The following is a 144,179-nucleotide window of genomic DNA, read 5'->3' as shown; positions in this document are numbered from 1 at the left end:
TGCTTTATGGAAAAGCATTCTTCGGCACAAGAACAATAACTTTCTTGAAGGATTCCCATTTAGTTTCCAATGGTGCATCATATTGAATCTTTTTCATCCATAACTTTTGCTCAACCATTTCAATGTACATAGGTGCCTGTTCAAAATCCATACATATTGATAACTTCTCTTTCCTTTGGCTATGATTGTCATGCTTAGTTGCTTCGGCACATGCAAGGTCAATGCATAAGGTTTGATGTTCGGATTTTGGGGTCCATTGGCCAAGCGTAAAACTCTTTATTCGATACATGATGCTTTGGAGAGTAGTATATAGTCAATCATAATATCCCCATTATGTTTTCGACATGTAAATCCATTGAATGAGACATAAAACTTGAAATATATCTCTATTCTCTCCTCTAGGTTGCTCTCTCTCTCTCTCTCTCTCAGTGGGCACTCTTGCACACTAGAGAGAGAGAGAGAGAGAGAGAGAGAGAGAGAGAGAGAGAGAGAGAAGACTTACCTTGGATAATGCAATATCCAATTGACAATCCAATATGAAATCCAATGGGATTCTTATGTAATGCAACTTCAAAAAGCGAGTCACATTTTGCTTTATTTATAGCTTTTGATATTACTAAAAAGTCATGCTTTTAAAATATTATACTTCCATCCTTCTCTCCCTCTCTATCTTTGAGGTTCTCTCTTTCTCTCTCTCTCTCTCTCTCTCTCTCTCACACACACACACACACACACACACACACACACACACTTTGGGGCTATCTCTCCCACCCTTCTCCCTCTCTCTACTCTCTTTCTCTCTCACACTACAAGTGGGTTCTAGTGCCCACTTGTAGTGTGTGTGTGTGTGTGTGTGTGTGTGTGTGTGTGTGAGAGAGAGAGAGAGAGAGAGAGAGAGATAGATAGATAGATTTTATTATCGTCCTCGGAGGTCAAATATGACCTATGGGACCAAAGTTACATGTGATGTAGTATGTGTGTGTGTGTGTGTGTGTGTGTGTGTGTGAGAGAGAGAGAGAGAGAGAGAGAGAGAGAGAGAGAGAGAGAAGATTAACTCACATCAAAAAACATTTATAATATTTTATCTCCCTGCCTCCCACTCTCTCACACCATCTCTTTCCCCCTCTCTCCCCCAATCCATTACTCTTCCCATCTCTCTCTCTCTCTCTCTCTCTCTCTCTCTCTCTCTCTCTCTCTCTCTCTCTCAAACTCTCTCTCTATCTCTCTCTCGCGCGTGAGAGAGAGAGAGAGAGAGAGAGAGAGAGAGAGAGAGAGAGAGAGAGAGAGAGAGAGAGAGATAGATAGTTCTATTATCGTCCTGGGAGGTCAAATATGACCTATGGGACCAAATGAACATGTCACGTGGTGCGAGTGGAGTTCATAAGTGACTCTCGATGCTCAAAAATGGCTGAAATGAGCGTCGCAATAGAGAGTCCACATCGTGGTTGGGAGAGGAAGGTATGTAGGGAGAGCTCATGGCTGAATATATGGGGAAAAGAGGACCTAATGTGGTCAAAATCTGAGCACTCAAGTAGTGTGTGGTACTCACTCTCTCGCACTTGACGAGGGCATAAGGTGCAAAGTCGATGACACTCCTCGCCAGTGCCCCAACGTCCTGTCTCGCAGCGTAGAGAATGGGAGCTAAGACGAATGGAGGCAATGGTGCGGATCGCACTCAACGGGATGGGCTCAAGGATGTAGGAATGGGTTCGGTTACCTCGTTCCAAGAAGAAGAGAGATTTGTAGTTTGGGGCAACGTGTGTGGTGTAATGGCTGAAGCGAGAACCTCCAGATTTCTCCCAAGCCATGATACATTGGCGTTGTAAGAAGGCCTCATTAACTTGGGAGTCGATCGACGCATCCTTGACCAAGTGACATGCATCCCATCTTCCAAACCATTTCTTGATATCAAGCATCCACCCCGAACTTAGTATTTTGCTCTTGCATGTCTTTTGAACCTTTTGACTTGCTTCATATGCGATTCTAGGAAGTCGATGCAAAGGGCTACGTTGTGTCTTACGCATGTACTCCACAACCCTTTCCATGCCCAAGACCTCAATGGGAAGCGATCCGGACTCAAGAAGTAAGAGCATGTAGGGTGTTTGTGTCTTGACTTGGAGAAAGTTGGTGAGAAAACGCTTTTGGACATTCTCAAACTCTTTCTAAGTAGACTTCCCGATGCTTCCACCCCACACCTCCACTCCATAAAGAAGCACCGGTGTCACCAATGTGTCAAAGAGGTACTTTTTGAGAGCCCAACACTTGATCTCTCCTGCATTGCACATGTTCTCAAATGCATAATAAGCCCTCTTTCCGGCTTCCAAGCGACGCATTGCACAATCCTTCCATTTATGATTGGATGGAACCTCAAGGCCAAGGTACTTGAAGTGATCTACCACTTCAAGTTTCTCATTGTTGTATACAATGCATGGATTTTCGTCATTGAGGGTCTTTACAAGCATAACCTTGGTTTTGGATCCATTCACGATCAGCCCGCTATGTAGGCAAAAGCGTTCCAAGACACTCATAAGCTTTTGTGCATCTTCTAAGGTATGTGCCAAGAGCACTACATCATCGGCATAAAGCAAAAGCATGATCACCGCATTTCCAATCTTAACCTCTTCTATGCCTTCTTGCTGCATAAAATCAAGAACCATGTATTCGAATTCATCAATGAGTAGCCCAAAGAGGGTTGGGGAAAGTGGGCATCCTTGTTTGACACCAATAGTGCTTGCAAAAAATTCTGAAATTCCATCTCCCATACGTAATCGACATATCACTTTTTGGTAGATGCGAAAGACTGCATGCATAAATTCTCTCGGCACTTGAAGGCTTTGCATACGTCTCCAAAGATTTCCTCGCGGTACCATGTCAAAAGCTTTCTTGAAATCCACAAAGCAACAATACAACTTTTTTCCTTTCAATCGAGACGCTTCCATAAGAACTCGAAGAGTGACAAGGTGATCAATAGTGCGATGATGCTTTCGAAAACCTGCTTGGCCAAGCGCACGTTTGCCATTCTTTTCAGCCCATTCACTTATCTTCATCTCCATGATACATCCAAATAACTTTGCCATCAAAGAACCAACCATTATAGTGCGATAGTTGTTCACATTGTTTACATCTCCTCCTTTGTGCAAAGGTTTGATCCAATTTGCACTCCAATCATGAGGCATGCCATACTGAAGTGCAAGGTTAAACATATCGCATATCCAATATCGTGTTTTCTTGCTTGTCCATTTAATCATTTCAGCCTTGACACCTTGAAGGTCACCTGCCTTGCGAGTAGCAAGTTTCTCAAGCGCGCGGCATATATCTTCAATGGTAAAGAAGGGAGACATAAATGGAAGGGAGCTACAACCCTCCATCTTATCAACATTGGGTTGCTCATATAGGTTCTTACAATGCATATACATATCCTCAAGAGTCAAGTCACCAAAGCTCTCAACGCGCTTGCCTTTTAGATTTTGCCAAAACTTGCCACATGCATGTGCTTTCTCTTGTGCTAAAAGAAGTTGTTTTTCGACTTCCCACCTTCTCCTCTTCTTTTGAACAAGTGCTTTGTATGTGTGTGAACATTCCAAGTAAACTTCCTTGTCTTTGATTGCATCCAATTTTAGCAAGTGTTTTCGGGCTTGACTACATTCCATGTCAAACCATTTCTTCTTGGTGCTACCCTTCTTAGACCTTTTGCAAGACATGTGTTTTGCCGAAAAGCATTCCTTCGCACAAGAGAAAATTACTTCTTTGAAAACTTTCCACTTGCATTCTAATGTTGGGCTCCCTTGATGCTCTATCATGTTTAACATTTGGTCCACCATATCAGCATATATAAGTGCTCGTTTGAAGTCTAGACGTAGGTACAAATGATTCACATCATGATTGGAGGCTACATGCTCGGGCCGTTTACCACACTTGAGGTCAATACATAACATCCTATGATCCGATTCCGGATTCCATTCACCAAGTGTAAAGTTTTGTATGCATTCTAGAGTGGCTTCTGAGAACAACATATAGTCAATCACGCTAGCACCATTGTGCTTTCTACATGTAAAGTCATTGGTGCCTTGCCATAGAGATACACCATTTGCAATGAGCATTCCGGTACTATTGCACATATGTAGAAGTGACTTTCCATAGTGATCCACTTCTTTTGCATCATTAGAACTTCGATTATACATGTATGAGTCATCCACTCTTCTTGATACATGCGGCATGTCGACTTGTTGTGTGTCGTGTTGTAACATATTTGTGCGAGCATTCATGTCTCCAAAAACAATGACTTCACCTTGATCCTTGTAATAAGCAATGTCTTCCTCTAATTCAACAAAGGGCTGATCTCTATCCATATTCAAGCGAGCATAAAAGTTGGAGTCATAGTGAGGAATGTAGCAGCCGGCCACAAACATGACTTGACCATTTGGTGGGCTGATTTTCAGCCATAAGTAGCGTTTATACTTATCTTCTTTGACAATGGAAATATCTTTCAAACCCTTTTTGGTCATACATGCTATGCCTCCTTGGCCTCTTCGTTGCTTTGCATTTTTGGCCCACATCAAAGAATGTACATCGTATTTGTCAAATCCAAGAATTCGTTGCGCATCATGCTCCCATGTTTCGACAAGAAGTATCACATCGGAGTCATTGGTAAGCTCATCAATGCCAATTTCCGCATTCCATGGATACCCGTTACAATTCCAAAAGCTTATTCGCAAGCGTGAGTTGGTCTCATAGATCATGTGTCCCTATTTGTTGGGTGGACTTGCATCCTCCTCAAGTGCCTTTTCTTCTTGAGATGATACCTTAACCTTCTTGCTTCTTTCCTCGTATGCTTTGCGACGTACATTTTGTTGCATAAGAGTGCGATCCTCATATACATTACAACCCGTTCCTTTGAGGTAGATCCAACCATTGTCAAGGATGATCTTTCTCTTTACCTCATCAGCCATGGTACATACAATAGGTCTTTCTCCCGAGCGAGGGACTCCTTGTTTTCCAACTCGATGTGCACCATAAGCCATGATTCCTGACATGCCAAAGTGTGTAGCAAAAAACTCTTCAATAGCAACCGCAAGAGATTGGGGTGTTTCCATGCTTTCCTCCTTGATTCCACGAATGACGATGTTCTTTGAGCGTTTTTGTCGTTCTTGCAATTCTTGAGTGTCCACATTCTCTACATTCTTTGCTTGGACAACGGCTTGCGTGATAGGAGATGTAGAAACCACATTATCCTTACATATATCAGCCCATGATTTGGATGCATTTCTCATCTCACATACATCATGTCGTATTGTATCTATCGTTTCCTCTTTCAATACATGATCACTGTCAACTTTGCTCAAGCGCTCTTTCACTACATTCATGTCCACAAGAGAGCGTTTACATTCTTGAACTTCAATCTCAAGATGCATCAAGCGCGTTGTTTGCATTTCAAGAACCTTCTTGAGGTGCTCATTCTCCACAACGAGAACTCTTAAAGTACCATTCTCCATTGCAAGTGCGCGCAACTCTTCACCTTGCTTGTTGACGGTTTCTTGTAACGAGATCAAGTAAGCCATGATCATTGCTTCCGTTGTTGTAGACGATGTGGTTGGATTAGCATCCAAATTCCTTGGAGATTTTGCATCATTCTCCATGGCGAGTGTGGCTTTTCCACCCTTGCGAGTTTTGTCTGACATTGCCTTCAAGTCGGCAACAAAAACGCAAAGTTTTGACAGTTTTTTCAGTTCTGAGATGCTGTTACAGCAAAGCCTTCCATTACACAGAAAAATTCTGTCTTTACATCAATGCGTAGAGGGCTTCATGCTCTTCGATTGAGGCTATAGATCACCTAAATCGGAGTTCGGATGAGCAAGTTATGGTCAAAAGAGTGAACTGCTGTCTACTAGGTCAAAAAACGGCTGTGTGTGTGAGAGAGAGAGAGAGAGAGAGAGAGAGAGAGAGAGAGAGAGAGAGAGAGAGAGAGAGAAGGGGGGGGGGGAGAGAGAGAGAGAGAGAGAGAGAGAGAGAGAGAGAGAGAGATAGATGGATTGAGGGAGAGAGAGGGGGAGAGATAAAGGGGGAGTGCCAGGGAGAGAGCTAGAGAGGGTGAGAGAGAGTTTGAGAGAGAGAGAGAGAGAGAAGAGGAAAGAGTTAGAGAGAGATAGAGAAGGAGAAACAATGGGGAGAGAGAGACAGATAGTGGAATTAAAATAAAGGAAGAGTGATAGAATATATGGAGATAGGGAGAAATAAGGGGAGGGGTAGAGAGAGGATATATATATATATATATATATATATATATATATATATATATATATATATATATATAGAGAGAGAGAGAGAGAGAGAGAGAGAGAGAGAGAGAGAGAGAGATTTTTAGATAGATAGATTTTATTATCGTCCTCGGAGATCAAATATGACCTATGGGACCAAAGTTACATGTGATGTAGTATGTGTATGGCTGATGAGTGACTCTCGATGCTCCAAAATTGTAGTGATGAGAGTCGCAATGGAGAGCCCACACTTTGGCTGGGAGAGGAAAGTGTGTAGGTCTAAGTTATGGCTGAAAATGTGAGAGAAGCAAGTTCGGATGTGATCAAAAGCTGAGCACTCTAGTAGTGTGTGGTACTCAGACTCTCGAACTTGCAGTGAGCATAATGTGCACAATCGATTTGACTCTTCTCCATTGCCCCAACGCCCTATCTCGCATCGAAGGAAATGGGAGCTAAGCCGAATTGCTCCGATAGTGCGTATCGCGGACAAGGGAATAGGCTCAAGCATGTAAGTGTGAGTACGGTTTCCTCTCTCAGCGAAGAACATGGTTTTGTAGTTGGGGGCAATATAGGTGGTGTAATGTATGAAGCGTGACCCACCGGATTTCTCCCAAGCCGTAATACATTGGCGTTGTAGAAAAGCTTCATTCACTTGAGAGTCAATTGAAGCATCATGTAGCAAGTGTAATGCATCCCATCTCCCAAACCACTTCTTTATGTCTTGCATCCATCCCGTGCTCAAGATCTTGCTTTTATGCGTCTTTTGAACTTTTTTGCTTGCTTTCCATGCAATTGTAGGAAGTCGATGTGAGGGGTTTTGACGCATCTTTATCATGTACTCCACAACCCTTTCCATGCCCATAACCTCAATTGGAAGAGATCCCGACTCAAGAAGTAGGAGCATATATGGTGTTTTTGTCTTAACTTGGAGAAAGTTTGTAAGAAAACGCTTTTGGACATTCTCAAACTCTTTCCAAGTAGGCTTTGAGATGCTCCCGCCCCACACTTCAACTCCATAAAGAAGAACCGGTGTCACCAATGCATCAAAAAGATACTTCTTGAGAACCCAACACTTGATGTTTCCCGCATTACACATGTTCTCAAATGCATAATATGCTCTCTTTCCCGCTTCCAAACGACGCATAGCACATTCATGCCCCTTGTGATTGGATGGAACCTCAAGGCCAAGGTACTTAAACAAGCATAACCTTTGTTTTGGATTCATTTACAATCAGCCCACTATGCAAGCAAAAGTTCTCAAGGACAACCATAAGCTTTTGAGCATCTTCTAAAGTGTGTGCTAGAAGCACTACATCATCCGCATACAACAAAAGCATGATTACCGCATTGCAAATAGTTACCTCTTCAATGCCTTCTTCTTGCATAAAATCAAGTACCATTTGTTCCAATTGATCGATGCATAGACCAAAGAGAGTTGGTGACAATGGACATCCTTGTTTAACCCCAATAGTGCTTACAAAAATTTCTGAAATTTCTCTTCCCATGCGCAATTGACAAATCACCTTCTCATAGATTCGAGAAACCGCAAGCATAAACTCACTTGGCACTTGGAGTTCTTCCATCCTTCTCCACAAATTGTTACGTGGAATCATATCAAAGGCTTTCTTAAAGTCCACAAAACAACAATACAATCGCTTGCCTTTCAACCGACTTTCCTCCATGAGAACACGAAGAGTGACAAGATGATCAATGGTGCTATGGCCTCGACGAAAACCCGCTTGTCCCTTTGCACGCTTGTCATTCTCTTCAGCCCAATCACTCAATTTCATCTCCATTATGCACCCAAACAACTTTGCCATAAGAGACCCAATCATTATAGTCCGGTAGTTGCTTACATTCTTTACATCCCCTCCTTTATGCAAAGGCTTAACCCAATTAGTACTCCAATCATAAGGCATACCATGTTGAAGTGCAAGGTTGAACATATCACACATCCACTCATGGGTAAAATCTCCCGTCCATTTGATCATCTCCGGCTTGATACCTTGAAGATCTCCTGCTTTGTGAGTGGCCAACTTTTCAAGCCCACGGCATACATCCTCAATAGTAAAAAAAGACGGCATACATGGGAGTGAACCATAAAATGGCATTTTTTCAGTATTTTCTTGCTCATATAATTGCCTACAATGTGTGTACATATCCACTAGACTCAAGTTACCAAAATTCTCAACCCGCTTGCCTCTCAAGTTTCTCCAAAATCTTCCACATGCATGTGCCTTTTCTTGGACTTGAAATTCTTGTTGCTTTACTTTCCATCTTCTTCTCTTCTTTTGAATCAATGCCTTGTATGTATGCAAATGACTTTGATAGTTGTCTTTGTCCATAGTTGCATCAAGCTTTATCAAGGTCTTTCGAGCATCTTGACATTCTTTATCAAACCACCTTTTGCGTGATCTATCTTTGTTGATACCATGGAGATGCTTTATGGCAAAGCATTCTTCCGCACAAGAACAAATAGCTTTCTTGAAAGCTTCCCATTTAGTTTCCAATGGTGCATCACATTGAAGCTTTGTCATCCATAATTTTTGCTCAACCATTTCAATGTACATTGGTGCCCGTTTGAAATCCATACATAGTGATAACTTCTCTTTCCTTTGGCTGAGATTATCATGCTTAGTTGCTTCTCCATATGAAAGGTCAATACATAAGGTGCGATGGTCGGACTCCGGGGTCCATTGACCAAATATAAAACTCTTTATGCGATACATGATGGCTTCAGAGAGTAGCATATAGTCAATCACACTATCCCCATTATGTCTTCTACATGTAAATCCATTGGTTCCACTCCACAAAGATACACCATTGGCAATGAGCATACCCGTGCTATTACACATGTGTAAAAGTAACTTTCCATAGTGATCCGGCTCTTTCTCATCCATTGAAGTACGATCATACAAGTGAACTTCTTCCAACTCCCTTGAAATGTATGGCATATCAAATTGTTGAGTATCATGTTGCAATGTTTTTGTACGAGCATTCATATCCCCAAATACAATAACATCACCTTCACCTTTGAAATAAGCAATGTCCTCTTCCAAATTAGAAAATGGTTGATCTCTATCCATGCAAGCATAAAAGGGAGAATCATGATGAGGAATGTAGCAACCGGCTACAAAAATGGGTGCTCTTTTTGGTGTCATAATTTTCAGCCATACATAACGTTTGTACTTGTCATCTTTCACAATTGATACAAAATCTTCCAATCCTTTCTTAACCATACATGCTAACCCTCCTTGTCCTCTTCGTTGCTTGAGATTCTTTGACCACATCAATGAATGTACATTGTAATCCTCCAAGCCGTTAATCCTTTGTGTATCATGCTCCCAAGTTTCAACAAGAAGTACAACATCGGCTTTGCTTGTTAGTTCATCAATGCCAACCCCCGCATTCCATGGGTATCCATTACAATTCCAAAAGCATATTTTCAATTGTAACTCGGTCTCATAGGTCACGCATCCCTATTTGCTTGAGAGACTTGTCTCCTCCTTGGGCACATTTTCTTCATGAGAGATCTCCTTGTTTTTATTATTCTTTTCCTCATATGCCTTGCGACGCATATTTTGTTGCTTAATAGTGCGATCTTTACATACAAAACATTTTGTATCCCTCAAATAGATCCAACTATTATCAAGGATAATCTTTCGCTTGGTCTCATCCGGCATGGTGCATACAATTGGCCGTTCTCCCGAGCGAGGAGCTCCTTGCTTCCCCACTCTATGTGCTCCATAGACCATAACTCCGGACATGCCAAAGTGGGTTTTGAAGAAATCTTCAATAACAATGGCAAGAGAAGGAGGCGTCTCTAACTTCTCTTCGGGAATTCCACGAATAACAATGTTCTTGGAACGTCGCTCCCGTTCCTTCAACTCCTCCACATCCACATTCTCAACATTCTTTGTTTGAACCATAGCTTGCATGAGTGAGGAATTAGAAACCACATTGCTACCACATACATCAGCCCAAGACTTGTTTGTGCATACATTTTTCATGTCGCATACATCTCGGCTCATAGTGTCAAATTTCTCCTCTTTCAATACATGGTCATGCTCTACTTTGCTCATCCGCTCCTTCAAAGCATTCAAGTCCACAAGAGAGCGTTTACATTCCTTGACTTCCTCTTCAAGTTGCATCAAACGTGTTGTTTGCATCTCAAGTGTCCTCTTGAGATTCTCATTCTCAACCACAAGTACCCTTAGTGTGCCATTCTCCATTGCAAGTGCTCGTAAGTCTTCGCCTTGTTTGTTTACGGTCTCTTGCAATGATACCAAGTACGCCATGATCATGGTTTCCGATGTCGTTGGTTGGGTGGTTGTGTTGCTATCTCCACACTTAGGAGATTTTGGATCATTTTCCACAATGGTTGTGGACCTTGTTGAAGAAGAAGAACCCTTGCGAGTGCCGGAAGACATTGTATGTAAAATAGGAGATAAGAATCAATTTTGTTGAACCTGTTCACTTCGGAAATGCTGCTAGAGAAACGCCTTCCATAACTCTGAAAATTTCTATCTTTACATCAATGCGTAGAGGACTTCGTGCTCTTCGATTGAGGCTATAGATCACCCAAATCGGAGTTCGGATGAAGAAGTTATGATCAAAAGAGTGGACTGCTGTCTACTAGGTCAAAAAACGGCTGCACTGAGAGAGAGAGAGAGAGAGAGAGAGAGAGAGAGAGAGAGAGAGAGAGAGAGAGAGAGAGAGAGAGAATGTGAATTAAAAATAGAGAGAGTGAGAAAAATGGATGGATGGAGAGAGAGGGAGATATAAGTGAAGAGAGAGAAAGAAAAAGAGAGAGGGAGTGGGGAGAGGTGGAGAGAGAGAGAGAGAGAGAGAGAGAGAGAGAGAGAGAGAGAGAGAGAGAGAGAGAGAGAGAGGGAGGGAGGGAGTGGGAAGGGGAATAGAGTTAGAGGTAGAAATACAGTTAGCCTTGGGAGAGAGAAGGATGGTGGCAGAGGGAGGGAGAGAGATATAGAGGGGGAGTGGGAGGGATACGGAAAGAGAGAGTGTTAGAAGAAAGAGGAGAGAGGGAGAGAGAGAGAGAGGGGGGGGGGGGGGGGGGAGAGTTAAAGAGAGAAAGAGAAACAAGGAGGAAGAGAGAAAGATAGTGGAATTAAAATAAAGAAAGACTGGTACAATGGATGGAGACAGGGAGAGATGAGACTCAACCTCTTTATCTTTGCTCAAGGTTACAAGGTTTTGAGCCTTATTGTGCTCATTTGTAATAGATAACATTGACATTTGGAATATAAAGTGGGGAAAAACTCTTGAAAGAGATAAAGGAAAGGCCAATAGCTTTATTTCCAAAAAGGATTTCCACCATCAACACCATATGTGTATCTGCGTTGTTATGAGCCCATAAGATTATGGAGGCCTTTTTGTGGGTGCTTTCAATCATTGGTACACTCATAACGAGTGCTAAGTGTTGAGCTTCATACCCAAAATCAGATTCTCATGCATACAGTCTGCACTAGATATTGAAAATGCCATACCATTAAACCTTAATGGTTATGCATTATTGAAAATTTTGATGCGCCAATGACCGATTGAAAAAAATTGTTGCCAATGTTTCCAAGTGCAAAGATTGTTGACCATGGAAATAACCAAAGTTCATGACTCAAGTATTCAATTCAAAATTGCCATGAGTAGTATTGCTGTACTAATCAAGCAAAAAAAACCATGCTTTGATACCATGTTGGATTAATGCTGAAGGTGTATACCTAGCAACATGCTTTCAAGATGCAAATAGGTGAAGGTGTATACCTAGCAACATGCTTTCAAGATGCAAATAGGTGACTGCATCTTCTCAAGCAAAAGTATCACTTTGACTCCTTTGAAAAAAATTTAGATCCTTGTTATGTAACCAAAGGATTTTGAAGACATCGTTTCTTTCTCCCTTTCCACGTTTCAAAAACTACACAAAAATTTATGCAAGGTAACATCCTTTATCTCTCATTTAGAGAAACTACACAAGCAACAAATGGCCCCAAATAGTCTAAACATGAAGCCACCCATCTTACAAAGTGAGGATAAACAAGCTTAAGCCCTTGTCAATGCAAAATTCACCTGTCTCACTATCCTTGAGTTGTACTTAAGCCCTCATTATAGCCAATAAACTCCTCCTCCAGAACCCCAATGTCAAATTGAGAAACTACCACACTTGTATAGCCGATCACCTTTCTAGCCTCACAAAAAAACTCTCACACATATCTCTTTACCCCTAGTTTTATCTCTGATTGGCAACACCATTTAATAGAATGGAAGGACTCTGCTCTACAACACTTTCTCTCTCTCCCATGCAAGCACATATAGTGAATGCCCACCTAACTTCCATCAAAGAAGAAGAAGCAAAGAAAGGTAGGAAGCAAACCATCACTTCTACCTTTCAAGAAATAATCCATCTCCCAAGGAAGGAATCAATCAAAGAGATTTTGGAACATGAAGTAGTGCTAGGATGAGGGGTAGAGAATGGAGGTTTATCGTTGAGTGGATATGTAAAGAGGGAAGGGATTTCATTTGCTTGCTAGTTATCCTTGCTCAACTGTAAAGGGAAAGCCTAGAGGTACTAGGGAAGACACACCCTACATCATGGGTGCATCTACTTTTCAACACTTCCCCACTCCTCCCAAAATTATGGACTCTCAATACCTCCCCTTTACCTCCCTCAACTGCAACTTTGCCAAACCTAGTGGACCACCCTCACAACCTTGCATTTACATGCAAAAGTGAAAGAAGGAAAAAGTTTTGGGTCACACTTACCAACCCGCATGCCTACAAGCTTGCAATTTTTGGTAAGCAACAGCCTACTCCTTTGATAACGCCATTTCTTTTAATTTTTTTCACAACCTCAGCTCACATCCTCTCACATTTAATGAAAACAAATGCTTAGGCTTGGGTCTTAAGTGTTGAAGATGATGAAACAGGAAACAGAAGGAAGACAGCAACTCAGAGTAGGAAGAAGATGGAGAAGGAGAAGACACAGAGCTTGTGTACGAGATCTCTGTAGTCTCTCTCTCTGTATTGGAATAATAATGTATACAAACTCAGAGCTACAAAGCTTATATGAAACCCTAAGAGATAAGGTGTCCTTTCACACCAAGTGTCCAGGGGGAAAAACCCAGTGGGAGAAAAGTGCCCCTGGTGAAGCGCGTATACACACTAACACTACTACATGTCTACAAATCCCCCCTGTAGTGATAGTGTGAATCCGTACAAGGTAGCAGATCATCATGTGTATGAGAGTAAGCCCAAAGCTTTTCGGAAAGCTTCAAACTTTTCTCGTGATAACGCCTTCGTAAATAGATCTGCAATGTTATCCTGTGTAGGACAGTAAGTTAGTGTGATCTCCCCTGCATGTAGCCTTTCCCTGACATAGTGGTAGTGAACCTCTATGTGCTTTGTTCTTGCATGAAATACTGGATTCCTTGCAACTGCCATAGCACTCTGACTGTCAGTGAAAATGGTAGTGGGTGCCTGTTGACACTCACAAAGATCTGCCAATAACCTGCGTATCCATACACAATCAACTGTTGCCGTGAAAGCTGCCCTGTACTCAGCTTCACAAGTTGATGTAGCCACTGTGGGTTGCTTCTTGCTTAGCCAAGATATACATGCATTTCCCAAGAAAAAACAATTGCCACTTGTGGAATGTCGTGTGTCAAAATCACCAGCCCAATCTGAATCGCTGTAACCAAGAAGCTGCATAGAACTGTGCTTTCCATACATATCCCCCCTTGGAAAGAACATGGCAAGATTAGGGGTACCTGAAAGGTAACGAAGTATGCGCTTCACAGCTTGCCAATGATGCATACCTGGGCTGTGCATAAATCTGCTTGCTTGTGAAACCCCAAATTGAATGTCTGGACGAGTGTTGCCTGCCAAATATATCAAGCAACCAACCGCTGCTGCATAAGTATGTACATCAAAAGTTTCTCCAGCATCATGCATGCTCAACTTTGATCCAGTTTCTACGGGTGTAGAGATTGGCTTACAATTTTGCATACCAAACTTGTCCAAAATTTTATGCAAATATTTTGCCTGCAACATGTATATGCCATCCTCTGATTGCACAAACTGAATACCCAAGTAATAATGTAGCAAACCAAGATCAGACATCTCAAAGGTTTTTCTCAAAGCATCTTTAAACGCTTCAATTTCATCTGCAGTATTTCCTGTAAGAAGCATATCATCCACATAAAGTGTTAGCATAATGAGAACTCCATCTCTCTTTTTGACATACAAAGTACTTTCTGTTGGACTATTCTGAAATCCCTGGCCAATCAAATAAGTATGTATCTTCTCATACCATGCTCTTGGAGCCTGTTTGAGACCATACAAAGCTTTACGCAATCTACATACCTTTTGCTCTTGACCTTTTACAACAAAACCACTTGGTTGACTTACATAAACTTCTTCCTGCAAATCACCATTCAAAAAAGCAGTTTTGATATCCAACTGATGCACTTTCCAACCATGATGAGCAGCAATTGCAACTAGTGATCTAACTGTGGACGCACGAGAAGTAGGAGCAAAGGTTTCATCATAATCTATGCCTTTCTGTTGCGCATAGCCTTTTGCCACAAGCCTTGCTTTGTACCTGTCAACAGTACCATCTTGTTTCCTTTTTACCTTAAAAACCCACTTTGTACCAATAGGCTTTTTACCTGTAGGCAAGTCCACTAGATCCCATGTATGATTCTTATGAATAGAATCAATTTCTTGCTGCATAGCATCTTTCCACTGAACACACTCTAAAGCTTGTTCAAATGAATCAGGCTCATCTGCATCACAAAGAGTGCTAAAGCAAGCCAAATCTACTTGCTCTCTGCCAAAAGTAGTACCAGCACGTGTTTTCCGTGGCAACGGTGCATCCAACTTGCTATCCTGCAAAGTTTTCTGAACCCATTTAGGCAAGGTTCTTTCTTCCCTGAGAACTTCTTGCTCTTCACGCACAATTTCCTCTACATCATGAGGTGTCACATGCTGATCAAAGGATTGATCAAGATTATCAACCTGTTGTGATTCTTGATTCTCCACAAAAGAAGGAAGCAAACCTTCAAATACATCATGTGTCTGCATATGCGGTACATCAAAAGCAACCATAGGTTGAGCAGTAGTTTCTGCAAAAATTACATCACGACTTTCAAAAATCTTGTTTGTAGCAGGATTGTAAAGTCTATAACCTTTACTTCCACTACTGTACCCCACAAATATACATTTGATTGCCTTATCATCAAGCTTCCCACGTAACTGCTGAGGGATGTGAGCATAAGCAAGACAACCAAAAACACGAAGATAACTGACTGAAGGTTTTTTGTCATACCAAGCTTCATATGCAGTAATGGTCTTCAAGGCACGAGTAGGACACCTGTTCAAAACATGTGCTGCACAAGCAACTGCCTCCATCCATAGTTTATGAGGCAAACTCTTAGCCTTGAGCATACATCTAGCCGTCTCCATTAAAGACCTGTTCTTCCTTTCTGCAACACCATTCTGTTGTGGTGTGTATGGCATAGTGCATTGGTGTTTAATGCCTTTCTTTCCCAAAAAATCCTTAAATGCACCTGACATGTATTCACCTCCTCGATCGGTACGAAGAGTCTGTACTTTGCAACCTGTTTCATTTTCAACCATGGCGACATAATGTTGAAAAACTGCAAACACATCTGACTTTGCTTTGAGTGGATACACCCAACAAAACCTGGAAAAGTCATCAATGAAGGTCACAAAATAAAGGCTGTTTCTTATAGATGGCGTCCTCATAGGACCACATACATCACTGTGTACAAGCTGCAACTTTCGTGTCGCTCTAACTGAACCATCCTGCGAAAATGCAAATCTGTGCATCTTTCCAAGAACGCAACCTTCACATACATGTCTTGGTGGCATCTCCAATAAAGACAAATCATGCACCATATTATGACGTTGTAAAGTCATCAAACTGCCATAACCAACATGCCCAAATCTAGCATGCCACAACTCAGCATCCTGCATGGCCTGAGTCTTTGTTTCTGCAATACATACCTGAATCTGCTTTTCATAACGATCTAGCACAAATAGTCCATTTTCCAGCGTACCTGTAGTGATAAGAGAATAACCATTCTCTCGATCTCGTACAACACATCTGTCATCCTCAAAAATGACCCGAAGACCATTTTTTGCAAGAGAGGATACAGACAACAAATTCTTCTTGATCCCTGGAACATATAAGACATCTGGCAAGCATAAATCTGAACCATCTGAAATGGTAATCAAAATCTTACCAACACCTTTGATTGGATAAGAAGCATTATTTGCACATGTCACCTTCTTTCCTGCTGGAGCTGCATCCAATGAACAAAACAAATCCTTCCTTGAAGTAATATGCCTGGATGCACCACTATCAAAGTACCAAATCATTTGTGTCTTGTCAACACTGTAAGCAGAAAAATTTGAACATACTACAAAAGCATAAGAATCCTGCACAAAGTTTGCAGACTCTTCTTTAGCTGTAGAAGAATCACCAGAAGCTGAAACAACCAAACTTGACTCTTTCTTCTTTTCTTTAGCAATTCGCTTTTTACACTCACTAATGTAGTGACCAGGTTTCTTGCAGTAGTGACATTTACCTTTCTTCTTGGACTTGTCGGAATCACCTTTAGACTTCTCTGAAGATTGTCCTGCACTAGACTTGGAGTGATGAGCACTCTCTTTACCCCTGTTTTTGTTCTGTACAACAAGAGCATGATCCATACCATCCACCTGTAAAGACTTGTTCTTACGTGATTGATCCTCCTGCAATAGCAAAGCCACTAACTCTTCAAAATGAAGAGGGTCAGGATTAGCTCGCAAAGACAGAGTCAAAGAAGTCTGAAAAGTCAAATAAGATGGTGGTAGTGAATTGAGTGTTTTGGAAACCAAGTCCTTCTCTGGAATCACTTCATCAATGCTAAGCAATTGCTCTTTAAGATCCCTGATTTTTGTAAGATGCTCGACAATATCGTCACCTTCGTCCATCTGTATTTTGTCAAGTTGTTTCTTCAAAAACTCTATTCTGGCAGCGTTTCTTCCTCCAAACATAGCTTGCAGAGTGTTCCAAGCATCCTCAGAAGTTCTGCAAGATCTGATATGTGGTGTGATTGTCCTCTTTATGGTTAAGGCAATCACAGCCATAGCCTGTGCATCTTTAGTATCCCATCTCTTTTGCTCTGGAGTGACTTGTGAGGGTCCTGCACCAACAGCTGCACCACGACCAGGCGTGGCAGGTGCAATGCTACCTGGACGAACTTCATCTCCAGATACATAATCCCACAATCCTTTACCAACCAAAACATTTTTGGCCATAAAAGACCAAAGAGAATAGTTGGTACCATCCAATTTGTCTTCGGATGTAAACGCACCAAAAATCTCTTTCTCCGTAGATTGAGCCATACTGTAGATGCAAACAAGAGAGCAAAAGAACCTCCAAGAGATTCACAAATCTCCTCTCCAATCCAAGCAAAACTCTACACAAAATCTCAGCACAAAGCTAAGACAAGTTGCTTCCCAAAAGAACTGTTTACCTGAAGAAAATCTGTCAGAAAGCACACCCTCTTGATCTAAACGCCTCGGAAAAGTAACTTCTGCTACGCTGCTCAGAACGAAATTTTGAGGGCTCGAACGGCTTCGAAAGGGGGGTAAAACCCCAGGTCGCCTGCTCAGAATACTCCCGGAACGTCGAGGATGCTCCCACGAACAAATTTTCCGAAAACTGCCTGAAAACTGCGATTGCGCGCGCGGACGCGAAAACGCAAGTAGAGGCTCTGGAAATCACCTCGCTCTGATACCAATTGTTGAAGATGATGAAACAGGAAACAGAAGGAAGACAGCAACTCAGAGTAGGAAGAAGATGGAGAAGGAGAAGACACAGAGCTTGTGTACGAGATCTCTGTAGTCTCTCTCTCTGTATTGGAATAATAATTTATACAAACTCAGAGCTACAAAGCTTATATGAAACCCTAAGAGATAAGGTTTCCTTTCACACCAAGTGTCCAGGGGGAAAAACCCAGTGGGAGAAAAGTGCCCCTGGTGAAGCGCGTATACACACTAACACTACTACATGTCTACATTAAGAACATCTCACCCCCTTCCAATACCACACCAAAGACCATCTTAGAAGCACATGAAACAATGAAAGGAAGGATTCAACTTTTAAAAAAATTTAAAATCAAAGAACACTCCTCACCATCTCCCTACAAACTACCGAATCCCAATTGGAAACCACCCTAGGTCAATCCTTCTCTAGAAACTATCACTAGAAAAAGCCAATTTCACCTTGAATTTCACTTGGAGATATAAAGCACCCCTTGCTCCAAACCCCCTAAATTTGTTCATCTAGCCCTTTAATCCTTCTCACAAGATGACTCCATTGTTATTAAACCCACTCACAAAAATATTGGGCTTACTAGTCTCTCAAAAGAGTGGTATGAGAATGAAGCCCTTGGACAACTTAATGATCTCACCACCTACCAACTAACCTCCATATCCCTTCAAACTTGCCCAATCTACTTTCTTCGTAATTACACAAACCCTCCCTATTTCCACGTCCTACTTGTTTTTATAATGGCTACCTCTTTGAAAATACTTTTAAATGGCTCCACATGGAGCTATACCCTCTTCTTACATACCAAAAACAAAAGCAAAGTATTAATTCTTTAGAAAGTTTGAGAGAGAGATCGGGACTCGTAGGTTTTGCTCTTTAAGCAAGCAGTAGACCAAGGCTACAGGGTGATGATATTTGTAAAACCCAAGTTGATTGTAGGAGCTTTGGGGAGAACTAATATTCCCTACTGGATCAAATAGTAGTACACACACAATTCTAAAATCCCTAAAATCAAGACTATGGTGTCAAAAAAACATAGCACTACCTGCTGCAATTTTCAAAATCAATACAATACATTATGTCCATCCTAAATAATGTGCCAAGCACCAACATCGTATTTACACCCTGTGCTTGTGATTACTAACTATATACCATCAATTCTGCAATTGTTTTTGTGCTTGAATACTTCCATTGATGAGCCTCCAACAAATCAAGGACAATCTGTTGCTTAATACAATATTGGTTCAAGAAAGAAGCTATAGGTAATTTCCATTGATGAGCTTCCAAAAAATCAAGGACAACCTGCTACTTAATGCAATACTGTTTCTGGAAAGAAGTTATAGGAAATTTCCTAGCTGATTGAAACTAATTAAAGCTGGCATGGCCTGTTACAAGTGCTTCCTTATGGAGCTTTGTTAAAGCCAGCATGTATAAGTATAGGCAGGCCAAAGTTGTACATAGGCAATATTATATATGTACTAGCCGAAGTAATTGTGGGCTAACTGATTTGTCCATTCATTCACGACCAAAATGTACAGAATGATATTCTAGTTGTGCTTTGCTTATGCTCAAGCTAGAGATTTGTTATCCCATAAACATACCTAGGCGCACAACAATAGATTGTGCAATTATATAAGCTGGCAGTACATAGCTAAGCACGTACCATGGCTGAAGTAATGGACTGACTGGCCGAAGTAACTCATAGCAAAAGCCATGCAAAGCAAGGAGCAAAAAGATCAGAAAGCTTCTTTATGTCAATAGAGTTAAGTGCAACACCTTGACGGCAACAACTTCTATAATAGACAACCAAAGCATGATAGAACTGACTAAATGGACTCCTCGTGCTAAGGCTATGGTCTCATTGAAGTTGCATGTTGATTATCTAAACTCAATAGCACAGGCAATTAAAAACTGGATCCCATGTAGATGCTATATGAGTTCGCTGAGCGCTAGTTGCTGAGAGGGTAATGATCTTTTCCTCAATTGAAAGAAAACAGGAAGTTCCAAGGATTAGCGTGTTGACAATATACTTATGCTCAACACTATGGCTCAAAATGATGGCTTCTATGAGATTATTTAGAGGTGGCTTTATTGGTACATTGATGATGCCCATGTGTACTACTCACACAAGATTAGCAAAATCATATCCGGGATCAGATTTGATCCTTCTCATTCATCGAATGGACACCTATAATTTTTTCCCTAACCACTAGATTGACATGCTATACTATCAAATTGGGCTCATGGTTAATTGATGAGAAGGCACTACGACCTATTAATTGGACAAAAGAGAGAAATATGTGTGGCTTGCAAGATGCTTTCCCCATCACCCCTCCTTTCAAGATAGCGGCATGCACCTTCAGAACTGTTGCGCTTATACCACAATAAAAGCTCTACGATAGACAATGTTGCATATAATGGTGCCTTTTGGCCCCTTTGATTAACAAATTCTCCCCCCGGATTCTTTGTATTAACATATTATAATCAATGGGGCTCTCCTACTACCTCTACATCTCTCTAAAGGAAAGTAACACGTGAATTTCTTTTTACTGAATTCTATTAATAGACCAACTTTTGAGGAAACTTATGGCTAACAATGCTTTTTCTATGGAAACTTATGGTCAATACAGCTTTTTATACTACAATTTCACCTCAAGTGCCATATATGACAGGAAATGTATGATGGGTTACTTATATGGGTAGGGCTCCAATAGGCTTGGATATTCTCAAGAGATGACAGAGGATACCTTGTCTACATCATGAGAGGTGTGCAACACCATACATGGTGGACCAAAAGAACACCCTTATAGTATAAATAAAGTTGATCAGTAGATTCCCACAACTTTTAATGACTAGCTTTTTTTATTTTTTTCTCAACTCGTTTAGGTGCAGAAGGATACCCATGGGAGACTACACTTATTAAGGAAATAAAAATTAGGCGGGAAATTTCTCTTGGCCCACTTTGTAGATCCACTACTAGATATCCCTAATATAAGAAGGTTCTTTAGTAACTTCTTCTTTGGTTTGAGCATTATAACAACCCCACTTTGGGATGAGTGCATGATAAGCTGGTCATTTATTCCACCACTAAAAGTGGAACTCTGCAATGCTAAAGAGGTGTTTACCTTGCAAGAAGAACCCCAATGCTATTGTGAAGAATATGCATAGCAAATAAACTCCGATTGGGCACATGTATTAACCACCCAACTAGAAACAATCATAACACAACCATTACTGGGTCTCTATCAACAAGGGTTGGGGCATAACCCAACAAAACCACCTACATTCAAAGAAGCCTATGAACAATTACACCAGATTCTCCACAATCTCATAACTCAAGAATTTGTACAAATCCCCTCTTCCCTATCCCCAAGTATAGTTGAACACATTATTTCAAGCCTATTGCAAAAAGAATCTACCCATCAAGAGGCAACATCGAGAACATCCAACAAATAATATTCAAATAATGAATCTCAAGAAAACACAACAACACCTTACTGGGAGGATTTTCAAGAATGGGAGGCATCTGTGGAGAAAACCTTAGTCTCTTTGCTTACCTACCTACAGCAAACAATACCCCCAAACACCAACACTACCTATTTGATGGCTATTTAGAAGAGCCAAAAAACCGCGTTTAGGTGGATCATTTGTGGAGCCTCCTGTTGTTACGTAGAGATCTCACTTCTTATGGCATGTCTTCTAAAAACTTGCATACCAGTATTAAAAACAAGAGCATGGAAGCTAAATAAAAAATCTCTCCTCTGCCATAAGATCCACAATCGGTGTATGAATGCATCATCAATATCTCTTTATTTTTTTCTGGGGATATCAAAAAATGCTACGAGTGCATCCCTCACTATGGCAATCATGGCCTCATCAATCACATATCTCAACTAATTAAATACGCCTACCAAAATGCACAAGGGAAGTACATTTCGTTTAGAAATTTTCCCACAGAATGCATCCCCGGTACATGGTCCTCTATCAAATACAAATCAAGACTATCTTTCTCCTATGAGGAGGTACTTGACCTAAACACATGGCTCATTAGCAATATGTTCATCCAACACCATCCAAAACTTGTAGACAAAAAAATGGGATCCCCATGGGACTAGCATGTTTCCCCTTATGGTGCAACTTATACCTACATGCTTTGGAATTCAATTTCTACGAGAAACTGCTGCAAAGCACTTCTCTCCCACAACTCCTTGACTGTGTGGGATTGCCTTTCAGATATTTTGACGACATACTAGTCATTGACCCAAAAAATCATGCTCCAGTATTAGCACAAATATACCCACCATGTCTCAAGCTAAAGCAGGAACAAGGACCAAAAGCCAAGTTTCTAAACATGAAAATTTCTATCTCTGATAGCGGGATTATCATACACTTGGCAACAAAAGAGGAAAGACTTCCACACCCTCCTATTCAATATATCAAACGAACTAGCAATCGACCATCTGAATGAGCTCACAAAATCATTATATCTCAAATTAAACCTGTTCTTTTTTGTAACGCTTACCCTCTAGAGGCCTCCAAAGATAACAAAAACCTGGTTCAAGCTTTTTGCAACAATGGGTTTGAATGAGCCAAACTATGGAGCCTTGTGAGGAATTGTCTACAAGATTGAATAGCCTCTTCACATACTTGTGATCCTGCTGCAATACTTGATTTACTTAAAATAGGAGGGCACTAGGACCCCAATGGGGGCCTAGTGCCCCCTATTTTTGAGGGATCAATATCTCACCTAGTGCGAGTGGAGGAAGGGCCTCTCTCTCTCTCTCTCTCTCTCTCTCTCTCTCTCTCTCTCTCTCTCTCTCTCTCTCTCTCTCTCTCTCTCTCTCTCTCTCTCTCAAGGATAAGTATGCAATCATTTACACCTAAAAGGGCTACGGGACAACTTCCTAAGTCCCATTGAAATCTCAAAAAATCAAAAGAATCTTAGGAACAAACACCCCCACTCCCCCTCAACTTTTTGAGCCGGTGGATTTCTTCTTTTATAACTCCAAAAGGCCCCCACCCAAATAATATTATTTGGAAACTAACTTGTAACCTCCTTTTGAGAAAAAGAAGAGTGGGACCCTATAAAAAGGCCCAACTTTTTCCTCTAGCACATGATCAACGAGAAAGAGGTACCAAGCAACAACTAAGCATCTGTCAACGAGAGCTAGATCAATTGGTAGAGCAAGAGCCCCTTGTCTCAAAGGTCTTGGGTTCAAACCCCCTTGACAGCTCGTATGACATGTAGCCCTTAGGGGCTGTACCCTTAGTCCAAATGATGGATTGGCCACCCTAACCCGGCTAGGATGACTCACCTTAAGAGTCGGGTTGCCTCCACCTATGGGGGTTGGGTGTGTGTGTTGTAATTTCAAAGTTCTACTCTCTACAAAAAAAAAAAAACTAAGCATCTTGCAGTACCAAACACACATCCAACTATGGACAATTCCTCTCAGGTGGTATTAATTAGAGCTTTTGTATTATTGTGACATCTATAACACGAGTAGACTTCCCATGACACCTGTCTTCCACCAACATCTAATCACATTCTAATGTTTTTATTGTTGGTGATGGTGACAGGTAAGCAGGAACTCTTCCTCTCTAATGCAAGCCCTACTTCTTACTAGCTCCGACATTATGGTGAAATCCACCCATTTTCACTAATTGCTATTGTAAAAGCTATCTTATGTTTTAATTAAAACAAGAGGCCTTTTTGGGGGAGGTAATATATTCTTCTTGAGTTTTAAGTTTTTAGAAATGTGATTTAAGTGCATTTAGTCACCTACCCTCTCCTAATCAATGACCTCCATTTTCCATCTAATTCCTTCCTTTTCACCTTTGATGTAAACCCTAATATCCCCATGGACCAAGGACTCCATGCTCTTAAGCTAACCATTTGCAACCAATGCTCTTTTTGCTAATCCTTCTCCTCTTGCCTTGCCCGTTGATGCCAAAAATAAACCCCTTTTCTCTATTTTTAGAGTGGAACTCCCTCCTCGGCTTGTCACGATGGCGTGACAAGCCACTTGATGATGTGGTAGGGTCACAACGGAGGTGCACAAAATCTTGCGGTACCAATGCGTACCATAGCAAGCTGAGTAACTTCGTCTTCTTGGTCGTCGCCATTTGATCAATGTGGTGCCCACTGTGTGCGCAAACAACGGCACCTCCTTCCCTGCCTATTGCTACCACGCCATGGTTCCTCTATTATTTCCCCATCCACACACCTAATCCCTATTGGGCAGCCTTGCTATGGGCAGCCATTGGCTCCACTCCCTTGGGCGGACCCAATTCTTGAGGTCATGGGCGGGCGACCACTATAGCCCCAATGGGCGGCCATATTACTTAGGTACACCACATTTGGTATGCATTATCGACCAAAGCATAGTTAAGAACAACATGTTTCCACTATCCTCTACTAACAATATCATCCATGAGTTTTGTTGCACGTATCTATGTCTTAAATAGTGCCACATCCCTCAAGATTCAAGTATAGGTGATTGCATTTGACGAAAGGCCTTCCCTTCGCATTCGGTTGAAACAACCTGTAACTTCCTTGTTCTACAGTTTGCTCCCTATTGCTCAGATTCCCAATCTGACAAGCCCCACAAAAAGCTCAGCTGATCAGCTTTGACTCATAAGAACTCCACCTCACTTGGACTCTGTTGGATGCAGAATCCAAGGCCGCCAAAACTGGAAATAATTCACGTGGTACCACATTGTCGACAACTACCATCGACTTAAACTTTAATATCTTGTTGTTCCAAGCTCCAATTGACAAGCCATCAATCTTCACACATTATATACTTTGCTTAAAAGCCTTGTTGAGGTTGTAAGACCTTCAAATGACACATTAACCGAGGCAACCAATCTAGTACAGAACTCGCCCCCGATGAAACTTAAACGGGCAGTGTCTTAGCAACCAGAGCTTTGATTGCCAATCTGAAAAGATTGATGTGCTCCACAAGACAAGCACTTCAAGCCCATGCGTTCACTTCATCCCTGATCCCTAATCTACAACTACCCAATCTGGTACATATTTGCAAATTGCTCAAACTTCAAACTGTCATAACTTCCTCTTCATAGCTCTAATCGACAAGCTGTAAAGACATGCCTGTAGAGCACTTTGAGTACTACATCACTAGTCCATAATCTTCCAATCCTGCTCACTTCAAACATACTCTTTTTTAGCATCATCAAGGCATCTATTGGTCCTTCAAAGCCACATCTAACATACATTTAGCATTAATCCTACTTTTTATCAAGCCTTTATTACTGTTGAATAATCATATAGGCTTAACCTGCATCCTTTTGTGATTTTTTCCATCATGGAAGTGAAGTTGCACAACAATGTGGAGTTGAAAGGGATCGACGGCTCATCAATCACAGTCACAAGCTGCTAGATGCGGCTTGTCAAATCTTGGTGCAGTGGACAGTGGTGCGGTGCCATATATTTTTTCCCGTTTTGGTCGACTTTTTTGGAAGGCCCGACAAAGTTAAAGTGAGGCAAAGACGGGGGGAGTTTGAGGCCAGGAATGGGGGGTTCAATTGGTTTTTACGGCTCTATGATTGGATCCTTGGACAGAGTATGGGAGCACTGAGAAAGTAGGGGAGAAAAGAGTTTTTTTTCAAGTTCTTATGAGGCCTTGGGACCTTTGGGAGGTCAAATGCATGAGGCAGCAGCACATGTCATTGCATTAGCCCACATGCAAAGAGCAGCACCAACAACAAGGGCTTTATGTTCTGGAGCGCACACTTTGTTGGGGTATCAAGTGAGAGTGGTGCTCACGTGGCTATGGCGGCTCGTATGGGGTGCTGTCCTGGTGGTGCGCATGGCAGCATTGTGCCGAAGGTTGTCATCTTTGGGCGGCAGCCGAGCGTGAAATAGATGATGACGTGGTGCCCATGGGGCAAACCATTTTTTAGGGCAAAGTTGGGAGCAACAATAGCGTTGCCGAGCTGCATCCCATGAGTAAAATGAAAGTGATGTGGAGAGAGAGAGAGAGAGAGAGAGAGAGAGAGAGAGAGAGAGAGAGAGAGAGAGAGAGAGAGAGAGAGAGAGAGAGAGAGAGAGAGAGAGAGAGAGAGACCGCTTATCAAATAATTTCCAAGTATGGGTGCCAAAGTGCTAGATTCCAAAAAATTAAAAGGGGTTCTCTATAAGAGACAAAAAAAAGAACGTTTTGGGGGACCTTTTTGGAAGTGTTTTCTTTTTGAGCTTTGTGGGAGAGGAGAAGCAAGGCCAAGAGGGGCTTTTTGCCAATCCTGAGCTCAATGGAGCCGAGAGAAGAGAAAGGAGCCCAGGATATCGGTCGCACAAGCTTTGTAGTCAATTTCTAGGCAATTAAAGTCATCATTGTCGCATTTCGTGTCATTTCCCCTTCCCCCCTTCTTTTTTTGACCGCTCTTGTGAAATCCGCTGTGTTGTATGTGTGTGTGTGGATATATGTCGATCCAATGGTGTTTAGTGTTGCAAAGGGGGTGAGAGAGAAGTGTCATGTGTGTAAAGGGTTGTGAAATGAGCGTTGCAAAATGAATGAGCTTGCAGTGCTACATAGGGTGTGTGAGTATAAAACATGAGCAAAGTTGATAAAATGTCCAAAGTAGTAATAATGATAACATGTGGTTGCTTGTACTAAACCCATTGATAAACCACCTTACAAAATGAGTAATTTGAGGCTATTGAAGTGGAACGTTGTCGTCGTGACGTGTCGTGTCGTGTCCACTAGGAGAATCTTAGTCAAGACACGATTTTTGGGTACTGTTATTCCTCAAGCGGAATCATTGTGATTGCAAAGTTATGCTTGACATGGTAGTAGAAGAAATGTATATCACAGGTGGTATATTTTGAGAAGCCAAGTTTCAAAATACTTTGGGTCATAAAGTATGCCAAGAGAGAGCCATGGGATGAGTTTTTTTTTCACGAACAAAGTGTTTGGAGAGCGTATTGCGATTGTTGTGGCAAGGAAGACCAAATGCGGAGCCTGAAGACATTGCTACATTATGATTATCTATGCTTTCACTTTGATGATTGTGCTTGGCGAAGCTTTGGTCGATATTTGTACCGAATGACGTGTGCTTAAAGAGTTAAGCTAGATCAAGGCTATGGAGGTGATATTAATACTTTTTTGTTTGGACTAGTGGTGCTTATCGATGCTTTGGTTTTTTTTTTTTATAAAGCTCAGCATGGCAGGACCAAGGAAACTTTGAGTTGGTTGATGAAGGCAGTTGGAGAATATGTTGTGCATTTTACTCGATCTTTCTATAAGCACATACTGGGAATGAAAGTGACTTATCATGATATTGAGGCTGTAGATTTAGACTTATATTCCTACTTCAATTTTGTAGGCCGTGTGGTTGCTAAGGCTCTGTTTGACGGGCATGAGAAAAAGCCGTCGAGCAAGGAGAACGAGAACGAGGCTAGCGAGGAGCTGGCAAGGTAGTCTGCAAGGGACGTGAAGTCGGCCGAGTTGCAGGGCAGTTTACAAAAGTAAAGCAACAAGCAATGTATTGTTTTAGGAGACGGAGCCACGATCAAAAGAGAGAGCAATTGGTTTGAGTGAAAGGTGATGGGTAGCTTCAGAGAGTTGAAAAGAGCAGTACCATGAGGAGGAGATGACGCTTATTGAGTTGACGGCGTGCAGTGTTGCAAAGTTGATGAAGAGTTAAAGTAGACCATGTTGGTGTACTGTTTGGAGGCCACCAACAAGCAAACAGTGCAAGGAGCATCATAAGGTCTTCTATGAGATTCTATGAGATTCAGCAGTGTTCAAATTTCTATGAGATATCTTTCAAAACGAAAAGAAGAAGGGAATACCTTGGTGAAGTTATGACATTGGAGACGCAGTTTTTTAGGATTTTCCAGAGGTTTGCTTGAGTTCAAAGAAGACCAAAGCAAGTGACGGTGAATCTAGTGCTCTTGAAGGTGGTCAGGAAGAGCAAGGGAAGGGAACTAAAGCAAATAAGGCTTTGGTATCCGTGCTTTTGCTCAGGATCTTGGCAGATTTATGAGCACATGATTGCCTTTTGCAACAGTCAAGTCTTTTGTATTCAGATTTTGAAGTTCAATAACTATTTCAGTTTAAGGTTTTTATAAGTGTTTCTTGCACCATATTCTCTTGTGTTGTGCATCTCTCTCTATTTGTTTCCCACAGCGAGCAGTTCGGTGCTGTCCCGGCTCAACTTGGGAACATAAAATCCCCCGACAACGTAATTTTGCTGACTACCTCAATAGAGGGTTTCAACCAAGTCCACTGTGAAAAATCCAAAATTAGCCAAATTGTTTGTTGAAAATTTTTACAAGTAATACGGATTGCCCAACAACATTGTCAGTGATCCCAAATTTAATAATCGCTTTTGGAGGGATGTCTTTAAAACTTCTAAGAACATAGCTCAATATCAGTACTGTAGGTCATCCACAGACCGATGTGCAGACTAAATGCATTAACCAAGTGCTAGACGATATGCTACAAGCGTACGTTAGAAAGAAGCAATCCGATTGGGAAGATTATCTCCCTCTTTGGAGTTTTCTTATAACACCGCCAAACATGGTACAACACGCTTTAGTCCTTTCATGCTTATGTATGGTTTTCAACCTAGATCACCAGTTATGGTGGATTGTCTACTGAGAAAATTCAGCAAGTCAAAAACTTTATCCAAGATCATATGGATCTGCTAAAAATTTCTCATCAAAATGTTCAACAAGCACAAGATAGATATAAAAAGTACGCTAATGAGAAACGTCGACAAGTAACCTTCATGGAAGGCAAAGAGGTATTTTTGTGTGTGCCTGAACATTCAGAAAGTTTCAAAACTAGGCCAACACCTAAATCATCTCCTAGATATTGTGGGCCATTTTAAATACTCAAGCACGTTACTGATATGACCTACAAACTTTCTCTACCTACGAATATGTGTGCATGGTGCTTGAAGATTCCATCTTCATTGCACCAGCAAGTTAGTGAAGGAACACAAAGTATTGTATTGTAAAATGTCTCCTTTGATGGGGGAAACCTATAATACAAAGCCTTTTGGAGGGGGGACCGGCTACATGTAAATTTGGTCCTCAATTGTTGTTAATAGCTTAATTTCTCTCTCTTTTGAAGTATTGTTCATGCCGATCTAACTAGGTGTTATGCTTTTTGTTGCTGTCTCCATCCAAGCACTCTTGATAGGCTCATTAGGAATCTATTCTAATGAAATGCTCACTATGTTTATGCTATTTTCCACTACACACAAGTTATTAGGCCATTACATGTTACAGAGACAATAATAAAAAGCCCCCTCACAATGTTGGCAATAGTAATGTATGGAAGTAGTCAACTGGACCTTGACATGGAAACATGGATGCACCTTCAAACACAATAGCAACCATGGGGAAACCATATCCCTCATAAAAGTCAATGGCCTTCAACGACTGAGTCGAGCCTGTCCCCCTCTCAATCTAAAAATTTCATCTCAACATGCAAACATGGATGCACCTTCCAATATAACAACAGCCATGGGGAGACCATATTCCTCATAAAGTTCAATGGCCTTGGTAGTTGAGTTGATGCTCTTTCCCTCTCAATCCAAAAATTCCATTTCTCATGCTCTATCCTCCACTTCAAAGGAGGGCCATTTACAAGATAGAGAATCAACAAATCATGTTGCTACAATTCGCTCTCTCTCTCTCTCTCTCTCTCTCTCTCTCTCTCTCTCTCTCTCTCTCTCTCTCTCTCTCTCTCTCTCTCTCTCTCTCTCTCTCTCTCTCTCTCTCTCTCTCTCTCTCTACTTTTCCTTATGAAATGCATCAAGTTCATTTCAGAGAGCTGTAATGGCACAATTTGCACCACCCTTATAATTGACATCCCACATAGGATCGTCATAGTTTAGGGCATATTGCGTATAGTGAAAAAAGGATGCATTTTGTAAGACATCCACATTCAGCCAATGGTCAAGACTTCCCTCACAAATTGACACATCAACTAGCCAGGGCAACACGCATACTAAATAAAGATTAGTTATGCTTGAGATACTACCCACACAAGTTCTAGGGGCATATGTCACTTGCACATAATCAGATTTTTAGAAGCTTAAATTCCAACCATAACATCTGCAACATGTTAGGTATCTGTCATTGGTGTGTTTTTCCAATAGCCTCAATATTCTACACATGGTTGAGTTCTCTTAGTTTATTTTTAATATATTCATGCCTTGGATGATAAACATCTGAATAACAATAATATGCTAGGGTAAAATTGTCCCTTTCAAGATGCATCAGGCCTAAATATTCTAGCAATGATGACCATATGAGGACTCTGACAAGATACACACCCTATATTACCTCGATTATTAGAATGTAGATACAACTATGCAAGCAATTATCAACTATAAATGAGAAAATTTCTCTGTCATCACTATTTACATGAGCCAGTAGCTTTGTAATGTACAATTATACCCATTAGCAGTGATGTAATGTAATTAAAATTTCACTTTAATTGCTTTGCAAATTATCCTAAATGTTGTTGCATCGTATGGTAGTGAAATTGTTGTTGCATATTATTGCTCCATTTATTTTCTTTTGTATCACATCCCTCCCAATATTTCTAATACTCTTGGAAGAGAGCTACAATTACTAACGGGCACTTACTTCTAAGCCGAAAATTGATATCAACACCTCTCCATTAGGAGACCTACTTGTAGCTTGGTACCACTTTCTCACAAGACCAATGTCCTTTGGTTATCCCAGCTTTGCGAACCACTGTGTAAATTTATATAGCACCTTCATTATATGTTTGTCTGTACTCAAAATTACACTCTTTCATTCTCTTTTACTGGCAAACAATTCTAACTTTGCATCAATTTTATATTGATGGGTTTTAAAATGTTAATGTATTTAGTGTACGATTAAATTATGGTTGTATTTAACAAGGAATCACTTTAGTGCTTTGTCTTTGAGAAACAATTTTGTAGATAAAGCTAAGTACAATGCTATCATATCAGAGAACCTGCATGTATTCAATTTCTCAATGCATTTGGATAGTATACATCTAGCAAGAATATTTCAATTATCTCTCATGCGAGTAAGCTCTCTCTATGTATCTTTAGACCCAGATGCCATATATATAATACACCATCCTACTGCTTACTCTACTTTCTTATATTAAGATCTTCACATCCCCCCCCCCCCCCCCCCCCCCCCTTACAACAACTTCTTATATGAAAATTCCCCAATTTAATATTGGTTTGATAAATTATTTCTCATTGTATTTATGTTCTTTTGAATGAATCTCTTTGCAGATATTTCATGAGGCTATACTCAATCAATTTTCCAGCAAGCAAGAACACCGCCAGATACTTCTAGAAAACAAGTCTCTTTTACTCGTCTAAATTGTGTTATAAGTTGCAAAATCAATTATTTCTAACGTCATAGCTTGTAATTACATTGATTGAAATTTATACTGAGATGATTTGTTATACAACCACTTGCATGAGCTTAGATGATTTTTTATACAACCACTTACATGATCTTAGGTGATTTGGATGATTTTCAATGTTCTCACATTCTCTAGTATCCCAACCTATTCCAATTTGGTACAAAACAGGTAGTAAATGTTTTGTCTTTTTATGCCTTGTCTGATTCGCCAATTTATGCAGTGTGTAAATGTTCATCGTGGTGTAGATTTGTTGATTTAGGTAACAACAATTATCAGTTCTGATCCATTGATTTAGGTAGTACGCGTGGAGATTCAATGATTTAGAAAACACAAAACTAAATGCAGATTCGTTGATTAGGCAGCACCCCAACAAACTACATATTCACTATTTTAGACACTACTAAGTGCAGATCCATCGATTTAGGTAGCACAAGTGCAAATTCCCCAATTTTGTCAACACGTCTCATTGGTGTAGATTCATCAATCTAGGCAACACCAATCACAAAATCATGGTGTAGTGTTTGGCCATCGCTTCCTTAGTATGATTTTGTTAACCTGGATATAAGATGGAAGATATTTGGATTTGGAATTGGATTTAGTCTATAATGACTTCCTATTCGTGATAGTGTTTATGAAAATGGACTTGAGATTTATGAGAATTGATTTATTGAACGATGAGTGTGACCAATGATATCGTGATACATTAGAATATGACAAATACTACTTATTCTAGTGGCATGGGACACTAGAATATGCATTATGTAAATGACGATAGACATAAGCAAATTCATTTGTTTAAATTTAAGAGTTTTATTTTTTACACATGATTTTAACCATTATTTTTGACAAGTATGGTTTGCAGGTAACTTAGCAACTAGGGACAATTGTTTTCTAATGGAGGGGTATGTAATGAAAATTGATAATTATCTATTTATTGTAGCTAGCATGTGATAAAAGCATCGACAATTAATGAAATATGTGAAAGAATATTATATTTATGTACATTTTTTGATTCAAGTGCTCTTTATGAGCTATGATCATTATTATGTTCGACCTCTGTATCCACTTTGAGCATTTAAGAAATATATAAATAGATATGTGCAAGAGGAAAATGCTCACTCTTGCATTGGGCAAGATTGCACCTAGTGTCTATGTTATTCTTCTCTCTTCTTCTCTTGCATGAGGGGAGATGGCACCCACCAGTGTCTGTGTTATTCTTCTCTTCTCTCTCGTCGTGTCGGTGTAGCACTCCAATCTAGGAGGTGCACTTGCACGTGCTTGCTCTCGCTCTCTGTCTCTCTTTGTTCACATACATCTTTGATTGTGCGTTTGTGCAACTCGTTAGGTATGTGGATCTGTCATTTTATGGCATGTGTTATGTTAATCTCAATATTTTGCAAGGCATTCTATGCTTCTTACTATAGAAAAATTTGCCAAATAAGCACACTCAATCTACCACTTTTGCATCCATGTATCTCTTCTTTCAAATTTTTACTTTTGCTCCTCAAATCAACCAATGTAAAGTAGCATGCCTCTGCTTCCTCCATTGCAAGTAGTCTTGCTTGGTGAGCATTGCTATAGAACATTTATAGAACATAACAAGACATATGCATATTGACATCAAGAATCTAGCACTGAAGTAAACAAGTACATAGTTCATTGGTGATTTCTTCAAAAAAGAATTGCATGTGTATTTATTAAAACATATATGGTGATTGATTGTGTCTATAGTTGTCTTAAAATGGTCCAATTCGCGGCTTTCTCGTAAATTGTTTTAGCAATGAGACCAAGTCATTTCTCTTTTCCATATGTGTTCTAACATATTTTGGAGCATGATTGGTTAATTGGTTAGTTGGTTGTGATTGTTGTCACCTCGGCCTTTGCTATGGAACTCAAGCAAATGAGTAGAACCAATTGATAGGCAACAACAATAACTTAGATTTGGAACTTGATGACCATTGGAAAGAAGCAAGTTGTGCCCCATGGGGCTCACTATACAACAGAGGGATAGTAAAGGGGGTGATTGAATCGAGCAAAAGGTTGTAGCATAATCATTATGCTTAGAACATACTCCTTAGTATACTTTGGTAGTTTATTTGGAGATTTTTATTTAGCCTAGTAATATCCGCCACTTAGTCTCTAGATTGGGGACCCATCTTTGAGCAGCCCATTGTTGGAATTAGGGTTGCAAGAAAACACACAGAGCTTGGAGAAGACAAAGGAAGCTCAAGACACACAACTGAGAGTGCTTTACTTAGTGTTCAATGGAAAGTTGGATAGCCCTAGAGTGATGGGCGTATATACAATGCATGGGGGAAAAAACCTCCTAAAGAGGGAAAAAATCCAAGGGAAGTGCCATGCCCTGAGGACATGATCAGTCCACAAAGGGGAGTAAGCCCAAAGCTTTGCGAAAAGCTTCGAGCTTCTCACGAGACGATGCCTTTGTGAAACGATCTGCAAGGTTGTCTTGTGTTGGCACATAAGACAAGTTGATCTCTCCTGCTGAGGGCCTCTCCCTGACATAGTTGTAATGCACCTCAATGTGCTTTGTGCAAGCAAGAAAAGATGGGTTCCTCGCAACTGCCAATACGCTCTGACTATCAATGTAGATAGTGTTGGCAGTGTCTTGTCCAACACCCAAATTAACCATAAGGCGTCTGAGCCATACACACTCAACCATAGCTGTGAAGACTGCCCTGTACTCGGCCTCACAACTCAAAGTGGCCATAGTAGGTTGCTTCTTGCTCAACCATGATATACATGAACTACCAAGCATGAAACGAAAACCACTTTTGGACACATGCGTGTCAAAACAACCAGCCCAATATGAGTCCAAAAAAGCATGTAAGTCTGGCGGCAATGATCCCCCCTTGGGATAAAACAAGCCAAGATGTAAAGTGCCACTAAGGCAGCGGAAAATCCTCTTGACAACTTACCAATGCTTAGACCCTGGGCTATGCATAAATCTGCTAACATGTGAGACTGCAAACTGAATATCCGGCCTCGTGTTGCATACATAAATGAGGCATCCAATAGCAGTTTGGAAAAGAGTGACATCATCGGGATCACCAACATCATGAAGAATCAATTTCAAACCTTTTTCCATGGGAGTGGCAATAGGTTTGCAATCCTCAAGTCCAAACTTACATAGCAATGTCTCTATGTAACTTTTTTGACACAAAGCAATACCACCATTACACTGCTTAAACTGTATACCCAAGTAATGATGCAACATTCCCAAATCTTTCATCTTGAAAGTAGCATTCAAATCAGCCTTAAATTCAGCAATATGTCTCTCATTTGGTCCAGTGATCAGCAAATCATCTACATAAAGAACCACAATGAGAAGTACATCACCCTCATGCTTTACATACATTGTGCTTTTTGTTGGACTGTTACGAAAGCCTCGTTTGACCAAATGAGTGTCAAATTTCTCATACCAAGCACGAGAATATTGCTTCAACCCATACAAAGCCTTCTTACATCTGCACACTTTGTCCTCTTGTCCTTTCATGACAAAACCGCGAGGCTGCGTTACATAAACTTCCTCAAATATGTCACCATTCAAGAAAGCAGTAACAATGTATGATTGATGTACATCCCAACCAAAATGAGATGCCAATGCACATGGAAAACAAACAGTAGTCATACGACAAGTGTGAGCAAAATTTTCTTCATAATCTATGCCTTTTTGTTGTGCATAACCCTTTACAACAAGTCGAGCCTTATGGCGATCAACCTCACCATCCGGCTTGCATTTCAACTTGTAAACCCACTTTGTACCAATGGCCTTTTTTCCAGGAGGAAAATCACATAAAGTCCATGTGTCATTTTCTATAAGTGTGTCATATTCTGATTGCATGGCAGCCATCCAATTTTTTGAATTATGTGCTTCATCAAAAGATAGAGGTTCCTCAACATCATGTAAGCTAGACACAGCCAAATCATAACAATCTGATGCATAAGATGCATGGCCAGAGCCTGAAGGAGTATGACTAGACAAAGGTGCATCCAATTTACTGTCACGCAATGTATGAACCAGCCATTTGGCATGTACATCATGTACATCTGCATCAGTAATAGGCTGATCTGTAACATTTTTGGAAACCCCTATAGGCCGTACATTTGCCTCATTGGAATTTACATTCAAACTTCCACAACTGAAAAGAGGCAACAAAGTGTCATAAATGTCCTATGAGCTTACATTATTGTCTCTAGTACATGACAGCAAGGGTTGAACAAAAACTTCCACAGACACTACATCCCATGAAACCGAAATACGCTTTGTTTGCGGATGATACAACCTATAACCTTTGCTTTCAGCACTATAACCAACAAAACTACATTTGACAACCTTATCATCCAATTTTTTGTGTTGTGTTTGTGGCACCAAAGCATATGCCAAACAACCAAAAACATGCATGTGCTCAATAGAAGGCTCTCTATCATGCCATGCTTCATATGAAGTAATAGACTGCAAATCTTTCGTAGGACTCCTATTAAGTACATAAGTGGCACACATGATGGCCTCAAGCCACAAGGAATGCGGCAAAGCTTGACTTTTGACCATACATCGTGCCATTTCCGTAAGTGACTATTTTACCTCTCAGCAACACCATTTTGCTGAGGTGTATAAGGCATTGTACATTGGTGTTTTATCCCATGACTAGCCAAAAATGCATTGAATTCATGCGACGTATACTCCCTCTCTCGATCAGAATGGAGGGTGCCCATAGTACATTTCGAGACATTTTCAGCCATAGCCAAAAATTGTTTGAAGCACATAAAAACTTTGGACTTTGCTTTAAGCGGAAATACCCATGCATGCCTGGAGTAATCATCAATGAAAGTCACGAAGTACAAGTAATTTCCCAAGGACGGAGTTTGCATGGGCCCACAAACATCACTATGCACAAACAACAACCTACATGTGGCCCTAACTGAATCATCCTTTGGAAACTTAGAACGCTGTATTTTACCCAAAATACAATCTTCACAAACATGTTTGGCAGGTGCTTCAAGAGGCGGCAAAGAAGCAACCATATCAGATTTCTGCAAACGCAGCAAACTGGCAAAATTCAGATGCCCAAAACGTGTATGCCACAGTTTTGCATCTGAAACAACCCTTGAATCTGCAACTACATTTGTAAAATTTTGTCCACACTTGTCATACAAAGAGAGCTTATACAGCCCACGATACAAAAGGCCAGATGCAACAATTTCATCACCAAAGCTGAGAGCATGAATTGTACATCTGTCATCCACAAATTTGACTACAAGTCCAAGTCTAGCAAGTGCGGATACAGACAAAAGATTCTTCTTGATCCCAGGTACATCAAGTGCATCAACAAGTGTGAAGGAACTGCCATTTGCAGCAGTAAACCCTAAACCAGATAAGAGGCATTGTTGGCACAAGTGACTGAATTCCCATGAGGGACAGACTCAAGAGAGGTGAACAATTCACGATGTGAGGTAATGTGCTTTGTAGCACCACTGTCGAAATACCACACATGTGAATTTGCAGCAACTGACATGGATACATCATGGACAACAGGATTGTAAGTGCACTCTGCACTAGAAGCCCATTCTGCATCGGCATCAACATCACAGTCTCCTTTCATAGAAGACTCAACAATGGCTGCATTTGTAGTGGAACCAGCATTTGCAGTGGAACCACCCTCTTTCTTCTTAGCCTCTTTGGCCTTCAACTTAGGACACTGCTTGATCAAGTGATCATTAGCTTTACAATAATGGAAACGCATCTTCTTTTTGCCCTTGTCACCAAAATTTCCAGATGAATTGCTACCAGCAAAAACATTAGAAACAGAATTTTTGTCGCTCGCAACAGAACCATAAGAAGTGGCTGTGTTGTTGTTACCACCCTTTCTTTGAGAAGCAATAAAAGCATGTTCAACTGCACATTGCCTAGTCTTGTTTTTTCTGGAAAGTGACTCTTGCAATAGCAATGTGCATATTGAATCAAACTTGACAACTTCAGGATTTCCTTGGGTCGTCAGTCTCCAAGTAGTAGCAAAAGTCTGTTATGAATTTGGTAAGGTATCTAGAACAATCTGCACAAGGGAACTGTCTGAAATGACTTCACCTACAGAAATAAGTTGCTCATTGATATCCTTGTCACCAGCAAGGAAAGTGTCCATGTCATCTTCCTCATGCATAATCTTTGATTCTAGCTCTTTACGCAGCAAAGCAATTTTAGCCTCATTGTGGCTTGCATAAAGACCTGCTAGAATATCCCAAGCTTGTTTTGCAAATTTGTTGAACGACTGTGAGGAGTAATGTGTGCTTCACAGACAATGCAATCAATGCATGAGCCTATTGCATCCTTTACATCCCACAACAAGCTTGTTCTATCGTAGGCAAAACAACTCTAATAGTAGCAATCCTTGCAGCAAGACTTGCCACATCCTCAACATCGCCTACATCCTCAGAACTAGGACGTACATCAATGCCATGCACAATATTCTAGACACCCTTTGAACACAAGAACATGTTGCATCATGTAAGCCCACATAGGGTAATTATCCCCATCCAATCTGTCCTCAACAACAAACATCTTGAACACATCTGTGTTGTTGTCAGCCATGGAAAATGCTTGCACCTGATATGAAAACTGCCCAAAATGAGGAGAAAGTGAGTGAGAGCAGCATGTGCTATAACAACCCGCAGCAGACCGTATGGGACTTGTTATGCAGTATTTGGCACTGACAGAAATTTTGCACAAAATGACAAAATTGCCTGTGCATGCCCGGTTGTAGTGGAAACACAGGCCGAAATGAGCCCGAATAAGAAATCTAAGCAGATTGAGCTCTACGAGCACACCAAAAAAAAAAAAAGACCTACGGACGCTCACCAAAGCTCATAAAAATTGGAGAAAGTGAGCAGGCGTGTGCTGGAGCTGTTGGCGACTAAGCCTGGGAGGACGCAACCTGCTCTGATACCAGCTGTTGGAATTAGGGTTGCATGAAAACACACACAACTTGGAGAAGATGAAGGAAGCTCAAGGCACACAACTGAGAGTGGTTTACTTAGTGTGCAATGGAAAGATGGATAGCCCTAGAGTGATGGGCGTATATACAATGTACGGGGGGAAAAACCTCCTAAAGAGGGAAAATATGCCCCGGCGGTCCTATTCTGTTCAAACACATCACTTCCACATGTATTTGGTAACGCCCATATTACTCTAAATAAGGCATTATCCATTTTCTGTTATTTCTCATAGAACCTGAGAGAGAGAGAGAGAGAGAGAGAGAGAGAGAGAGAGAGAGAGAGAGAGAGAGAGAGAGAGAGAGAGAGAGAGAGAGAGAGAGAGAGAGAGAGAGAGTTACGTGTTGTCATAGTTGAAGGAGCAAGGAGTTTTGGCTATTGATCACAAAACCTGGTACAAATCATATTTGAGGAGGAAAACGTTGGGATAAAGGGTTGTCTTCGTGCTTCAAAATGCTTATGTAGAAGAACATATTGGGCTACAATATATAAGATGAATTTCCAAACAAGGACATATGTAGATTGACATCAACCACCTAGAAATAAAGTCAACATGTACGCAATGCATTGAGTATTACAATACATAAGCTGAATTTCCCAATTGTGAGAAAAGAAGTGTGTGTCTATTTGATAAATAGATACAATGATTGAAGTTGAGTACGTACTACTAGTGAGGAAAACATGTAGCTAAACTAAACTTAAGGAAGCATTGGCAAGCTCAAAAAATACAGAAAGCATCAACAAACTATAAAAATTTAACTGCATTTACATCGAAAAGCATTGACTTGATAATCGTGTATGGGTCGTCCAATTGTGCAAGCTAGAAGACAATGTTTGAGTCAAGCTACATAAAATCAATGTGAATAGTTAAACATTTTGTCTTGCAATAAAGCGTCATAGAGTGAAAATGCTAAATTTACAATGCATGTCATGCAGAAGTGCCAGACAAATGCATGGTGGATAGCTGGCACTATAGTCTCTTCAAAAATTATAAGAAGCAGAAGTCGTGCCCTTTTCTATAGGCTTCATGTGTTGACCAAGCAAATGCATAGGCATGGGAAATTGGATGTAGATAACGGACCTTGCAGTATTGTTGAGCTGGAGTCATGGTTGTGTAGTTGAAACGGCTGTTGTTGTAAAGAGAAGTAGAGGTAATTTATGCTCTACTTCATAAACGGTGTAGGGTTTATTGTAGTGATGAGTTCTTGGTTCATAAGCTCCAATGTAATCACAATAGTAGAATGGCTCTTCTTTAAGGGAAAAAATGCATCCTTTGACCACTCTCATGTCTCTCTTGCACACCCACCATTCTTCTACGCATGGCGTGCTTCTATTTGTCAACATAGTATTCACCTCCATGATCTCATGGCAAATAAAAACACCCCTTTGAATCCCATTCTCTTCACTTCCCCACGTTGTCGGGGGATATATGTTCGAAACGTGAGCCAGATAAGCGCCGGGCCTCTAGCGGTGAGAGGTGTGAGAGAGATCAAGAAAAACAGATGCATATGGCTTTGGCAATCACCGTAGTCTTCAATTAATCAATTCAAGCTTTTAGTACAATGTAATCGATAAAGGCGGGCTGTTAGCAACACTGTCACTCGGATCATCTAAAAATTAGGACTTTAAGCTCCCTTTTTACACTATTAACCGGACCGTTAACGACACTGGGGCTTAAGATGATGATTAACCAACCTTTAGACTGATGTCAATGAAGAAATTTTTTGGCTGTCGCTTTACCGTAGCTCCGACTGCTCTTGGATTCTGCAAATTTTAATTTAAGTTCACTGTGTCAATCATCATGCTTCAATTATTGCCAACAGTTCTGCAACTTCCTACTTTGTGCGCTTTTCACTACCTTAATTGCCAAAATAATCTTCAACCTTCTTATCTAATAATTTTGCTTTGATTGCAGTCCTGCTTTATAAGTCCTTGGTGCTTTCTCTCTCCCAGTTCGAGAGAGAGAAGGATCGAGAGAGAGAGAGAGAGAGTCCTTGAGCTTGGAGAGTTGTGAGCTTCCCTTTCTCCCCTCTCGAATATCCTATTCTTCTTCTTCATGCCTCCGAGCTCTTCCCGTCTTTCTTCCTTTCATTAATGCCCTCTTTCCCTCTCGTAGAGTATATCCTCCTATCCTTTGCTCATGCACCAAGAGAGAGGGAGAGCCTCCCTATGCCCTTCCTTCTCCGAGTCGCCTCCAATAGCCTTCTCTTCCTTTGCTAACCGAGGACGAGAGAAAGAGTGCCTCAAACTTCTTCTTCTCCCCCCTCACTTCATGAAGCTTCTTCTCTTTGCCTTATTGCTTCAAGGTCCCGAGAGAGAGAGTGAGAGAATCTCCGTGCTTGCTTACCTTGCTTACTCGAACACGAGAGAGAGAGAGAGAGAGAGAGAGAGAGAGAGAGCCCTTTGCTTTGCTTCTCAAGCATGAGAGAGAGAGAGTCGGAGAGAAGCCGTTCTTTGCCTTGCTTACCCCTTCTCCAACACATTGATGCCCCAATTTTTGCCCCACCACACAGTCACGGCGCCGTGACTGACGTGGCGTGGGAGTGGGGTTGATGATGTGGCAGTCGACGGGGGTCGAGCATCACGAATCTGGCGCGAGTGGTATGGAATTGCTCCACGAGCAGACCTTCATTGCTTTTCCCTTCAGCCCCGTGCTCGTCTGAGCACCGTATCAGCTGGCGCAAGCCTTTTTCCTTCCCCTACGCTGCTCGCTTACCCGCCATCTCACTTATTTCCCTTTCTTTTCTCACTCAAAAACCCTCCTTTTAATTTCTTGGGTAGCCCTAAGGGCCCTTGCATTGGGTGGCCATTGGCCCTTTTGATTGGGTGGCCTTTACTCCTTAAAGGCACCACCTTTGGCTGCTCCTTAAAGGCACCATATTTGGCATGCGGCATCGACCAAAGCATTGCCAAGTGCAACATCTCTCTCCAGCAGCCCTGTCAAGCTAGGCTTATCCCACAATCAATACGTCGCACTGAGATGACGTTTCAGACAAAGATCTCATCAAGAGCTTTTTGTGCTTCCGTAACGACACCACATTAGGCATGCACATCTACCAAAGCATGGCTAAGCACGACATTCGGAACACAATTTAGCTTGTTAAGAACTTAATGTGACTTCATAAAGGCACCACATTAACATGCATATCTGTGCACGTCTGTCACACGTGTCAATGCAAGGAACTTGTCGATACATTGTGTGCGAGCCACAAATGGCTCCAAGTACGCAACTACCCTAAACTATTAAGCTCAAAGATGGCGATGGTGTGTCACTCACTGCTCTACGCTTGCTCTCGTGGAGGATTCCTTGCCGCGAAGAAGAGGGAGACGCCGCTACGCCGCGCTCAACTGCTTTCGCCGTCGTCGTGCCACCGTCGCAATGCTCGATCACTCTCTCGCTCTCTCTCTCTCATGCATACACACACACACAAGGAGATGAAGAAGAAGAAGATGGAGATGGAGCAAGGGCACTCTTCATATGCACAAATGAGAGAATCTGTGAATTTTTAGTTTAATTGACTTTTATATGAGCTCGCCCCATTCACACTTGGGTGCCCATGCTTAGCCAACTAACCCTTGAATGTTCCAGTTAGAGTGCGCCTCTCATCGGCGATCACTCTTACCCTTTTCCTATTGGACCGCCCAATACCTGACTCTACCAAATAAATAATACAGCGTCCATCGTAGGTGATAGGAATGTGCGTGAGGGTTAACATGCCCCCCTTCTTGATGTAGATTCCGTCCTTGGAAGCTATTGAGTTGAAGCTCGTTCGTTGAGGTGGAAGAGCATTTGAGATGAATGTCCTTAGCCTTCTTCAGTCACTGCAAAATCAAACAACATTGGCACAGTAATTGCATTCTCTTGTACAATTAAAAAGCATATGCAGTTTTAGGAAGGGGGGAATATTAGCAGCAGCTAACACATGCTACACCAATTATACACCAAGATGTGGATGTGCTGTAGTGCACAATATTTCATGTTCATTGTATAGGGCCTTGGGCTCATTTAGGAGTTCCAAAGTTGTATGAGTCTAGGCTAGAGAGCTCAACTTTATCCCATAGTTAAAGGGTTTGAGGCCCAAATCTATAAAAGAGCCCTATGCTTAATGAGTAGTCATTCTTGGGTGAGTTCTCCTCTTTGTAAAGTGGATGGTCATGAGGATCATGGGATTTCCATACCCATGTAGCTCTTGATTTCTAATAATCAATTACAATTTCTTTCTTATTAGTCTTCTTTGTTTCATTATGTAGAGTGAGATTGTATTAGTGTGCTGGTAGATCTACTAATCCCTTTTTTGAGTTAATCTATTCTATCCACACCATTGGCCATGGTGTGTGAGGCCTGTGTCTTCCTTCTCTTCATCTCTCTCTACAAGGTGTGCGGTTAGTTTGTGTGCATACGTAGTCGCATTGAGGGGTTGTGCCGGGATGGACACACTATTGCGGAGTAGGTATGTTAATTGCATGCTTGTGTAGTTATGTGATTAAGAGTTGTGAATAAGAGTGATTGATGTGAGAGGTTAATTTCAACCACATGATTGTGTGCAAGTGATTAGTAAGTAGGAATGTGTTGTTGATTAGAGGAAGCCCTTTCCATGGCTTCTCTCTATGATGAGTAGAAGGATCCCTTGAATCCTTTATGTCTATACATCCAAGGTTCATGCTTCCATGCCCTAGCCGGGTTGCCGATCCACGATTTGATAATTTGTGGGTTGCGATTAGGTCGTGCTACAATGCCTCCCTACATTTGGCACCGTTTCATAAACTTAACTACAAGGTACCAATTGTTCCAAGTTGTTATGGGTGAAGGCTTTAACCTATAGTTTTTGATCGCCCTCTGCATTTCATCTAGTTGCAAGGGTGGTAAGGTACTCTCCCATGATTTTATTTGCAACATTGTTGTAGGTGGTGAACTTACAACGGGAGGTGCAAACTCTTTCTTGCTTGTATGGATATGTACAATGGTAGGTGGAGGTTGTATCGAAGCTTCTCCTTCCGTATAGGAACTACACGAAGAGCAAGAAGCTTCATTTGATTTCCCTGTTTCTGAGCTAGGTGAAACAAATCGCTCTTTCTTCGATACCCAAACTAGCTCTGGAGCAGGTGTGTAGCATTCCGTGATTTTTTCCTTTCCGCGATCTTCAATTTGTTTTGAAGCCACAGGACTGAGCTCACATGGGCCCGGTGACAAGTAAGAGCACAATTTACGTTTTGGCAACCTACAAGCATCGGCGAACTAGGTATAGCCTCTAGTCAGCCCTCGGACATGAAATACTTGGCTCTCGCGATTAAACAACTTAATTGACCAGATAAAATTGAGAAGCTTGCCCATGGTATTAATAGTCGATCTTTAGTGCCTTTCGATCGTTAAATTAGCGACCCCAAACTTGTTTAATTTTTTACCTTTACAATTGTTTATGCGTTTGATTATATTGCAATTTAATGTTCATTGTTGACAAATGGTTTAAAATTCTGTTACCAATCAAATTGTCTACCTACAACTGTATATGCTTTTTAATTGTATATGAGAATGCAATTACTGTGCCAATGTTGTTTGATTTTGCAGTGACTGAAGAAGGCTAAGGACATTCATCTCAAATGCTCTTCCACCTCGACGAACGAGCTTCAACTCATGAGCTTTTCGAGGATGGAATCTACATCAGGAAGGGGGGCATGTTAACCCTCACGCACATTCTTATCACCTAAGACGGACGTCGTATTATTTATTTGGTAGAGTCGGGTATTGGGCTTGTCGGTCCAATAGAAAAAGGGTAAGAGTGATCGCTCATGAGAGGCGCACTCTAACTGTAACATTCAAGGGATTAGTTGGCTAAGCATGGGTGCCCAAGTGTGAATGGGGCGAGCTCATATAAAAGTCAATTAAACCTAAAATTCACTCATTCTCTCATTTGTGCAATTGAAAAGTGCTCTTGCTCCATCTCCATCTTCTTCTTCTTCATCTCCTTGTGTTTGTGTGTATGCATGAGAGAGAGAGAGAGAGAGAGAGAGAGAGAGAGTGCGATCGAGCATTGCGACAACGGCACGATGATGGTGAGGCGGTTGAGCACGGCATAGCGGCGTCTCCCTCTTCTTCGCAACAAGGAATCCTCCACGACAGCAAGCGTAGAGCAGTGAGTGACGCACCATCGTCATCTTTGAGCTTACTACTTTAGGCTAGTTGCGTGCTTGGAGCCATTTGTGGCTCGCACACAATGTATCGGCAAGTAAATGTGTGCGTCTGTCGCACGTGTCAATGCAAGGAACTTGCTGATACCCTGTGTGCGAGCCACAAATGGCTCCAAGCACGCAACTAGCCTAAACTAGTAAGCTCAAAGATGGCGATGGTGTGTCACTCACCGCTCTACGCTTGCTGTCGTGGAGGATTCCTCTTCGCGAAGAAGAGGGAGACGCCGCTACGCGGCACTCAACTACTTCGCCACCATCGTGCCGCCGTCGCAATGCTCTCTCTCTCTCTCTCTCTCTCTCTCTCTCTCTCTCTCTCTCTCTCTCTCTCTCTCTCTCTCTCTCTCTCTCTCTCTCTCTCTCTCTCTCTCACGCATACACACACACGCAGGGAGATGAAGAAGAAGAAGATGGAGATGGAGCAAGAGCAGTCTTCAATTGCACAAATGAGAGAATCTGTGAATTTTAGGTTTAGTTGACTTTTATATGAGCTCACCCTATTCACACTTGGGCGCCCATGCTTAGCCAACTAATCCCTTGAATGTTCCAGTTAGAGTGCGCCTCTCATCAACGATCACTCTTACCCTTTTGCTATTGGACCGACAAGCCAGGTACCTGATTCTACCAAATAAATAATACAACGCTCGTCATAGGTTATAGGAATGTGCGTGAGGGTTAACATGCCCCCCTTCCTGATGTAGATTCCATCCTCGGAAGCTATTGAATTGAAGCTCATTTGTTGAGGTGGAAGAGAATTTGAGATGAATGTCCTTAGCCTTATTCAGTCACTGCAAAATCAAACAACATTGGCACAGTAATTGCATTCTCATATACAATTAAAAAGCATATGCAGTTTTAGGCAGACAAATTGATTGGTAGCAGAATTTTTAAACCATTTGTCAGTAATAAACATTAAATTGTAATATAATCAAATGTACAAACAATTGTAAAGGTAAAAAATTAAACAAGTTCGGGGTCGCTAATTTAACGATCGAAAGGCACTAAAGATCGACTATTAATACCATGGGCAAGCTTCTCAATTTTCTCTGGTCAATTAAGTTGTTTAATCGTGAGAGCCAAGTATTTCATGTCCAAGGGCTGACAAGAGGCTATACCTACTTCGCCTCGTAGTTAAGCTACGATAAAAGGACTTCTCATGAAATCATCTCTTGACTTATTTACTTTTCTTTGACCCCCCAAAGTCTTTTCACTGTGATTCAATTTTGATGTGTGTGCTTATTTTGTATGCCTTGGGTTTTTTGCTTTTCAAGGAAAAGCGCCCACACTGGGAACCTCTAGGGCTCTAGTACCATAGGTGATACATGTGAGTGGAGTACCAAATCAAGCCGAGGTTTCTCTTCCAGCTTAAGATGCACTTTGATTTTTTTGTTTGATCGTTTTCAGCATTTTAATTTTGTAACTTTGGGGGGTCATATAGCACTGTTACCCTCCCTAGACTCATCACACTAGTAAACTCTCTTTATAATACTTAAGCTAAAGGTCAATAGGGACTAAGCCCACTAGAAAGCCCTAGTACATTGCACACAATGTTTCCTAAATCGGATTAAGAACCTAAGTAACCATAGATTATTAGGAAGGCATTCCCCATGGTATTAAGAGAAGATCTCTAACACCTAGCTTGGTCGTAGCTTAGTTGGACTGCTTGATTTTTAAACTTAGACAAGTGATTATGACAAAATATTACATTGAATTTAATGTTTGATACTAAGCAAATGCATTGAATATTATGCTACCAATCACAATTAAAGTAGACAAACATAGATGCAAAAAAGATAAGGGGCCATGCTAATGGACAAGAAACACCTTTTTGTGTTGATGATCGCGCTTGATTTGAAAAGTGGACGAGAGAAATATTCCATGAAGGTCCAAATCCTAACCACAACAACACGTTCTTGTACACACGAGGAAACACAAAGAATACCTCTAGGAGGCATATCAATGGGAAGAAAGAACTTTGCTAATCACTAAACTCTAAAACAAAAACACTCCTATCATACTAATCCTACCTACCCTCCATCACTCGAGTGATGAGGATCAAAGGTGTTTGATGACATAGGTTTCTGTTTCAGTGTACCGGATGAGAATGTGTAGGTCTGGTCAATGTTTTGACTTTTATTGTGCAGACTCATTTGCTAATTGCTCTTGCTCTTTACTTTTTTTCTTTTTTGTGAGTATAAGGCTTTATATATACATTCCCTAAGATTGGTGATTGAGAGGTCAGGGAAAGAAGGGTAAGAGGGAAATAAGTGAATGATGGATGTCAGCAAACACTCCCTCCTTCCTTGGGTAGATCATACCTTTTGGAATGATGTCGTCACCTTTTGAAACCAATTGTTCCAAGTTGTTATGGGTGAAGGCTTTAACCAATAGTTTTCGACCGCCCTATGCGTTTCATCTTGTTGCAAGGGTGGTAAGGTACTCTTCCATGATTTTATTTGCAACATTGTTGTAGGTGGTGAACTTACAACGGGAGGTGCAAACTCTTTCTTGCTTGTATGGATATGTACAATGGTAGGTGGAGGTTGTGTCGAAGCTTCTATTTCCGTATAGGAACCACACGAAGAGCCAAGAAGCTTCATTTGATTTCCCTGTTCTTGAGCTAGGTGGAACAAATCATTCTTTCTTCGGTACCCAAACTAGCTCTGGAGCAGGTGTGTAGCATTCCGTGATTTTTTTCTTTCCGCGATCGTCAATTTGTTTTGGAGCTACAGGATTGGGCGCACATGGGTCAGGTGATAGGTAAGAACACAATCTACGTTTTGGCATCCAGATTTGACCATTTCCTTGATAGTAGCCTTGGGCTTCCAATAATTGTTTAGGAATCCAACACAACGTTTCTTTACATTTTTTGGGGCGAGTGAGACGTTTCTTACAAGGCTTATGTTTTTTAGCACTAGCTATGGTCGCTAAAGAAGCTTTAGGGACCCACTTGTATGTTTTCTTCGTTATATTAGGATGAGTCTTGTCAAAACCTATATGCATTGCTTCTAGCATATTTAAGGGTAAGAGTGGTGGCATTTCATCCCCCTCAGGTGTTACCCATGTCGTCCCCACTATTTTCCCAAGTGTTTATGGTTGCTGCTAGGTGGACCCAATCCACATTGTCCGACTCAGTCATCCAGAATCTTCCCCAACATCAGTGTCCACTTTACATGTGTAACAATACTTCAATGGGGCCGAGTGAGCTGTGGTGTCAGATTTATGATCAAATATAAATCTATTTCCTAGAGGATGTGCTTGACCAGTTACAAGATCCACTGTAACGACAGAATCTTGGAAGTGCAAGTAGACATGGTTTTTAGACCATTCATGCACCATTTTTGCTTCCCTCATGAAAGGACGTCCTAAGATCATCTCCGATGCCATAGTGTGCTTGGAGAAATCCATAACAATGAAGGTAATTTTATTTTATGTCCAAAGACCTTGATCTTGAGATCTTCTAGCATCCCAATAGGTTTAACAATAGACCCATTGGCCACCTTCACTACTATGGTTGTGGTCACAAGGTGAGGTCTTCCCATAGTTTCCCAGCAATTTTTAGTCACAATGCTAACCCCTACGCCACCATCAAGGATTCCCTTCACAATTAATCCCTTAGTAGTGATTGATATGGTCGCATTGGATTCATCACCCTCAAAGTATTGTCCCAACTTGTTAACATGTATTTCTACCACAAGGTTCTCATCTAGGTTGGGTTGTGGATCTAAGTGTTCCTCCTCTATTGGCATCTCCCCAGCTCCATCCATCTGTGCAAATTGTGGTAGCCCAAACTTTAGTTCTCCATTTAGGAAGGCTCGAAGAGCTGAGACTAGCTCAGGGTCTTTATATAGTTTGGACATGATGGTGGTTCTAGCTTCTGAAGACATGAAATCCATCAATTTGGCAATGTTCAATGGCACCTTTTGGGCTTCAGCCCCTTAACATCGGGAAGATGGGATCTCCATTTCTTCAATAGGGTCAGGTAGTCCCTCTGTAAACATTCTTTTCATCAAGAAGTGAGTACGCCCACTTTCCCATGACTTTAAGTCACTTTCTTCTTGGATGACACTAGGTATGGCTAAGGGTCTATGGACTTGGTGAGGTTGTTGTTGCGTAGGGAACACGGTGTCTGTAATCTGGATCTGCCTAGGTGTTGGTTGTAGATCCCTTTGGGTATCTTCTACCATACTTCTTAATTTCTTGACTCACTCGATCTCCTCTGTAGGGTTTGGATAAGTTCCTATCTTCTTCTTGGATCCTGGCCATTGTGGCTCATGAAGATCTTCCTTGTTGGTTTCTATGTTAATGGTCATTTTGGTCTCCATGGTTTCACCCGAATCAGAATCCTCTTCAGCGTCGTTCATATATACGAGGTCGTCACCAGTCCCTATGTTGGTCTTTGAACTGGGGTCTGACTTCGCTGCTTTTTGCGATCTCTTCCTTCGTGTTTTCTTCTTTTTCTGAGATTGGGCAATTGATGATGTGTCTCTTTCCTCAAGAATATAATTTTGTTTTTGGAGCATCGATCGTGTGAGTACGTTTACTGGTACCACAGGTGTACTTTGTGATGGCTCCTCGGTAACCTCAATCAAGTTTAATGGCGTGATCTTTGGTGCGTTTGGATTATTTGGACATTGGGCAATCAAATAATCTATGCCACATCGATTACACATGAGTATCAGCATTGTAGACGTGCTCGCTTGATTGGTTTGCATTAGTGTGGCGTTCTTTTGTAGCCTAATAGGACACTCGGCCACACGATGTGGACCTCCACACTCATAGCATTGAAGAGGTGGTCTCTTAGCAGTGTAATTGATATTTTGGCCTCTTGTAGCAAGAGCAGCTACTTGATAGACAGGTTTGACTTGTCCCCAATAATCCTCCATGTAGTATTGTGGACTTTCTTCAAGCACATCCTTCCCATAGGCAATATTAGGATCTATATCTTCCTCATAGCCTTCCAAACAAGCAATAGATGACTCACAACCCACTTGATTCACAAAAGTGATTCTTGGATGTGGTGGTTGTAATCCTAGCACTGGAGGTGGTAAGGGTGTTGTTTGAACAACATTTTGGGCCCTAGGGACCCTGTGTTGTGTTGTTTGTTCAAGAGGTGGGGCCGTCATCAATGCAAGAACTCGAGGTGTGTTTGTCCATGCTAAGGTTGGTATATTGGCCATCGCACGCTTAAATACTATACAATCCTTAGCTTGATGACCATACCTCCCACATACATTGCAGTTCCCATTGAATTTTACTCTAAAAGTAGGGCATTCACTGGTACTTTTGCGGTCCATAGCATACTGAGCACCATTTTTGCTCCCTTCTTGGATACATATGATTGTTTTGCGGAGCACAATTGTCTCTAAGACTCTCTTGAATGGCCTTGGTGCGATCTGCTAAAGTCATCTCATATATCTTTGGCTCCTTAGCAATAGGCTTTAGGGTCATTGGCTGATGCCCCGATGCTTGCGAGCTCATAGATTTTGGCTCAACAGACACTCTTTCTTCTTGAATCATTAAATTATCCTCCAATTGGATCGCATTGGTGATGACTGCTTCCCAAGTGGTGATACCTCTAATGACTAGGCCATTGTAGATATCCTCATGTCGTAATCCCCTAATGAATCTATCAAGCAATTGGTTATTGTTGAAGCGTTCATTTGGATTACAACGAGAATTCAAATGCTTTAAGCGACTAATAAAGTCTCTCACCGACTCTCCTTCCTCTCGTTGGGCTTTGTGGAGCCGAGAGGCTACACCCCAAAGTACTCCCTCTTGTATGTATTCTTTCAAGAACAGACTCCTAAGAGTAGGGTAAATCGTTTTTTCTTCCACCTTAGGGTTCTATACCAATCCCCTGCCTTCCCACTTAAGGTTAGGCCTAAAGCATTACTCTTATGCAGGTCATTGTGTTCTCGTAGAGAATCACATATTTGTTCGAACACTTTGATATGCTTTCTCACATCCCCGTCTCCACTAAATTTTTGTGTGATCTTGGCTATTTGTACTGCTTTACTTCTAGGTTCTCTATTAGGCCGGCGTGTTACGCATATTCTCAGCAATAGATCGAGCGATAGCTTGAGCAAATGTTGCCAAGTCACCAAAGTGAGCAGGCACCATGGGTGAAGGTGCTTGAGAGACTACATGTGGAATAGGTATTGGCATTGGACTTGGCGCATAGGAAGCCCTTGGGTTCCACGTTTGGTACGGTGTTGTGCCATGTGGCAGCCCAAAGTTCATATGGATGGCCCTGGGCATAGCAAACGTCAGATGTGACATGCTAATGCTAGCCGGTATAGTCCCATGGAATAAGAACTTGGGTGTTGTGTTTGTGGAGCATAGGTAGTTGACACAATGGGAGGGGTAGGAACTACATGAGTACGAGGATCCATGGGTGTATACGATTGGTACACACTTGTAGGTACTGTTGTTGCAAGCATTGAGCTACCATGTACTGGTGCTTTACTAACAAATGAGATCCATGTCGTGTTTCTCAGCATGCCCATCATTGGGGTAGGCATGGTAGCCGTGGTGTCATCAAGGGAAAGATGAGCTAGACTTGGAAAAGTAAGTTATCACTTATAGGCTCAGATTGCACTGAGACCCCTAGCGAAACAACATATGGAGGATCCATCGGACTTATCGAGGGAGTCTTTATTTGCGATAAGGTTGGTTGTTTAGCCTTCCGTATATCCAAGAATCTCATGAGACCCATTGAAGGCATGTGGATCCCCTTGTTCTGTCTCTCTAGCTCAAGAACCCTATGGATGACCTCACAAACTCTTTGTTGTTGATCCTCCACACTAGTAGCACCCGTTGTGGATTGTAGGACATCTAACCAACCCACATGATAGGTGTGACCTGTGTATAGGTCAGTTGGAGTTTTCGTTTGTAGTTCGTACTCCTAGTTCTCATTTAGGAACGCTCCATCTAGGATTGAGGTGCTAGGGGTGTCCTTTGAGCTAGATGCAATGTTGCTTTCTAGGGGTTGGCCCTTAGCGGTCGCTAATTCAAGAGCACTCGATTGCTCTCCTAGGAAGGATATTGACATAGGGGCTTTCGCTTTTAACTCTATTCATTGCTCCGCCTTGTGTAAGCTCTTGATTTCCTTTTCCCTAGCCGCAATGATATATCGCTCAACCTCTTGCACTTCGGCAAGGCTTCTACCATCAGGTAATATAACCTCGGAGAGAAATAGCTTTGAAGAGTCAGGGGGTAAAGTGAATGGAGTATTCACGTGCACACTCTAAGGGCATAGGGTCTACGTTGGTCATGAATGGAAAATTTACTTCCCCACCTCCCTCATTTACATCATTAGCTCCATGTTCGGAGTGAGTGGCTCTACTAAAGGTTTCCTTCAAGCGGCTAAGCACACTCGGCCCGGACCGTGGACCCATGGCATGCATGTCTTGGCTTGAGCTACCAGAATTAGGTATTGGAAAACCCTCCATGACGTCATAGTTAGAGGAAGAGTCACTAGCCGCTATGTTTGGGTCTTGGTTTGTACTACCTTGGGTCCCCGCCGAGGGCCCGGAACCTAAGGTAGGTGGATATTGAGAACTCGCGTAAGTCAAAATGCTCTTTAGTTGCTCGGCCTCTAGCACACGACCAAAGCGCAGATGCATGTGCCTTTGGCACCCCACAAGCGTCGACGAATAACCTCAAAGGTTAACCGCTTACTTTTTTACGCGTCCGTTTTCGCTCATTTTTTATGTTTTTGAATGTTTGGTTTTTTTATTAAAGTGTGTGATAGCTCAAAACGAGCGTATCACTCATAGGGTCATGGTGTGCTTTATAGCACAACGTTCGGTTACCCGAAGCTTCGTTGGTCCTCGAAAAGGTCGATTTTTAGCTACGTGTGAGGCTAAAATACGTAATTTTAAAGGGCGACTGAGGCCTGAGCTTGAGCGTGAGCGTGAGCTTGGGCTTGGGTCTGGGGGGATATTCTCGATCTCGGTCCTACCTTTATTTATTTTTTTTAAATTTTTTTTTTTGGATAAGGTCGCCGCGGCCGCGATGTGCGCACGAGCACACACACACCTAACCTACCTACTTACCACTAATACAGCTACTGTTACACACTACTACAGCAACTCACTAGCTAACAGAACTACTTACTGTACTTTACACAGAACTAACATTATGGATCTACAACCTTAATACTAACACCTTATCACAAAGAAAACACAGTACCTTTCAAAACCTTATTAACAAAGAAAACACAGTACCTTTCAATTCCTTATTAACAAAATAATACACAGCAGCAACACAAACTCCTTCTTCTCAACACACACACCTTCCTTCTCTACCTTTCCTACAATTGAAATTGCACCACAAAGAAGCACAGAGTGCCATTCAAGCTTAGTGTATGGCATTCTCCGGCAGCGGCGCCAAAAATGTGAGCGTCTGTCGCACGTGTCAATGCAAGGAACTTGCTGATACACTGTGTGCAAGCCACAAATGGCTCCAAGCATGCAACTAGCTTAAACTAGTAAGCTCAAAGATGGCGATGGTGTGTCACTCACCGCTCTACGCTTGCTATCGTGGAGGATTCCTCGCCGCGAAGAAGAGGGAGACGCCGCTACGCCGCGCTCAACCGCTTCATCGCCGTCGTGTCGTCGTCGCAATGCTCGATCACACATACACACTCTCTCTCACGCATACACACACACACACACACACAAGGAAATGAAGAAGAAGAAGATGGAGATGGAGCAAGAGCACTCTTCAATTGCACAAATGAGAGAATCTGTGAATTTTAGGTTTAGTTGAATTTTATATGAGCTCGCTCCATTCACACTTGGGCGCCCATGCTTAGCCAACTAACCCTTGAAATGTTCCAGTTAGAGTGCGCCTCTCATTAGCGATCACTCTTACCCTTTTCCTATTGGTGACAAGCCCGGTACTTGACTCTACCAAATAAATAATACAGCGTTTATCGTAGGTGATAGGAATGTGCATGAGGGTTAACAATATCAACCAAGGCATTGCCTCGTACAGCTTTCAACTTCAGCAGTCCTTGACTAATATTATCATCGTTAATTTTCCACAACCTTATCAACATCCGGCACTCCATAAATGACAATATCGTCTCGAATTTCATCGCTCATATCAGTGTCTTGAATAATGCCAAAAATTCATCCAGCTTAGCAGTGTCGGAGCTAACACCGGCCTCAAGCCGTATTATCTCATTAACCCGGACTCTCTCTGATAAGCCGTAAATTCTTGTATACTTCTCAAGTTGCATAGAATGCATACAAACCCTGCTAGGCTGTAAAATTCCCAGATGGCACTCCGATTGAGCCGACCAAGACTGGTACGAAACTGGGCCCCGGTGAAACTTAATCTGGCAATATCGTGGTAACCAAATCTTCGATTGCTGATCTGAAAAGGCCAATGTGCTCCACAAAGTGAGCACTTTAGGCCCATGTGCACTTCATTTCTGTCCCCTCAGTTGCAGTTTCCCAATCCGATACGGATTTGCAATCGACTTAAACTTCAAACTTCGCCTTGCGGGATATGGAACGCTTCACGTGTTGTTCATTGTAAGAACACCTTTGTTGATTCTTCACAAAAACTCGTCGTTTTTGTGAAGGATTTTCTTCACTTTGAAGCTACCTCCTTGAGGAAAAAAGAATATTTGGAGGAAAACTTGCCTTCCTCCAAGAACTGAAAAGGAAGGGTGAAGCTATTTCCTTGAAGTTTGAAGCTTTCCCTTTCCTTCTAGTTTTCCGTTCAACACAAGTATGCTATATTTCCTTGTTATACACAACAAGGATCAATAGCTTGATGGTAAAGTGTTGGCCTCTTACCCTCATGGGGTGGGTTCAACCCTCTTTTATGCATGGGTTAAGTGGGCCTTCCTACGTGCGTAGCCAACGGAAGCCTTCGGAGCCTCAGTGCCGTCGAGTTGCCGATCGAGTTTGCCTTGGTCGCTCGTCACAATCGTGCGTCGTGGAGGGTGTAGGTCTGTAGGTGTCCGCAGTCGTGCGATTTCTGTCTGCATGCACAAGAAACCGTGCATGTCTTTTTTTTGTTGCATAGCAGAGACGTCCCTATCTGTGGAACATGGGAGAGAAGCAGCACGTCGCATGCACATGCAACCCGCTTTTCCTCTTCTCCAAAAATAGCTCTAATACCGATGAAAGGGTGATGGTAATGCGTGTGTTAGTCTCCACCCAACCGTGCTATCTTATAGCCTCCCCCTAGCGTACACACTGTCCGGCCGTGTCGATGGCCTTGCCCATAGGACCCATGTCCTTACATGGGTATATAGTTTAAGCAGTGTGATGGTGGTATTAACTTGTGTCACAAAAGTTACATAGAGACATTGCTATAAAGTTTGGACTTGAGAATGGCAAACCTATTGCCACTCCCATGGAAACAGGTTTGAAATTGAGTCTTCATGATGATGGTGATCATGTAGTTACCAAACTGCTATTGGATGCCTCATTTATGTATGCAGCATGAGGCCGGATATTCAGTTTGCAGTCTCACAAGTCAGCAGATTCATGCATAGCCCACGGTCTAAGCATTGGCAGGCTATCAAGTGGAACTTTTTCTACTTAAGTGGCACTTTACATCTTGGCTTGTTTTATCCCAAGGGGGGATCATTGCCACTAGATTTGCATGCTTTTTGGGACTCAGGTTGGGCTAGTTTTTTTGACACACAAGTGGTCTTTGTTTCATGCTTGGCAGCTCATGCATATCATGGTTGAGCAAGAAGCAACCTACTGTGGCCACTTCCAGTTGTGAGGCTGAGTACAGGGCAGTCTTCACAGCTACGGTTGAGTGTGTATGGCTCAGATGTCTTATGGCTGATTTGGGTGTTGGAGAGGACACTACCAATACTATCTACACTAACAATTAGAGCACATTGGCAATTGCAAGGACCCCAATTTTTTATAATTGCACAAAGCCTATTGAGGCGCATTACCACTTTGTCAGGGAGAGGCTCTCAACAAGAGAGAACAGCTTGAATTATGTCCCAACATAGGATAACCTTCCAGATCTTTTCACAAAGGCATTGTCTCGTGAGAAATCCAAAGCTTTCCGTAGATCTTTGGGCTTACTCTAGGGCATGGCGCTTCCCTTTACTCTATGTGCTAGCTCTTCTTCACCGCATCACTCTAGGGGAGATTTGTTACCATATACATGTGGTAGTGATGTGTGTGAACACACTTAGGATTGTCATGGCATTTTTTCCCTCACTAGGAGGCTTTTCCCCTCGTGCATTGTATATACGCCCATCACTCTAGGGCTAACTTATCTTTCCATTGCACACTAAGCAATACACTCTCTATTGTGTGCCTTAAGCTTCCTTTGTCTTCTCCAAGCTGTGTGTGTTTTCCCGCAAGCCTAATTTAAACACTTCTCCCTTGTAAAAAAATCGAGAGTTAGTGAATGAAGTGATGTTAGTGGGAGGGAGTGAGAATAGAGAGGACCAACTTCTATGTATGCCTTAGGGAGGATAGTAAAGAATAATAAATTTGCAAGATTGGTAGGGCTTATATACTTAAGTGCAAGGGGATCTTCGATGCTATCAAAGCAACCACCACAAAGAATTGGATTAGAAATTTCCAACAAAACTTTCATATCATTTTCCTTCAGTAAGATATTGTCTTTGGTCAAAGGAGGCTTTGTCAAAAGAGTTTATTAAGAGGTTGCGAGGTCAGCAAGGAAGGTTAAGGAAGAAGCAAGCGAATGATGGATGTCACCAACATCCCCCCCACTTCCTTGGGTAGATCATACATTTTGGAAAGATGTCGTCACCCTTTGAAACCACTTGTTCCAAGTTGTAATGGGTGAAGACTTTGACCAATAGCTTTTTGCCACCCTATGCGCTTCATCAAGTTGCAAAGGGTGGTAAGGTACTTCTGATTATCTTACTTGTAACGTTGCTTTAGGTGGTGAACTTACAGTGGGAGGTGTTACTTCTTTCTATTTTTTTGGATATTTACAGTGGTAGATGGAGGTTGTATAGAAGCTTGTATTTATGTGGATGAACTACATGAAGCTTCATTTGAATTTTATATTCCTGAGCTAAGTGATACAAATTATTCTTGCTTCGGTACCCAAACTAGCTCTGGAACAGGCGTGTCCTATTCGTGATCTTTTCCTTTTCACGGTCTTCAATCAGCTCTATAGTTGCAAGATTCGACTCACATGGGCCTTTAGGTAACAAGGCAGGACACAATTTATGTTTAGGCACCCAGATTTTAGCATTCCCGTCATAGTAGCCTTGGGCTTCTAATAGTCGCTCAAAAATCCAACATAATGTTTCCTTACATTTCTTGGGGCAAGTGGGACATCTCTTACTAGGCTTCTGTTTTGAACCACATTGAGCATCAAAAGTGGTTGGTTAACGAAGCTTTATGGACCCATTTGTATGTTTCCCTTGCAAAATCACGTTGAGCCTTGGGTAACTCATCCTCTGTTTCAGTCCCAAAAGTTGAAGCTCTAGAGGTTTGTGCTATAGGGACAGATGTTTCAACCTCTTGGATATGCAATGTTCTATTATGTGTTCCCTCAGAAGGTGATAACTCAGGGACTGTCACTTGAGTGGTAGGACTGAGGGTTTCTTTCTATGTCATGATACTCCCATTTTCCCAATTGATAGTACACTTGGTTGCAGATATCCAGTTACATCCTAGGTTTATGTTGCCCTCCATAGCACCCGCAGGCGTGACTAAAAAGCTTTCAGTCATGGCCTTGTTGTTATAACTGATAGGAATGTACAAGATTCCAAGGACAATAGTTTTCTTCTTATTTATACCCTTGACTTATATGGTACTCTTCGATAAAGACGGCTTTCCTAATTGACACCACAGTCCATAGGATAACAAATTATATTTAGCTCATGTATCCAATAAAGCGTTATATAGCACTTTCCCATAGGTGCCATTTTACTCGATGGTCTATCGTAGAGGTGGGTCAGAATCTGTCAAATCCTCCTCTAATTCAACTTGGAATGCATGTGTAACTCCCAGTTTGGCCTCTCGTTGGCGCCTAGTATGTTGCTGTCGCTCATGAGCCTCGATTTGAGCTTGTATCCTTTTCAATTCTTCTTGTACCTTGGTTGTTTTCTTCTTATGAATGGCACGTAGCTCTTCTTGGCCTCAAGGATCCTAGTATCTTTTAGATTTACTCCCATTAAGAAATCTAATGGTTTCCACTCCATCAAGAGTCTCCACATGAATGGTACCTTGTGGGTGATTTTGCATACTCTATATGGTCCTTTTCCCACATATTTTAACTTTTTCTTCTTGTTCCACACTCCATATATAAGAACTTTATCCCAACCTTGATATCCTTATTCTTTAAATGATGGTCAAACGATTTCTTTCACCTATCCTTCTCCACAAGTGCATTTTGTTACCATATACATGTGTGTGAATACACTAGGACCGCCGGGGCATTTTTTCCCTCTTTAGGAGGTTTTTTCTCCCCGTGCATTGTATATACACCCATCAATCTAGGGCTATCTATCTTTACATTGCACACTAAGTAGCACACTCTCTATTGTGTGCCTTGAGCTTCCTTCGTCTTTTCCAAGCTGTGTGCATTTCTCTGCAACCCTAATTCCAACAATTGGTATCAGAGCAGGTTACGTCCTCCCGGGCTTAGTTGCCAGCTGCTCCAGCACACGCCTGCTCACTTTCTCCGATTACAGTGAGGTTTGGAAAGCGTTCACAGGTCAACAAAAATTTTGGTCTTCACTTCCACTACTGGCAGGTCTGCACAGGCTATTTTGTCATTTTGTGCAGAATTTCTGTCATTGCCATTTTCTGCATAACAGGTGCCTTACAATCTTCTACGGTTTGTGCTATATAGCATGTGTTGTTCCCGCTTAGTTTCTCCTCTTTTCAGGAAGTTTTCACATCAGGTGCAGCATTTACCATGGCTGACAACAACACAGATGTGTTCAAGATGTTTGCTACTGAGGATAGGTTGGATGGGGACAATTACCCTATGTGGGCTTACAAGAGGCAACATGTTCTTGTGTCAAAGGACGTCTGGAATATTGTGAAGTGCATTGATGTACGTCCTGGTTCTGAGGATGCAGGCGATGTTGAGGATGTTGTAGGTCTTGCTCCAAGGATTGCTGCTATTAGAGTTCTTTTGCCTACAGCATAACAATCTCGTTGGGATGTAAAGGATGCGCAGGCTCATGCATTGATTGTGTTGTCTGTGAAGCAAACCATTGTTCCTCATGTTCGTTCAGCAAAATCTACAAAACAGGCTTGGGATATATTGGCTGGTCTTTATGCAAGTCGCAATGAGGCTAAAATTGCTTTACTGCGTAAAGAGCTGGAGTCGAAGATTATGCATGAGGAAGATGATATGGAAAATTTCCTTGCTAATGTCAAGGATATCAATGAGCAACTTATTTTTGTAAGTGAAGTCATTTTTGTAAGTGAAGTCATTTTAGACAGTTCACTTTTGCCAGTACTTGGAGACTAATGACCCAAGGAAATCCTGAAGTCGTCAAGTTTGATGCATTATGCACATTGCTGTTGCAAGAGTCACTTTCCAAAAAAAACAAGACTAGGCAGCGTGTAGTTAACTGAACATGCTTTTATTGCTTCTCAAAGAAAGGGTGGTAACGACAATGCAGCCACTTCTTATGGTTCTGCTGCGAGTGGCAAAACTTCTGTTCCTAATGCTTATGCTGGCAGCAATTCGTCTAGAAATTATGGTGATAAGGGCAAAAAGAAGATGCGTTGCCATTATTGTAAAGCTAATGATCACTTGATCAAGCAGTGTCCTAAGTTGAAGGCCAAAGCGGCTAAGAAGAAAGAGGGTGGTTCCACTACAAATGCTGGTTCCACTACAAATGCAACCATTGTTGAGTCTTTTGTAAAAGGAGACTGTAATGCTGATGTTGATGCAGAATGGGCTTTTAGCGCAGAGTGCACATACAATCCTGTTGTCCATGATGCATGCTTGTCAGTTGTTGCAGATTCACATGTGTGGTATTTCGATAGTGGTGCTACAAAGCACATTACCTCACATCGTGAATTGTTCACCTCTCTCGAGTCTGCCCCTCATGAGAATTCAGTCACTTGTGCCAACAATGCCTCTTATCTGGTTCAGGGAGTTGGAAAGATTCTGCTTACTGCTACAAATGGCAGTTCTTTCACACTTGTTGATGCACTTTATGTACATGGGATCAAGAAGAATCTTTTGTCTGTATCTGCACTTGCTAGACTTGGACTTGTAGTCAAATTTGTGGATGACAGATGTACAATTCATGATCTCAGTTTTGGTGATGAAATTGTTGCATCTGGGTTTCTGTGTCGTGGGCTGTATAAGCTCACTTTGTATGACAAGTGTGGACAAAATTTTGCCAATATAGTTGCAGATTCAAGGGCTATTTCAGATGCAAAACTTTGGCATGCACGTTTTGGTCATCTAAAGCTCTCATTCACCGCATCACTCCAAGAGGGATTTGTTACCATATACATGTGTTAGTGATGTGTGTGAACACACTAGGACCGTCGGTGCATTTTTTCCCTCTTTAGGAGGTTTTTTCCCCGTGCATTGTATATACATCCATCACTCTTGGGCTATCTATCTTTCCATTTCACACTAAGTAACACACTCTCTATTGTGTGCCTTGAGCTTCCTTCATCTTCTCCAAGCTGTGTGCGTTTCTCTGCAACCCTAATTTCAACACATTTTGCACGGCCAATTGCCTCTCTTCATCTAACTGCTCAAGGATATATAAATGCTCAACCAAAGGATTACCATCCCAACCTTCTTGTGAAGCTACTTGAAGACTAAGAATGACAAACTCCCATGGAATAACTACTTCTTGGCCATTATATACCAACTTGAATGGTGTACATTTAATAGCCACTTTGTACGTAGTACGATAAGCCCATAGAGCTAATGTTAGCTTTTCAAATCCCAATCTGTGCGATGAGCCGCTACCGTCTTGGTCAGATAGAACTTAAAGTCTTGTTAGTAGTCTCAGCTTGGCCATTTTCTTGTGGATAATAAGGTGTCAACTTATGGTGGAATATCATGAAGCTTGTCGTGAGTTCCCCTTCATTTATAAAATGAGTGTCATTATCACTCACAATTTCAAAGGGACAACCAAATTGCGTAATAATGTTCTCAAAGAGAAACTTAACGCTTGACCTTGCATCAACCTTGTGTGTTGCCTTAGCTTCTACCCACTTTGTTACATAGGCAGTCGCAACAATAATATATCAAGATTGGGTGTTACGAGCTGTCGGACGTGGTAGGCCTACAAAGTCTAAATCCCATTTTTCAAATGGTTGGATCACTTTAATAGGATGTAAGGGTATTCAATCCTTCAGTTGTGTTGTAACTTTTTCATTCATCACATCCTTTTGCAAAAAGTGATGCATCCTTGAATAAGGTGGACCACCAATAGCCTGATTACAACACCTTCGTAGCAATTAGTTCTCTCAAAAAATATCCTTCGGCTATGCCCCTGTGTGCTTCTTGCAGTATGTACAAATACTCATCCTCACGAGCACAACGTCTAAGAATATCGTCCTTCCCTAGCTTGTAGAGAGTACCTACAATTAGAGAATAAGGTTCACATTCCTTTAGTACCTTTTGAGCTATACCCTTACAAAGCTCCTTGGGTGGAAAACCATTAACTAAAAAGTTTACAATCTTCTCACTCCATTCTGGTATGGTCTCAACTAGGAATAGGAAAGTATCGGGCAATTCATCATCGATTCCAGTGGGGGCTTCACCATTGGGTATGCAAAACAAATAATCAACCATGACATGCCTTTTATCGGGTCTCACCATGATGGTAAAATCAAACTCAAGAAGAACTAATAACCATCATGTAATTCTTCCCATGGAACATGGTTTGTTTACTAGATACAACAATGTTTGATGATTCTCACACAACCAAATTATCCTAGTAAGCTCAAAGGGACAATGGTGTGAAGGATTCCGTGCCGCAAAGAAGAGGGAGCGGCCGCCGCCATGCCACCGCAATTCTCAATGACTCTCTGTAGAGGTAGATCAAGAGTACTTATTTAGCATGCACCTCAAGAATGAGGATTTTAGGTCAAAATGGATCTTTTGATTCCATTCACACATGGGCATCCACGGTAGCCGGTCATAGCAAAAATAATGTAAAAATGAGAAGTGGTGCGCCTCTCATCGGTGATCACTTACGCACCTATAGGACCGACAAGCCCGGTCTATGACTCAAATAAAGTGATAAGACGTCCACCAAAGGTGATAGGGTGTCCATAAGTGGTTGACATGCATGCCTTCCTGATGTAGATTCCATCCTCAAAAGCTAGTGAGGTGAAATCCGTTCGTCGAGGTGGAAGAGCATCTGAGATTGAATGTCTTTAGCTTTCTTCAAACATTGTAAAATCAACCAAAAATGGCATAGTAATTGTATTCTCATAGAACATATATAATTAAAAAGCATATGCAGTGAATAGGCATACAAATTGATCAATGATTGGTAACAGAATATATAAAAAAAATTAGCAATAAACATTAAGTTGTAATATAATCAAACGCATAAGCACTTGTAAAGGTAAAAAAATAAACAAGTTTGGGGTCGCTAATTTAACGGTTGAGAGGCACTAGAGGTCAACTATTAATACCATGGGCAAGCTTCTCAATTCTCTTTGATTAATTAAGCTATTTAATCGCGAGAGCAAAGTATTTCATGTTCGAGGGCTGACAAGAGGCTATACCTAAAAGACATTCTAGTTAAGCTACGATAAAAGGAATTGCATATGAAATCATCGCTTGAATTATTCCCTTTGTTTGACCCCCCAAAGTGTTTTCCACATTGATTTAACACTAGTTTTGTAATCGGACACTCAAATGTCTTGTTTTTCTAGCAACTTATCATAATTATTTGGTGAATCTAGAAAAATAATTCATAGGTCACATTCATATCTTAGGTCAACTATGAGGTGAAGAGCATAGCCAAATTTTACTTTTTTTCAAAATTAATACTAAATTAAGATTATGATGATAAGTTTTAAGATGAAAAAATCATAGAACTTTAGTGCAATTTTAACAAACTTTTCATAAATTGAATATAACTTCTCATCAAAATAAGATTTTGCATATATTTCAAGGTGTATGGATAGGAAAAAACTTATTATAACAAGAAATTGAGCTTCATAACCTAGTTATCGGATCATATTTTTGTTATAATCAAAAGACAAAAATCTCAAAAATGCTAACAAAGAGGATAAATTTGATCTTTAAAGGCCTCTTTCATTAACATGATGAGGTTATGGGACAAAACCTAAGGTGTATAATGTATCTATAGGTCAATACCCATCAACTAAGCAATTTTCAAGGGTTCAAACTCATAGGCATCTTGTAATTTAAGCTCATTTTAAAAAATTTGTAGTGCATAATTTTTGACAAAAAAAACATTGCTATGGAAAACTAATGAAAGTGTGTATATAAATCTCCCAATAGTGTCCATGTGAGGTATTTGTATACAAATAAGTGAGATAAATGAAAAAAATCCAAAAGTCGACTTTATTTTAAGGCTTATCTTTGATAAATAAAAAATCATAATTACAATGTGTGCTGTTTTTTGGATATGCCATAAATCACCAAATGTGGCTTGCATAACCTTTAAAAATCATCACCTTATATAACGGAGTCATAGATCTAGTATATATGCATCATAAGACATTGTAAATTTAGATGAACTAAATGTTTTGTGTGATCGTTGATGGAATCTGTGCACGTTGCATATTTGACCCACACGACTTTAAGAATTTTTTCTCAGATGACAATTGCAAAAATATCAAACACATATATAAGTAGTTACCACAGATTATTGCATGCAGCCTCCTCATTTTTTTCTTAAACTAGAGTACGAGTTTGAATGAGAAACTAGAGTACGAGTTTGAATGAACATTGAGTGTTTTTTTGCGTAGGTTCTTTTCATGAGTGTAGTTACTATTGAGGTTATGATAAAAAGAGAGGGATTGTAATTTCTATGAGTACTTTGAATTACATTTTATAAGTTTGCAAAAGCATTTCTTGAGATCTGTTCTAGATTTCATGTACCATTTTATTTAAAATTCGCAAAAAAGGAGACTTTAGTGTCCTCTTTGGTACCAAACTAGTGTTAATTTTTGACGTGTGTACTTATTTTGTATGCCTTGGGCTTTTTGCTTTTCAAGGAAAAGCATCCACACTGGGAACCTCTAGGGCTCTAGTACCATAGGCAATACATGTGAGTGAAGTACCAAATCAAGTTAGGATTTCTCTTCTAGCTTTACATTTTTGGCACTTTTGTTTTTTTTTTTCCATTGCATTTCAATTTTGTAACTTTGGGGGGTCATATTGACATTGTCACCCTCTCCATGTTCATCACAATAATAAACTCCCTTTATAATATTTAAGCTAAAGGTCAAGAGGGATTAAGTCCCTTAGAAAGCACTAGTACATTGCACACAATGCTTCATAATAACAGATTAAGAACCTAAAGTACCCATTGACATTAGGAAGGCATTTTTCATGGTATTAAGAGAAGAGCTCTAATGTCTATATTGGTCAAACTAGCTAAGTCAGACTTCTTGATTCATAAACCTATACAAAGGACTATTGCATGAAATTATATTGAATGTAATGTTTGATACTAAGCAAATGTGCTGAATATTGTGTTACCAATCACAGTTAAAGCAGAAAAACATGGATGCTAAAAAAGACAAGAGACAATGATAGTGGACAAGAAACACGTGTTCATGTTGATGATCACGCTTGATTCGAAGAGTGAACTAGACAAAGATTGCATGAAGTTTAAAATCCCAACTACCACAATGTGTTCCTGTACACACTAGAAAACACAAGGAATGCCTCTAGGAGGCACATTAGTGGGAAGAGGCACCAATCTTTATTGAACACAATTAAAAAAAACATAAATAACCCTAACCTAAGTATTTGCAACCCCCCTAGAGGGTCAAGGGAATAGGATATTGTATAGATGGGTGGGTAGCCCTAAGTCTAAACCCCTATCCTCGTCATGTCAAGAAAAATAAAGTAATCATCAGTGAGACCATACGTGCCATCCATGTAATCATGTAAATATTCATCATCATTACATGCACATATGTTCACGAAGAATGTCACTAGGCGTGTATAGTCATCTTGCTCAAAAGCTTGTGCAATCGAAGAGACGTTCTCTACTAAGTAAGGATCAGTCGTGGTCAAGAATTGTATCAGCCATTCTAATTCCTATTCACAAGCAAGCACCGGGTAGACTATGTGAAACACTTGTGAGAAGTAAAGAGGCTACCTCTCACCCAAGGTAGGAGTGGATGACTGTAGCGTACTAGCCATATCTATACACACAGATAGATTTTGGTTAGTATTATTATAAGATTCATGTCCAAAGGTCGTGTCCTTGTGCATAATGTGTTATTATGATTTTTGGATTATGTACTAGAATTTGTAGGTTTCCAGCTTTTTGTTTGGTGGATCTTGCTCTTTTCCTTTTTTTTTCTTGAATATAGGGCTATATATATACTTTATCTAAGATTGGGAGATTGAAAGGTCAGGGAGGAAGGTTAAGAGGGGAGCAAGTGAATGATGGATGTCAGCAAACACTTCCCCCTTCCTTGGGTAGATCATACATTTTGGAACGATGTCGTCACCTTTTAAAACCAATTGTTCCAAGTTGTAATGGGTGAAGACTTTTGACTAGTAGTTTCACCACCTTAGGCGTTTCATCTAGTTGCAAGGGTGGTAAGGTACTCTCCCATGATTTTACTTGAAACATTGTTTTAAGCGGTGAATTTACAATGGGAGGTGCTATTCTTTCCTTGTTTTTTTGTACATTTTTGGTGGTAGGTGAAAGTTGTGAAGAAGTTTGTGTTTTTATAGAAGAACTACATGAAGAGCAAGAAGCTTCATTTGCTTTTTCTATGTTTGAGCCTAGAAATACAAGTCGTTCTTGCTATGGTACCCAAACTAGCTCTGAATCAGGTGTATAGTATTCTATGATCTTTCCCTTTCCCCGGTCTTCAATCGGCTTTATCGTTACAGGATTTGACTCACACGGGTCTATAGGTGACAAGTAAGAACACAATTTACGTTTAGGCACGTAGATTTTATCATTCCCTTCATAGTAGCCGTGGACTTCCAATAGTCATTTAGGAATCCAACACAACGTTTTCTTACATTTCTTGGAGCGAGTGGGGCGTCTCTTACAAGGCTTCTATTTCTTAATGTAAAAAATGATCGCTAAAGAAGCTTTAGGGACCCATTTGTATCTTTTCTTTGTTATATTACAATAATTCTTGTGTGTCTCATGCTTTGTTTCAACTACAAAAGTTGAAGCTCTAGAGGGTTGGACTATAGGTACAGATGGTTCAACCTCTTGACATGTAATGTTTTGGGTTGTATTCCCTCAGGAGGTGATATCTCAGGGACTATCGCTTGAGTGGTAGGGCTAAGAGTTGGTTTTTGTGTTGTGACACTCCCAGTCCCCCAATTAATAGTGCATTTGGTCGCTAACATCCACTTGCATCCTAGGTTTATATTGCCTTCCATAGTTCCAACAGGCATGATCAAAAAGTCTTGAGCTATGCTCCCATTGTCATAACTGACAGAAGTGTGCCAAGTTTCAAAAACAGTAGTTTTTTTCTTGTTGATCCCTTGACTTGGATGATACTCTCAGATAGAGATGAATTTCCTAATTCGCACAACACTCCATATGATAGCAGATTATATTTAGCACCAGTGTCCAATAAACGTTATATAGCACTTTTCATAGATGCTATTTAACTCAATAGGGTATCGTAGAGGTGTGACAGAGTCAACCAAGCATCCTCTGTTTCAACTTGAAATGCATGTGTAACTCCAAGGTTGGCCTCTCGTTGGCGTTTAATACGTTGATGTCACTCCTTAGCCTCAGCTTGAGCTTGTATCTTTTTCAATTCTGCTTGTGCCTTGGCTCCCTTTTTTTAATGGATGACACGTAGCTCTTCTTGGCTTAAAGGATCATAGTATCTTTTAAAGTTACTCCCATTGAGGAATCCAATGGTTTCAACTCCGTCAAATGTTTCCACACAAATGGTACCTTGTTGGTGATTTTGCATACTCTATATGGTCCTTTTTTCGCATATTTCAACTTTTGCTTCTCATTACGCACTCTGTATATAAGTACTTTATTCCCAACCTTGATATCCTTGTTCTTTAAATGGTGATCAAACCATTTTTTTCTCCTATCTTTCTCCAGAAGTACATTTTTCACAGCCAATTGTCTTTCTTCATATAACCTCTCAAGGATATATAAACGCTCAACTAAACGATTACCATCCCAACCTTCTTGTGAAGCTACCTGCAGACTAGGAATTACAAACTCCCATGGCATAATTGCCTCTTGGCCACATACCATCTTGAATGGTGTACAATTAATAGCCACTTTGTAAGCAGTACGATAAGCACATAGAGCTGATGTCAGCTTCAAATACCAATCTGTGCGATGAGCTTCCACTATTTTGGTCAAGATAGAAATCAAAGTCTTGTTAGTGCTCTCAACTTGGCCATTTGTTTGTGGATAATAAGGTGTAGACTTGAGGTGGTCTATCATGAAGTTTGTCGTGAGTTCCTTTATCACTACATTTATAAAATCATTGTCACTCACAATCTCAAGGAGACAACCAAATCGTGTAATAAGGTTCTTAAAGAGAAACTTAGCAGTTGACCTTGCATCAGCCTTGCGTGTCGCCTTGGCTTCCGCCCACTTTCTCACATAGTTAGCGGCAACAATAATATATACAAATTGAGTGTTACGAGCTTCCAGACTGATTGGGCCTACAAAGTCTAAACTTCATTTTTCAAATGGTTGAGTCACTTTAATAGGATATAAGGATATCCAATCCTTTTGTTATGTGATCTTGTAATGATTCATTATACCCTTTTGCAAAAAGTGATGCATCCTTGAATAAGGTAGGCCACCAATAGCCTGATTGCAACACCTTTCTAGCATTTAGATCCCCTGAAAAATTTCCTCCGGCTATATACAGTGGCTTCTTGCAGTATGTATAAATACTCATCCTCACGAGCACAACATCTAAGAATATCGTCCTTCCCTATTTTGTAGAGAGTTCTTGCAATTAGAGAATAAGGTTCACGTTCCTTTAATAGTTTTTGAGCTATATCCTTATGAAGCTCTTTGGGTGGAAACCATAAACTAAAAAGTTCACAATCTTCTCACTCTATTCAGGCATGGCCTCAACTAGGAATAGGGAAGTATTGGGCAATTTATCATTGATTCCAGTAGGGGCTTCACCATTGAGTATGCGAGACAAATGATCAGCCATGACATGTCTTTTACCGGGTCTCACCACAACGGGTAAAATCAAACTCAAGAAGAATGAATAACCATTGTGTTATTCTTTCCGTGGAACAAGGTTTACTTACCAGATACAACAACGCCTGATGATCCACATAGAAAACAAACTTGTTGGCAAGAAGATAGTAGCAAAATTTCTTTACTACATAAATTATAGCCAACAAACTTTTCTACTATGTAGTGGTGTAGTTCCTCTCAACATCATTTAATTGACAGCTTGCAAAGCTAATGGGGTAGTCCAATTTATGTTCTCCTGGTTGAGGTAGAACACATCCAATAGCAAAGTTTGATACTTCAATATGCACATGGTAGGATGGGAGCACTTTTCAAGGCCTTTTTTAATAACTCATAAGCATGGTCACACTTTGCGGTCCAGTAACTCAATAATAAGCTTGTACAATGGGCGAGCTATCTCGGTAAAGTTTAAGATAAATTGTTGGTAGTGACCAACATGGCCCATGAACCTTTGAACTCCTTTATAGTTTGTAGGTGGTGGCAAATTAAAAATGGCTTTAATTTTTCTCTCATCTGTGGAGATCCCATTCTTGGACACTATATGCCCTAAAATGACTCTATGTTTAATCCAAAATTGGCATTTTGAAAGGGTTTACTGAGACACGATACAATCTATACTTTTCAAACACTTTTTGTTAACATGATAGATGTTCTTTCCAAGAAGAATAAACACAAAGGTCATCTAAGAAAGCTTCACAAAATCCCTCAAATATTCCCTAAAAGTAGTGCTTATTAATCTTTGGAGGTAGCAGGGGCATTGGTTAAGCCAAAAGCCATAACACGAAATACGAACACTCCAAATTCGGTTATAAAAGCAGTTTTCGCTTGGTTTTGTAGTGAAATTGTGATTTGATTGTAGCCAAAGTACCCATCTAAAAAGCTATAAGCTTCCTTCCTGCAACTCTTTCAAGCACATGTTTTGATATGGCAAGGGATAATGGTCTCTCCTAGTGGCGGTATAGACCTCCTTGAGATCCATGCACACTCTGAGTTTCCCATTCTTTTTTGGCACAATAACTATTGCAGACACCCATTCTAAGTGCTCAATAGGGTATATGAGTCCGCATTTGACAAGCTTTTCAATCTCTTCTTAAACAGTTTTGGCATACTTAGGATTCATTGGGTAGGGTCATTGCTGGACTGGTTTAGCCATGCTATTCATGGGAATTGTCTGTTGCATCATGGAAGGTGGAGCACCAAGCAAATATATCCTTGAATTCCTTGAGAAGGTCTTTAAGTACATATTTCTCGGTCTTTGTCAGATCTTGGGCAATGAAAACAAGTTTGGACTCCTCACCTGGGACTGCTAACTCTATTTCTTTAACTATCGTTGGATCATCATAGACTCCATTACTTCCATCAATAGGTGTTCTCTAGGCCTTTGTATACACAACCTTACGCTCCTTCGTGTTGTAGGATTTGAAATTCTCAGGTGCAAGATGTAAATATGTGGGGTCTTGTTGTTCTTTGGACTGTGATTTCTCTTTCACTTCCTTTTGTTGTTGAGCTAGTTATTGATTTTGTCGTCTCCTTACAGGTCAACTTTGGCTTCTCTGTAGCTTCTAGCTGTGCGATGTCAATGGGTTATAGACTGCACCACATGACGCTTTGAATTTATTCACCCCAATTATTTATCAACTTTTGATGAGCATCACATGTCCCCATATAACTGAGCCATTCTGCGGTAGATTTCTTTTCATTTATCCTAGCACGTACATTGGCTCGATATTGTCGCCTCTTATACTGCTTACTCCTGTTGTCTAATTTTTTATTATGGTCAATCTCTAGTGCAGAATCGCTAGATGAATCGCTACTTGTGTCTTCTCCTCTCCAAGATAGATTGTCATCCAGGGTACCACTGGGCCTTGAATGGTTTATCCCCGCATTTGCACCAGGATTTAACTTAGTTTCTTCATTCTCAGAGTCAATTTCAATTGATGATCCCGAGTCCGAATCGTGTGGGCTATAGTCTTTTGAGATGCTACTGGTTCCAATGTCAATCAAGCCTTCATCTCGTAGATCATCGGAAGATATATGCATTGCTTCTATCGGATTTAAAGGTACGAGTTGTGGCATTTCATCCCCATCAGGTGTTACCAAGTTCGTCCCCCTATTTCCCTAGGTGTTGATGGTTGTTGTAAGTAGACCTAATCCACATTGTCAGACTCAGTCATCCCAGGTAGAACATCCATATAAGGGGAATCTTCCCAAACATCAGTGTCCTTTTACATGTGTAACAATGCTGCAATGGGGCCTAGTGAATTGTGGTGTCAGATCTATGATCAATTATAAATCTATTTCCTAGAGGATGTGATCAACCAGTTACAAGATCAACTTGAATGACAGAGTCTTGGAATTGCAAGTAGACATCGTTTTTAGACCAGCCATGCACCATTTTTTCTTCCCTCATGAAAGGACGTCCTTATATTATCTCAAATGACATAGTGTGCTTGGAAAATTTCATAACAATGAAGGTATGCCTTATTTTGTGTCCAAGGACCTTGACCTTGAGATCTTCTAGCATCCCAATAGGTTTAACAAAAGTCCTGCTCGCCATCTTTACCACTATGTTTGTAGTCGCAAGGTGAGGTCTTTCCATAAATTCCCATCAATTTTTAGTTACAATGTTAACCTCAATGCCACCATCAAGGATTCCCTTCACAACTTTAATCCCTTGGTAGTGATTGGTATAGTTGCATTGAATTCATTGCCTTCAAAGTATTGTCCCAACTTGTTAACCATTTTTTCAACAACAGAGTTCTCATCTAGGTTGGGTTGTGAATCAAAATGTTCCTCCTCTATTGGCACCTCCCTAGCTCCATCCATCTGTGCAAATTGTGGTAGCTCGATTTACAGTTTTCCATTGAGCAAAGCTTGAAAATCTAATAATAGCTCGGGGTCTCCAAATAGTTTAAACATGATGGTGGTTCTAACTTTTGAAGCCATGAAATCCAGCAATTTGGCAATATTTAACAAAACTTTTTGGGCTTCAGTTCCTTGACATGGGAAAGATGGAAATGTGGCTCATCATGATCCTCCTTGTTTTTTTCTTTTCTAATGGTCGTATTAGTCTCCATGGTCTCACCTGAATCAGAATTATTTCCAGTGTCATTCATATACACGGGATCATCCCCAGTCCCTATGTTAGTCTTCGCACTGGGCTTTGTCTTCGTTACCCTTTGTGACCTCTTCCTTCGTGTTTTCTTGTTCTTGGATTGGGCGATTGATGCCACGTCTCTTTCTTCAAGAATATAAGTTTGGTTCTGGAGCATCGATCGTGTGAGTACATTTACTGGTACCACCGGTGTACTTTGTGATGGCGCCTCAGTAATCTCAATTAAGTTCAATGGAGTGATCGTTGGTGCATTCGGATTATTAGGAAATTGGACAATCAAATGATCTATTCCACATCGATTACACATGAGTATCGGCATTGTAGATGTGCTCCCGTGATTGTTATACCCTAGTGTGGCATTCTTTTGTAGTCTAATAGAACACTCAGCTACACGATGTGGACCCCACACTCGTACTATTGAAGAGGTGGTCTCTTGGCAGTGATATTGATATTCTGGCCTCTTGCTACAAGTGCAGCTACTTGATAAATGGGTTTGACTTGTCCCTAGTAGTCCTCCATTGTGGGCACTCTTCAAGTGCATCCATCCCATAGGCAATATTAGGGTCTATATCTTCCTCACATCCTTCCAAACAAGCACTAGATGGCTTGCAACCCATATGATTCACAGGGATGACACTTGGATGCGAGGGCTGCGGTCCTAGCACTGGAGGTGGTAGCAGTGTAGCTTGAGCAACATCTTAGGCTCTAGGAACCATGTGTTATGATAGTTGTTCAACAACTAGTGCAGGAATCAATGCACAAACTTGAGGTGAATCCATCCAAGCCAAGGGTGTTCTATTTGCCATCACACATTTGAACATTATACAATCCTTAGCTTGGTGACCGTACCTACCACATGCATTGCAATTCCTGTTGAATTTTACTCTAAATATAGGAAATCACTAGTGCTTTGTGGACCAAAGCAAACTAAGCACCATTGTTGTTCCCTTCTTGGATACATATGATTATTTTGTGGAGCACGACTATCTGTAAGACTTTCTTGAATGGCCTTGGTGATATCTGCTAAAGTCATCTCAGATATCTTTGGCTCTTTAGCAATATGCTTTATGGTCATTGGCTCATACCCCGATGCTTGCAAGCTAGTAGATTTAAGCTCAACTGAAACTCTTTCTCCTTGAATAATTAAATCATCCTCCAATTGGATTGCATTGGTGGTGATTGCTTCCCAAGTGATGATACCTCTAATGACTAGATCATTATAGATATCCTCATGTCGTGGTCCCCTAATGAATCTATAGAGCAATTGGTCATTATTGAAGGGCTCATTTGGATTACAACGAGGATTCAAATGCTTAAAGAGACTAATAAAGTCTCTCATTGACTCCCCTTTCTCTCGTTGGGCTTTCTGGAGCTAAGATGCTACACTCCAAAGCACTCCCTCTCGTATGTACTCTTTCAAGAACAGTGTCCTAAGAGGAGGATAGTTCGTGTGCTCTTTATTTCATAGGGTTCTATACCAATTTCCTACCTTCCCACTAGGCCATTATAGATATCCTCATGTCGTAGTCCCCTAATGAATCTATAGAGCAATTGGTCATTATTGAAGCGCTCATTTAAATTACAACGAGAATTCAAATGCTTCAAGAGACTAATAAAGTCCCTCACTGACTCCCCTTCTTCTTATTGGGCTTTTTGGAGCTGAGATGCTACACTCCAAAGCACTCCCTCTCGTATGTACTCTTTCAAGAACAGTGTCCTAAGAGTAGGATAGTTTGTGTGCTCTTTATTTTGTAGGGTTCTATACCAGTTTTCTACCTTCCCACTTAGAGTCAAGCTCAAAGCTTTGCATTTATACAGTTCATTGTGCTCTTCCAGGGAATCACATGCCTGCTCAAATACCTCAATATGCTTTCTAACATCCCTGTTCCCACTCTATTTTTGTGTGAGCTTAGCCACTTCTACTCTTATTTCTAGGCTCTCTATCAGGCGTGTTACGTATATTTTCAGCAATAGATCGACCGATAGCTTAAGAAAATGTTGCCAAGTCATCCAAGTGAGCAGGTACAGTGAGGACAGGCACTCTCGGGACTGCATGTGGAATGGGGGTTGCCTTCGGGTCAGGCATACGGGTGATCCTTGGGTCCCAAGCTGGGTATGATGTTGTGTCATGTGGTGGCCCAAAGTTCATATCTGTGGCCCTAAGCATAGCAGACATAGGATATGACATGTTAATACTAGCTGATATGGCCCACTAGAATGAGTACCCGGATAGGGTGGTTGTTCAGTGTAGATTGTCGAAACAATCAGGGGTGTGGGAGCTACATGGGTATGAGGGTCCATAGAAACATATGATTGATGTACAATTGTAGGTATTGTTGTGGGCATTGTGCTATTATGTATGGTGCTTTACTCGCAAATGATGTCCAAGGTGTACTTTTTGGTAGGACAAACATAGTAGCCGTACATTCTTTGAGGGGAAGATGAGCTGAATTTGGGAATGAGAAACTATTTCTTGTGGATTCAGAGGGTATCGAGACTCCATACGAAACAACGTATGAAGGATCAATGGGTATCGAGAATCCATACAAAACAACATATGAAGAATCAATGGGACTCCCTGAGGGAGTCTCGATTTGTGATAGGGTTGGTCGTTTGGCCTTTCCCGTATCCAAGAATCTCAAAGGACCCGTTGAAGGAATGTTAATTCCCTAGTCTTGCCTCCTTAATTGGATGGCACCATGGATGACATCACATATCATCCGTTGTTGCTCCTCTAAACTTGTGGCCCCAAACGTGGATTCTACTACATCTAACCATCCCACAAGGTATGTGCAGCTTTTGTACAAGTCGGCCTATGTCTCAGTTTGTAGGTTGTGCTCCCAATTTTCTGTGAGAAATATCCCCTCTAAGCTTGGCGTGTTGAAGGTTCCCCTTGAAGTGAAAGCATTATGGCTCCCCATCACCTAACCCTCCATGACTGCTGTCTTGGGAGCACTTGGTTGCTCGGCTGGCACGGTTGTTGTCATAGGGGTTTTCGCTTTCGTTTCATAGGCTCTCAATTTCCCACTCCCTCGTTGCTTGTATATAGCGTTCGATCTCTTGCACTTCTGCAAGACTCCTACCATCGCGTAGTAGAACCTCAAGGGGTGATGGCTCAGTAGGGTCTTTAATAAATGGAGTAGGTAGGATGTCAACACGGGCACCCTTGGGGAGTACAGAGTCTACATGAGAAGTGGAAGGCGAATCTACCTCCCCATTGCCCTCGTTCACTTCATTAGTTGTGGGCTCTGAACGGATGGCTCGACTAAAGGTCTCTTTTGAGTGTCTAAACACGCTAGACCTGTGCCATGGGGCAAAGGCATGCATGTCTTGACATTTTAGAATTTTGTTTAGGATATCCCTACATCGCCTTTGAGTCGGAGGAAGAGTCGCTAGCTACTAGGAGGGGGTCTTGAGTAGTACTTTCTTGGGTTCCCGTTGAGGGCCTAGAGCCTAATGTGGAGGGATAATGGGTGCCCATGTAAACGGAGACACTCTCTATATGCTCGTGCTCTAGCACAAGACTAGAGCGCAGGTGCATGTGGCATTGATACCTTAGGAGTATTGGTGAATGCCCATGAAGGCCACTCACCTTGTTCTTTTGGGTGGTTTGCAACCAATTTTATTCTCAAAAAAAAAAAATCGTCTTTTTTTTTTTGACCTAGCTATGGAATATAGCGTATGATATCTCAAAACGACTGTTTCGGTTAGAGGGACATGGCCTGCTTTACAACCCAACATTTGGTGACTTTACGCTCTCGAAATCCTCATAATAGTCTATTCCTAGTTGGGAACAAGGCTTAAAATGGAAAGCCCAAGTGTGAAGGGGAGGGTGAAAGACTTGTCCCACATACCCTCACTCCCTCTTGTGGTTAGACTATATATATAGTTTTGGATCTATACTATATCATAAGACTAAGAACTTACGCTTGGACTTGGGGTTGGGGAATGATCCCGATCATTCTTTTAATACGCGGGTTTTTTTTTATCTGTGCAAAAAATGCAGATTTTGTGCATGAAATTACTGTAGAATGCAAAAAATGCAAATTTTGAACCAAAAAATCAACAAAATACAAAAAACACAGAGATTTTACTGCAAAAATTTCCAAAAAAAAATGAAAATTACTGAAGAGTGCATAACATTGCAAAAAATGCTTGAAATTACTTCCAAAAAATAAAAGAATGTAGAAACACAGTATCTGTCCTTACCCTAAGCCTTTCCTCAGCCAAACAACAAATCTGCAGAAAGCTTCAAAAATTTGAAAACTGTAGGAAGGAAAAAAAAAAGTTGCATCTCAAGCTAAACGCACAACGTCTCTCCGACAGCGATGCCAAAAAATGTCGTACTGTAGGGACTTGCGTATCGCAAGGAACTTGTTGTGCGTTGTGCGTGAGTCACTAAGGCTACAAGCACACAACCGATGTGCGGGGAAGCTCAGGAACGCAAACAATGTGTTACTCACCTCTGTTTTTCTATCGTTGCAATAATCTTGTGTCATTGTGAAGAGGGAGCCAGTCGTTGTCGTTACTCAACCGCCTTGCCCCCGCTACCGTAAGGTCTCTCGCACACACACGCTCTCAAACACTCACACACAACAAGAGTCTATGCTGTAGAGAAAGAGAGCAAGTAAACCATACATTCAAGAATAAGATAAAAGTTAGAGTTACAAACCCTTATGTGAGTCGTCCCAACCACACTTGGACGTCCATACTTGGCCGACATTTAGTATGCTCTCTCTCTCTCTCTCTCTCTCTCTCTCTCTCTCTCTACTAAGTGTGGTGTGCGCCTATCATCGGCGATCACCATGAATACATGTGTGGAGCCAACAAGCCCGGCCATAGCTCAATAATAATAATGAGGATGACCATATCTCATGCATAAGCAACTATGGTCCATTGTCAAGCCACACATAATTGAACCATCCACAGCTAAAAGCACTTACCAGGGGAAAGATTACACAAATTAAAGCCAAAGATGAACAAACTCTAAGAATAATTATCACATCATTACATGATAATTATGTGTACTTTACTGATAATTGTACCAAAGTAATTCAAGCATGGACAATCCTAAAAGAAAATTTGTTGCAAAACAAAAAATGAGCAAATTAGCCTTAAAAAAAACTTTTACAAATTAATGATGAATCACGAAAAAATTTATTTGAAGTCTAGTTAACAGGTTAATGAGCATTATCACTCAATTAACTTATATCAAATATCAGATTTCAAAAGAACATAAGCTTGTTGTGCTTTTAAGCATTGTCCCAAAAAAAAATTGACAATATAGTAACAGTGCTAGAACACAAGAAACCAACATCCACATTACAACATGTCATAAATATCTTAATTAAAGAAAAAGAAGCAAACAAAGAAGATGTCAGTAAATGGAGTTTACATTGCACCATCGTCTAGAAATGTATCATCATCAACTATGACGAAAAATAAGAAGTGTTACGAATACAAAAAACTAGGACATTTCTCGAAAGATTGATACACTAATAATTATGTAGCAACTCGACGTCAAAGACATCCACCGTCAAAATGTCCAGATAACAGTGGCAGTAGTAGAGAAAAAGGCAGAATCAACCTTGCAGAAGACGAGAACAAAAAAGAAGACAAAGAGGACAAAGAGGACAAAGAAGACAACTGTTTGCATGTCTATATCGCCCCTACTCTCTTTTGTGAATATATTGATGTACTATAAATGTGGATGTTCTTCCGTCTTATTTGTTTGAGGAGAGGATTCTTAAATATGTGTGACACCATATCTGTTTCAATCTACCTTCCTTCAATATAGCCAATGTGGCATCGAGGTTCAATCTAACTTCCTTCAATATAGACCATGCCCAAGGGGAGGATAGTTAGATGGACATGTCCTAAGCTTAGTTTGAGTCTTTGGGGAGAAACATCTCTTACTTGTAAAGGCTTATATGAAAGATAAGCTTTTAGTATCTTAGATATTATCTTTGTCTACATTCATGAAAGAATGAGCCGGATAGCTTTTCAACGTTATAAGTAAAGGCTTTAATATACATATTCTATTTTATGCTAAAGGTATTCTATTTTGCTTTTTGATATATATATTGCGTATTACAAGTGTACTCTCTCTCTCTCTCTCTCTCTCTCTCTCTCTCTCTCTCTCTCTCTGTGTAATTGCTACTATGGCATCGATCCCTACAATTACTACAATATGGACCGCTCCCATCCGAAAAGGGTACCATTCCACCTTTCTGGGTAAGCAAGAACTGCCTCAAATGGCTTTATGCTAAAATGATCATTAGTGATTGACAAAGACAGCACAATAATTGGCATGAATGAATGTATCTTAGCTTAAATATCATCAAAATCATATCCACCTTTTTTTGCACCAAGAAATAGGTTGGGTTTCCTAGGCCCAGTTTTTAACATAGCAATAGACAAAACCAAACTCCCATGCAAAATTCTAGTATAAAGAGTTAACAACCATAGCATTTTTGTGATGCAAAGAGAGAATGCTTTTTTTTTTTGGGCCTACGTAAGGCTTAGTGAAGCATGGAACTCTTGGAAGCAATTATGGACAATTGGATAGACAATATCAATAGTGCCACATGGCAACTAAATGATAGGCAACTTGTTTTCTCCCTATATCTTACAAGGGGCGGCATTAACTACACATTGTTTTATGTATATGTAGGGCGAACATGTTTTCTTCCTATTTCTTACAAGGAGTGGCATTAACTAAGCATTGTTTTATGTATATGTAGGCCGCCATTGTCCTTGTTCCGATACCAACAAATCAGTTAAGCGGAGCTGAGAGGCATAAGGCCAACCTGAAGAAAATAAACTTGTCACTATATACAAAATATTTAGACCATTTTTGGTTTATTTTTTGTGTTTTTTCTCAAGTTTTGACCGTATAATTAGAGGCAAAATATGAAAACTTAAATATAGAAGTATACAAGAGTATGGAGTTACTTTTGGCCCTGACATGATCTGATCCCCCTTTAAGTACTTATAGAAACTACGAGCTTTCCAAAAACTACTTTCCACAGAGAGGCATGATAACAAAACCAAAATGACTGCGCCACAAATACACATGTAAACCAATATTTGTTACCTAGGCTACAATCCTCAATTAGAAGGAACATAATTAAAACTTCATCAATCATCTTCTCTCCTGAAATTCACTAGTAACTACTATGCACTGCTACTTCTTTCTTTGGTTAAACAAATTAGTAGGAGCCTTTAAAATCTGCTTTGATTTGTGCAGGGTATGATGGTTGGCTCGAGTGCAGATGTCATATCAACCCGTGGACATTCTGAAGTCGTCGTATTCACGAAGCTCTCCCCCTGCAACCATTGCCAGAACTGGTCAAAACTTATAGTCTGGTAGTCCTGGTGTAAATCGAGAGAGGAATCACATAATTTTCAACGAACGTACAATTGCAATGTTCCGAAAGTAAGTAATGTTGTAGCCCCTTCCATCATTCAGTGGGGGATAGAGAACCTCGATCAGATCACGTAGCACAACTTGCGGCTGTGCATTAGCACCTTCCATCCAATCTTCACCAAATGCAACAAGGTTACAAACAGCACCCTATATAGTATAGTCACACAAACTTGAACTCTACCAAAACACAGAGTAATAGCTTCAAAGCCACTAAACACAACTTTCAATACCCCTATTCCAAACTTCAGTATTTTTCCTTTGTGGTGTACAATCCCCTAAAAGGAAAGTTTCTCTTTTTGTTCAATCAAGCTTTTTTGTTAAGTCCTGAATGAACAAATTAAGTTGTACTACTCTTGGAAGTTCTCTGTTGAGCGAGGAGATCTAACAAGCTCTATCTTACCTGCAATTTGAGATGAGCAGAGTCCACATGACTATACCGAAGTCAGACTGTGGATTGGCTGAAATTCAGCCAATGGTTCTCGAGGCTTTTATGACTAAGGGTTTTAAACATTCTATGAAATTTTTGGATGTATTTCTTGTGATGGAATCATGGATGTGCTCACGATTCTGGATGTATTTCTTTTGATGGAATCAGGCAAAGGGGGAACGTCTACGTGGAGGTTGTTGCTGGTCTGGTCGGTGCGAACATGGCAGGCGATGAGGATGGAGGTGGCGACCGACAAGGATTTTTTTTTAATTTTATTTTGGAAGGGAGGGAGGGGGGAGATGGCAGACAAGCAGCAGGCGATCATCAAGCACGCATGTATTGACGAACGGAGAAAGCACTTTTTTTTTTGGCTCTGGGTCGCCTCTGGGGCAGCGCACGCTTTCTGGTGCAGTGGCTTAGGGGAGTTGATACGATTGGAACCTGCAGGTCCGAGGTTCGACCTCTCGATGCACCACGGGTTTCGAGGATGGTGTGTTGTCCTTCTCGATTGAACACTACAGGCAGAATCTCGTGAGGTTCCATTTCCACATTTCTGCTTCTTAGATTCGGGCAAAATATGTGGAGGAAAAGAGAGGACCAATTCTGCTTACATCAGACCTTTTGAAAGCTATGATGGGCCTGCTTGCTGCTGCCCTCTAGCCTTCACCCTTGCTGCTCCCCTTCCTCGCCCTCTCCATCGCAGTCCCCTGCCCCTCCTCGCCTCATGTTCCCATGCCTGCCTTCGCGTTCCCCTGCTCCTCACTTTCACGGTCCCCTGCCCGCTCTCCTGCTGCCGTTGCCCCCACTCCTTACACCCCCCGCTGCCCGCTGCTTGGCAGCCATCCTCACTCGCCCCCTCTGCTCACACAAGCCTGCCCGCACACAGCTCGCCCACCCACATTACGTGCACGCTCGCCCGCACTTCCAATTGCACACACGCACACACAAAGATCCTGTACTTTACATTGATTTTCACGACTTGAAAACTCTGGACTTGAGAAAGAGACACAGACTCAAAGAACTCAGATGAGCTGACCGATTGATTGATTGAACAGTGTTACAATAAGCTCCTTATGTAGGAAATGCAGAGACATCCAATCAATGGACATGTCTTTAGGCTAATAGTGACATGTTGGAGATATGTCATCACCAGATGGTGGCTTCCTAGGTTCATTTTAATCCTTCTTATCCTCCTTGATTTTTATTAGTCAGTTGACCTGTTTTTGGTCCAATTACACATTTTTGGTGAGATATCTTATTTGGAGACGAGGAGGACATGGATAGAGCCGATACAGGAGTTGGGCACAAAGATGGCTTTCTATAGAGAGCATCTTCTCCACCTCACGGGGGATGGGTTTGTGATTCGACCTAGCTATATGGACACGCATCTTTCTCATGGTTTGCGTTGTGCCATTGGCCAGATACACACGTCCTCACATCAGCTCGAGATTGAGACTGGCAGATTCAGAGGGACACCAACAGATAGCAGGATATGCCGCTTATGCCATCTAGAGCCAGAGACAGAGGTACATTACATATGTCATTATGAGGATCAGAGATGTCTTGGGCTATATCTACTTGAGTTACACAGGCATAGAGAAACTTTACTAAGGAGAGCTGAAGAGAGACAACCCCAAAGACAGATCACAGATTTCTTTACTCTAGATATTGTACACCCAGATGAACAGACAGAGGAGCAGCCAACAGTGGAGAGGTCTGCCCGCACTACTGGCATTCTCATAGACCGAGCATTGGAGCTAGGGAGATCTAGACGACCCCGATGGAGAAGAGGAGCTACACAGTTTCGAAGGAGGCTACAGCAAAGGATTCGAGCCATACTTTTTCGCCGTCCAGAGTGCAGATGAAGATGGATCTCTACCTCCCTCCCATATTGTCTACACATTGTACTGCTTAGTTCACACATTTCACGCCTTTCACCTTTCACACCTATCAGCTTAGTTTAGGATTCCGCAGTATTTATATTTTGTTATCCTAGTTTAATTTATTTTGTTAATCCGACTTTATATCAGATACACCGCATTGTAACTTTCTGGTCTCATAGGTCACTTTGGCCTTTTGAAGACGTTAATATAACATTTCATTTCATTTCTCTCTCTCTCTCTCTCTCTCTCTTCCGTTCTCCACACTTCAGCTATTAGCTCTTTTCCACACACCACTCACACAGGACGCACTCCCCCCCCCGGGGCTATGCCTCAGAACCGCTGGTATGATGATGAGTGCAGAGAGCTATACCGACGCCTCCATGCACGGCGAGCCTTAGGAGAGATCAGAGAGAGAGAGAGGCCAGACGGCATATGAAGACGCTGACACGCCAAAAGCGGCGAGCATTCGAAGAGGCACAGGAGCTTGAGCTATACCGCCTATTCATGAGCATGGATAGCGCGACGGCATGGCGCACCCTACGCGAGCCACGTCCGACTACAGCTATTGAGGATCCACAGATATGGCATGATTATGCAGAGCGACTTTATGAAGTGCCAGGGCAGCCTCCTATTCCACAACCACACGAGCCTCGCCCCACGTGCTCCTCCTTCTTTACAGCAGAGATGGTAGAGAGGGCCATACGTCGCATGCAGCACAGACGATTAGCTGACCATACTGGATTACAGAGTGAGCACATCATTTATGCGGCCTCCACTATAGCCCCGTTGATTGCACATGTCTTCAACCGGGCTATAGGGGAGGGCTTCCCAGAGGAGTGGACACAGCACACCATAGTGCCTATCCACAAATCTGGCGACACCCTGGACCCAGGGAACTACAGGACTATCATGATTGGCCACACGATGGCCAAGCTATATGGAGCAGTACTTGAGGCACAGCTCAGCTGCTACGCAGAGATCGAGGGTCTACGAGCTCCAGGCCAGGCAGGTTTCAGACGAGCTTTCTCCACCATTGACCACATCTTCGTTCTACGCTGCCTCATTGATGGGGCAAAGGCGCGGAAGAAGAGGCTTTACTGCTGCTTTGTGGACTTCCGCAAGGCCTTTGACACAGTCCCACGCGAGAGACTCTTCCAGCGCCTTCACAGCATTGGGGTACCAACAGAGATGATTTGGGCCATATATGCTCTCTATGAGAGGGTGACGGGTCGGGTTCGCTGCCCAGGCGGTTTTTCAGAGACCATTGCTAGCACCATTGGTGTTAAGCAAGGATGCCCACTCTCCCCGACACTCTTTGGGCTATACATCGACGAGATCTCCGACTACATATTGCGAGCAGGGGGAGAGGGGAGCGACTTGGCAGGTACTCCGGTCCACATCATGTTATATGCTGATGATATTGTGTTGATTTCAGAGTCACCCGAGGGCTTGCAACGCCATCTTGAGGCCTTGGACGAATTCAGCACACACAAGGGGTTGACTGTGAACCTTGGCAAAACCAAGGTTATGATCTTTCACACATCCAGTGCAGTGAGGAGCGCCGCCACCTTCACAGCAGCAGGAGGACAGGTTGATGTAGTCACCTCCTATGTCTACCTTGGCATCACATTCACCAGCCTACCAGGACCCTTCACTATGAGGCAGGCTGCTGTTGACAGGCTCACCCGAGGATATGCAGCTCTGGCCATGCTAGAGCGGAGGTGCCACCAGGCACACTTTCAGGAGCCCCGCACGAAGGGGTGGCTTTTCGACACCTTAGTCACCCCGGCCTTGATGTACTCGGCGGCGGTATGGGCACCAGGATTGACAGCTGACCAGTGGACACAACTTGAGAGACCACAGGTATATATGATCTCACGCTTGCTCCGCAGCAAGAAGACAGTGCCACATGACATTATTAGAGCCGAGCTCGCCACACCACCTATGGTTGTAGAGCACTATTCCAGACAGTTTGCTTCATCCAGAGGATGAGAGAGCTACCTCCTGACAGACTTACCCGTAGAGCATTTGAGGCAGCTATACAGCTATCAGAGAGTGGGCATGAGAGAGCATGGTACTCACAGGTCAGAGCATGGTTTGAGGGACACGGTCTTGACATGGAGAGCCTACCACCATTCCAGTACGACCCCCACTCACCATATGTTCACCTCTCTCGCAGTGAGAGGAACTTGGTATTGAGACAGGATTTGTGGCAGCTATACACTAGGAGAGTCTGGGAGGCACCTAGCTTGGGGACGAGGATGTCAGATTACAGAGACCAGTTTCTCGCCATATTGTCTGGGGGGTTCATACAGAGACCACGCTACATGGACACATATATGCCACATAGCTCACGGGTGGCGATTGGTCAGCTGAGAGTGGCTTCACACAGGTTAGAGATTGAGATCGGGAGACATACTGGTGTTCCCAGGGAGGAGCGAATCTGCAGAGCCTGCACAGAGGAGGTGGAGAGTGAGGAGCACTTTGTATGTAGATGCACAGCATACACTGTGATCAGAGGCAGGTATGAGGCCCTATTTAGAGGACAGCCCACTCTCCGAGAGATCATGGAATCTCGCGATCAGAGACAGCTCGGACGTTTCTTACTAGAGATACAGAGCCACCGGGACACACTACTACAGCCACACACAGCTACACAGACAGAGGGGAGACAGTCGCAGCTCACAGACTTCTTTCAGAGGATTTCCGCCCCCCCCTCACCAGACACTCAGAGGGGAGTGACACTCCCACAGGCGGAGGTGAACCGAGCTAGACGACGACCACAAGTCACAGGCTACAGGGGCGCGAGCTCCCACCACCGACAGATCGAGGAGATCCGAGCCCGGGAGCGCCGTGCCACTGAGGAGCGAGTGGCTCAGATGAGGGCTGACCCAACAGCTTTCATCCGGGTAGCCTTGGCACCAGACCCACCCATGTACCACATCTTACATCCCCCCATTAGTACAGGATGGAGCTAGATAGCTTGATGCATTCTCATGATTGTACTACCTTGAGCATACAGACATGCATATACCCCTAGAGATAGAGCTCCATCCCTCCTCAGATACTCCACTACCTACATTCAGTTCAGTTTTGTATCAATTTTGTTTCATTTGTCTTTCCGATAGACGGATGACATACACACAATGTACACTTGATTTGTCTCATAGGCCGATTTCGGCCTGACATAGACGTTAAAAATCTTTCTTTCTTTCTCTCTCTCTCTCTCTCTCTCTCTCTCTCTCTCTCTCTCTCTCTCTCTCTCTCTCTCTCTCTCTCTCTCTCTCTCTCTCTCTCTCTCTCTCTCTCTCTCTCTCTCTCTCTCTCTGACTTATCTTGGAGAGACACGGAAGCCGTCCTGTGAAGACCCTCCCTATGGAGGATATTGACACCATTCGTCATCGACCCATGCGAGCCTTTGATCTTTTAACACCTCCCTAGATACTTACCCAGCGAGTTTATCATTTTCTTTATCATTATTTTGTACACACTTTTATTGTTTCACACAGACTTTCTATCAGATCCACCAAGATTGTATCAGTTTGGTCTTATAGGTTATTTTGGTTTCATTTCATCTCTCTCTCTCTCTCTCTCTCTCTCTCTCTCTCTCTCTCTCTCTCTCTCTCTCTCTCTCTCTCTCTCTCTCTCTCTCTCTCTCTCTAGAGCAAGCAGTGGACTTGAAGAAGGAGAAATCCAGCCCTCGATGATAGAGGAACTCAAAGTTATCAAGGAACAGATACGGATGATCAAGCAAGAAGAGAAGCAAAATGTGACAAAAGCGTCCTCGTGGGTGGATGTGATCACAAAGACACAGAAGAACATGGATGAGGCCAAGAAATGGATAGAAGTCGCCAAGAAAGGTAAAGGGAAGAAACAGCGTCTACCCCTACTCCTACAATCATCAACATGACATTAGAAGAAGAGCAGAGGAGGAAGACTAGAGCTTTGCATGTACGAGTAACCGGTCTAAACGACCGAGATGATGTGGAAGAAGCAGTCAAGGAACTTCTCTTCATGATGGGTGGTGAGGCTACTCACACAAAGGCATGGAGAGTGGGGAAGAAGAGAGAAGTGGGGAGACTTCAAAGGAGAGAGCATTAATCATGCGTTTCCCCTCCATGGAAGCGAAAAAGGACTGCAAGGATGAAGTGAGTCCGATAGGGGTTGAGATCCAGAAAGAGGACATTCGGCAATAGATTACACCTTTTCAGTTGGTATAGGAGTGATTTCATGGAGAAGCAAGAAGCATCCTACAATTGCCTTATCATCCACAGAGGCCCAATGTTGGGTTGTTTGCAATGCTACATTTTATAGATTGGTTTTCCGCAGTAGGCGACCATGATTTACTCTAACAATCAAATTTGTATAGCCATTGGGAGGAGCCCGGTTTTTCATGCCCGGACGAAGCATATAGAGATACAATATCATTTTGTTCATGAAAAGACCCCAGATGGTACTATTCAACTTGAGAATTGTTCTACGTTAGATAACCCTGCTAATACCTTCACATAACCTCTACCACAGGCGACATTATCACTTCATGCCAGCTCCCTTGAATTGGTTCCCCGTCCGGGAGCTGAGAAGGGGCGTTAGAGGTACAACTTCTATCTGGTGATGGCTCCAATATCTCCCAGCAGTAGTTTAGGGAGTGAGGACTGTTTTGTGGTTGTGCCCGGCCGTATTTGAGGTAGGCGTACCTTTTCCAGCGGTACGAGCCATGTATGTGCCCACCCCAGTAGGCAGACATGAGGCAAGATCCCTGTTCCTAGGGTTTCTCGGGTCTCTAATTTCTACTATTTTCCATTGTTTGTCCGGCAGGAGACCAGATTTGGTCCCTTCACCAATCTATCACCATTTTATGATGATGTGGCACGTTATTATTAGGCACCCTATTTGTTGCGTCATGAGGTATCTGTGGGTCGAGCAGTATGAGTGGGGTCCCTACAAAGGGAACCATGCCCCCCTTTGTACATTTATTTCAGTTGTGCAACAGAGTAGATTGCCAGTGTTTTGGGACAACCTCTCTCTAGTTTTTTCTCGTCCCTCCTCTCTCTAGAGTTTTTCACTAACTAGATTTTCCTCTTCCTGTAGCGCTTTTGCTACAATCTTCTCTCTCTCGATCTCACCTTCCATCTCTAGCCTCCTCCTACAGCGCTTGTGTGTAGGTGTGTGCTGCCTCTTGCCGGTGCGGTGGGCTGCCCTGGTGTGAAGGCTGATTCATGAAGTTGTGCCATAGTAGATCCGAGATCCGCTGGCTGCCCGAAGTTCCTGAGGAGGTTTTCTCGTGGTTGCAGACTTGATCATCATCCAATTCACCTTTTCCATTGCACCTTTGACAATTCTTAGATAAAAGATACGCTCTCTAGCAAAAAGTTACGAGTTCTTTCTTTCTATTAAGTAGTGACAGCTCCCCAGATTTTATTCAATTGTCCGTAGCTGAAAATCTTGCTTTATAGGAGTCCAAAATATTAGGATAGGACTCCATAAATTTTGCACCCACCCATTTTGCATTTGTTGCAGGAAAACCTTTGAATTTCGATGAGTACTTGCGAGTCACTAAGCCACTTCTTGTTGTTCTCTAGTAAAATCTGTTCGGGCTCAAGAACTATTATGCCTCTTCTACCAAGGGTGGACCTTCTAGAATTGCTTCAATTGGTTCTGGTCTTATGTACGGTTTTGTTGAGAGGGTAGGCTTAGTAAAAACGTCATAAACTGTAAATGTTGTTTATTGATATTCTTTGACTGACACTAGCTCTGTGATTTGGCATGATACATTCCTCACATTCATTACTGGGACCTTAGCCTAAATGCTCACGCAGCATAACTTGCTTGGAAACTCTGTGACACTCGTATCACAGAACAAAAGAATGCCCTAAGAGTTTACATGCAGTTGTAGCCTGCCTATCACTGAGCAGTGAGAGGTGGCACAGGTGGCCAGCACATCCTTGCCTATGTATATAAAGGACATAATAGAATGTATTTCAGAGGCATCCCCTTGCAATTACACTAACAATATGATAAATAGAACAGCAAATAATATAATCTGACAAACACTGTTATAATCTTGCAAGGGGCAGCCAGTTCTAACCAAGAGCATTGTTGATGCCGATACGTTTGTCATGGCGCCAAAGCCTCTTATGTACAAGAAAAGGGAATGCACTTTTATCTGTAATGTTTGCGGACGTTGTTAAATTATCCCACGTGTACCCTGACGGATCGGGGATATAGGTTTCATCAATCATTACATCTAAAGTCTGCATATGAAAATTAGATCTTTCAGTTTAAGGTGGTGCATCTGTGCACTACTATGACAGGCTAAGGTAAGGATTAATGCATACCGAAGCAATGGTGTGAAAGTCTTCGACATTTGCCTCAATTGACATGTTGAAAAAGACTGATAAGTTGGCATAGTCCAGATTTAAGCCTCCAGCATCCAAATTTAACTGCATTTCAATAAATCATAAACTGAAAATGGTGCTGTATAGTACTCAAAATGACAAACACCACATAATCTTCATCTTATAAAACCTTGAACACCAACACCACATAGTCAAAGCATATCAAAAACAGAACCAACATCTACGGAGGTGGTGTTCATTAGTTTTCCATCTACCTTGGAAGTAATATTAGTTACTACTCTGGCCTAAAGAATGAATATATGACTTCATCATCCACCTGAGGAATCTGCATGGCACACCAAGAAGAAGTAGAGAAGAGAAGTTTAACTCGTAGAAACCCTTCTCATACTGAAGCTTTGAGCGTGATGATATGAACGACCGTTTTTAGGGGCTAGCATGTAACCCAAGAAGCTGTGAACATGCTATAAGAATTGTGCCACATAATTTGGCAGGACCTGCATGAAGCATTCCATGATCAAGGCTTGTACCTCCAATACTAATAGTTTGTGGGCATATGTGCATGCTCAAAATTGTGCGTGCAGCAGAGAAAGTGACCCCCAACCATATATATGAAATCACCACCTCTAATTGGCCTGCTCCAATGTGAAAGTACCATGGCTCCTGCCTTGCCTTGGCATGTAAAATATCCAGACATTGGTTTTTCCATGGTTCATTGTAAAAACCCTCTTTGTACAAAAATCACGTAGGGCATGTGATTGTAGTCCTCTTCAAGACTCAGAAACCTCATACGTCGTGCACTATACGTATTTGATACATAAGGTACATAGTATTGTATGGATTGAGTTGTAAGATACATAAAAATACGAATCATTCAGGGACAGGCGCACCAAGCTGGCGCCCCTGGTGGTCGGCCTGCACCAAGCCAGCAGCAATGGATTCCCACAAGGAACCGTTTCGACCCTTTACAACAGGAGGAGCTGGCGGATGCCCCCTCCTCCTCAGCTTCGCCTCCGCCAACCCCTCCCCCTCCCGCACCCCCCCGCCTCTCCGATCCCTCCCGCTAGTCCTTCTTCCCCGCCGGCCCAGGGGACCGGCCTCTCTTTGGCAACTAGGAGGTCTCTTGGCAGTGCATTTGCCACGAGCCGCCTGGCGAGAGAGGAGCAACCCCACATGCGGACCCCTCTCTTGGTGCAAACGTCGCCCTTTGGCAGTCCCTCGCGGACTAACCAATGTTGATATCGACCGCCTCTGGGACTTCTTCGACTATGACTTTACACGTTTCCTTAGCGACTCTTCTCCTGACCTGGAGGCTGCTTGTTTGAAAGTACATGTTCTGTTTCTAGCAGCCAAAGAGGCAGAGACACTAAAAACAGCGTTTGGTTTTTCCTTCCTGTTGTGTGGCAGGGATCAGACAGAGTGGACTATGCATACAATGATGGACTGGCTCCATGTTCAAGATCTCAATTCTCTCACAACACAGGAGACTTGGGGGTGACAAACTTGATACAAACTCTGTGGCCGTTGGCCAAGTCCTCTGTGTAACCACCGGATGCAGCAGGATGTAGACACATTGTGCTATACTTCTTTATAGACACTAAGAGTGAACCCTGCTATATATATGTTCATGAGGACTCTTGGACAGAGGATATAGCTCTACGGACTGTACACTCCGCTTGGGTATGGGTCACATAGACACCCCAAACACGGCTATCTCGAGGTCGCTCGGATACGGATTACTCCCCATCCAAGGTTGCCTCGAAGATTGTGAGATTGGCTGCGATGACAATGCCCCATGAGGATTGTCTTATGGAATGTGCACTGACTAAGTGGACCCCAATTTCTACATCAGCCGGGTCGACTCGGACAGGAGCTCCAGAGATGCCTTGTGGGTGGAGCAATCAATTTGCTTATGCTCCAGGAGCATCATTTGTGTGAGAGCCGTATAAGGCGATGTGGACAGATCTTGTGTGGTCGCCATGAGACTTTTTGGTCTTGAATGTGTGCTACTTAGCACGAATGATGGTTCATTTTATTACTTTGTGAAGAGAGAATAAAAGAGAGGTAGAGATGTGTAGAGAGAGAAAGAGAAGGGGAGAATGACACCCGATGGAGTCCCAACCAACTCTCTCAAGGGGCCCCTACACCGTTGTTGATGTGGTATTTGCTTTTGATTGCGTAAATGGAATGTACACACATGAAATACCTTCCTTAAATGTAGACTCTATTGACTCGGATGGGGAATGTCGCCGTGGTAACTCTTCAAAAAGAAGCACCTCTGGGGTTGATTTGATGCACCTTTGGATCTGTCTCGATGAGGGGTTACTGATGGCCACCAAGGGGTAGATCTAGGCTGATTTATGCTTCCAATGAGAGGAATCAAGGACTAAAAGCTCGCTGCAAAAACGTAGATCTCGCCGCAAAACACGGCACATCTGACACGCAAAGCACAGCTAAAAACGCAGATGATGATGGAGGAAATGATGTACAGCAATGGGAGCACTCGATGTAGCAAGGGAATGGTTGAGAAGAGGCTCAATGGGCTGCCGAAGTACCGGGCTGCAACAAGGAAGTTAGCATTAGTAGATCCACCGCATTCCCGACAAGGAAAAGGGCTGAAAACTGAAAATGCTGGGCTGATTTGCTAATCTGGGCAGTTGCTCGCGATGAAGAGCAAAAACGCAAGGGTTGGCCTGTCAATGCAAAACGTTGAGCTCTTGCTCCTTTTATAGGGGAGAAAATTGCTTAATAACTTTTCAAGACTTTAATCAAAGTTTATAAAAATAAATCATAAAAGGGCTTATTAATAAACTTGACTAGGGCTAAGTTTTGGGGTGAAACTGTCAGACATGTGCCCACCCGGGAATCTGACTGACTCGAGAATGGCTCGTTGGATTCCACTAACCTAAAACTACATGCACGTCGTGCCAGATGCCCATTGTAGTGTAACAACATCTGTCAGAAAGCTTGTACAAACCATTTATGGAAGAGGGATCCAAAACTCAAAATCTAATCAAATGGACTCCTCCAAACATGTAGGTCTTGCAAATAGGCTCGCAAAATTGCCAATACTAATCCTCCTACGATTCTAGACACTCCTATCTAGAGACATGTACTCTGGAAGTCGATAAAGCACGTCCACGTGCCACACACAGCCATGTGCACGTAACATCCTCTCTTGCTTAAGGTAAGGTACAGGTACCAAACTCCATGCATGCCATAAGATGATCTCGAATGAATGGCCTTCTAGATGATGTCTTCCATGGCTACATTGGAGAGAGAGAGAGAGGCTCCCCCGAGTGATGTGGAAATGTACAAAAGACAGGGATGGTTATGATACATCTACTCGCATTGAATAGACTGCCTCATGGATGAACGATTCCCTTGTTGGTTACCGGCCAGCCTCTACTGCCCCAACTCAGATGGTGTGAGCCAAACTGCAAAGCACATAGATGCTCGTAGACTACATCTTCTCTTCCATGTTCTTACACCCTCTTACAGCTTGTCTTTGTCAATTCTATGCTCTTAGAATGTATGTGTCATAGTCTAAGGTGTGTGTGTGCGCTTGGAAATTGGAGAAAGAGGTTGACAGGTTGATGGTGATGTATGTGAGCAATTGTTGAATTGTTTTAAGCAACCGGTCTCCCCTTTTTCCCAACACTGGTATCAGAGCCAGGTTCAAGTTATCGGCACGGAATTTTCAAATTGAGAGGATCCTCGAATTGGCAGATTAATCGGTAAATTTATTCCAAAAATTTTGCTGACCGGCAACATAATCAAGTATGTACAAAGCTTAATTTGAGATAAATTGCTAAAAAACTGACGGATTTGTGAAGACATGTGGACAAGCAACCGAGCATGAAGTGTTTCTAAAGAGCTTTAAGAAATTTGGCGACTCAGATTCAACATCGGGAAGTTATCGTTTAAGTTAAAGAAGGAAGAGAAGAGGAAGCCGACAAGAAGCAATCAAATCTGACTCAAGATTATAGAAGTTTCACAGGCAAAGGAATCGGCCCAAAAGCCAACCGAATTGAGTTTTTCCGGCTCTAAAAGGCCGTGAGAGCACAAAACCCTCGAGAATTGTCTTTGTCCGAGTAGGCGTAGGAACCTGCCTCTGCCGAAGAAAAGACTCTCTATCGACCACGGCAAAAACGAGCAAGGCCTGCACCAAACCAGACGCCCTAGGCCCTGGAGTACTTTTGCCTTCCTGCTCGCAAGCCGAAACCCTCTGTGGAGGTCACCATCTCCTCTCTCTCCCTCGCTCGTCGCTTTCGGTTGTGAAGATTGCGCCAATCCAAGTCCATGTATTCACACTACTTTTTAAAAGTAGTGGCAACACATTAAAAGAAAAATCAACAAACACTCCTTGCCTTGGTCGGCCGCACACTGAATCCTTGAGCCCTTATTTAAGCCTCTATTCACCCCTTCATCCCCTTAAGCTCCTTGGTTGGCCGGTCTAGCCTCGATCATTCGGTCGGTCATTAACATTTAAACCACTCAAGTTCATCCCTTACTTCGCCCATCATCAGCAGCATTCTCACCGACCGCCATACCACTTCAAAGGCAAGCATTAATCGAATATATATATATATATATATATATATATATATATATATATATATATATATATATATCATTCTAATTAGAGCTCTTTTAACCTCGTCTGTCCAAGCTTGCTCAAGCTACGCAGTTTGCAACTACCGCCGATCCTACCAATTCAATTTTACGGTGAACAGTAACATAAATTTCCGATTGTATTGCCCTTGTTTTTGGGATACGAGAGATTGGTTGCCGTGAACTTGACCGACTCGCAGACCAACCGTCTGATCGCTTACTTTTTCGGCAATTTCCTTGCACATCACCATTCTGGACTGGATGCCAACGCGATCTTTAAGCTAAGTACATTTTATTTCTGCCATTTCTTTTACTCTCTCTCACTTATTTTGCATACTGCATATGTAAATATCTCCATATAGCCATTTTAAAATTAAAAACACACAAAAAAAGAGAAAAATATATATACAAAGAAAAAAGAGAAAGCACGCAATCATGGCACACCTTCCACATGCACCCACAATTGCTAAGCAGCTTGCCAATCTATAACAATCTCTCACATATGAACATATGCGAAGGCAAGAGCTTGAAGATAGATTATTGCATTCTGTACGCATAGAATTGCACTGGCATCCAAGCAAAACAAAATTAGCAGAAAAGCCTTCATTTTCAAGGATTTTGATTGCACTACAGATGCTAGCACGGTTCTAGCATGGGTTAGTCAATTAGGTGACTATTTTCGTGATGAAGACTTTCTCGAACGTGAAATGGTAAAATGTGCATCAAATCATCTCACCAGTAACGTTGCATTGTGGTGAAACGCCACCAAACAACACGGAAAAAGACCATGTACCTGGCATGCATTCAAAAAGCTGTTTTTACCTCAATTTTTGCCCACACAGTATAAAGCTAAAGCACGATGCCAATGGGATTAAATTCGACAGGGTCGAAATGAAGACAGGGCTATACTAATTGTTTTTTGAACTATTTAATTCAATTGCAAGCTATTGAACATGTCAGTCGCAGGAAATTAAAGCATAAATATATATCTGGCTTAGCACTACAAATTGGTGCTGAGGTAGATATGTTTGAACCGGATTCACTGTCAAAGGCTATTCATTTGGCCCTTAATGCGGAGAAGAAGAAAGGTGAACGATCCTCTCACACCAAACAAACTGCTAACACTAACTGTAACAAGAGAGCTTCTCTCTCTCCTAACTTTTACAAGAACAAACATAAAAGGCGTACCTTTTTAAAGAGATGCAGATTTGACAATTCTGCTACAACTTCTCAACCTCATGGCAACAACAACACGCAGCAACAAGGCAACCAAAATTCTTTCAACCAACGTCTTGCTCAAAACTCTAATGATAATAAAAAGGTGAAGTGTTTCAAATGTTTTCAATATGGTCACTGCTCCAAGCCAAAAACCCTTCAACAACAACCGCCCCAACGGTGCTACTGTTAACCTCATCGAAGATGCTAATCCTGATGACAATGAAGTGAAAGCTAATTATAGTGAGGGATATGATCCTGAGTATGATCAGGATGACAACCCATCTTCAGGTACTCCTATATCTCCTCACACTTCATTTAAAGTGCAAGGCATAGTTAAAGGTGAAAGTGTCACCATTCTTTTAGACAATGGCAGTAACCATGATTTAATTTCTGCACGATTAGCACAACAACTCTTTCTCTCTAAAATTTCTTCACCTCACAAAGTCAAAACTGTTTTTTTTAATAATCAACGTTTTAATTGCAAAACGCAAGTCACTGTTGAAGTTTGCATTGGTGAATTTACACAAGCACGTACATTTCTGGTAGCACCATTGCATGGTCTTGATATAATCTTGGAAATGCCATTTCGTCATGAATTTGATCCGTTGATTAATTATAAAACACGTACCATGTCTCTTACTCATAATAATCAAAATTTCTCCATCCAAGCAACACTAGCTCATCAAAAATTTCCACTTCTCTCTCACTCAAGCCAAAAGAGCCATTCAAAAACAAGGGAAAACATATCTAGTGTTGGTAAATCAAATTTTTGTTGAAACTAAAACCTCACATAACTCTTCACACGATGATTTTCTCTCACAGTTTTAGAATTGTTTCATCCTTCATGCACGATCTACCACCTGGAATACCATCTTCACGCCCAGAAGACCACAAAATAGATATTATACTGGGAAGTGAACCTCCTTGTAGAGCACCTTATCATGTAAATCCAACTACACATAGAGATTGTCACAAAACAGACACCACGTGCCAATAGAAAAGAACAAACTGAACAGACGTTTAGCACTTCAATAACAAATGAACTGAAAGAGAGAGACGACACGCGACACCAAGTGGTGGAATTTCACCCCAGAGATTATTGGCCCCAAACCTTGGCGCCCCTTTCGGTATTTCTTTATATTGCATCAACACAGTACAAGCCGGTACTCCAGACTCTACACATTCTTCAGGAGGCATGCCAAAGAATGAGCCCTTAGCACATATTTAGAGGCCCTTGCCCTTATCATGAAAAGCCTTCAAACTCAAAAGCTTTTGGTTCAAAAGCAATGCCAAAAAGCTGCCAACATAAATCACGAAAATCCGTACAACTGCCACGTCAACACTGTCAGCGCGGTTTGCAAAAATCTGCCACGTCAGCACTGTCAACGGAAAATCCGAAAGGTGCCACATCATCAACTGCTACGAATGTGTGCGGGTCCTGTCTTATTTTAATCCTTTATGTCACTTGGGGCCCCATCGGACAGGATCTCCATAAGTTGGTAGGACTTCTTCTTCTGTTACTTGTTCTTCTTAGGGCTGGAAGTTTTGTGGCCTCTCCGTTTATAGTTGCTGTTGCACTCGCAGAAGCAGCAAACGACATTAAGGCAGTAGACATATTGGTTTTACACGTGAAGCCACTAGTTTACTGGACAAGATTTTTTGTCATTGCAACTGCTTTTTCTCGCCCACAATTGGCAGCTATAGCGTATGTATGAATGCTATTTACTAAGAGGTGGAAGAATCTATTCCTTTCAGAGATCTAAAAATCAATGCACTTTTTTTTGTTTTTGTTTTTCCCTGGCTTCAATTTGCACAGGAAGAAGATGCGTGATGTGGGTGATGAAAGGGCCGGCATCTGTAAGTTGGCTCCATTCTTCACGCCTTTGGCGAGTCAACAGTTTGTGACATCTCCCCTTCTTGAAAGAGAGTAATCGTCCGCGATTAGAGCATATCTACAAAACAACTCAAGGTAGCTCAAAAATGTCCAAGGATCATTCCGAGGGACAATCAGTTTGCTCTTTTTGTTAAGGAGTTAGCTTCTCCTTTCGGCTCTTTTGATCAAGGAGTTGGCTTCTCCTTTCGTCCAAATCGGAACTCTTCATATTCCGACGTAGTAAAATTAGCCATCACACCCAAACCGCACTGATCTTCCACGGGTGTCTTGATGCACTAAAATTACATACCCAGGCAATCTCATCTGATTAGGAATATTCAGTGGTTGGCACATCACAATGCAACACAAATGCTCACATATGCATGTTACAAGACATAGAAACATAAAGCTGTCAATGAACACCCCCCCCCCCGCAAATAACCATCCAGGTCTAGGCCATGAGCTGTCCAACGACTCCCTTATCACTCCTCCCGCATATAACCTAAAAAGGTCCGAGTGTCACGAGGACATGGCAAGTGCTAACCTTAGTTGTTGTTTTCTTTCCAATGATTTTTGTTTAATTTTTGAGACCCTCTTTTTGAAGCTGCAACTGATCGGACATTGTATGGCCAATGTGAACGGTAGTTTAACCTGCAGACGGAAAGTTGGTCGCCACTGAAACTCGTAAAGTAAAAGGATGTCTAGGCTCAGTTCAAGATCATGTAGGTACCCCCATCGCACTTAGCAAGTTGGTGGATACTAGGAAGTGAACTCAATAAAGGCATAAAGTCAAGGTGGGAATACCAACAAAAAGTATCAAACAGTTGCGCCACATTGCACTTTTGGATGCGGTTCCAATGAGGATAGATGGTCAGAAGACCAATGGGAGCCCAACGGAAGCATCTCCTAAAAATTAGGGAACTGCTATTTTGGGCCGTGAAATCTGTTCGCGTCATTAGCTTCAAAATGACAAGGGGAACATTTTATTGCTCTGTTGCAAAGTCAATTGATGCACCAATTGAGAGATTTTTAAGCAGGAAGCCGAATGCGGGGAAATTGCATGCATGAGTGCCAAGTGGCACTTTTTGACCAATTTACCAAGTTTGGGAGAATAGAACTCGTAACTGACTTTTTGGAGCAGTTTTGAAGGCTGATAACTTTGATTTTCAGTCATTTCTCTCCATTTTTTAGCTTCCCATGACTTTACCTAGGTCCAATGAGCTCATTTTCAGCATTGGAAGGCATCAGATGCGTGTTTACAAGGCTGTTTTGCTGCGTTTTCAACGATACGCAGGTTTTGGCAGCCATGGAAATCTTCCCCTTTTTGCATTTATTTGTTCACAGATGCATTACAGGTCAAGGGTAGCAGAGGGGGCGCTCGATTCATGCTGGGGGCATGCTTCATTGAGAACCTGTCACAGGTTAAGAGCTATGGAGTGCTTGCTTTCCTCTCTATGTACAGTGTGGTGCTAGGAGTGATGACCTGCACACTACACATTGCTCTCTCTCTCCCCTACGTGCAGTTATGTGATGCCCCACAAGAGGGATCTTCATTTGACTAATGTACAACTGTGTGGTTTCATGCTTTTGTGCTGAGGCAAGAGCCTCCTTGAGCAGGAACAGGGGTAGCTAACTGCTACTCCAAAGCAAGCACCGGTGAGGGTCATAAGCTCACCGTACAGGTGCGTTTTCAGCTGTGTATGCGCTGTAAATTGACTGTTGGTCAACCATACGGATGTTAGAACCCTTGGGAATCGTGCCCCACTGGCAGAGGACAGCTAGAGGATAGTTTGGGGCTGAAAACAGAGCAAAAACCAGTAAATACAGCGTGCTGAATTTACTGTTTTTGGGCAGGAATCAGAGGGTATACGCTAGTGGAAGTGAATTCAAGCATGGGAATTGGTTTCGCGCAAGTTTTGGGGTTGTTATGCTGCCGAAATTTGGCCAAATCAGGTAGTATCTAGCGGGATACAGGTAAAGGATTCCCAGGACTCTACTTTGTAATCTACCGTCTTAAAGAATAAAGAAATACCGAAAGGGGCACCAATTTTGGGGCCTACAGGTTGTCGGTGTCTGCTCGGGGCATTCTAGCTTCCGAGCCGTGTGTGTATTCAAGTGTTAATTCCTGTCACAGGTTTCCTTCGCACGTTCTCTCTGTGTGTTTAAAGTAAAGAATTTCGGGTGAAAGCAAACGCCTACCGCCCCACGGGCCGGTTTCACCGAGCCATGAGATATAGAGGCCTTTTACAACCAAACGCCCCCCAGACCGCAGCCTGCGTCGTTTGGAGGTGCTGAGAGTAGCCATTGCTCAGACTTCTTAATACTCCTCCCATAAATAACCACAAGGGTCCGGGCCATGAGTAAAAACAGCCATTCTCAAACATCATTTCACCAATCATTGGAACCAATATTACAACCACAATCAAACATTTCAAATTGGCACCAAGACAGGTTCAAAATAGATTCTCAAACAAAGTTCAAAAGTATCTAACTATAAAACAACTAGAGAGTTCATTCAGGGTTTTGTTTGGACAACCGAACTTTGAGGACGACTGGCTTGCCCTTCTACATTACGATGATGGTTCGGTTCCGAACCTGGAGAGTCGCATCATTCTTGTCATGCCAAGGCATGCCTAATAGAACGTCATAATTGCCCAACTTCATAATGTGGAAATCGGCTTTTCCATGATAATCTTGGATAGTCACTGGAAGAGCACCAATGAGTGGTACCACTTTCTGAGTTTACCCTATGGCTAGCTCAGCTTCAATTTCTCCACCCTCTACATCATAATCAAAGTCTATCTGCTTCAAGAATTCTGGATGGATGAAGTTCTTTGTAGCTCCTGGGTCAATGAAAATTAGGGCTTTCAAACCGTTGACTTTGCCATATGCTCGACACAATTCATTTGTACTTTCAAGCCGTATGCCATAGATTTCAGGTACTAATCCAATGGCCGGTTTAGCTCGTTTTCCTAGAGATGGTCCTGGGTTCCTATCGACCATCGACGCGGAAGTCGACTCCGCGGGTCTATCAGTGCGTTGGGGACAACCAAAATAGTTATGTCCTGTTTGAGAGCATTTAAAACATCGGCCTTCTTGTAGCAAGGTGTCTTGTTGTTGAGGTGTCAAACGAGGCCTTTGTGGTTGACTTTAAGGAGACTCTCGAGAAGTTATTCTTTGTTGGCGGGAGTTGTGGTTAGTGGCCGGAGGTTCTTCTGTGGTAAACTCTAGCTTTTCCTTATTAGTTTGTAGGCGACCACGGCATGGTCTATAAGCTCTTGCATGGTAGAGACTTGCTTGAAGAGACAATATTCCTGCAATGGTGATGGTATTCCAATCGTGTAGCGCTCGCACTGGTCCTCCAAGGAAATGAACTTAAAGAACACCGAAGGGGTACACGTCGAGAAACCTTTGGTTATAGTCGTCCATGGTTTCAGTGGCAGCATTTTCAAGTTGCCCCACTCTGCCAAAATCCGGACTTCAAACATAGAAGTCATGTAACTACGTGCAAAAACTATCTTCAAAGCTTGCCAGGTCCTTAGAGCATGCGGTTGTGTCGCGATTAAACTCCACCATTGCATAGCATTATCTTTAAGAAATCCTGCTGCTCGAGAAATCTTGGATTCTTCTGTATAGTTCCCCAAAGCATAGAAGTTGTTGTAACGTGACACATCCAACCCTATGTGTCCGTGGACAAGCTACAGCATGACCAGGGTTCAGTTCAGTCAAGTCAGTATAGAATAGGAAGTGATATGGCACTTTTGTGAGTCTGTTCGCAGACCGTGCATGACCAGTTACTTAGATTAGATGCATATCCTCCGATTGCACACAGCATGATCATAAGCATTCCCATCAGAATCCATCAAGGGAATTTTCCAGTGCATTTAACCTATTTTCCCTATTTTTGACATTTTTCACTTATTATTTTAAGTGACTTTTGTTGGGAACTGGGTCGGGCAATTTGGGTAAGATAATATATAAGCAAACCTAGGCTAGCACTATTTGGCAGAAGAGCAAGGAGAACACAGGCCAAAGGCAGCAGGTTCCCCCTCTCTCTCAAGCAAGACTTCCCTCCTTGGCAATTTCCTCCAGCAAGGCCAGCAAGCGACCACCTCTTCCTGGCGTTTTTCATCAAGACCATCATCGCCATAGACTCCTGCACTCTGGCGTTTTTCAGCAAGACCATCATCGCACAGACCTCCAGCACCCTAGCGTTTTTCAGCATTTCCTCATCGCCCCTTCCCCTAGCGTTTTTCAGCAGCGCCATAGCATCAGCAACTCAACGATTAAGCCTCAGAAATTCAGCATTTAAGGACCAGCCAAACCAGCGTTTTTGGAGGACTTCAAAGGGCCGCAAATCAGTGTTTCGTAGGGCAGCCGAAGGCACGGAAATTCTGCAGCAAACCAGCGTTTTACTTGCTCCAGCCTTGCGTTTTTGCACCAGCAGATTTCAGCCCATTGGCGTTTTTGGACAGCAGTACAACAAGTTATCGGAACACTCAGTTTTCAGCCATAGACTCGGTCCCGTCGTCCTCATCGTCGTCGACATCGTCGGCAAGTTTAAGCATTGTAGAGATTTGTGCAATCATAAGTAGACCGCTCTTGCCATAGAGAGTGGGGCCTTCGGAGAAGGATTTGACAACATTCTGGTGTCGTATTCTCTTCTCTCTCTATCTCTCAGTCACATGCACCTCCATGCACAGTGTCCATAAGTAAAAGGAACCTTGAGCTCAGTTCGGAGCACTCATTTTGAGCAAAGTTCAACATTCATTCCGCTGCACCTTACAGTTGTCGAATTGCTGTAGGAACTGCAATGCTTTCTTCCGATCTTTCACCTCGGAAAAAGTGAAAAAATTGACTCTCGTGCCGCCATCCTTGAAATCTTTGGGTTGATTAGGCGCATATCCCGTGTATGGATAATAAGGGTATCCATATGGGCTCCAACCATTGTAGCCTGGTGGCGGTGGTGGTGGTGGATGTGGGAGCAATGGCGCTGGCAAAGGCGGTTGCACTGGATCAGGGTCAGATGGCTGCACCATATTCCTGAAGACTCCCCCGATCGGAACAGGCAGCTAAGAAGGTTGCCGGTTGGAAGCTCTTGTACTTTCTAGTGTCGGAGGAGGAGATACCACCTGGGGCATCAGACGAGGTAACATGTAGTTCAAAAGTTGTTGCAGCATCGAAAGATTCTGCTGAGGATGCCGCGAAAGAATATCGTGAAGCTTGTTGAGCAGAAACTGCAAATATTCTATTGAATCCATGAACGCTATGTCTTGGGTTCTTTATGGCTTATGCCCTGTAAGACAAAGCAATGAAGACGGAAGCGCGCCCGATGCGCGATGAAGTGAGGGTGGGAGTGGCTAATAAGTCCGGGGTCGGGACCCGAAGATACTTCAAATAATATTCCAGTAGACTTTTGGAGGCGTCGGTTTGCTCTGTCTGCTCTTTGGTAGGACTGGTATGCTTTCAGAAAAGCACACGCCTGATGCTCTGATACCACTATCACAAGACGAGCACCACGTGCCAATAGAAAAGAACAAACTGAACAGACTTTTAGCACTTCAATAACAACTGAACTGAAAGAGAGAGACGACACGCGACACGGAGTGGCAAAATTCCACCCCAAAGAGTATTGGCCCCAAACCTTGGCGCCCCTTTCGGTATTTCTTTATATTGCATCAACACAGTACAAGTCGGTACTCTAGACTCTGCACCTTCTCTAGGAGGCATGCCAGAGAATGAGCCCTTAGCACATATATAAAGGCCCTTGGCCTATGAAAAGCAGTTAACATGAAAAGCCTTCAACCTCAAAAGCTTCTGGTCCAAAAGCAATGCCAAAAAGCTGTGAGCGTAAATTACGGAATTCCGTACAATTGCCACGTCAACACTATCAGTGTATTTTGCAAAAATCTGCCACGTCAACACTGTCAGCGAAAAATCCAAAAACTGCGACTCAACTGCTACGCATGTGTGCAGGTACTGCTTTATTTTAATCCTTTATGTCACTTGGGGCCCCATCGTACGAGGTCCCCATAAGTTGGTAGGACTTCTTCTTTTGTTACTTGTTCTTCTTAGGATTTAGGCCCCTCGGCCAGCATCTGCAAGTTGGCTCCATTCTTGAGGGCTTAGACACGTCAGCAGTTTGTGACAGAGATACAAACTCAAATCACTGACTTGCTTGATCAAAGGACTTATCAGACCTAGTGGTTCACCATACGGAGCTCCACTACTTCTTGTTAAGAAGAAAAATGTGACTTTTCGTATGTGTATTGACTACAGGACGTTAAACAAGATCACCATCAAGAATAGGTTTCCTATTCCTAAAGTGGATGATCTATTAGACAAACCAAAAGGGACAAATAGCTTTAGCAAAATTGACCTCAAATCAGGGTATCATCAAGTCAAAATGTTTGATCAAGATGTCTACAAAACTGCTTTCAAAACACAAACGGGACACTATGAATTTCTTGTCGTGCCATTTGGTTTGACAAATGCACCAGCCACATTCACACGCATAATGAACAGAATTTTCATTGACCATCAAGATTTTGTGATTGTATTCTTTGATGACATTCTTGTATTCAGTGAATCAGAACAAGAACATAAAGAGCATTTAACACATGTATTTGAACTGCTTACACACAATCATTTATATCTGAATCCTGAAAAGAGTTCATTTTTCCAATCTAAAATTGAATATTTGGGACACATTGTATCAGGCAAGGGAATACATGTAGACCCTAAGAAAATAGAAGCCATTCAATCATGGCCTAGACCAAAAATTTGCATAAACTTCATTCTTTTATTGGTCTACGCAGTTATTACAAGAAGTTTGTATGTAATTTTGCTTACAAATCTCATTACCTCACTCTCCTGTTAAAGAAAAATTATCCTTATGTATGGACTGATTTGCAAGAAAGTTCCTTTAATGCACTCAAGAATGCTTTGATAAATGCACCATTACTACAATTGCTTGATTTTGATAGACCATTCTTTGTCGTAGTCACTGATGCTAGTGGAAAAGATATCCGTGCAATCCTTATACAAGATAACCATCCGCTCGTATTTGAAAGTCATAAGTTTAAACCATTCAAAGCAAAATTTAGTACATATGACAAAGAGTTGACTGCTGACGTACATGCTTTGAAAATTTGGAAACACTATTTAATAGGTACTGATTTAATCATCAAAACTGATCAACAAAGTATAAGTATTTACTGTCTCAGTCCTTAATAGATGATAGACATATTAAGTGGGTTGCCTTCATTCAAGTTTTCAACCCAACATTGAATACCAACCTGGTAAGGACAATGTTGTAACTGATGCTATGAGCCGAAGATCCTCTCTTAATAGTCTATCAACCACTACGGGTACTTCATTTGATTCAATGCCTGACACTTATGCACAAGATGATGATTTCAAAAGCACATGGTTGCATATGATTAACAACTCTGTGCACACATTTTTAGAATCTACAATTCAAGAACTTTCTTTATTTCAAACAGAAATTGTGTGTAACTAAAACCTTTCCGTACATTGATCATTGAAGAGTTGCACAAACCACCCTATGCTGGACATAGAGAATTTGCTGCTACTTTTCAAAACTTATGTCGTGATTTCTTTTGGCCTACTATGAAAACTGATGGTAAACAATATGTTTCAACTTGTTTGATTTGTCAAAAGGTCAAAGCAACAACAGGTAAGAAATTGAGACTTTTACACCCTCTCCCTATTCCTTAAAAACCTTGGGAACATATTTCAATGGATTTTGTCACTAGATTTCCACTCACCGTTCACAAAGCATGATATGACTGTCATTGACCGTTTTTCTAAACAAGCATACTTCATTCCCTGTGAGAAAACACTCACCGCATATCAAGCTACACTTCTATTTCTTAAAGTTGTCTTTCCACATCATGATTTGCCTAAAGTTATAATCTCTGATCGAGATTCCAAATTTTGTACTGCTTTTTGGACTATTGTTTTTGAAAATCTTGGAACCACACTTGATTTTACTTCTACATTCCATCATGAGTCTAATGGTCAAACCGAAGTCACTAATCGCACTATCATTGACTTGTTAAAAGCTTATGTTTCTTCTCAACCCAAGAAATGGGATGATTACCTGCATATTCTACAGTTTGCATATAACAACACCACTCACACTGCCACAAGTAAATCTCCATTTAAAATTGTAGATGGTCATTCTCTGCTTACTCCTACTTCACGTCTTTCCAATATTGTGCTTGCCACTGATGATTTTACTGCTAATTTTCACGATATTTATGCAAGTGTGCATTTTGCCATTAAACACTCACAAGAACTTTACACTAAGCATGCTAACAAGCACCACAAGGTACACCAATTCAAAGAAGGTGATTATCTTATGCTTCGCATTGAAAAATGAAGAATCAAAAGTGTTGATACTAATGCTTTTGTTAAACTTGTTCCTCGTTTTTACGGTCCTTTCAAAATTTCTGTTGTGATCAATGATGTTTCATTTCGTTTAGCCCTACCTTCACATTGACACATTCACAATGCTTTCCAAATTAGACTTTTAAGACCTTTCAGAGGACCCCTACCTACACATCACATTTATAAGGATCCACCTTCACTTGTGGACCAAGAGAACAACTTATCCATGCACAAATAGTTGATCACGAGACCACCACCACACGCACTAGCATGGTTTATAACCGCTATCTTTTGACCTTCGAGAGGATGCCAAATGGATGTCAAAAAAAAAAAATCACAGCTTCCCACATCTTCTCCACACTTTCCATCACTCACGGTCCAGTTGATTCTTTAGTGAGCAACTGAGGACAGTTACTATCCCCGGTGAGAGAGATGTTACGAGACTGGCATCCTCCTGTTGCATGTGGTTAACTGCAATTGGGATAGCTTGCTTAATGGTTAATTATGTGTTGTTTATTTGAATTTTACTAACAGTGAGTGCATGATGGTTTGTAGATTGAAACTCTGGGAGTTGACGAGAAGGCGCCAGCAAATAATAATTCTCTCAGTCATTTTATCCTAGCACAGTATTTTAGATCTTTTATTAATAAGCCACTATGGCTCCTTTGTAAATAGGACAGTGAGAACTCACCCTAAGAGGGTCATGCAGTAAGTAGTGTGTACCACTCATAACTAAAGCGGAACTTAAGTGTAAAAGAGGGGCCTCTAATTTTTGGCACCAATAATAAATCAAAATATCAAATACCAAACTCCACAAGAGGTGCCGTGGAGTTTGGGGATAGGATTTTAGGCCTTTCTTGTGTAGATGCTCTGGGTTTGCTGTGTACTCCTTAATTAAATCTACATCTTCTTTTCCATGTTCTTACACACTCTTACAGCTTGTCTTTGTCAATTCTATGCTCTTCGGTGTGTGTGTGTCATAGTCTAGGGGTGTGTGTGTGCGCTTGGAAATTCGAGAAAGAGGTTGACAGGTTGATGGTGATGTATGTGAGCAAGTGTTAAATTGTTCTAAGCAACCGGTCTTCCCTTTTTCCCAACAACGAATGACATAATTGCACGGACATTGCAACCAATGCTTTTTAAATTCAAAACCGATGTAATTATCTTTTGAACCATCAACACCAACACCTTGAATAGAGAGGAAAGAATGAGTTTCCAAGGAGAGAACTTGACCTTTCCTACTTAATGCATCAGCAACAGGGTTAGTATTCTCAAGGACATACTCAATCATACCACCAAATTGCTCCAAAAATTGAGACCATCATGTTGGTCTATCACTCCAATGTGCACTAGGCATGGACTAAAGCCATCTAAGAGCTTGGTGATCTATACGAACTCTAAACTCACGCCACTAGATGATTGTTTTTTGTTGTAACACCACGCCAATGGCAATTTACTAGCAGTTGAAACCTCATAAGGCTCCTCCAAGAGGCAAGGATGACGCATGGTGCCTCAGTGACTGCTACTTTAGGTGCTTCAAAAAGCACTCTTAGCGGCATCGATCATGACAACCTACTAACGACGACTCTTGACGCCTTTTAGCAAATCAGACAATGGTGCGGCAATATGTGTAAAGTGCTTGATGTGAGGACCGTAGCTTGACCCAAACCCAAAAATGAGCGAACATAATATGTTGTCTCAAGCATAGACCACTCTCTTACCACAATTACCTTTGCGGGATCAAGTTGAATGCCGTCGGGAGAGAGAATGTAGCCCAAATAGCACACAGTAGTGAGAAAAGATTCCGACTTCTTTGCTGCAATGTAAAGACGGTGGATAGGGAGAAAGCGAAACACACCCGGGAACCCAAGCAGACTGCCTCTCTATAGCCCAGGATAATCACTTCACCCTAATCCACTAAAGTTCACCTTCAAAACTCACATAATTGACAGCCGACCACACCGATCCCGTTTACCACCGTGCCACAACACACACCGCTCGCTCTTTCTCTCTCACACACAGAGGCCCGAGGAGGCACACACATCTCAATCACCGACACCACACAGTTGGAACAGAGCAAAGAGAAGAAGGGGGGAAAGGGGAAGAAATGACACTAGAATCTGACATGGTTTGCATCAATTATTGCAAAAAAACCTCTCTACAAACACCATGAAACCTCGACTACAACCGGCTCGGCACGGCAACCTCGAGCCACAAGAAAATTTGGGACAATTTCCAATTTCACCTCCGTACGGCTCTCCTCATTGGGAGCACGGCAAAAACTTCAGCTGACGGCACTCTCATTGACGCCGGTCTTTTTCTAAAGCTCACCCGAGCTCAAGCAAAACACTCCTCCGCAAGCTTCTTCTCGGCCTCCGTCCTCTCTCCCAGGAAGCTCCCCTTCTGCCTTGAGAGCTCCGCCTTCTTCTTCTCCGGCCCCCCAAAAAGAAAAACTCCCCACCTACAAAAATCAAGGCCCATAGGGCGTGTGAGGCTTGCCTTTTTTAGCCCCCCCCCCCCCTATTCTCGTCGACCTCTTCTATTCTTAGTCTTGCATGGCGTGGGAAAGGCCGCCCCATTCGGCACATTTACTTGCTCCCCAATCCGCATGAACTCTCCCTTAAGAGGCGCCGTCGGTGCTCTCAAGCTCCTTCTCAAAAAGATCTGAGCCCTCATGGGCACGTGAACAAGCCACAACGCGGGCACTACGTCATCACTCTCAAAAGCCGCCCACAGTAGACAACGATCAGCACAAGCAAGACGACGCGTCGCCGATAGGCAAACCGATACACAGCCTGCGCGCAAGCCACCATAGCCAACTGCATTGGAGCTCCCAACTCCCTTCGATGCATATTATGGGGGCGCCATTCCTGCATATGTACAATGCACTTCACGTGCATATGTCAGCATGTGGGCTTATTGCCGCTGCCACGTGGCATCACCGGGTGCACTGGGCCTCCTATATCTTCCAAACCCCTCAAAACCACCACTTAAAACCTTCTAGGAGATTCATTTTTCCGCTTCCATTTCAACTGCTTGCTATTTACAACACAGAGCTCCTCCTCCCGAGCCGTAAAATGCCACTTACAGACCCGGTTCCCGTCTTTGTCTTGGGCAAGCACCGTCGCTTTTGAATTTCCGATCACCTCAACTAACGCGACCAAAACAGAAAATTCATCTGCTACCACAATACCCCTAACCGGCACCAACTTCAACAGGCCATATCTCATTGATCCGAACTCTGATCGTTGTGCAAGCACTTCTTGTGGCCTTTGTACGCTGCATAGAATGCATACAGCTCCCTGGCGAAGCTCCAAAAACATCAGATGGAACATCTACCGAGGCGACCAAACCGGCACAGAACTGGCCCCCGACAAAACTTCATCTGCTAGTATCTTGACATCCAAGGCTCCAAATGACAATTTGAAAAGATCAACAGGCTCCATAAATCGAGCTCTACACATCCACAGCTCCAAAGTGGCTCGAACTACCTGGCATTATTTGGCCTCTGTCCGTCTCAGATCTGCAAACACCTAACTTCAAAGCACTGTATCTTGCACACCGTGGCTCTGTTTGACGAGCCGTTTGGACCTGCTCCTTCAGCACTTCAATCTCTACATATCTGGGCCAAACAAAAACTAGCACCTCGGACATTCTTCACCTGCTACCCTGTCTAGACCAATCTGGAATCCTTTTGGTCTAAGAAACCGCATTATGCATACACATCCGCTGCCACTTGCCTGTCAAGGCTCTCCACATTTGCTATAGCCCTCTGCCATGCATTTATTAGCATACACATCACTGTATGTGCTCTCTGTTAGGGTCGACGCACTTTGGCTGCACCATCATTGCCCAACCCTCTTCTTGAACATTCAATGTCCAACCAAAAAACTGCTTTATTCTTCTACCAACTGCATAAACTGGCAAACACTATCAAAAATTATGAGCAAACCAAAAAAAGCCTACCATATGTACACTAATGCCAAACCTCAAGTGGGTTGCCCCACTCCCTGCATCACATAGCTTCCGCCTAGATGAAAAACCTTGCAACGATTTCCTCCTTCTATTAGTAGCATCCTCCAGTAGTGCTTCACCCATGTCCGCAACCATCCATGCACGTGGTACCGCTCATTGGTGCTCTTCCACTGACTATCCAAGATTATCATGGAAAAGCGGATTTTCACATTATGAAGTTGGCAAACTGTGACGTTCTCTTGGGCATGCCTTGGCATGACAAGAATGATGCGACTCTCCAAGTTCGGAACCGAACCATCACTGTGATGCAGAAGGGCAACCCAGTCGTCCTCAAAGTTCGGTTTTCCGAACAAAACCCTAAATGATCTATCTAGTTGTTTTTATAGTTAGATAATTTTGAACTTTGTTTGAGAAAGTATTGTTTGAAATTTGTTTGAAATGAATGGTATTTGTTTTAAACCTGTCTTGGTACCGATTTGAATTGTTTGACTCTGGTTTTAATACTGGTTTCAATGATTGGTGATTTTTACTCCCGGCTGGAGTAGTGAGAAATAATGTTTGAGAATGCTTGTTCATACTCATGGCCCGGACCCTTGTGGTTATTTGCGGGGGGAGTATTGAATGATTGAAAAGTGTTGTTTTTACTCATGGCCCAGACCTGGATGGTCATTTACGGGAAGAGTATTAAGCATAGTCACAAGGGACGCATTCCGGGACGGGAAGTGAGGGCAGGACGGCAAGTGGGGACGGGAAGCCCAAAATAGGGCGTCCCCTGTGACTATGGCATTAAGAAGTCTGAGCAATCCTCACTCTCAGAACCTCCAAATGACGCAGGTTGCGATCTGGGGGCCGTTCGGTTGTAAAAGGCCTCTATATCTCATGGCCCAAACCTTTTTAAGTTATTTGCGGGAGGAGTGATGAGGGAGTCGTTGAACAGCTCATGGCCCGGACCGGAATGGTCATTTGCGGGGGGGGGGGGGGGGGGGGGGGGGTGTTCATCGGCGACTTTATGTTTCTATGTATTGTAACATGCATATGTGAGCATTTATGTTGCATTGTGATGTGCCATCAGTTGAATATTCCTAACTGGATGAGATTGCCTGGGTATGTAATCTTAGTGCATCAAGACACCCGTGGAAGATCAGTGCGGTCAAGATGTGATGGCTAATTTAACTACACCAGCATATCAAGCGTTCCGAACTGGCCGAAAGGAGAAGCCAACTCCTTGATCATAAGAGCCGAAAGGAGGAGCCAACTCCTTAAGAAAAAGAGCAAATTGATTGTCCCTTGGAATGACCCTCGGAAATTTTTGAGCTAACTTGAGTTGTTTTGCAGATATGCTGTAATCGCAAACGATTACTTTCTCTCAAGAAGGGGGGATGTCAAGCCATTGAAGAACGGAGCCGACTTGGCAATCCCGGCCAAAGGGCCTAAACAAGCAACAGCAGAAGAAGAAGTCCTACCAACTTATGGGACCCCGTCTGATGGGGCCCAAGTGACATAAAGGATTAAAATAAAGCAGGACCCACACACACACTAAAAGACTTGCGTAGCAACTAATGACGTGGCAGCTGTATGAAAAAAAAACCCGAAAATTGCGCTGACATAATTACGTGGCAGACTATGGATTTCGCGTTTTGCGTTGATTGCTGACGTGGCAATTGTATGGAATTCCGTGATTTACGCTGGCAGTTTTTTGGCATTGCTTTTGGACCAGAAGCTTTTGAGTTTGAAGGCTTTTCATGTAAACTACTTTTGGGGCCTAGGGCCTTTCAATATGAGGCCATGGGCTCATTCTCTGGCATGCTTCCTTGAGAAGGTGCAAAGTCTGGGGTACCGGCTTGTACTGTGTTGATGCAATATAAAGAAATACCGAAAGGGGCACCAAGGCTTGGGGCCAATATTCTCTGGGGTGGAATCCCGCCACTCCGTGTCGCGTGTCGTCTCTCTCTCTCTCAGTTCAGTTGTTATTGAAGTGCTAAAAGTTTGTTCAGTCTTGTTCTTTTCTATTGGCACTTGGTGCCCGTCTTGTGCCAATACCAATGTCACCAGATGCAACTGAATTGAAATGGTGAAGTCAACATTTTACATTGCTGACGTGGCAGCCTGTACGGATTTCCGTGATTTACACTGGCTCATCTTCACCGCCAGCTTTTGGGACCAATTGCTTTTGAGTTTGACTGCTTTTCATGTAACTGCTTTTCAAGGCCAAGGGCCTTTAGATAAGTGCAAAGGGCTCATTCTCTAGCATGCTTCAGTATGAAGGTGCAGAGGGTGGAGTACCGCCATTGTACTGAGTTCAAGTAATATAAAGAAATACAAAAAGGGGCGCCAAGGTTTGGGACCAATACTCTATGGGGTGGAATTTTGCCGCTCTCCGTGTCGTCTCTCTCTCTTTTCAGTTCAATTGTTATTGAAGTGCTAAAAGTCTGTTCAGTTTGTTCTTTTCCATTGGTACGTGGTGCCCGTCTTGTGACAGTAGTATTAGAGCATCAGGCGTGTGCTTTTTTGAAAGCATACCGGTCCTACAAAAGAGCAGACACAGCAAAGTAGAGGCTACTGGAATTTTATTTGAAGTATCTCCGGTCCCGACCCTAGACCTACTAGGCACTCCCACCCTTACTTCATCGCGCATCAGGCGCGCTCCCGTCTTCACCGCTCATGTCTTACAGTGTCACAAACTGGTGACGTGGCAGAACCATCCGGACACACAAACCCTAATAAAGTTGTCCCAACTTATGGCTAAGGGACGAGGGGGCCCCGAGGACATTAAAAATAAAGCGAAGAATCTGTTAATGTGGCTGCTGTACGGATGGCCGCAAATTACGCTGACTGTACGAACGGCCGCAAATCGCGCTGGCTGCTGACGTGGCTTGATTGTACGGAATTCCGCAATTTCTGCTGGCTGTTTTTAGCAATGGCAGCTTTTGGAGATCATCGCTTTTGAGTTTGAAGCTTTTGGGGCTCTCCTTTTAGCATTCCTTGTAAATTGTTTATAAGTGTTTTTAGGGGCTCACTCCTCACAGCATCCATCTGGACGCAGAGTCTGAGAGTGAGCAACCGCGGGAAGTTGTACTTTCCTCAAAGATTAACATAAAAAGAACTACCAAAAGGGGCACCAATCTTTGGGAGCCAATACCTCTGGGCACGGAACTACGACGGGCCGTGTTGCCTCTCTTTTCATCTGTGAAATAAATTGAAGTAAATCTTTGCTGTGTCGCGATAGAATCTTGACTTAGGGTGTCCAAGTTTGTTACAATGGTATCAGAGCACAGAAAATTTTTTCTTCTACGGAGGATCCGATCCTTTTTGCAGCACACGCAGACTTTTGTGAAAGAATCTCCGTGTGCTAATCCCGGACTTATTAGCCACTCCACCCTTAATACATCACGCATCGGGCGCGCTCCAATCTTCATCGCTCTGTCTTACAAGGCATAAAACCATAAAGAATCCCAGATTACACATGGATTCTTGTGGAGAATGTGACAGAGATGACACCAGTTCTTCACATGGCGTACAAAAATTTTCGGACCGATGATCAACAATTTAACAGCACGGTGTCGTGCCGTGGCACGTACATAGTGTGAAATAAAACATTCACCTCACTCTTGACACTTCTCGATGTATGCAAATAAAAGCAATCATGTACATATTGTGATATATGTTGAAGCGTCTACTGCGGTCATTATCATGTACATACCTATCCGGGGAGTCGTGGCCCTGGATGTGGCGCATTTGCATGCTTTTCCACTTGATAAGATGCTTAATTTGGTTTGACAATGTACATAGTCCAAGTGTTTCATGGTGACACACTCATCTCGCCTACAAAGACTGATGCGGACAAAAACTGCCAAAAATAGCAGCTAACAGGCGCCGTTGCAGAATTGCATGGAAAGTGACCCAAAATGGTATATGGATGAAAAATCATGCTTATCTATGCTTTTTATGCTTATGCGAGTGATCCCACAACTTTAGGAATTTTTTTGACTCCGTTTGGGATTTTTCGCATCAAAAATGGCATTTTTTGGGTCAAAAATGAGCTGAAAATGACCTAAGTTTTGGTCTAAAGTGGCAAAATGGCCCAAAAATTGACACATCAGCTGAAAATGCCGTGGGGAAGAGAGAGAAGGGGGCTTTTTACAGAAAAAACCAGCAATTTTACACTACTGGGTAATGGCTTCCATGGTTGCTCAATCTATGTGTAGGGCAGTCCCGCCTCTTCAAAATCTTGTATCTGAGCTAGTGAGGGAGTGAATTAGGGTTTCCCCTTATCAAAATGGTGTGTGGGCTTCACTTTCGAAGCTCTTAAATCTCTGCAAATTCAGAAAATGGCCGCCATGAAGGTGGAAGCTCGTGTATTCCTTTCAGCTGTTTGATGTTACGACTACGTAATTGGGGGCGAGGCTACATGATACCATGAAAGAGGTTTGGGTTTTGATTGAGAATTGTGCTTGTATGAGCATCAAGGTTTCATGGCTGAAACATTAGTGTTTTTCAATGGTCTTTTTAAGTGAAATTGAATGTGATTTGATGATCCTCTCATCATACTCTCGACTACGAAAACAAGCAATTTCCAAGCACGATAGGAAAGAGGGTTTGTGACTTTGCTGTCACAAACGCTCTTAGATTCTCTGTCACCCTTAGAAAGAGGGTTGGAGATTCTCCACAAACACTTTCTCGCAAAGGGTTTGTGACTCTCATCACGAACTCTCACAGCCAGAGGTTCTGCACCTTCCCAGCTAGACCGCACACATTCCGACATTTCTGGTGAACCCAACGCGAAGCAGCTGGGGTGGGGGTTCAAATACTTGTTTTGAAAGGTTTGATTACAAATAATTAAAGCTATGGATCAACAAGAGCAACAAGGCATGCGTTTTGATCAAGGCACAATGCAAATGTTTCAAGCATTCGCCATGTTTATGCAACAACAACAGGCTGTAGAAAGAAGGGAGGTGTCAGCTACCAAAGCCCTTCAAGCTATTGTGAACAAAATGGACCAATTTGAAGGGAAAGATGTCACAAAGTTTCTTCGTGGTTATGTAAAGGAGATGGAGCTACAACGGGTTCCAGAGGTGGACATGATTCGTAGTTTTGAGCTTGTTGTGGTCCCCGAGATTAGAGACCATGTAAGGGGAATCAGGGAGGAGCATGGAGAAGGTTGGGAGCAATTCAAATTAGCCCTAATGGAGGAATACTTCATGGAGGACTCTGAAAGGGTTACAAAAAGGACCTTCTTGGAATGGGTTGCAAAGCCAAAAGGACTTTCCATCACCGAACTGTTGAGAGAGTTTGAGCGACGCTATGCTCAACTGTCAGGAACAAAGCGGGCTACTTTGGATACTGAAAAGACCGAATTGTTCCTTCAAGCTGCAAGTCATGAGCTCCAAGAAAAGCTAGAGCTACTCCTTGAAGACAAGAATACAGAACAGGGTCTAAAGGCTGAGTGGAAAGAGGTTGAAGACGTAGTCTCATTACTTGCTAAGAGGCAACGTCGTAGGGACAAGATGGTGGTGAATGGTACTACCTCTCCTCCTAGCACATCAGAGATTCCATCAAAGCCTACTGTTGTGAGTCCAAAAGGTGATAATTCAATGCTTGATGAGCTTGTTAAGGGCATGCGAGAAATGAAGTTAAAGCTAACAAGGCTTGAAGAAAAAGGACAACCTGTAGAACAAAAATCCCAAAGCAAAGAAGGATTACTGCACAGATGCATATGGTGTGATGGCACGGACCATGGCAAAAGGGATTGTGATAGCTTTAGTGATGCCTTAAAAAGAGATCTTGTGTTTTTTAAGGATGGCAAGATCCATCTGTGGGAGACAGATATGCCATTAGGAACTAACTTTGGAAAAGGAGGTATGCGGAAGTTAGTGGAGGATATGGCGACTAGTCATGCTATTTCTGCAGTGGAGACTGCTACCTATAGGGCAAAGATAGAGCTAATTCCAAAGAAAGTGTTAAAGTATACTACAGATGATTTTGAGGAGATTGACAGCTTGTGGCCATATGCAGTAGCCTCAGCCGAAAAAGGGAAGGTAACTAAACAGGTATTACATGAAGCTGGTGATTGCATACGCTATACAACAGGTTGGGATGACCCTGTGGACTCTTTATCAATGCATGTCTATCTTGCAAAATGCTATAACAATGAAGCAATTGTGGAAGAGAAGCGCAGACGTGAGAATGGAGATGCAGGTCCTTCTACTTCAAAGAGGGTTACAAGAGCTGGTGGAAGAAAGGATCCAGGACCTTCTTATGAGGCTCCACCACATGTGCCTCCTCCTCTTGAGATTCCTATGGAGGAGGCATCTACAGGGAAGAAGAAAGAGCAAGGAAAAGCTAAAGCAAAAGGCCCTGCATACAAACTACAATCTGACATTGAAGCTTCCACAAACTTAAAGCAGATAGTGGAGGAAAGGATTTTGAATAGCAAAGTTGAGTTTACCTTGGGTGAGGTTCTTGGCATTGCTAAACGCGAGTTTCATGAAGAAATTATAGATATCATAAAAAGAAAGAGGCAAACTCTCACTGAGTCTATTCCTCCACAGTTTGAGGGTGAAGGGGAGTCACATAAGGCACATGGAATACATGTCCAAGAGAGTGATTGTGATGAAAATGTGGTAGGATGCTACCAGTCTTCTCGAAGAGATGCACATGCTCGATTGCAGATAATGATGATGATGATGAAGCCTCCTATAAAAGCCACTACTCCAAAAGTCATTGGGCAAGAGCTACAACAGAAACCTTAGTCAAGGTGGGTGATCTTGAGGAGCCATATGTTGCGTTGATCGATCATGGCTCTGAGATCAATCTTATGTCCAAGAGTCTTTACATGAAGGGTAAGTGGCCAATAGACACAGACCATGGGTGGATGATTAGAGCTGCAAATAACTCATCAGGAGAGCTATATGGGGCTTGTCCAAATGTGAAAGTGACAATTGGTAATGTGAAGGATGAGCAAAATTTCTTTGTGCAGGAGATGTCTACCTATCCTCTTATCCTTGGGCAGCCATACATCACAACCGTTCGCATGGAAACAAAGGTCTTGGATGATGGTTCTGCTTATGCTAGGGTAAAGAGCAGAGATGGGAAGCGAGCTGTGCAATTTTTGACTGTGTGTGTGAATCATGAGAGGAATCGCAATAGTCTTCGTGAGTATCCTCTACCAAAAGCAAACAAAGAGTTCAAAGAGTACAGGGAGACAAGGGGTTTTGGCCATGTACCATTGTGAAGCGGGATTGCAATGGTACAAGAAGAAAAAGATTCTCGCCTGACCCAAAGCGAGAAGAAGCTTTTTCTACAGGTTTCCAGGGATTAACAGAGCATGGGTCAGTATGTTTTATGAAGCTTGAGGATATGAAAAGAAGTGCACGACAATATGTATATAGTGTACAAAAATACATGAAAGAAAATGGTTTCATAGAGGATAGTGAATACATTTCAGGTTTCTTTGAACAAGTTTCTCATGTAGATACTATGCTTGAGCTCGAGGCTATAATGGACTCTAGCATGCAAGATGGAACCCACATTGTGGAAGTATGCTCTATGGAAATGTATGATGTGATCGAGTCTTTTGAAGATCAGAAATATTTCAATGCTAATGAAGGACCGGAAGTGCATGTGGAAACCAAGTACAAAACGGTGGCAAAGAAAGTGAGACCAGTGGCCTTACCTTTACCATCAGATTGCAGGAAAAAGCTAGAGCAAGCTTCTTTGCAGCCGAGTCTCAGGGATCCAAAAAGGACTGGACACAAGTTCACAATGGAATCCCTAAAAGAGATAAAAGTTGGCTATGAGGAGTTTTTAACAGAAGAAGAGAAGAAGAGTTTTAAAGAAATGCTTTCAAGACATGGTAAGGCTTTTGCTTTCCAGCCACATGAGATAGGGTGTGTTGATCCTAATGTTGTTGCACCTATGGTGATCTTCACTATCTCTCATGTACCTTGGAATCTACGCCCAATTCCGGTTCCAAAAGCACATTTGCCAAAGTTAATAGAACTACTCAATGAAAAGATTAGCATGGGTATCTTGGAGCCTTCTTGTGCGCCATATTCAAACAGGTGGTTCACTGTGCCTAAGAAGAATGGAGCTTTGCGGTTCATACAAGATATGCAACTTGTAAACAAGGTTACCATCAGGAATGTGGGTACAGGACCTATAGTGGACGAATTTACAGAGGCATTTGCAAAAAGGTCAATTTACTCAATGGGAGATCTCTATTCAGGGTACAATCAATTTCAGCTAGATGTTGAGAGTAGAGATCTGACAACTATGAAAACACCTTTGGGAATGGTAAGGATGTGTACCTTACCTCAAGGAGCAACAAATTTAGTTGCACATATGATGAATGGGATGAACAAGGTTCTACGTGACTTCATACCTCAAATCACAATGCCATTTCTTGATGATATGCCCATCAAAGGATGTGAAGACAAAGATAAAGATGAAGCTATGGATTCAAGGGGGTGCCGTAAGTTTGTTGCAGACCATATCGAAGATTGTGAGAAGATTTTGTCAAAGCTGGAAGAAGTTAATCTTACCCTGTCAGGGCAAAAATCTGTATTTGGTGTTAATGAAGTGTTGATTGTGGGGCATATGTGTGGTCCTTATGGTAGAAAGCCTTGTCCAAAAAAGATGGATGCAATCAAAAACATGAAAGAAACATGTACAACTATAACTGAAGTTCGAAGATTTCTTGGTGCTTGCGTCTTCTACCTTATTTGGATACCACATTATGCACATGTAGCAGATCCCCTTTATAGGTTGTTGAGAAAGAATCAGAAGTTCCGATGGGAAGAAGAGCACACAAAAGCCATGAGAAAGCTAAAGAAGCTACTTCTTTCATCGCCAACATTGAGAAAGGTAGACTATGCATGTGAGAGACCTGTCATTGTGATAGTGGACACGAGTCCTACAGGGATAGGATGGGCAGTAGGGCAAGATGATGATGAAGGAAAAAGATATGTGGTGAGATTTGGAGCCAAGATTCTGAGTTCTCGCCAACGAGATTATACGCAAGTAAAAAGGGAAACTATGGGGGGTGGTTACAGCATTGAGGTGTGACAAGGAGTACTTGATAGGGGCATCAGTGGTTGTGGAAACTGATTGTTTGCCTCTTCTTGGAATGATCACAAACTGTTTGACTCCTAATATTGCAATGCTACGATGGATAGCCTACATAAAGTCCTTGAATCCCGAGTTCAAGCATATTGTAGGGAAAGACAATCCAATGGCAGATATGTTATCTAGGGCAAGGTATGAAGATGAACAGGACATGATTATTGAGGGAGATGATGTTGGCACAAAGTTTTACACTATTGATCATGCAAAGAGTAGTCATGCATGTTTTGTGTCTTCACTTGAGTCCTTTCAGAGGAACTATATGAGGATGAATGGCTCTTGATAGGTCGCTACTTAAGTACTCTGCAAAAGCAGGATAATTGGACTGAGCAAGAATTTAAGAGGATAAGAAGAAAAGCATATGGATACTTCTTGAGAGATGGCTACCTATGGAAGCATCCTAAACGAAGAGATGGAACACCATTGCGCGTAGTATGCGATAAGGTTACTCAGCAACAAATCATCAAGGAGTTCCATGAAAGTTTATGGGCAAGACATCGAGGTGTATGGGCAACATTTGCCAAGGTAAAAGAAAGATATTGGTGGAAAGGGATGTATAAGGATGTGGCTGAGTTTGTGGAGTCTTGTGTGACATGCCAAATGTATTCAAATGTACGACATCGTGATGGACTACATCCTACTTATCCATTAGCCATGCATTACAAATGGGTTGTGGACTTGGTCACAATGCCTTTTGGGACTTTGGCAAATGAGGTATTTGGTGCTTGCAAGAGAAGATTTGTCTAATCAAGTTGAAGGGCGAGCATTGAGGACAAAGAGTACACAAGCTGTATGTAAATTTCTTCTTGAAGATGTGATCGTTCGCTATGGGTGTGTGGGAAAGATAACTGCAGATAGAGGAGAATTGGATACTGATGAAGCAAGGAAATTCTTCTCTAGAATGGGCATCAAACTAGCTTTAACTTGTGCTTATAACCCAGAGGGAAATGGCAAAAGTGAAAGAGGACATCCTCCAATAATCAAATCTTTAGCTAAGGCTTGTGAAGGTAAGCTTGGAGAGTGGCCAAGGTTACTACCATTTGCATTGTGGGCTGACCGTACAACACATAGTTCAGTCACTGGCTATATTCCTGTTGAATTGATGTATGGTCAAAAACCTGTGATGCCAATTGAAGATGTAGTTCTTACATGGAATGTATTGCCATGGGAAGACGGAATGAGTAGAGAAGACCTTCTTGCATTGCGCATACGGAAACTAGAAAGAAGGCCGGAAGACATTGAGCTTGCAAAAGCTCGACTAAAGAATGCAGGGTTGAAAAACAAAGACAGATTTGACAAGATGCATAGGCTCAGACTGAAAGACATTGAAGAAGGTGATTGGGTGTTGGTGTACGATAGTAGCCTTGAAAACCAGCACTCTACAATAAGGAAGCTTTCAAAGAGATGGTTTGGTCCTTATGTTGTCAAACATGTGCGTGGAAATGCAACTTACACCTTGCGTGAATTGGATGGGACGGAACTGAAAATTCCCATTGCAGGAAAAAGAATTAAATTATTCAAAAGAAGAGGGGATTCTCATCCATTTGATGCACAACCAAGTGAAGAGGATGATGAAGCCAACTATATGCAAACTGAGGATGAAAGTGAGAATATGGCGTCTGACCATGAGTTTTAATGCTCTACAAATGTTGTTGTGGCACATACCGGAGGATGTGCAGGTTCAGAGGGGGTGGATGTCGTGCCGTGGCACGTACATAGTGTGGAATAAAACATTCACCTCACTCTTGACACTTCTCGATGTATGCAAATAAAAGCAATCATGTACATATTGTGATATATGTTGAAGCGTCTACTGCGGTCATTATCATGTACATATCTATCCGGGAGTCGTGGCTCTGGATGTGGCGCATTTGCATGCTTTTCCACTTGATAAGATGCTTAATTTGGTTTGACAATGTACATAGTCCAAGTGTTTCATGGTGGCACACTCATCTCGCCTACAAAGACTGGTGCGGGCAAAAACTACCAAAAATAGTAGCTAACAAGCGCCGTTGCAAAATTGCATGGAAAGTGACCCAAAATGGTATATGGATGAAAAATCATGCTTATCTATGCTCGTTATGCTTATGCGAGAGATCCCATAAATTTAGGGATTTTTCTGACTCCGTTTGGGATTTTTCGCATCAAAAATGGCTGGGTCAAAAATGAGCTGAAAATGACCTAGTTTTGGTCTAAAGTGGCAAAATGGCCCAAAAATTGACACATCAGCTGAAAATGCCGTGGGGAAGAGAGAGAAGGGGGCTTTTTACAGAAAAAAACCAGCAATTTTGCACTACTGGGTAATAGCTTCCATGGTTGCTCAATCTATGTGTAGGGCAATCCCGCCTCTTCAAAATCTTGTATCTGAGCTAGTGAGGGAGTGAATTAGGGTTTCCCCTTATCAAAATGGTGTGTGGGCTTCACTTTCGAAGCTCTTAAATCTCTACAAATTCAGAAAATGTTCGCCATGAAGGTGGAAGCTCGTGTATTCCTTTCAGCTGTTTGATGTTACGACTACGTAATTGGGGGCGAGGCTACATGATACCATGAAAGAGGTTTGGGTTTTGATTGAGAATTGTGCTTGTATGAGCATCAAGGTTTCATGGCTGAAACATTAGTGTTTTTCAATGGTCTTTTTAAGTGAAATTGAATGTGATTTGATGATCCTCTCATCATACTCTCGACTACGAAAACAAGCAATTTCCAAGCACGATAGGAAAGAGGGTTTGTGACTTTGCTGTCACGAACGCTCTTAGATTCTCTGTCACCCTTCGAAAGAGGGTTGGTGATTCTCCACAAACGCTTTCTCGCAAAGGGTTTGTGACTCTCATCACGAACTCTCACAGCCAGAGATTCTGCACCTTCCCAGCTAGACCGCACACATTCCGACAACGGTTTGTGGGATATTCAACCATACAACTAAAGAATAGAGTCCCTGAGAAAGAACGGCGCAACCGATATCAAAAAGCTCTCCAAGCACTTAAAGACCGCCTCGACAGCCATCAACCCGAAGACTACTTCACTCCATGAAACTTGGAAGGCAAAGAAAACTCGAAATCCGGCGTAGGAACTGAAGAAAAAGAATGAAGATTTGGGCAAAAAAAAATTCGACGGACAAGTTTGCCAGAACGGAGTACAAACATCAATTGCAGATTGGCGTATGTGTGAACAGATTGATTAAGTACTCTAGGGACCCGAGTTTGGAGAAACACCTAAAGAATTACACGATTGATAAAAATTACTCGAGATTGCGTGTGGCCATTACTTCTCCTCTCAGGTAGGGAGGAAAGCCGAAAGGACAGATGAGTGCAGAAAAGCGGAACCTGTACTCGCAGAAAGAGATGGACAAGAACTCTTGAAAAGAAGATGAACCAAAGGACCACCAGAAGATAAACTTGAGAGGAGCAGCAGCCAAGTGCGGAAGAAAAGGAAAGATGAAAGCAGAACCGGTACCACATTGCGTGGAGCCCAACCCAAATCAGACGAACGAAAGTACAAAACTTTGCCGCACTTGGGACAAAGTGAAAGATCACGAAGCCCTCATTTTCTTTGATGGAGGAGCCAAGGCCAACTTCTTTTCACCTGAATTGGCAGCTCGACTTGGAATTACGCCTGACAAGCTGGGACCACAGGTGGAGGCAATTCTAGCGGCACTCGGACGGGATGTTGCCATTACACCGATCATTGACAAACTTCGTTTGCAATGTCAAGGGTGTTTAAGGCACGAGGACTGTTATATCATGCCTTTGGAAGGGTGTGATATCCTCCGAGGAATCCCTTGGTACCACAAGAACAACGCCGTAGAAGAAGAATCTTTTGTGCTTTGATACCACTGTAACAAACTTGGACACCCCAAGTCAAGATTCTACCGCAACACAGCAGAGATTCATTTCAAAACAGTTCACAAAAGACGACACAGCCTGGCGTAGTTCCGTGCCAAGAGTTATTGGCCCCAAAGACTGGCGCCCCTTTCGGTATTTGTTTTTATATTAATTTGTGCGCAAAGTACAAGCAGTCCATGGGTACTCACTCTCAAACTGTGCGTCCAGATGCCCAGAGAAGTGAGCCCCTAAGGCTTATTTATTCTTACAAGGGATGCCCAAAAGCAAAACCCCAAAATCTCAAACTCAAAAGCTTCTAAAATTAAAGCAATTGATCTCCAAAAGTTGGCAGCGTGATTTGCGGAAATCCGTATTGTCCATACAATCAGAGTAAAACACGGAGGTCCGTACAGTGCACGTCAGCTAGACAGCACGTTTTGCGGGTTTTCGTACACTGCCACGTCATCCTGTCGGTGCAATTCTCGGAAGGCTGCCACGTCAACAATTTGTGTGTGTGTGTGTGTGTGTGTGTATGTTTGGGGGCCAGTCACGTCACCAATTTGTGACACTTTCACTTGGTTCATGATTTCTTCATTCTGGGCTCGGCTAACACGGTAAGGTGGCCGGTTCGGTGGTGTGGTTCTAAGGATTAGATCAATAGTGTGGTCCCTAGGACGAGATGGAATCATGGAGGTAACTCCCCTGGTAGGCCTTTTGAGAAACAGTCAGCATGTGTGTGCAGAAATTCTTGTCGTTCTTTGTCCAATTCACACATATTCGTTCGTTGTTCATCATTCAATTCTTTCAAATAGATCGAGTAAACAAAAAGACTGGATTTCATTAATTTTGAAATGGCCAAAGCCAATACAATAGGGACGGACTCGCCCTTCAATTTTACATCAAGTACCATTTTCTTGCCCTTCTCATTAGTCAAAGTCGCTTTCTTGGCCGGATAGTCGACCATGGCGTTGTTCTTATGGTACCAAGGGATTCCTAGGAGGACGTCACACCCTTCCAAAGGCATGACGTAAAAGTCCTCGTGCCCTAAGTACCCCGGACAATGCAAACGAAGTTTGCCAATGACAAGTATAATGGCTACATCCCGTCCGGGCACCGCTAGAACTGCCTATGTCGGTGGCCCCAACCTGTCGGGCGTAAGCTCGAGTCGAGCCGCCAAGTCAGGTGAAATGAAGTTGGCCTTGGCTCCTCCGTCAAAGAAAATGAGGGCTTCCTGATCTTTTACTTTGCCCCATGCGCGGCAAAGTTTCGTACTTTCATCCATTTGACTTGGGTCGGTTCCCATGCAATCCGGTACCAGTCCTCCTTTCATCTTGCCTTTTTTGCCACGTTCTTCCGCTGCTCCAGAACTCTCAGGTCTTTCTTCAGTTTGTCCTCGTTGTGCCTTTTTGGGGCACTTTGCGGAGATGTGCCCTTGTTCCCCACAACCAAAACACTTCCCCTCTTTGAGATAGTCGGCTCTCTGTTCCGCAATCAAACGGAGTCGTGCATCCTTCTTTTTCTAGGAGTTCTTCTTCTTTCTATTGTCGGTTGTCGAGGTCTGTCTGGTCCTCTTGAGTCAAAACTTCATCAGTGAGATAGGTCAAGTTACCCGAATGTATCGAGAATCCCCGCATCGCATATCAATCAGTTGTTGTATGGACTCAAACTGTTGCTCAAGGCAGTAATCTCGGATCTCGATAGGGGGTTCGCAACAAAACTGCTCAATTTGTTCTTTGAAAGTGACCTTAAACGAAGATGTCGGTAGAAAAGAATCCCAAAACCTTTCACAATCGGCATCCAAAATGTCACCCTTGGTCATCCGAAGATGGTTCCAAGCGGTTCTCACATCTCGTTCGTACTCTTGGGTCAACCAAGAAGAAATAAAGAGCCGTTTGAACTTCAACCACTTGGTCCGGGCTTCTTTCCTCAGAAAAAGAGTGGACCACCATGTTCGTGCATTTACCTTCAAAAATGATGCTGCACTCCGAAGAAGGCTACATCAAACTACTGAATGAAAGCCAAAGCTTCGGAGCATCTCAGAATCCAAAAACGGATTCAAATTTTACTCATTGTCCACCCTCTTTAAATACTTTTGTCTTTTTGTTCTTGTCTTTGAGAAAATCATACTGGTTACCTTCGTAAAAGTGTTTCTTCTTTGCATTAAACATGTGGTCGTTGGAGTCCGAACTGTCAGAGGATGACTCCTCCATAGAACTATCGGAAACTAGTCGGAATCTGATCTTCTTTGCCTTTTTCTTGTCTTTCCAAAACTTTGTTTCTTGCTTCGCTTCTTGCCCTTTCTGTCCTCCTCGCTCGAGTCGAAAGAGGAAGGGCTAGAAGAACTGTCGGAAGAAGAGAAAGAAGAACTGGGTAGTCCTTCAAACGCACATGCTTCTTCTGTTTTCGTGCAGTTGCAAAAGAAGATGATTGACAGAGTCAAAAAAATTGCATACTAGGGATCCTTAGCAAACTGAAGCATCTGCTTTGCGTACTCGTCAACCCGCTGTTGGCGTTGCATCTCCATGAGTTCATATTGTGAGGGCCAAGGTGGCCCATACTCATTCTTTGCTAATTCGCTTGAATTTTCCATATTGCCTCCCACTCCAGGGGTGGCGGATGGAGTTGTTTGATTCTCTTCGGAATCCATAGGTGTCGCGAGAAGAAGGATCGGATTTTCTGGTAGCAAAGAAATCGGTCGTGCTCTGATACCATTGTAACAAACTTGGGCACCCCAAGTCTAGGTTCTGTCGCGACACAACAGAGATTCACTTAAAACACTTCACAATTAATGAGTCGACACCGCCCGACGTAGTTCTGTGCCAAGAGAGATTGGCCCCAAAGACTTGCGCCCCTTTCGGTATTTCTTTTTTTATTAATCTTTGAGCAAAGTACAACTCCCGTGGGTCCTCATCTCTCAGACTCTGTGTCCAAACGCTTTGCAGAGTGAGGCCCTTGGGTCCTTTTATTGATACATAGGGTTGCTAAAAGCAAAGCCCCAAAAGCAAAAACTCAAAAGCTTCAATTCCCAAAAGATGGCGCCCCTCAGCTTGTCAGCGTGAATTATGGAAATTTCGTACAACTGCCAAGTCAGCAGCGCAAATCGCAGCGTCTGTACAGTTGCCACGTCAGCAGACTTCTACGCAAATTTTTTTATGCTCTTTGTGTCCCTTGGGCCCCTCGCCACTTGGCCATAAGTTGGGACAACTTTATTAGAGGTTCCTTCTTATGCTTATGTCACGTAAGCAGTTTGTGACATGCAATACCTCAAGTGCATACTCTACTGACTCGAATGGTGAATGTCACCGCGATAACTCCTCAAGACGAGCATTCACACGGCGATAACAACGTGGCTCGCTGCTACTGCACGCTGCCCCCCCCCCCCCCCCCCCCCCCCCCGCCATCCCCCCTGCTTCACCCACGCGCTGCCCTTTGACCTGCCCTGCGTGCTGGTGCTGCCCGCCCTCGCGTGCAGCCTGCTTCCCCCGCTCGCTTCTCTGCCCTCACACGCAAGCCCCCCTCGCCGCCCGCTCACTGCCTCCGCCTTCAGCTCCCCCCTCCCGCTTCTTCCTTGCGCAAACCCCCCCCCCCCCCGAGTGCCGTCGGTTTCTCCTACGCCTCGCCCTTGAGGGCTTGTCGTTCACCGTCGGAGCTCCTTGGAAGTTGTCTCGTTCTTGTCATCCGCCGCACTCACAACAGTAGACACAGATGGAGGCTCATGCTCCGCCCCAAAGGGACTCTCCAGAAGTCCCCCTCGCCCGACCCAACAGAGCCCACCATCCGAGTTGCTCTTTGGCCGAGAGAGCAAGCGAGCCTAGCAGTAGCGGTGGAGCGCCTCCAAGCGACCTCCGTCATCTACAAGATCATCGGCAGCCGACCTAGCAGAGGAGAGGTGCGTGATCTCCTCCAGGCCCGCCTTTTAGTGGAGGTGGGTAATAAGGAACTTCCTTTGGTCAAGGCGTGACCCTCACATAGCCCGGGCCAAAGTGGCCTGGCATGTCATCATTCTTCCTTGTTCTCAGGGGGGGTTGGGGATCATAGACCCTGCACAGCAGAGCATAGCCCTTCTTGGGAAGTTTGTTGTCAGAGAACTGCTTCCAGGGGAGGAGCCCTGGAAGGAGTTTTTGCTTCAGCGCCTTAGAGCTAGAGTGCCTCAGGCAGGAGGTCCTTGGAGACCTTCCATCAGATGGATTTTCACAGAGATGCGTAGAGTTGGCCTGAGCAGGAGACTGGAGGATCGTTTTACTGTGAGTCTGCTTCGCTCCTGGGAGCAGCTGCGGAGAAGCTTGGAGCAGCACCAGCCCACTTGCACGGAGGAGAGCCTGAGACAGCCCCTTGTTTGGAACCCCATGGTTAGCACTCAGAGAGGCCACTTGGTTGGTAGTAGGCCTCATGTTTCTTGGGGTCCCATGGCAGAGGGTCCAGCGGTGACTGCTGCTGGCTACAGTTCTCAGGTTTGTCAGAGGAGCTTCAGAGCATTCAGCTACAGGGCATGAGAGAGGTGCAGAGCATGTGTCAGGACATCACAGAGGCATTACCAGCTGAGTGGCTTACACCTCTCGAGTCAGCAGCGCCCAGATGGATGGGGACCTTCACGCGACTGGAGGTCCTCATCACAGTTCGGGCTTGCTCAAAGACTGTACCCTCCATGTTTTTCGAGCTATATGGCGAGGGTCGATTACTCAGTGTCTCAATAGAGGCCCCACAAGTTGCAGAGTGTTGTTTTCAGAGGATCCGAGTTGTGCGATCTGTGGGAGGACTTGTGTCATAGATCCTGACCCAGCAGCTCTTGAGACAAGCCATTGGAGGCTGTGGGCTTGGGAGAGCTGTCCAATGGCACGAGTGCAGTGGGATCCTCGAGAGTGGTTTTGGAGGAACCCTTTCTCCTCAGCCGACCATCCAGGGGTCTCTTTCTTTCAGTACACTGTTCGACTGGGACGTCACATACTAGCAACACGGAGAGAGGCCTGTCCTGCTGCAGCGCCTCATTGGCAGGAGGAGGTCTCACAACTGAGTTCTTGTCATCTTTTTGGGCGAGGTTGTGGGACGCCAGACAGCCATGGAGAGTCACGTTGTTCCAGTGGCTGGTTGCACACAGAGCTACAGCATTGTGGAGCTGGCTTGTACATAGTGGCCTCTTGGAAGCATGTGCAGCTTGTGACCATCCTTTGGAGAGTCAGCGTCACTGTCTTTGGGACTGCCCTATGGCACAGCAGGTTTGGCTTCGGGTCCTTCGGCTGATGCCAGCTCTCTCCACAACACGGCAGTACACTTGGGGGGCAGCTGCTTGGTCCACTCTCACGGGCCTTGCATTACAGTTTGAGCTATTCTCCACCAGTAGGATGATAGTGATACAAAGGGGGTCGACCTACACTCCGGCCTACTATAGAGCTTACTCCACAGGAGTGGTACAGTGAGAGAGAGGTGTGTTGGGAGCTCGTCTGTGGCCTGACACTGATTCATCTGGCGAGCCCGCTACTTCTGCATCTTTGAGGCTCGCTTTGTGCCACCAGTGGAGACTGTTCGAGACTTTTGGCTAGAGCTAATCCATACTCTCAGGAAACAGTTCGAGAGACTTCAGGGCAGCTCTGACCGCACGCGGGAGCGTAGAGAGGCGTTCCTTCGACTCTAGCGCCCTGGGCCTTTCTTCATCATGGTCCAGGGTGTGCTCGGAACGGGAAGTTGGAATGGGAATGGGAATGAGGAACAAAGACATGAAAATGGCCATTCCTTGTAACTATGGCGCTAGCAAGAGGAGCAATCATTCCTCTCACATCGGGAGCCCAATTCAGCCCCGGATCTACCCCTTGGTGGCCATCCGCAATCCTGCATCGAGAAGGATCTAAAGGTACATCAAATCAGCCCCGGAGGTGCCTCGTCTTGAGGAGTTTGTTTTCCAAGAAAAAGATCCTTCTATTAGTTAATGAAACTGCCCATAGGGCTACAACCACTTCTACTAGAGAGGGCTACAACAATCATAAGGGGAGACTCTCCCAATGAAAAAAGAGCATATGTGCAATGAGGGCTAAATCAAGAGATGGAAGGAGGGAAAAGCCACACAGGTGGACGGTAGTGCCATCTGAATCCCCATTCCGTGTTTGAAACGTGAGTATCCGCAACAACGAATGGCGTTTCATGCCCGATGTCGTTCCCCGTTCTGAAATCCCATTTCGGGTAACTATGGCTAGCGCTCCTTTTTTGCTGCAAATCAATGGGTTTCTTGCTTTCCGTATAGGCAAGTTTTGGGACTTATAATTCACTTAAGAGCTAGGTAGGGGAAAACTAGAAGACAAAGTCTAAAAAATAAATCATAAAATGATTTAAAATAGACTTGACTTCGGTATAGTTTTTGGGTGAAATTGTCGCACATTTCACCCAAAAATCCAATTGACCCTGGGAATGGCTGGTTGGATTCCTCTAACCTGAACTATATGCACGTCATGCCAAATGTCCACTGTAGTGTAATAACATCTATCAAACGCATGTACAATCCATTTAAGCAAGAGGGTTCCAAAACTGAAAAACCTAATCTAATGGACTTGTCCGGGCATGCAACAAAATTGCTGGTACTAATCCTCCTAGGATTCTAAACACTCTGTGTAGGAAAAACTAGCTTTGGAAGTAGATGAAGCATGTCCACGTGGCACACAGAGCCATGTGCACGTAGTGTGTGTTTTGTTTGAATACGTGTCGAAAAGATGAAATGACTGCAGCATTGTATCTATTCACCTGACGGGTGATGTGAATGTGATAGAAACGAGATTTAGTAGATGAAGACATCTATGAAAAGATCAGTGAGGTCTAGATGTAATTGCTAAATAAGCTACAATGATCATGATTCTCATCTCAGATCTCGACGGGGATAATGATGTGAATGTGATAGAAACGAGATTTAGTAGATCAAGACATCTAAGAAAAACTCAGCACGGTCTAGATGTAATTGCTAAATAAGCTACAATGATCATGATTCTCATCTCATATCTCGACTGGGATAAAGATGTGAGTGTGTCGTGAATATTCAATGACTGTCGTCTATGTGCAAGTGTTGGATGTGTGTAGTCTAGTGTGTCGTCTTGCCGCTTTGTGGGTACAGGGTGAAAGACCAGGACCCGGATGCATTTTGGGCTTTTGTTTACCTTATGGTTTATGCCAGATTGTTGAAATTTATGCTAACTATGGATTTTAAGGCCATTAGCCTATGAGCTAAGATACTCAGAAGTTGCCAAATTGCACGTTTATGGACTGAAGATGTAGCGCTCGACATGCTCTCCAAACCTGTCTTTACGGCTCATTAATCGGAGTTCAGACTGGAAAGTTATAAGATTTTTCGGATGCCGGTTCTGCTGTTTTTGGACCAGCTCTGGATGTGTGCCAGATGATCGTATTCTCAGCTTGCCAAGTTGTTTGGATGTGGTACTCAATGTAAGGTGCGAGCTGGAAGTACTAATCGCCAATCGAAGTTGTATGCACAAAGAAATCACCAACAATGCCTGAAGGTTGCAAGGTAACAGATGATTAGTTCCATTTTTTGAGCCACTGGTTCAGAGGTTTGGAGATCTCGGAATATGAAGAGGAGAAGCAAATTTGAAGCCCGAGACATGAAGTTTCTACTTGTCTTTGAGGGGCATCCATTGGATTTGGAAGCAGGAGAAAATGGTGGGGCTAAGTAAGCCTAAGATCGAGTGGGAGAGACCTTGGTGGTTCATTTCATTTGCTGGTCCAGGCTGGAGATGCAAGACGTGCACCAGCATCTCCTTAGGCCTTCGATCTACTCTCGCAGTGGCTTGGCCCCCATTTTAAAACCCTGTTCTGCCGGTTCGTTGCGCCTCGGATGTCCGTGTGTACGTGGTGATCAAACGCCCTCCTCTTTGCCTTGGAGGACGGGGGCATTGGGCCTTCTGGTGGCAGCCAGGGTCTCATGGTGGAACCCCTCCCTCGGATTCTCTTCGGCAGGTGATGGAGCCTCAGGCTCCCCCCTAATGCGGTGGTATGATCTTGATCCTGTACTGCTTCTTATTGTGTCTATAAAGTTCCCTTGCAATTCTTTTTGATGCCCATCTTAGTGCAAACATTGTAACTTTTTGGATGCTCCTGCACGGTGGTAGTGAGGAGCTTTGTATTTGGTGATGGATAATATAACCTATCCGCTCATATTTGTGAGTATGGCTATAAAATATAAAAAAGGACGGTTACACAATAAGGTGTATGTAAATGGATGTGACATGATGTATCATGACCCTCGATCGTGTGGAGGGAAGGGAGTGATCTCATCTATGAACAAAATGTAGAAATGTTTGATACAATGCTCCACTCTTTAAGTGTAAAAGTCAAAATGGGAAAGGAGCGTATCTAATGGGCACACCTATAATATGGTGTGTTCTCAAGTGGCCCATCCAGATAGATAGTCCCGCTCCAAGACTCCATCGACAGGGTTACGATCGAGAAATCTGCTGATAAAATGTTGGTTTTCTTGCCTATCACTTCACCGAAATCTCCCCAGGGACCAGGGTATCATCAATCTGTCTGGTGCAGACATGGAGGTACATCATGAGCATTGGCATGCGTAGAGTTCCTTAGCCACAATGCAACTGACATGCCCTCCATTATTTTTACCATGTAGACTCAAGAGGCGGTGCCCACATAAAGGATGCCTGTCCCACAACCAACGGCGCATGCACAGACACGGCCATGCACTCTCCCTCACACATGTACAGCCCCGGAAAGTACTTGGAAAACATTACAAACTATGGAACTAAAATATATAGGTACTAAAGGCAATACGTAGAAGTCGTGCACTTCAAAGCCTCACAACATGTAAGTTATCTTGTGCCCATTCAAGAATTTTCCATTCACTTACCTGCAGCTTATAAGGATCATTTGAAAACGTCCATACACCGAGATCCTGAACATGCACACACGTACATATGAGCATACCAAGCATTTCACTCCTGAGAGCTCCTAAAAACAACAAGGTTACCCGAATCAAGCACCTATTGCTACCCACCATGCTGTAACTTGCCCAGGCAACCAAAGGCTTTGACACATTGTTTCCCTTGCCTGAAGCATTCAAGCATTGATAGTTGCTCTGAATCTGTAGTACAGATCACAAACAGACTGCATTACTTGAGGAGCATATATAATGATAGCTCATGAAAAAGATGAGCCAATTCACAGATTGCTACAAAAAGTGGAATCAATTCATGTATAACATACAAAAACAATTCTAGTGGCTGTACTAAAAATAATCCTTGTCGGCTATCTATCCGCAAGTGTGCATAGGCACATACGCACTAGTAAATTTCTTGTGGGTGTTCAACAAATAAACAACAAATAAACGTGTGAAATGAAATGAAATGGACTGGAATGTTTATTTACATATACAAGCCTAAAAGACCCATGAGACCAGAAAATTGGATCATCGTCATATGATCCAATGTCCAGGATAGAAAATACAAAAGACTAAGGTAAAAAATGCTAAAATGCAAATGCACCAGTAGAGCCAGCTGCTGGCATATCTCCCAAAGCCTGATCTCTTTAGTGGGCTGCTACTGTATGTACCATCACAGAAACTCGCACAAAGTGTGCATATGAGAGAGAGAAAGAGAGAGGTGAGAGTACTTACTTTATCATAAACTATATTTGCTCTCTGCTCCATGTCAACAAAGGATGCAAGAAATTTAATCCATTCTGCACGCTGTATCAAGCACCATCAATCGTAACCATTCCATTACTTTCAATTTTTCCTATAATAAATTACTGATCATGAAGGTGGGTTTGCCAACCTTTCGGCATACTGAGTTAAAACTCTGTTATATGTGCATCATTTCATTCACACTTCAACAAAGTCACAAAACTGTATCCTCGCAGTTTCCAGACAAAAATGCCACATTAATTCATTTCATTTCAATGTGGTTACAAATATAAATCTCATTTTTTCCGGGTCTGTCTTTAGGTTGGGCAAGAAGATGAGGAAATACAAGCACCACATAAAAATGCGCTGTGATTAGCTTATGTGTATTCCCACATCTTAGTAGCATCGAACCCGAGTGGACATATTAATAAATCACCTCTACAGGCAATCAAGAATGGGAAGGCCAAAATTTTGTTTTTGGACAACAGATCTAAAAATCAATTTTTAGTATAAATCCCATACTTGATGAGAGAAAATGCAACAGCTAACGATTTGCCTGAATCAGAAGTGCATCGTACCTGCAAGGGCCCCCGGTCAATCGAGGAATCAAAACTGACATAGTTACTTTGATTTTGCCCTCTGCCAGGTAGTTGCACATTGGTAGACGAACCAAATAAGGCTTCAAAAGTTACGTTCAAGCTAGTCGCGTTGAGGTCGACTGAACTATTGTCTAATTCGACTGTGGGAATTGTCCCTTGCAGTATCAACTGAGAAATACACGGTGATGCCACGCCAAAAGATACAGGCACACCTTTCAGCTTACCAACACAGCCTAATAGCTGCACAAGGAAAAGTCAACTTTATAGGCTTAATTGAAGAAAAACTATGCCATCGGAAGCAGCTTTAAATCAATCCATCAGCTTACCTCCAAGAATCCAACTACAAAATCACATGCACAACAAGAGGTCAGCACATCAAGCAAAGGCTTTGATCAGAACCAACATTAAAGAAAAATCTACTCGAGGATAGTACTTTACGAGAAATACCAGCTGAGCTTGTATCGAGAGTAAAATTCGTAAGAGGGTCAGGAAAGACGCTAATGTTGAGGTCCCAATCCTTCCCGATGGAGTCTCCAACTTGCTGTCACCAATTAGTGATTGTCTTGCTTAGTTTAGAGCCAATACCAGACACCTTGCATATATTTCCTAGAAAAATTCATCACCTTCTATATATTACATGGTAGAATGTAAAACCAAGCATTTCTTTCTCTACATCTTCAAAATACAGGAAAATGGAGCTACTACAGACTAACTCAAAGCACACTTCCATGATCCCTTTATTATCTTGCTAGCTTCTTGTTTTGAAAGATTTTTTGTATTAGAGACTCTACACAGTTCAAATGAGGGATGCCAAGTACCAACCAACCTTGACAACATTAAGCATTTATTTCTCTACAACATTAAAATACACGAAAATGGAGCTACTCCAGACTAACTCAAAGCACTCTTCCATGATCCTCTTATTATTGCTAACTCCTTGTTTGGGAAGAGTTTCTTTTATTTAAGACTCTACACAGCTTACATCAAGTATGCCTGACAAGCATGATTTTCCTTGCCTGTAAAAGGAGGTAAGTAAAATTGTAGAAAAGGTTTTGAATCACTTTGAAATTGCGCCCATGATAGAGTGTAAATGCAGCTTCAGATTCAACCACAGCTAATGGTGCTTGGCCTGGTTTTGTGGAAGGTGATTTTGTCCGCCCGGTTGGTGCTGGTGGTTGACTCGGGTTGGCTGGCGCCGGTGGTGGTGGCGGTGGTGGGTACATACGATGTGCTGGAGGCGGGGGGTGATACTTCTTGGCCTTGGTCTTAAATGACTTGAATATATCATGGCCATTGCTATAGTGATAGGAACAGCTTTCATGCCAAAAGCACATGAAAACAATGAATAGACAAAGAATCTGCAACATCACGCTCTTGCTTATAAGCACCATGGCAACCCGGATAGAAATCCCATGTAATTTATGTGGCTTTATCATGCATTGTTTCAAAGAACATCGATGCAGTACGAATGTCACTGGCTCAGAAATCATGAAAACATAGACATGCGCATATAAATACACACTATCATTTGGAGATGTGGGCTTCTGACAAAATGAGAAGCCATGAAATGTGCCTACGAAGTGACTCTCTTGCCCAGCATTATTGCATTCGTGCGTACCTCTGTGTGTTGCGCCGCATGTGAGTGTGTGAGTGTGTGTGTGTGTGTGTGTGTGTGAGAGAGAGAGAGGGGGGGAGAACTTACCTTTAACCATGCTTTCCCGGGTTCGTCTTTTTTGTCTGCGTACTGCGATCGTCGCCATCCTTGCTCTCTTCGACAAACGACTGTCAGGCTTTTCCATGCAGTATAGTTAGCTAACTCAATCAAAAGGTGTCGTGTCCAAAAAAAAAAGGGAAAAATTACCAAAATACCCCTCTAATTTGTGGAAATTCCCAAAATACCCCTCAAATTTCAAAAATTCCCAAAGTACCCCCATAATGCCCTTCAAATTTTCCAAAATTCCCAAAATACCCCCGGTTGTGCGAGTAAATTTCTCCAAAAACAGAAACATTTGTAGCTTTTCATAAGAAGAGTGATTGTCTACCATACAGGATGCTAAAACTAAAATTTGAGTTGGTTATGTAGGCTTTGGAGATGAATTTTTCCATTATTTTTAGACATAATTGCCTTTTTTTGGGAGGTAATTTGCAAAAAATTACATGCTAAGCACTCAAAAACCGATCTCAATTGTCAAACAGGAATAAAGATTAGAAAATCTTGAAGATCCAACAAAAATAGATACAAGGGTATTTTGGGAATTTTCACAAATTAGAGGGGTATTTTGGTAATTTTCCCAAAAAAAAAGGCGTGCAAAAGAGAAAAGTTCCGACTGAGGCTGGGTTCAGACGAGCCAGTGGAAGGAATATGCACAGGGTCGTAGCTCTTTCATGTCTAGATATGGCTTCGGGACCCACAATAATTTGGGCGAGCCTCCCCCCCCCCTTGGAAGAACACTGCTTCCGCTCACTTTACAGTGCGAGATGAGGAGGTTGCAGGTTGAACAGAGATCGACCTTGTGAAGATCACTCAAGAAAAAAGAATTGTAGCTTGCCTCCGCCTCTTGTGAACGAGGGGGGAGGCAGCATTAAGAAACCTGAGAGCCTGCCGCCGTCGGCTCCATCTGAACCCTATCTGGGAGGGGGAGAGAGAGAGAGAGAGAGAGAGAGAGAGAGAGAGAGAGAGAGAGAGAGGGTTCTAGGTTTTTTCTTTTTTGGGAGGAGAGTGAGCTAGGGGCCAAAATTGGCACCCCTAGTTCAATCCCAACTCACCACCCTTGCATGGCGGGGGATTGAACACAGGACCTCATGGTCCCCTCACGAAAGCCCTACACCACGATATCGTGTGCTACTGACTATGTGGGCACAGCAATCATACACTACCTTAGTTCACTCCCTACTGTCCAAGTCGGCGATGCGAAAGCGTGTAGACCAAGTTGAGAAAGCACGAGAGAGAGAGAGAGAGAGAGAGAGAGAGAGAGAGAGAGAGAGAGAGAGAGAGAGAGAGAGAGAGATAGATTTTATTATCGTCCTCGGAGGTCAAATATGACCTATGAGACCAAAGCTACATGTGATGTAGTATGTGTATGGCTGATGAGTGACTCTCGATGCTCCAAAATTGTGGTGATGAGAGTCACGATGGAGAGCCCACACTGTGGTTGGGAGAGGAAAGTGTGTAGGTCTAAGTTATGGCTAAAAATGTGAGAGAAGCAAGTTCGTATGTGACCAAAAGCTGAGCACTCTAGTAGTGTGTGGTACTCAGACTCTCAAACTTGTAGTGAGCATAATGTGCACAGTCGATTTGACTCTTCTCCATTGCCCCAACGCCCTATCTCGCATTGAAGGAAATGGGAGCTAAACCGAATGGCTGCGATAGTGTGTATCATCGACGAGAGAGAGAGAGAGAGAGAGATGCACTGAACCAATCAACCAAGGCAATGAGATAACAAATGATAATACAATGGGGGTTGAGGGTTTTGTATATAGAAACCTCGGTAAATTGCCCTACCCAGACTTTGACAAATAAGTGAAATAAATCCCTAAAAGCCAAAATAAATAATGGGTTCACACTGGGCAGTTCACTTGAGATGCCTAAACTTTAACACCCTCTCTGCAGCTCATAGTGGACATCAATAGTGAAAGAAAGTCAATGAAGAAGCTACCATGGACACCCTAGCAACTGCAGACTACTGGATACACCTCGGTGTTGCTTTCCTCAACTTTGTACCTGACACAAATACCATCTTGAGCATCGGTTGCCTTTGTAGAAAATCTGAATTGTAGACAAGACTACGTCCAATAATCCCCATTCGTGAATTGTGAACATATCATGTGCAAAATATAACACTCGAAGATAATGAACTCTGGAACACATATTGTCCATGATCCGACCAACAGCAATGAATTGGCGCGCCCATCCATAGTTTCTTTGATACGCTCGATTGGTTCCATGTTAGATGCATGTACCTTGAATTCCAACCTACGAGTCTAAACACCAATAACTTGAACTCCTACACAAGGGTCCAAATCAATCATAGGGAGCATTGTCTACCCCTCTCTGCCACTCACAAGCCTCTCTTTGGCTGAAGCTAGTGGTGACACCTTCACTTTGACTAGAAATCTGACGTGAGGCCACTGTGGCCACCACCACGTGTGCCATGCCGATGTCCTCTGTCAAATATTTATTACCGTAACCTCTGTCCAACTTGCCTTTGACTTTGTCTTCAAGTGAATTCATGCTTTTGCCTTTGGCTTCCAACTACCAAGCCAAACAAAGCATCGAATCACAACATATTTGTGGTCGTACCTCTCGAGTACCAAGGTAGCTAACTGAGTACTAGTAGTACTGCCATCCGTGTCAAGCTTGTCGATGTCGTTGTCCTCAATCAAACTCGCCCATTTGCCTTTGACTTCAAAATGTCGAGCCAAACAGTTGGGTGGTCTCCTTGAGGATTGCGCCGGTGCATAGGCCGCTAACTCGAAGGTTGATCTACTCTCCATTGCTTTTAGTTGATTTTGGTCTCGTCTCTTTCGTTGCTCCCCGACCGCTTCAATAGGCTGATGTCCAGCCTGCAAAAAACACTCCAAACGCAGGAACTCCCCCTTGCTCGAGAAACGCCTCCCAAGAGGCTTCTTTGCACGCAGGAAACATTGTTGTTCAGAGCTAAAAAAATGTAGCCAAAAACGTTGTTTTCCCCGGGCCGGACCAAGTCTACCAAGTGACGCTCCTCTTGTGGCTGTGAGCGCAGATCCAAAGGCAAAACGCTAGGCCTTCAAAAACTTTGCTAGCTGGTTTCCTTCAAAAACTCCAGGGCATATTTTTCAAAACGCTAGCCTTTGTAGAGGAAAAAACATCAGTTGGTTTTTCAAAACGCTAGGCAGCAGGGTGGGTTTCAATGTTGAGAAGAGGGCAGGGCAGTTTGTAAAAACGCTAGGTTATGCCAAAAACGCCAGCAGCACAACAGAGCATAAATCTGAAAATGCAGGGCAGCCCTTCTTCGTCTTCTCCTCCAGAACGCCTCGCTCCGCCAAGGTCCTTCACTCGCGCTACTCTAATACCATGTCAAAGTCGGCGATGCGGAAGCGTGAAAACGAGAGAGAGAGAGAGAGAGAGAGAGAGAGAGAGAGAGAGAGAGAGAGAGAGAGAGAGAGAGAGAGAGAGAGAGAGAGAGAGAGAGAGAGAGAGAGAGAGAGAGAGAGAGAGAGAGATGCACTGAACCATCAACCAAGGCAATGAGATAACAGATGATAATACAATGGGGGCTAAAGGTTTCTTATATAGAAACATCAGTAAATTTCTCTACCGAGACTTTGACAAATAAGTGAAATAAATCCCTAAAAGTCAAAATAAATACTGGGTTCACAGTGGGCAGTTCACTTGAGATGCCTAAACTTTAACACCTACTTCACCCCTTAGTCCCCCTTCTAGTTCACCCCCTACTTTGCTCTTAGTTCACTCTAGTTTACCTAGGCGATCGGACAGTAGGGACCAAAGTTGCTCCTAGTTGCTTGATTTGGGCCCTAGATCCACCTTGGTGAGGGGACTCGTGCCATATAGAGACGAGGTAGGGCAGGGCTAGAGAAAAGGGGGAGGGGGGGGGGGGGGGGGGGGGGGGGGGGGGCACGAGACTAAACAACACTCCAATCTCAATGGGAATCTATGGCCGGCAATGGAGGAGTAAGATGAGCCCTGGTTTCTAGGGGAGCGGAAAAATGTGGGGCCTTTCTAGATTTGAATCTCAAGACCCCATGATCCCAGGCCAATGCTTTACCATCATGCATTTTGGTTTTGTGGGTGATAGTAGTGCTTACATTTTGTGTTGCAAAGTGGGTGCCACAAAATTCACACATGGTTCATAGAAGACGATCACACCTATAAACACATAGTTCACATTGTGTAGCTCACAACATGGTTCACATCCCCGGTTTACACACGATCACATGTAGTTTATGCACAAATAGTTCACACCAAGTTCATGTTGAAATATGCAAGCTCACATCATCTCTACTAGAGATATGAACAAAGTCTAAGGATGAAGGCATGATGGAAGTGAGTCCATATGGACTCGAGCATGATGTGATGGCATGAGGATACATGCCCATGGTCATGGATTTTACCTCATTTACATGTTGAAGGTCTTTACAACAACCACCTAGAACTTTGATGAAAAGTACCAAAAAAAAAAAGATATTACAAGAGGTTCAACAACCAATTTTGTAGGAGTGAAATTGACCACCTATAGTAGTGATTTCATGGAGAAATACAAAGAGAAGTTTGTCTACTCAATAAGGACTACAATTTGATCAGAGCTCTCTCTCTCTCTCTCTCTCTCTCTCTCTCTCTCTCTCTCTCTCTCTCTCTCTCTCTCTCTCTCTCTCTCTCTCTCTCTCTCTCTCTCTCTCCCCCCCTCCACAATTCCAGCAGCAAGAGATTAGAGGATGTGTTATCAATTTTTCTTGTTTCTCCTTCTTGCCATGTAGGCCGTCTCAAGGAGTATCAAAGTATACAATGCGGCCATAATAGCTATCGCATTTCAAGATGACTTCTTAATGAGGCATTGGTGCAAGGTAACTTTTCTAATCAAGTAGATTGTCTAAGTTGACTTCTGTGGAAGACTTTATGGACGTGTTTTTCCAAAATTGACATTGTCTTTTGCATTCATACATGAACTAGTCTTACCAAGTTCACAATACTTATCACTAATAGCTAATAAATGTTCATAACTCTTGTTTTCTTATTTATTTTCGTTTATTGTATCACATGTTGACACAATGAGTCACCCTAGTGCTTCTATTATTGAGTATTCCAAGTTTCATGGTGCTGGGAAAAATGTTTGTGCTTTAGAACACTTGTCGATGAGGTTGTGACTAGTATTGTAGATAGCCATCAAATCCTTGCTAGTGGTGGTCGTCAATTAGGTTGTGGGTGGCCGTATTGTAGATGGCCATCAAATCCTTGCAGGTGATGGTCGATATGTTGGACCAATTGTGTTGGAGAGAAGGTGAAGAAAACAAACACTCATAGTGCATACTTTGTTGGCTAGGGCACTAAACACCAAGAAGGCGTTTACATATCAATCACTTTAAACTGCAAAATGATGGTGGACCAGACAAGGATTCTTAAGTGTAAAGAGGGAAAAAACATGGCCTCTTCAAGGTGGAAGTGTATATAGGTATGAACATAAGACAATCTATTGCACATGTGATGACATAAACATACAGTGACTTGAAAAGTCTCATGCCATGAAAGAACAAGCATTTGATAGGGAGGCCTAAATCCATCCTTATGCTAAAAGTATGCATGTGGATGGCTAGGAACTTCTTGAAGATTGCCATGAATGATGATGCCAAGCTGGCACGCAAGTTATTCTAGCAATTGCCAAGCTTTTGGTTGCGCATTCAATAAGAGGGGAGAAGAGCAGCCGGCCAAAAGGAAACAAAACATGGAGAATGCTTGCATCAACCTCATCTTGATCCTTTGAGTATCTATTGTCCAAAATCTTATCTCCTGCTCTTTGTTTCTCCTAGGGATTTGAGATTGTTTATAGATTTTGTGATCTTTTGTGCTAGATGTTTCATGCATCAACTAAGTAATGTTCTTCTGAACCTTTTTCCTTTTAATGAGGTAATTTCATTTAAATTTAGTTTCCCAATGGTCATTATAGGTGAGCAAGGTAAAATGTTTTGCATTCAATTGTATTACATGCTCCTAGCATCAAACAAGTAATTTATGCATGCCTTTTTAGGCTAGGTACATCGTTTTGTAGATTTAATTTCCAATGGCCACTAAGCGGAATTGTCTAGTTGCAGCAAAGCAATCTGATGTAAATTTTGAGTGCAGGAGCATGCTCATTCAATGTATGAAGAGAATTTTAGACCACCTTTTTAGCTGATACGAAGGGAGTGCATGTTACCATATACGTGTGGGAGTGATGTGTGTGAACACACTTTGGATTGTCGGGGATTTTTTTCACTCGTTAGGAGGTTTTTTTCCCCGTGCATTACATATATACGCCCATCACTCTAGGGCTATCTTATCTTTCCATTTCACACTAAGTAATATACTCTTTGTTGTGTGCCTTGAGCTTCCTTCGTCTTCTCCAAGTTGTGTGTGTTTGCTTGCAACCCTAATTCCAAAAATTGGTATCATAGCAAGTTGTGTCCTCCCGGGCTTAGTCGCCAACAGCTCTAGCACATGCATGCTCACTTTCTCCGATTTTTGTGAGCTTTGGCGAGCGTCAACAAGTCGACAAATAATTTGGGGCGGCTCATAGATCTTGGTCTACTCATAATTTTCATTTGTGTTCATTTCGGCCTCCGTTTCCACTATAGGCAATACTGCATAGACTATTTCGTCATTTTGTGCAAAATTTTTGTCAGTGCCGTTTTTTGCATAATAGGTCCCTTACAGTCTTCTACGGTTTGTGTTGTAGAGCACGTGTTGTTCTCGCTTTGTTTCTCCTCTTTTTGGGTAGTTTTCATGTCAGGTGCAGCATTTGCCATGGCTGACAACAACACAGATGTGTTCAAGATGTTTGCAATTGAGGATAGACTGGATGGGAAAAATTACCCTATGTGGGCTTATATGATGAAACATGTTCTTGTGTCAAAGGGCGTTTGGAATATTGTGCAGGGCATTGTACGTCCTAGTTCTGAGGATGTAGGCGATGTTGAGGATGTTGCAGGTTTTGATGGCAGGATTGTTGATGACAGAGTTGTTTTGCCTACAGCTGAGCAAGGTCGTTGGGATGTGTCATAAGATCTAATGTCTAACTAACCCAAATCTCAAACTAAACTAATGGTTTAGTGTGGGAGAATAAACGGGAACAAGAGTTAGAATATAGACATGTGCCCATGGATCTATCTCAGCAGAGAAGCAAAGGCAATGGGTCCAAATGGGAGATGGTCTAACAAAGATCAATGCCAGCTAATGGAGCATTAAAATACCTTAGGGTTAGCTTCATCAAATACCTCCAAGCGTTAGTGTTAAAAGTCCTTAGACCTAGGACCTTTAGGTACTTTAGATCTTAGACAAGCTAGGCATGTGCTTGAGGTGCTTTTCATGCTTGAGCTGACTAAGGTGCTTGAGGTGCTTGTTGTGCTTGATGACCAAGGTGCTTGATGACTAAGGTACTTTAGACCTTAGACAAGCTAGGTATGTGCTTGAGGTGCTTGAGGTGCTTTTCATGCTTGAGCCGACTAAGGTGCTTGAGGTGCTTGTCGTACTTGATCATGACTAAGGTGCTTGAGGCGTTTGTCATGCTTGAAGGCCAAGGTGCTTGAGGTGTGCAAGTCAACCATGATCCCTACAAGAGGGGGGGACGAGCTCTAAAGCTAGAGGCATGAGAGAGAACACACACACACTCACTCACTCAAGGCAAGCCCAAGACTTAAGAGGCAACAAGGATACATGTCAAGCAGCAACAAGGATACATGTCAATCACCTACACATGTCGCCCTCATGTAGTGCCTAAAGCCTATTGGTTGACCTCTAAAGGAGTCCAATGAGAATTTAGTTTATTTAATTAATTGTTTAAGCATTTTTCAAGCCCTCTCTCTCAAAGGGGAAAGGAGGACACTTGTACAAATGCTACCATGGTTGCTTGATATGTCTAATGCATGTGATTGTCTAGTCTAGAGAAGATCCAATCAACTTCAAGCTTGAGCTAGGAAGAGGGGCCGATCCAAACAAGGAGGGGGGTAGCTTGATCATATACTCTCTCTCACGCACTTACACACTCATTCTCATGGTGTGTTGTGAGCAAGAACTCCATCTCCTTCTTCAAGCTCATTTCCACTACAATCAATGTTATATCCATATTCCATTACATTGGTATCAGAGCTATTGGTTTCTCTTTTCTTGCTTAAGAAGAGAGCTCCTTAAGTTGTCCATGAAAGGTTTGGACCTGTACATTTCAAGAGGATAAGTGGGACATGGATCTTGGTTGAAAAGGACTTAGTTCGAGGTACACCATTGGGAACTATAGATTTAATAATGGAGTAGTTCGGGGCTTGCCTTCGGCTTAACCATTATTGAGCTACTAGCAAGCTCAACAGGAACCATAATCAACCGAGCAATGTTAGACCCTCTCCACTACTCTTTGCAATCAACAGTCTCTAAACCACGGGTGTGGCTGCTTGAGAGCTAATTTTCAAAGGTAAATAAGAGTAGCAACTAAGGTTTTTGAGGGTACCAAAGCACAACGTAGCATATACATAAGTTTAGTTAGCATGGATGACAATAATAAAGAGAGTAGAATGAATATTTACAATTTTGATTTTGCACATGAAGGTGATATTGATGATGCCCCAATGTTTGTGAACTATCTTGTTGCTAGGTTGCAACGAGCTATGGGCGACCCTACCTTGCAAGCCGAAGTTACCCAACAACTTTGTGCTTATGGGATTTCCCTACCTCTCCAAGAAGAGAGAGAGCTTAGGAAGACTCTTGTTGACACTTCCAAAAGAAGACTCTCTCTGATAAGAGAAGAGGAGGAATCCAATGAACGAGAAAGAAGTGAATCTCTAAATTCATATGAAGGTGTGGCTTTACGAAGACGGCAGTCTTGACGATCTCCAACTCCTCCCAAGAGGAAACGATCATCCTATAGTCTTTCTTGTCATAAAATATAATATCTAACTTTACCAAATGATTTTCTCATATTAAATTGATCATTTAATATGGGAAGATAAAAGGGAAACAAGAGTTAGGATACAGATATGTGCTTCTAGACCTATCTCAACAGGGGACCAAAAGGAGAAATGGTTGCATCTCAATAGGGGCCCAAAAGGAGACGGTCTACCAAAGAGAGCAATGTGCAATAAGTGCTTCTAAACTTACCTTAGCAAAGGACCAAGAGGAGAGATGGCTACATCTCAATAGGGGTCCAAAAGAAGGTAGTCTATAAAAGAGCAACATGCATCTAATGGAGCTTAAAAGACCTTAGGGTTAACTTCATTGAAGACCTCCAAAGGTTAGTGTTAAAAATGCTTAGACCTTAGACAAGACAAGCTAGGGCTATGCTTGAGGTGGGAACTCGGCGCAACTTTGAGGTGCTTGTCGTGCTTGATTTGTGACTAAGGTGCTTGAGGTGCTTGTCATGCTTAAGGTGCTTGTGTCAAAAAGAGACCCTAAAAAGGAGGGGGAAAGCCCCAACGTTAGGGGAATCTTTGACTTAACCTTCCACTCACCCAAAGGGAATCCCCTTTTCAAGGGGCACATGGACACATTTCAAGCTCTCCCTATGCTCAGCCACATGGTGTGCTTGAATCCTATTTGCTTGGCTAAAGAGGGGACCAATGAGCTTTTAGTTCAATTCAACAAATATCTAGATATTTTCAAGTTCTCTCTCTCAAAGACGTAAGGAGGACACTTGTCTTAATGCTACCCATGTTTCTTGAAATGCATTATGCATGTGATTGGCTAGGATGAGAGGGGTCCAATGAGCTTCAAGCTTGAGCAAAAAGGAGGGGTCGACCAAAGCAAACAAGGGGTGTGCTTTGGGATATATACCCTCTCACACTCATTTTTCACACATTCTCACTTGGTGAAAGTGGAAGAACTCCATATCCTTCTCCAAGCTTCTTGAGAAGTTACCAACACTCTTGGCTATGGAATGCAAATCCAACCAAGAGCCATGCTTCCAATGCTTAAACTTGACACCTTCTCCATCTTCGTTACTATGTTATTATGTATGCTAGCAAGAAGAGTGATGATAAGCGAGGAACTATTTCTTTCTCCTATGAATGTTTCGTCTTCCTCTTCCCTACCCTCATTCCCAGCTAATTCTCTCCACCTTTGAAGGTGTTTGAGCCCTTGGGACTGAGGCCGGGGATGGTTAATGCTTTTACAAAGTTTATGTTATGCTCGTGATGCATGAAACTTTCCATCTTCATAGCATCACCAAGGTCACAGGAACACAACGATTGTATTATACCAAGTGTCTCTTTATGGGAGAATCTATAATACAAAAACCTATTGGAGGGGGGGACCGGCTGCACATAAATCCGGTCCTCAAATGTTGTCAAGTTCTATAATTCTCTCTCTCTCTCTCTCTCTCTCTCTCTCTCTCTCTCTCTCTCTCTCTCTCTTCTCTCTCTCTCTCTCTCTCTCTCTCTCTCTCTCGCAAAATTATTGTTCATGCCAAGTTAATTAAGTATAATGGTTATGTTGCTACCGCTGATTAAGTTCACCCTCTATGTTCTCAAAGTAGTTTCGTAAAAATGCTCACTCTAATTCTCTTGATTCCGCTATTCTCAAATTTCATGGGCCATTTCCATTACATTGGTATCAGAGCTATTGGTTTCTCTTTCTTGCTTAAGAAGATAGGTCCTTAAGTTGTCCATGAAAGGTTAGGTCTTTTTATTGCAATAGGGTAAGTGGGACAGGGATATATTATCTTGGTTGAGAAGGACTTAGTTTGAGGTACACCGCTGGGAACTATAGTCTTAATAATGAGTCTCTGGGCTTGCCATTGGCTTAACTGTTATTGAGCTACTAGTAAGCTCAACAGGAACTATGTTAGGCCGCTGGGAACTATGTTAGGCCGGGGTTAACTTCATTGAAGACCTCCAAAGGTTAGTGTTAAAAATGCTTAGACCTTAGACAAGACAAGCTAGGGCTATGCTTGAGGTGGGAACTCGGCGCAACTTTGAGGTGCTTGTCGTGCTTGATTTGTGACTAAGGTGCTTGAGGTGCTTGTCATGCTTAAGGTGCTTGTGTCAAAAAGAGACCCTAAAAAGGAGGGGGAAAGCCCCAAAGTTAGGGGAATCTTTGACTTAACCTTCCACTCACCCAAAGGGAATCCCCTTTTCAAGGGGCACATGGACACATTTCAAGCTCTCCCTATGCTCAGCCACATGGTGTGCTTGAATCCTATTTGCTTGGCTAAAGAGGGGACCAATGAGCTTTTAGTTCAATTCAACAAATATCTAGATATTTTCAAGTTCTCTCTCTCAAAGACGTAAGGAGGACACTTGTCTTAATGCTACCCATGTTGCTTGAAATGCATTATGCATGTGATTGGCTAGGATGAGAGGGGTCCAATGAGCTTCAAGCTTGAGCAAAAAGGAGGGGTCGACCAAAGCAAACAAGGGGTGTGCTTTGGGATATATACCCTCTCACACTCATTTTTCACACATTCTCACTTGGTGAAAGTGGAAGAACTCCATATCCTTCTCCAAGCTTCTTGAGAAGTTACCAACACTCTTGGCTATGGAATGCAAATCCAACCAAGAGCCATGCTTCCAATGCTTAAACTTGACACCTTCTCCATCTTTGTTACTATGTTATTATGTATGCTAGCAAGAAGAGTGATGATAAGCGAGGAACTATTTCTTTCTCCTATGAATGTTTCGTCTTCCTCTTCCCTACCCTCATTCCCAGCTAATTCTCTCCACCTTTGAAGGTGTTTGAGCCCTTGGGACTGAGGCCGGGGATGGTTGAGCTTACTAGTAGCTCAATAACAGTTAAGCCAATGGCAAGCCCAGAGACTCATTATTAAGACTATAGTTCCCAGCGGTGTACCTCAAACTAAGTCCTTCTCAACCAAGATAATATATCCCTGTCCCACTTACCCTATTGCAATAAAAAGAACCAAACCCTAAATCAACTGAGCAATGTTAGATCCTC

At 42.6% G+C, this 144,179-nt stretch overlaps 1 protein-coding gene across 2 annotated transcripts; it reads right to left on the bottom strand.

Moving 5' to 3' along the window:
- Positions 1–78,096: 78,096 nt before the first annotated feature.
- Positions 78,097–132,387, bottom strand: LOC147426885 (plant/protein). Of its 2 annotated transcripts, XM_086498549.1 has the most exons (12): positions 132,258–132,387; positions 131,572–131,913; positions 131,003–131,096; positions 130,882–130,895; positions 130,535–130,795; positions 129,948–130,019; positions 129,330–129,416; positions 129,183–129,227; positions 87,275–87,379; positions 87,025–87,190; positions 78,618–78,739; positions 78,097–78,526 (listed from the first exon to the last, which is right to left on the bottom strand). In XM_086498549.1, the coding sequence occupies exons 2-12, from the start codon at positions 131,887–131,889 to the stop codon at positions 78,422–78,424; spliced, it is 1,389 nt and encodes a 462-aa protein (XP_086354675.1). In that variant the 5' UTR covers positions 131,890–131,913; positions 132,258–132,387; the 3' UTR covers positions 78,097–78,421. The 2 variants fall into 2 exon arrangements, with proteins under 2 accessions (XP_086354675.1, XP_086354674.1); XM_086498548.1 differs by lacking the exon at positions 132,258–132,387 and having other exon boundaries at positions 131,572–132,167.
- Between the last annotated feature and the right edge of the window lie 11,792 nt (positions 132,388–144,179).

This window comes from Adiantum capillus-veneris, chromosome 24, assembly GCF_014529385.1.
Source record: "Adiantum capillus-veneris isolate H3 chromosome 24, ASM1452938v2, whole genome shotgun sequence".
In the NCBI taxonomy this organism is placed as follows: domain Eukaryota; kingdom Viridiplantae; phylum Streptophyta; class Polypodiopsida; order Polypodiales; family Pteridaceae; genus Adiantum; species Adiantum capillus-veneris.
Note: the sequence above shows the minus strand (reverse complement) of the source record. Positions and strands in the feature narration are given on the sequence as shown.

Coding starts and splice junctions, on each gene's coding strand:
- LOC147426885 (XM_086498548.1), bottom strand. CDS start 132,045: ATGATTTCTGAGCCAGTGACATTCGTACTGCATCGATGTTCTTTGAAA. Junction 131,097..131,571: donor TTACTTACCTCCTTTTACAG/GCAAGGAAAATC, acceptor AATTGGTGACAG/CAAGTTGGAGACTCCATCGG. Junction 87,191..87,274: donor ACTTTCACACCATTGCTTCG/GTATGCATTAAT, acceptor TTTCATATGCAG/ACTTTAGATGTAATGATTGA.